The 134,180-nt window shown below is 40.2% G+C and overlaps 3 protein-coding genes across 3 annotated transcripts in view; 1 reads left to right on the top strand and 2 right to left on the bottom strand.

The window, feature by feature from the left end:
- Positions 1–59,201: 59,201 nt before the first annotated feature.
- GPATCH3 (G-patch domain containing 3) lies at positions 59,202–78,039 on the bottom strand. The gene is made up of 6 exons (XM_053706990.1): positions 77,695–78,039; positions 67,586–67,989; positions 64,510–64,684; positions 62,423–62,601; positions 60,016–60,143; positions 59,202–59,904 (listed from the first exon to the last, which is right to left on the bottom strand). Exons 1-6 carry the CDS (start codon positions 78,008–78,010, stop codon positions 59,733–59,735), a joined length of 1,374 nt encoding a protein of 457 aa, XP_053562965.1. The 5' UTR covers positions 78,011–78,039; the 3' UTR covers positions 59,202–59,732.
- A 183-nt stretch (positions 78,040–78,222) lies between these two features.
- On the top strand, positions 78,223–109,775 carry NUDC (nuclear distribution C, dynein complex regulator). The gene is made up of 9 exons (XM_053706991.1): positions 78,223–78,477; positions 81,660–81,737; positions 81,837–82,031; positions 83,583–83,654; positions 84,868–84,978; positions 85,943–86,137; positions 86,886–86,969; positions 101,666–101,784; positions 109,618–109,775. The coding sequence occupies exons 1-9, from the start codon at positions 78,397–78,399 to the stop codon at positions 109,667–109,669; spliced, it is 987 nt and encodes a 328-aa protein (XP_053562966.1). The 5' UTR covers positions 78,223–78,396; the 3' UTR covers positions 109,670–109,775.
- Positions 109,776–129,343: 19,568 nt separating this feature from the next.
- The window catches only part of KDF1 (keratinocyte differentiation factor 1), a 24,842-nt gene continuing 20,005 nt past the window's right edge, over positions 129,344–134,180 (bottom strand). Inside the window, exon 4 of the mRNA XM_053706993.1 lies at positions 129,344–129,923. Within this exon, the coding sequence (XP_053562968.1) occupies positions 129,841–129,923 (83 nt within the window). The 3' untranslated portion in view covers positions 129,344–129,840. The remainder of the gene's footprint in view (positions 129,924–134,180) is intronic.

Here is a 134,180-nt window from a genome sequence, read left to right on the forward strand (position 1 = left end):
TTCGTTCAGCGGTGACGTCACACGCTAGCCGTTCACTTCCTGGCTTCCTTCCAACGCTGTGCACAGCTCGTTACTCAGAACACGGTAAACTAAACTTCAGGACAAACTCCGGTAAGACTGTATTTTGTCTCACAAGTAATTCTATGCCTGATGTTCACATTATGAAGACTTATACCGCATATGTCACACAAAGTGTACAATCTAAATTAACAACATCTCTGTCACAAATGTTGTTATCCCATTGCTACTTGTTCGCTCCGTTCACAGAGTTTAGTCATATTAAGTACTTGTCTAACATAAGGTTTGCTTAAATCTCTGTTTTCTTCTCAGGAGATCAGGTTAGTCTCCCTGCTGCACTTATTCAGTGTTCACAGTACAGGTGGCAGCTATAGGGAGATTTGATCTTAGTTCCTGTATATAAAATCTAGTAAACTGTTACTTCTGGTATAACATTGTTGCACTCCATATAATATTTGTTATACCTTATCGTAACATCTTGCTACACACCAATTATTTTCTCTACTTATATTTGATACCCAGCAGTTGTGGCCATTAAACTAATACAGCTCATATCTCTTTTAGATATTAACCCTGAGCGTGACAATTTTGTAACAAGTTCACCTGAAGACCCTGCCTGTATTATTAGCTCTGTGTTAATATTTCTCACGGCTTTCACAAGTGGTTAATATCTCAATTCCTGGCACACGCCTCATTTTACTAACCTTCTATACTGCTGATATATACTGGCTCGTTAATACAAAAGGCTATAACATTTCAAATCTATTAGACCTTGTTTCCTTACTAGTAAACATACTAATTTAATTGAAACATACAGATAATTATAGTCTCAGGTCAGTTTCACGGGGGCATATAGTGGTTAATAAAAAGCCACATCATATATCTTACAGGGGGATACATTCACCTATGAAAAGGAAAGCTATACTGACAGAATTACGCAGGCTAAATGCTGACATTGCCTTTTTGCAGGAGACGCATCTAACCGATAGTGAACATGACAAATTAAAAGCAACAAAAATACGTGTTTCTACAAAAGTGATTGGCTGAGACTTACCAAGAGTCTCTCTCTGCCCAGTCTAGGGAGCTTTATGACATTTACTCTGCAGCTAAAGAAGATCTGGTGACCTTTATGACACAACAAAAAAAAAAAGATTCCAAATACTATAGATTCGGAAACCGATCTGGGAAAATGTTGGCCTCCTTGATTAAAACTTGCACGGCAAAGCGGGATGTAGCCTCTTTAAAATTTTGGGGGAAAATTTACAACACCCCAGAGGATATTGCAAAAGGATTTGCTAACTACTATTCTTCACTTTATTCCAAACAACCGGCGTGTGCTGTAGACACCAAAACATCTTTTTGGGCATGATTACGCCTCCCGCAGCTAACTCCAGATCAACTTGATCAACTAAATTCCCCTATTGGTGCGGAAGAATTAACGGGTGTAATCTCCAATCTAGCACTGGGCAAGGCGCCCGGCCCAGACGGCCTCCCCGTTGCATTTTACTGAATACTTCAGCCTAATGTCACTAGGGTTCTGCTAGCTTTATATAATAGATACTTCCAAGATGGGAGTCATCCATCTACTACCTTCTCTGTCACACATATTACACTCATCTCCAAGGTGGGTAAGGATCACTCTATGCCTGAATCTTAAAGACCTATCTCGCTATTAAACGCAGACTATAAGATCTTTATGGCTGTTCTAGCGGGACGTCTGAAAACTCTTCTCACTATACTTCTCCATGAGGATCAGACAGGATTCGTTTATAAGAGATCGTCAGCGGTCAACCTGAGACGAGTACTGCAGGTCATAGACTATTGCTGGTGGAGGTGACAGGGGAGCTATAGAAACGACATGTTCAAGGCCTTCCTGTTATCCTTGGATGCAGAGAAGGCCTTCAACCGAGTGGAGTGGGATCACTTATTCGATACTATGAATAGATTCCATATTAATGGACCTTTTTTTCAAACCATAAGAAATATATATTCCCAGCCCGTGGCATGCATTCGGAATGTTCTCGGCTGATATTGCTCTGCAGCGAGGCACGAGACAGGGCAGCCCCAATTTCTGTTGTGGAAGACCCCTCTAGACACATTCCTAACATTTTACAAACGATTCAGGACTTTGGTGCCTTTTTGGGGTAAAAAGTCAACATGACGATTCTGTAGCTGAATAAACACACGGACAGTCAGGTAAAATATCCCTTTACTGTAGCGGGGAATAAACTCACATATCTTGGCATTCATTTACACAGGAACCCTCATTGCCTATATGATATAAACATCTCAAAGCAATGTGCGGCTATTTGTGGGCAGCTCCAACAATGGAACTCTCTCCCACTATCCCTTATGGGATGAATTAGTCTCTTAAAAATGGTCACTTTAAAACGTTTATTGTATCCCATGCTCATGTTGCCATTCTTTTTTTTTTTTTTTTTTTTTTTTTTTTTAAATATTTTTATTGAGGGTAATAAAGTATACAGCATACAGGTTACTCAATGAAACATATGCATTTAAAACATTTAACATGAGAATCTCACAGTATAATAGGTAGACTGGGGAGCAACCTCACCACCACCCTCTATTTTTGCCCCTCCATAAATGCTCGGGCCACTTTTGGACCCTAAATTTTACTATACACTAGCTGAGGGGATTGGTGCGCTACAGACCACTTTTGGGCCTGCAGATGACTGTCGTATAGAATACACAAAGCATTTATATAAGCATCAAGAAATTATCACAATGCTATCATGAAAAAACATTCTACAATTACAATTTGTTTAAGATTGTTAATAAACAAGCTAATTTCATAGAGACCAGTGTCCATGTGTATAAATTAGCGGCAAGATTGGGAATCTGTAAACAATATCACAATATAGAAATACAGCAATGTACTTAGATTACTCTTAGTTAATGTGGTTTAGTATTAGACATGGTAAACTGGTCGAAGTGTTATATTGAAGCAGGTCTCTATTACCTCTGCAAACATAGTTGAACACAAACACTAAACATTAGTAATAACCTATTTAATAATGAAACTTTTAACCTAGGCAATCCTTGAATACCTAGAAAATAGTAGACACAGTAAATTGCCTGTATTGAGGCCTATAGAACCAATCTAGAGTATGTAGGAAAGACTTGTTACAAGTGATGGGGGGGGGGGAATTAATATAATAGTAGCGTACTCCTCCATTTATTGGCCCACAAGCCAGGATTTAAGGTACCTCTATCAATAATGGGAAAACTAATAAATACAGAGAACAAAGATTAAGCTTGAACAGCAAGACCATTAGTGCTCTGCAGCATTATAAGAGAGGGGAGCACGCTCCTAAAACCAGAGATATAATGTGGTGCTCAGGAATATTCGCAGGCATGGATAGCTGAGTGGCTACTATATACATATGCTTATCGTTCCCACTAAGTCAAAAGGCATATATAGCCTATTTGCAGTAGCACATATCTGCTATAAAGATACCCATTATATGCTATGCTGGGGTTTATATAAGGGGGGAATAGGCACACTTTTAACAAATAGCATACAGATATTATCCTGCACAATATGGAAACCTTAGATATTCATTCCTATTTTATAAAGGGAGCTATATGTACATGCCCACACTTCGACATGTATACTTATGTAGCCTGGTTCTCAGAGACACGCAAGTTAAGCACAAAAAGAATAGTTGCAGTAAAACTGGTACAGTCTGCGGGAGTCCAACAGCATATATTGTAACATGGTGGGCCTCATCTTCAAACTATACAGTTATCATTAAAGTGCCACAGTCATAAACTCCAGAGGGCATATCTTTTCTAACTAAAACAATGACAGTATTAAAGTAACAATCTCCTTACAAAATACATATGGCTGGGAGTGCCAAAAGTCTCTCTGGGTTAGTGACTACTAGTAGCTTTTAGTGAGTAAGGACTCCTTAGGGGTGCAGGGAGTTATGTGTATCTGTGTATGTACTACAGGCGTAGCAGGTAATTTTGTCTCTATAAAGGTGCCCCTAACAGTAAGTTACCCGACCGTTTAGGGGTAGGTAAGTCGTATAGTGAGCCCCAGGGAGCTGAAATCTAATCACATCAGTAGCGCATTTACAAAATCTCTAACTCCCCATAATCCGGAGTGGTGAAAAGTACACACAAATATAGATTGATATACCATCATATATAGATCTCTGGCAGGCTTATTCAGCTAAGTGCAGGAACTTAAGTAAGAATGCTACAAGTGTGGGGGGTCTGGGTAGTTTCAGAACATATGTTCTCATGAGAGCAGGATTACCCCACGTGCTGTATCTAGTATTATAGTATATAGTACAAACGACTCACAAATTTATTCATATGAGAGGCCCTGCTAAGCAATGCTCATTCTATAGAGGTGCTGGAAAAAACTTGTTGCATATAATGGGTCATTTTCAACATCTTAATATAGAATAAATAACTGACAGGTCTGTGTTGTTATGGAAAAGCTTTAGACACCAACATATTTACTAAAAAGTGTTGCCTTATCCTATTATCTAGAGCAGGGGTTGCAATACTAAATCAGCCCAGGGGCTTCATAATAAACACTAGATAGTATTCAATGTCCCGTCTCTAATAAGTTGTGGGATTAAAGTCACCAAACATCACCAGTAACAGAGTCTCAATGTCCAGTAGACTTAGATCTATATCCAGTGGCAATCTTCAACCCTCTCCTTTCCTACGAGCTAGGGAAAAGGCTATACACTCAGACCTTACACAGCCCACACAAGCGTCCGCAAGCACTGTTAGTCTCCTATGGAGGGGCCTATGCGAGATCCAAAATGGCCGACCTGCGCTGTATCCCATCCTGTGATGGGGCCTCACAGACTCCACAGTGTAAGCTACAAAACCAGGGGGCCCATCAGACACCGGGCGGGCAATTCTGACCTTACTAGGTAGTGCACTCCTGAGGGACTCTGCCGCGGGCTTGCTCAGCCGTCTCTTCTCGCTAAGAAAGCCAGTCTCAGCTTCTGCTCTCCACACCGGAGGGGCGGCCGTATCCCCCCCCGCAGCAGCCAGGGCCAAGGGATATGGTTCCTCATTACCGGTTTGCATGGGGTGAGTATATCTGATCTCACCGGGCGTCGACTTCTGGCCAGCAAAGCACGGCGTACTCTCTCGTGTTTCAGCAGAGCCCATCTCCCTTACTGTTGTATCCTCAGCAGGATGATCCCGGACACTAACAGCCTGCAGTTTTAATATAAGGTGATCAAATCTGGCCAGCATCACTGACTCACGCTCCGCAAGCATAGCTTGTACTGCTCTGTATAAATCCGCCATCCTAAAGGCTGTAGGGCTCTGAGCAGCGCAGATGGTAGCGCAGTGCGATGCCGCGAAGCGGTCAGATACTGTCAGGCAACAAATATCCTGTTAATGGCTCTTAAACCTCCGTTCAGCGACAATTCGAGGGTGTGGGAAAATTAGTTGAGCTATGTACCACAATTAGTTGCTTAATTTGCCCATTTATTACTCCTTTTTATAAGGTTAAAGTCTGGAGCTCTGTTATTGTGCTTCTGCTCTGCATGGCGGTTAGCTCCGCCCCCTCATGTTGCCATTCTTGATAAACAAGAAAGACTAAGGAGCTTTGAACCAAGCTATTAAAAAAATCATATGGCGTGGAGGCAAACCCTGCATCGCGGTTAGTTCTCTTCAACAATCATACAGAGTTGGAGGCCTGGGCCTCCCAAACTTTAAGCTGTATAGTTGGACTGCCCTGATCAGACTTGTTCTGGATTGGCAATTGGGAACTTCTCATTTTAGTGATTTAAATTTGGAAAATCATGGTTTTGAACCCAATAGATCTTTCATATGTGCCTTATCTTACATCAGGGGAGTATCCATCTGTCATTAAGACTTCTATTCTTTAAAAAGGCCCACTAGCAGCGTGGCGAATGGCCCATAAGTTCTTGGGTTCACATCACCCTTCCCCTAAACTGATCCCCATAGTAGGTAACCCAGATTTTCTGGCAGGTTCACACACTTTGCCTTTCCACTTGTGGAAAGAAAAGGGGATTAGAGTGCTCGGGGATCTCCTGGACTCTATGACACACACAGTTAAAACTTTTCATGAGCTAAGCACCAAATATTCTGTTCCAAACAAACAGTTCTATGCATATTTGCAAATACATCACTACATTGATACTCTTAGACAAAGGGACCCAAATTTCTGGGACTCTCCGATATTTTCCATACCACAAACAGCTTTCAAACTTGGTAACTTTTCTTTATCTGGAATCTATAAGATTCTTTCACATAAAACAGTTGCTGTGACGCAGGTACGTGTGATGGATGGATGGATGGACTAGAAGAGGTGTTGATGACATATCTTTTACAGACATACAAAACAGTTTAGATTTGACAAAAAAAGCAACATTAAGCATACCTCTACGTGAGGCTCAAATGCAAATGATACACTTTGACTATATAACTCCTCAGACTCTATAAATGGAATTCCCTACAACCAAATAGGTGTGGGAAGTGCTGGATGGCGGCACCTGATGTACCCCATTATTTCTTCCGGTGCCCCTTAATGAGGCAATTTTGGGCTCAAATTCAGTTTTGGCTCCGGGGTGCACTGGGTATCATCATCACATTGCAACTGGAACAGGTTTGCCTTTTCCGTTGGGATGAACAACCCAGAAAGTATCATAGCCTGTTAACACTATTTATGCTTTTAGCCCGGAAATGCATACTATGTTTGTGGACTAATAGGAAAGCCGCCTCTATCACTCAGCTCAAACACAAACTTTATAGACACCTATTTACTGAGCAATTTGATGTCAAACTTGACGTAGCACATAGATTACAACCTTTTCTGACTAAGTGGGAACCATATTTACGCACACAACATTCTGTGATTCAGAGACAGATACTCGGACCCTGTCAGGTTGCCAGGAATCAGACTGAGACGAGAAATGCAAAAATAATTACACCTTTATTAATAGCAAAAAATTAAAAAAAAGTCCACAAGTCAAATAACAAGCCAGGAGTCAAAACCAGAGCTGGTAGTCAGACGACCCGAGTCAGGAGCCAAAGCGAATAGTCAGACGAGCTGGAATCAGGAACAAGGAAAACAGCAGAGTAAGGAACAAGCCAGGGATCAGGAACCAGGAAGGACGTCAGGCAGCCAGGTAATATACAGGAACTCTCACAAACAGGTCTGAGACAACGCAAAGGCAAAGCATACTAAACAGAGGCCCTTTAAATAATAAGTGATGACATCACAATTCTGAGACTGCATCCTGTTTCACATGGATGATGCACACCAGTCTGGCCATAAAAGGAAGTGCACGAAATGAGCAGCATCCCCCACAATACACCATAGTCAGGAATAGAGGTGAGTAAAATGGCTGCCAGCAGCACATGGCAAACACAACAGGGAAAAAACCCTGACATTACCCTCCCCTCAACGACCCCTCCCCCGCAGGAGGACAAAAGGCTTATTGGGGAAATGGGCATGGAAGACACGGAGGAGGGCGGGAGCATGAACATTAGAGGAGGGAACCCAAGAACGCTCCTCCGGACCGTAGCCCCTCCAGTGACCCAAATACTGTACACGGCCCCTGGACATATGAGAGTCAATGCTGCTGACCTCAAACTCCTCATGGTTGTCAACAAAGATAGGACGGGGACGAGGCAACACAGTGGTAAACCGATTACAAACCAATGGTTTCAAGAGGGAGACATGAAAAACATTGGAGATGCGCATAGCAGGAGGAAGGTCAAGAGTGTAGGCCACAGGATTAACCCGTCAGAGTATTCGAAAAGGACCAACATAACGGGGAGCCAATTTATTGGAAGGAACACGAAGGTTCAAGTTGCGGGAGAACAGCCAAACTCTCTCACCAACCTGGTAGGAAGGTGCAGGCAGACGCCTACGATCAGCCTGGAACTTTTGGCGCTGCATAGAATGATGAAGGCAATCCTGAATCTGCACCCACGTGGAACGGAGTTGCCAGAGATGCTCCTCCAAAGCCGGAATACCCTGAGACATGAATGAATCGGGCAACAAGGATGGTTGAAACCCATAATTCGCCATGAACAGGGATAACTTGGAGGAAGCATTAATAGCACTATTACAAGCAAACTCTGCCCAAGGTAACAGTTCAGACCAATTATTGTGGTGATCTGAGACATAGCAACGGAGGAACTGTTCCAGAGCTTGATTAGACCGTTCCGTAGCCCCATTGGATTGAGGGCGATATGCAGAGGAGAAGGAAAGCTGGATCCCCATTTGAGCACAAAAGGAACGCCAAAATCTGGAGACAAACTGGCTACCCCGGTCCGACACTATCTCCTTGGGTAACCCATGTAAACGGAAGACCTCCCGGACAAAAATTGAAGCAAGCTCCTGAGCGGTAGGCAGCTTCATCAAGGGAATGCAATGTGACATTTTAGAAAAAGGTCAACCACCATAAGGATAACAGTATTGCCATTGGAAACAGGGAGCTCGACAATGAAGTCCATGGAAAGATGTGTCCAAGAACACTCACCATTAGCAATAAGTTGAAGAAGACCCACAGGAAGACGTCGAGGAGTCTTATTCTGTGCACAAACTGAGCAGGAGGCAACATACGCAGCAACATCAGAACGAAGACCTGGCCACGAGAATTGTTGAGTGACAGACCAAATCATTTGGTTCTTGCCTGGGTGACCTGCGGCTTTAGGATAGTGGTAAGTGTGCAAAAGTTTAGTTCGAAGATTCTCAGGAACAAAACACTTACCACTAGGTTTCTCAGGAAGTGCATTGGTTTGTGCAGCCAGGATCTCCTCCCCCAAGCGAGAAGTCAAATTAGTACGTATGGTAGCCAAAATATGGTCAGGAGGTATAACAGGAGTAGGTACAGACTCCTCCTTGGACAGAGGTGAAAATTGTCGAGAGAGGGCATCAGCCCTAACATTCTTCAAACGTTTTGGTTCAGATAGATAAGTTAAATTCTTGTGGTCAGTAAGAATGAGCACTGGCACGCTAGTACCCTTGAGAAGATGCCTCCATTCCTTGAGTGCCAAAATTATGGCCAGTAATTCCCTGTCGCCAATTTCATAATTTAACTCTGCTGGAGACAATTTCTTAGAGAAGAAACCGTCAGGCGTAGGACGTTGAGACAAGAGGGCACCTACTCCAGTCTCAGATGCATCGACCTCAAGAATGAAAGGCAGGACAGGGTTAGGATGAGCCAGAACTGGAGAAGCAGCAAAGGCAGTTTTAAGACTATCAAAGGCCTTAATGGCACTAGGTGACCAATGGAGTGGATCATTCTCTTTACGGGTCATGTCTGTGATAGGTTTGACCAAGGAAGAAAAGTTTTTAATAAACTTTCTATAGTAATTGTTGAACCACAAAAAACGTTGAATAGACCGGAGACCAACTGGGCGAGGCCACTTCAGAACTGCAGATAACTTGTCAGGATCCATGGAGAACCCTGCAACGGAGAGAACATAACCTAGGAAGGTTACTTGAGTCTGATGGAACTCACATTTCTCGAGTTTACAAAACAGGCCGTTCTCACGTAGTCTCTGAAGAACCCGTGTAACATCAGAGCGATGAGCCTCAAGTGTGGGTGAGTGTATGAGGATGTCGTCTAAGTACACCACAACACACTGTTGCAACATATCTCGTAGGACATCATTAATAAATTCCTGAAAAAGAGCAGGAGCATTACATAGGCCAAAGGGCATTACAAGATACTCATAATGCCCGCTCCTGGTGTTAAATGCTGTTTTCCATTCGTGGCCCTCTTTAATCCTAACGCGATTGTACGCTCCTCTCAAATCAAGTTTAGTAAAGACCGTAGCTCCCTTGAGGCGGTCAAAGAGTTCCATAATGAGCGGAATAGGGTAAGCATTCTTAATGGTAAGATGATTAAGACCCCTATAATCGATACAAGGTCTTAACTCACCACCATTTTTCTTCACAAAGAAGAAGCCAGCCCCTGCAGGAGAGCAGGATTTGCGGATGATCCCCCACGACAGAGCATCGGCAACATACTCCTCCATAGAACAATTCTCTGCAACAGACAGAGGGTACACCTGGCCCCGAGGAGGAATGGCTCCGGGTTGCAGGTCTATGGCACAATCGTAAGACCGGTGAGGAGGCAACGTATCGGCACGCACACACGTCTAGGAACTCTCGGTATTCCCCTGGCAATTGAGATACCGAAGAAGTGCACAAGACTTTAACTGGTTTCCTGAAGACAAGTGGAAATGCATTGCGGGGACCACGACAATATTTTGGACCTGCGCCAGTCGAGACGGGATAACCCAGAACAACCGGAAAATGCGGAGAGTTTCAAAATGGAGAGCCCCAACAGCCATGGACAACGGAGCAGTTTCGTAACGAGTGCGGGCTGAAGGGGCCTGCCATCAATGGCCTCAATAGCAAGCGGAACGGACCGAGGCAAAACAGGAATGGAGTGCTTTGATACAAAAGCACTGTCAATGAAATAGCCCACAGCACCGGAGTCAACAAGAGCCTGAGTGACTACTATGGAAGAGTCCACCCAGGAAAGGACAACCGTGACCAAAGGTTTCTCCTTAAGCGGTTCCGGGGATGAGGATAAAACACCCAAGGTCTGCCCCCGACAGGACCTTAGGTGTGAGCATTTCCCGGCCGTGTAGGACAAGACTTCAAAAGGTGGCCCTGTAACCCACAATTGAGGCAGAGCCCCTCCCTCCTCCTAAAGGCCCTCTCCGCCGCGGAGAGATGCGTGAATCCCAACTGCATCAGCTCAGCAGTACCTGGTGACTCGGGACCAGGAGGCATGGGAGGAGAGGGAGGCTAGGGTGGGAACGAACACGTAGGAGACAATGGAACAGGAGGCTTCCCGCAAGCGCTCCTTGAAAGAGGGCCTCTCTCTGAGTCTGATGTCAATTAGGATCAAAAAAGACACCAATGCCTCAAGATCCTCTGGTAAATCTCTGGCAGCAACTTCGTCTTTAATCGCATCAGAGAGCCCATGAAAGAAGGCGGCAACAAGGGCTTCATTGTTCCTACCTATCTCTGTGGCAAGCGTACGGAACTCAATGGCATACTGAGCAACAGATCTTGTACCTTGCTGAATGGACAGGAGTCGTTTAGCAGAGGAGGAGCGAGCCGGAATATCAAATACTCTTCGAAAGGAGGCCACAAATTTAGGGTAATTTGAAATCACAGATTTATTAGTCTCCCACAAGGGATTAGCCCAGGCAAGAGCTGTGTCAGAGAGTAACGAGATGAGAAATCCCACCTTAGCTCTGTCAGAGGGAAACGCCTGAGGTAACATCTCAAAGTAAATGCCCACCTGGTTCAAAAACCCTCTGCACTGAATAGGATCGCCTCCATATCGCTGAGGTAGAGGTGCAGAACCGGACATGCTCCTGGTAGGCATTGGTGCAGCAGCGGAAACAGGAGCAGCCATAACTTGTGGGACACTTTGGTCCAAATGTGCAGTGCGAGTCAGCAGGGTTTGCAGGGCTAGTGCAAATTGATCCAAGCGGTGATTCTGTACATACATCCTGGAAATGATGGCAGGTAAAGGTGGATAATTAGCAGCATCAGGATTCATTGCCTTTGCGTAATGTCAGGGTGCCAGGAATCAGACTGAGACGAGAAGTGCAAAAATAATCACACCTTTATTAATAGCAAAAAATAATAAAAAAGTCCACAAGTCAAATAACAAGCCAGGAGTCAAAACCAGAGCTGGTAGTCAGACGAGCCGAGTCAGGAGCCAAAGCGAATAGTCAGACGAGCCAGAATCAGAAACAAGGAAAACGGCAGAGTCAGGAACAAGCCAGGGATCAGGAACCAGGAAGGACGTCAAGCAGCCAGGTAATACACAGGAACTCTCACAAACAGGTCTGAGACAACGCAAAGGCAAAGCATACTGAACAGAGGTCCTTTAAATAATAAGTGATGACATCACAATTCTGAGACTGCATCCTGTCTCACATTGATGATGCACACCAGTCTGGCCATAAAAGGAAGTGCAGGAAATGAGCAGCATCCCCCACAATGCACCATAGTCAGGAAGAGAGGTGAGTAAAATGGCTGCCAGCAGCACATGGCAAACACAACAGGGAAAAAACCCTGACAGACCCTTTGCACAAACAGAATTAGGAGATGGGCGGCATTGTATGATAGAGATGGAAATAGGAACATTGGGGATGCCTGTGAGATTCTTATATAGTAGTTAGTTACAGGGAGAAACAGATTTAACAAAGAAATCTTTGAGGTACACACCACCTAAAATACACGGGTGGGGGGATAGATTGAGGGGGTTATGTTCATCCCCTTTTTTTCTGTTCTTGCAGATTTTGGAGACACATAAGGAATCTTGCAAATATACTCCCATGCTGTTCAGGGTTAGGATGTGTTTAGTTATTAGTTAAGTTTAATTAATATAAAATTCAGAGAGAGAATGGAATGCACAGAAAAGAATAGAGGGGGAAAAAAGATAACGCAAACAACCAGTATATCTGGAACTTGTACCATGCTTTATTTTCATCTGTTTAAATGATCACATACTTGATAAAAACAAATCTCTAGATACTAAGCAATTACTATGCATGTTTTGACTCTTGTAAATTAATGTGAATATTGATTTTCAACGAACATCATTACCACTGTTTATTCAAATGTGTTGTTGAATTTTGTATCCTTTCCTGATCTCTCTTAATAAAAAGAATTAAATATATATATAAATATATATATATATATATATATATATAAATGCACAAAGGGTTAACAGCGCTTTCAAATCCTGATAACAACAGAGTAATATGCAGTTGATATGATAACAGAAAGTTCTCAAGATGTAGATAATGTCAGTGAAGATCCATATGATGTTTTAAATATAGTAAATACCCTTACCAGAATTTACCTCAATCATATGAGGTAAGTTGCCGCACTGGAGGGTATGCTTGGTGGTAGATTAATTCTGGATACCAGTGTATGCTTCTTATGAATTCATCCACCTCTTGGAGTATAAGGGGATTTGGTTCCTCCAATGGTAGTCTCCCAAACTTTGTGTATAGGGGTGCTTGTCGCCTCTTGGAGTGTGCAGTCTTGGTATATACTTCCTCATAAACAGGTTTACCCAAGAAGACAAAAGGTCATATATAGTGTAATACAGGTGTAATACAGTTTTTATTTTATAACCAGAGAATAAAAGCAAGCACACATTAAACTCACATTCTATGTCCTCAAATACTGTGAGGTATGTTAACAGCACATAAAATTACAGATGGTTCTTTTTTGAGATGCACCAGATGATGTTCCCAATAAATTGTAGGCAGCAATTTCAAGCAAGCATAAGTCCGGTAAAAAAATCTCACCAGGCAGTATCAAGATACCAAGTAAAACAATAAATACTGTGTTAAACAAGTGCTAAAATCGGGTAATCAAATACCCAGATAATACCCTGACGCGTTTCAAAGGATACAGGTTTTCCTTCTTCCTCAGAGGGGTAACTGTACAGGCAAGTAGCGTCCATTTAAACATAGAAGGCGGCGGCATGCCCTCAACGTCCAATTGGCTATTGCTAATCATGTGGTCTCGCGTGATGACGTCAAGCGTCATAGCGTAATACTGGCATACGCATAACGTGTGACATATTATTTATGTCACTACGTTCTGTAGTTTTAGTGTAGCATATCTCGTTCTGTAAATCTAGTGTATTTCGTATAGGCGCATGCGCAGATGCGTAACACTGTTATAGCAGGCTGCTTTCAAAAATCGGCTAAATTTGACACAATAGTTTTTTTTAAATATAGAAGCCGGCTCAGGTTTGTGCCATCGATTATACACCTTACACATTCCTCCACCCTGAGAAATATAATAATAATAATAATGAGAAATCTCCTGATAGACATAAGGTGGATAAGTAGGAAATCTATTTCCAATACATACTCCAATGTTGTCAACAATATTGATAATAAATATATATATATATATATATATATATATATATATATATATATATATATATATAAATGAGATTCACTCAAACAAATAAAGGAGCTAGGATTTACTTTCACTTTAAAGTTCACTACAGGTATATACATATTATATAAAATGTTGTTACATGTATTTAATATTGGATACTTAATATCCACTGTTGTTCAGACACACCATCAAGACAATCATTAAAGAAACAAAGAAAAGTCTATAAACTTTGTTACAAAAAAGTGACATTGTCTTGATAGGATGTCTAGGTGAGTAATTGACCATTTTGGCTCACATTATAGCGGAATCGCTTAATCATGTACTTTCAATATTTAAAGCTAAAGTGCTACTAAATACACGATGTTCAGTAAATTACAATATTTTGCATATAGTTAAAAATAGTCTCTCTCAAACAGACCATTTAGGCTCACATCTCAGTGATACCCTTAAACTATGTGCTGTCATTATTTAAAGCTACAGTGCCACTAAATAGTAGTTATTTTCTAATAGTAATTTTAACTAGAAGATTGGCACCATGCTCAAAACTACATTGTTTACATATAAACAAGGACCAAAAAAAAATACATTTTTTTATACATATAAGGAATGTCCTCCTGGAGATAATGTATCTAGATTAAAAATCCATCTGCTTTTATGTTGCAGAAGGATTCTATCTATATCTCCCCCTCTTATGCCCAAACTAACCCTCTCTATCCCAATCAAACAATGTTTTGGGTGACGAGTTATGATATAATTTTAAATGTTGAGCAATACTGGAGGTTTTTACTTCATTTTCAATGTCACGTAGATGTTCAAGTGTTCTATCGCATAGGGCCCTTGTAGTTTTACCCACATAAAAAAATGAACAAACACATTTAGCAAGATATATTACTTCCTCACTTCTACATGTGATTTTTGTCCTGATTTGTTGTTGTGGAGTACAGGTTTAAACATCTAGACCTTGTCCTTTTTTTTACTACATAGCCTCTGCATGAGATTATCTTCAGCTCAAATACGGGACTATTCACATATTGGATTTCATGCTTTTCAGCAACTCATCTGATGAACTCACGCTATCATAATCTAGTTTGAGATTTTTACTCATGGGTCGTGTATGAGTGATCTAGGACTTCCTATCATCAAGTGTGGTAATTTCCCTGACTAAGGACGTTTAAGTCAATTTTTCTCTTTTTTCAGGGATCTGATTTTTTCAGAAGAAAGTTCACTTTAGACAGATTTACTTATGTATATGAATTATTTTTTTGATATTGTGATATCAGCATTTACTATATTACATTGCATTATATGTTTGAGGACTTAGTTGTAATAAAATCTTTAGATACTTATGTCCACTGCTTGTGTGTTGATCTTTACCAGTTAGGAGGGGTATATTTTTATATATCCATCCTTATTTTTAGTTAAAAGGTTTTGAGGCAAAAGTTCTGTTATAAGTACTTTTTTTGTTCTTTTTATTTACTAACATGCGCCTCTGTGTTGGACATAGGTACTATGTCAACACAGCATGATGGGCAAAGTACTGTGTGACATAGTGCCTACGTCTATTTGACGCAATGGTTTAAAGGACACATCTTCTGCTACTTTGTCAGAAGAGGGGTCCTGGGCTTCTGAATAATTGTCCTCTGCTGAGGAAGAGTATTCTGTTTCAGTTGTACTTCTGGAAGGTAGAGGGTACCTAGACAAGTCCCAGACGAGCCCAGGGCCTGCCAAGAGTTCTCTTATGGCTTTTGCTTTTAACAAATATACTGCACATTTATTTTTTTGAGTGCACTGTTTAATTTTCAGACGTTATTTTATATTGGACGAAATGGTTTACAACAGCTCAGCGCTGGACAAGATGTAATTAAATGTATCATTTTCAGGTGGATATACTTATAGGGCTTAGAGGCAGAAATACTGGATTGAAATAAGATATTTCTCATAATGTGTTGAGTACTATTTGTGTAAATGTTACTCCAGTCCCAAATACAGAAGCGAGTAAAAAGATTTTCCTAAATACAACTGAGTATATCACAATGATTATACTATTGAACAGGACACTATTAAGGAAATGGGACATCGTACTATAAAATTGCTTTCCCTTTAATGTTTTTCCAATGAGTTGTTATAGCAACTGCAGAGTATTACAATTATCAGAAATCTACCTTTATGTTTATTTTACATATGAAATAGCTTATTTTTGTTAATATAAAACAACCAATTTATATTGGGCTGAGCTTGCAAAAAGAGCAGACATCCTTTTCCATTTCTCTGTACGCACTTGCCTCCATATCTTATCTCTGTCTATACCCAAAACCTGCAATCTGTGATCCGGCTTCCTCCAATCACAGCATGGCCTCAGGCAATTATTCCCCTGGGGGGAAGCCGCATTAGTCTTTGCTGACGTGTGACGAGAGGATCTCCGTGCGGGGGAAGCTGCTCCGGCTGTGAAGAGAAGAAAGGTAAGTTTTTAAACAAAACGGCTGCTTTGTAAACTTTGATGAATGAAAGTGCAACTGTTTTTAATAGTATTTTTAAAAACCGGGCTTTCATTCATCAAAGTTTACCTTCACTTTAAATGGATAATTGGAAACACTTTAAAGGGTACAACACAATGGCCCTTTAAATGCACAGTAAACACTTTTGAGATTCTAATGTAAAATGTCTAATTGTGTGTAAAATACTTTCATTATTTATTTTGCCCGTTTCCTTTCATTTAAAGGAACACTGTACTGTAAACAATTATCTCCTTAAATTTGTTCCTAAAATTGTTTATCATTAAATTGTTTCATCATTTGAAATAGTTGCTTTTACCTTTTAAAACCCGCTACCTATACAGAAAAGTTCAATAATACAGTATTAGTAATAGAAAATCTATGTAAACAAGAGACTGCTTATTTGAAAGGACATTCCTGCAGCATCTTTGAATACAATGTACTCCATATTCAAACTCATCTACTTTGTTAATTTATTCCAAAGCTGCATACAAATCTTGTTATTACAATGTGTTCATGGTTCCTGATTAGTAACTTAAAACAAAATGGTAATGCTAGCATACTACTGCAGGACACTTTGCAATTCAAAGGGTATTTACATAAAAAATAATAAATATAATAAATTAAATAATAATTTTCAACTCAAGAAAGTTGGATAGGAAAAATATTCTTGAACAGAACAACAAAACATAATTTATACTTACCTGATAAATTATTTTCTTTCCTGGCATGGAGAGTCCACAAATCCATTCAATTACTAGAGGTATTTTAACTCCTGGCCACAATGTGGAGGTAGAGAACACCCCAGCAAAGCTTCAAGTATCCTCCCATTACCCACAATCCCCAGTCATTCAGCCGAGGAATTATGGAAAGAGAAGAAGACACAAAGGGTATAGAGGTGCCTGAGGTTTAGAAAAATGACAAAAAGCTGTCTTAAAAATTAGGGTGGGTCGTGGACTCTCCATGCTAGGAAAGAAAAGAATTTATGAGGTAAGTATAAATTATGTTTTCTTTCCAATGGCATGGAGCGTCCACAAATCCATTCAATTACTAGTGGGAACCAATACCAAAGCTAGAGTCCACAGAATGGAAGGGAGGGATACACAAGACAGGCGAACCTAAACAGAAGGCACCACTGCTTGAAGAACTTTCTTCCCAAAAGAAGCCTCAGCTGAGACAAAAAGATCAAATTTGGAAAAGTTATGCAATGATTACCAAGTAGCCGCTTTGCAAATCTGTTCCATAGAAGCATAATTTTTAAAGGCCCAAGAAGAAGCGATAGCCCTAGTGGAGTGAGCCGCAATTTTTTTCTGGAGGCTGCTTTCCAGCTGTCTTATAAGCCAATCAAATAACACTTCTCAACCAGAAGGAGAGAGTAGAAGAAGTGGCCTTCTGACCTCTCAGTTTACTAGAAAAGACAACAAAAAGAGCAGAAGATTGACGAAAATCTTTTGTAGCCTGTAAATATAACAACATCCAGATTGTGCAACAACCGCTCCTTCTTAGAGGAAGGATAAGGACAAAATGAAGGAACAACAATTTCTTGGTTAACATTGCGTTACGAAAACCAGCTTAGATAGAAAACCTAATTTAGTACGGTGAACCGCCTGATCCGCATGAAGAATAAAATAAGGAAAATCACACTATAGAGCCGAAAGCTCAGAAACTCAACGGGCAGAGGAAATTGCCAGCAGAAATAAAACCTTCCAGGACAATAACTTGATCTCAACAGAATGCATAGGCTCAAATAGAGCCTGCTGCAGAACTTTAAGAACCAGATTAAGACTCCAAGGAGGAGCAATTGACCTAAACACAGGCCTGATTCTAACCAAAATCTGGGCAAAAGATTAAACATCTGGCAAAATTGCCAGACACTTCTGCAGAAGAATCGACAGAGCCGAAATCTGACCCTTTAGGGTACCGACTGATAAACTCTTCTCCAGGCCCTCCTGAAGAAAGGATAGAATACGGGAATTCTCACTGACTCCAAGAAAACCCCCTAGATTTGCACAAATGAAGGTATTTTCGCCATGCCTTATAATAAATCCTGCGAGTAGCAGGCTTACAAGCCTGAATCATAGACTCAATAACCTTCACAGAAAAACCTTGTCTGAACAAGACTAAGTGTTCAATCTCCAAGCAGTCAGCTTCAGAGAGACTAAGTTCAGATGGAGGAATTGACCCTGAAGTAGAAGATCCTTCATCAGAGGAAATATATATAGGGAGGGCAGACTCCTCCTGAGTCCAAAGTTTCTGAGCTCCTAGGGACCCCCAAACTGCTCCCCAGCCTAACAGGCTGGCATCCATGGTCACAATCTCCCAAGAAGGTCTCAGAAAACAAGTGCCCTGAGACAAATAGTCCTGGGAGATCCACCAAGCCAGAGAAATCCTTGTCTGAGAGTCTAAAACTATCCTCTGAGAGAGATCCGAGTGATCTCTGTTCCATTGATTGAGCATACATAACTGTAGAGATGTCAGATGGAAGCGTAAAGATTCAAGGAGCAGTGGCGAGGCTGAAAGGCAGGGCTACAAATTGGAAATGTTGATCCAAAAAAGCGAACCTCAGGAACCTGAAATGTTCCATGTTACATGAAGATACACATCCTTTAGGTCTATGGTGGACATAAACGGACCCTCCTGAGAATAGAACGAAAAGTATCCATCTTGAAGGACGGGACCCTGAGAAACTTGTTGAGAGACTTGAGGTCTAAAATGGGTCGAAAAGTTCCCTCCTTCTTGGGAACCACAGAAAAATTTGAATAAAACCCCTGACCGTGTACTGGGATAAGCACACCCAGAGAGGACAAATCCTTTATGCAGTTTAAGAAGGCCCCTCTGTTTACCTGGTTTAAAGATAATCTTGATAATAGGAATCTGTCCCTGGGGGGACAAGACTTAAATCCTATCATGTATCCCTGGAAGACTACATCCACTGCCCAAAAATCTGGAACATCTGGAACATCGCAAATCTAAGCCTGCTGAAAGAAGGAAAGCCTGCCCCCTACTTGATCCAGAACTGGATTGGGGGCGGCCCCTTAATGCTTACTTTGCCTCAGCGGAAGGCTCTCTGGATTGCTTACCCTTGTTCCAGGGCTGGCTAGCTCTCTAAGAAGTCTTGCTCAGATTTAGAAGACGAGGAAGATCTCTGTCCCTTGAAGTTATGAAAGGAACGAAAATTAGAAGACTGACGACCCTTCTATTCTTCTTATCCTGTGGTAAAAAAAAACTCCCTTTCCACCAGTAACCTGCCAGACCAGGACCAAAAAATGTCCTACCCTTAAAAGGTAGAGACAGAAGCTTGGATTTAGAAGTCACATCCGCAGACTAAGACTTTAACCAAAGGGCTTTGTGGGCTAGTATTGCAAAACTAGAAATCTTGGCCCCTAGCCTAACAACTTGCATACTGGCATCACGGATAAAAGTATTAGTCAGCTTTAGAGCCTTGATCCTATCCTGGATCTCCTCTATAGTAGTCTCCTCTGAAATTAGATCAGACAATGAGTCACACCAATAAGAGGCTGCACCAGCAACTGTCGCAATACTGTAATACTTGTGGGATATTCCACTATCATACTAAACTTGGCCAGTAGTCTTCTTATCCCGGTGTCAAGTGGAATGATAGGAAATATCCCAGAGCAGAGAGAGAGAGTTTGTAAAATGAGGTAAGCAGTACTCAGCAGCAACAGGAAGGTAATCCAGAAGTATGGCAGTTCAGGGGTAAACCAATAGAAGGACCGGGAACAGACAGGAGTCAGCAACAAAAGGATATCCAGCAGTATAGCAGTTCAGGGGTAAACCAATAGAATGGTCAGACTGGCAGAGTTCAGCAACAAAGTAGCAATCCAGTAGTTCAGGGGTTAAGCAAGCAGAGTAGTCAAACAAGCAGAGTTCAGTATAGCAATCCAGTAAACAGAAATACAGCACCCAGGAGAACACGAAGTAACACCTATACTTGGGCACAGGTGAGCGAGACTGAGGCACTTACATAGGGAAGACAGGGCAGTCTGTGAATGTCATCACCGTGCTGCAGTTACACTGCCGTATCCCTAGCAACAGGACTGCCTGCGTCCGTGGCAACGGCCACAGCAGAGCGGAGGAGCAGCCTGACAGAGCCCCCTTCTCAAAGGGTACCTACGGGACCCTACATAGGCTTGGTGGGATGTGCAGCATGAAATCTGGAGACCAAAGAAGGAGCATGCACATCACGGGCAGGAACCCAGGAACGATCTGCCACAGAGTAACCCTTCCAGTGTACCAGGTACTGTAGTTGCCTGCGCCTGTATCTGGAGTCCAGGATCTTAGCAAACTCATACTCAGGGTCACCATGAATCAGGAGCGTAGGAGGAGGTGTTTGGAGCTGAGTATATCTGTTCTTGATGCAAGGCTTGTGTGATGAGATGTGGAAGACTGGGTGTATGTGCAGGGTTCTGGGTAAGTCCACTTTGTAGGCAAAAGGAGACAGTCTTTTAAGGACCTTGTAGGGACCGATAAACCTAGGCCCTAATTTGTGACTGGGTTGACGTAGACGTATATGCTGATTAGAGACCCAAACACGTTCACCTACCGAAAAGGCACAAACAGATGATCAGCAAATCTCTTGTATCTGGAGACAGCTGAACGTAACCGAGAGCGATCACGTTGCCAATAAGTAGTGAGGTTAGTAACGTGTCGGTCTGCAGCAGGAACCCCTGTGTACTCAGCAGAAAGAGGAAATACACGAGGTTGGTAACCTGCTGCAGCTTGAAATGGAGAACATTGTAGAGAAGAGTGCCAATGAGTGTTCTTTGCCAGCTCAGCTAGGGGCAACAATTCAGACCAGTTGGTATGGAGACAATTAACAAAAGTTCTGAGATAGGCTTTGAGATCTTGATTCACTCTCAGTCAGCCCATTAGTCTGAGGATGGTAGCCTGACAACAAGGAAATGGTGGTTCCAATCAACTTCCAAAAGGCTCTCCAAAAGGTAGAGATTAATTGTGGACCTTTGTCAGAAACAATATTCATGGGAATGCCATGAAGTCGTACCACATGTAACTGAAAAAGAGATAACTATTGGGCAGATGGCAGTTTCTTTAAGGGTACAAAATAAGCCAGTCTGGAAAATCGATCCACCACAACCCAGATAACCATATGATGGTCAGAAGGAGGGAGGTCCACAATAAAATCAATTTTTATGTGTGTCCAAGGTTGTTTGGGAATGGACAACGGTTGGAGTAAGCCAGGAGGCAAGGATCGGGGAGTCTTATTGGCAGCACAAGTCGTGCAGGCTTTCACATAATCCTGAGCGTCGGCCTTCATGGTAGGCCACCATACATACTTAAAAAGAAGCTTAAAAGTTCTTGTTAAACCAGGATGTCCTGAAAGTTTACTATCATGAGCCCAGGATAGCACAGGGGTGCATAGGTTCAGAGGTACAAAGAAGATATCGGGAGCTTCAGGAGGCTTTCTAGACTGGGCACGTTGCAGACTTTGAAGAAGAGAAGTGCTAAGTTGAGCAACCACACCGGAGGGGGATATAATGTGTTCAATAGGAGCTTCAGAGGAATCACTAGAGTGAGGAAACTGAAGGGAAAGGACATCAGCCTTTTTATTCTTGGTCCCAGGAAGATAAGAGACCACAAAGTTAAAATGGGAAAAGAACAAAGCCCATCTGGCCTGTCGAGGATTGAGTCTATGAGCAGTCTCAAGGTACGTTAGATTCTTGTGGTCAGTGAAAATCTGAATGGGAATGTCGGTACCCTCTAGCCAATGATGCCATTCAGTCAGAGCCATATTAATGGCTAAGAGTTCTCAATTACCCTTGTCATAGTTCTTCTCTGTAGGAGTAAAGCGCTTGGAGAAAAAAGCTACAGGGTGCAACTTGCAGGATAAAGGATCCCTTTGGGTTAGGACTGCTCCAACTCCAATCTCGGAGGCGTCAACCTTTAAAGTGAACTGCAGGTCAGGATCAGGATGGCAGAGCACAGGGGCAGAGCACAGGAGCAGAACAAAAGGCCTTTTTCAGGTGAGAGAAGGCATCCACGGCTTCGGGAGGCCAGGTTTTGCAGTCTCTGTTCCGTTTAGTTAACTCTGAGGGGAGCAACTATTTGGGAGAAGTTTTTTTATAAACTTACGGTAATAATTAGAGAACCCCACAAATCTCTGTAGTTTCTTTAATGAGGTGGGTTGAGGCCATTCCAGGACTGCGGTGAGCTTAGAAGGATCCATGGCTATAACATAGCCAAGGAACTAGATCTGAACTTGGTCAAATTCACATTTCTCCAGTTTGGCTACCAGGGAATTGTCTCTGATGCGAAGAAGTACCTGTCTCACATGTTCATGATGCTCCTCAAGGGTGGAGGAGAAAATAAGGATGTCACCCAGATAGACAATGACAGTGCGATTGAGGAGGTCACGGAAGACATTGTTGACAAATGCCTGGAAGACAGCAGGGGCAATACACAGCTCAAAGGGCATTATGAGGTATTCGTAATTCCCTGATCTTGTGTTGAAGGCAGTCTTCCATTCATGCCCTGGGAATATACGAACAAGATTGTATGCCCCACATAGATCCAACTTAGTGAAGTAGCGAGCATTCTAGAGCCAATCATAAAGTTCAGTGATTAACGGAATAGGATAGCGATTCTTGATAGTGATGTTGTTAAGGGTTTTGTAGTCGATACAGGGTCTGAGCCCACCATCCTTCTTACTGACAAAAAAAAAAAAAAAAGTCAGCCCGGCAGGAGAAGAGGAAGGGCAAATAAAATTTAGCTAGGTTATCTTGCATATACTCCTCCATGGCCTTGGTTTCAGCTTTGGAGAGTGGATAAGTCCTCCCTTTAGGAACTGGGGCTCCAGGAAAGAGATCAATCTTGCAGTTGTAAGGACGGTGGGGTGGCAGCACATCAGCTGCGTTCTTTTCAAACACATCAATAAAATCTACATAAATTGAGGGAAGGCTTGAAGGGGTCTGTAGGCTGGCAATGGGTATGTGGCGTAATGGAGTAACTTTAGCCAGACAGGAGTGGAAGCAGGATGTACCCCAGGAGGCCAACTGTCCCTCAGTCCAGTCGAACTGTGGATTGTGTATACGGAGCGAAGGAAGACCAAGGATTGTGCTGGAGAATGAGTGACATTGAACTTCAACCGTTCGGTATGAAGGTCTCCCACAGTCATGGTTAGGGGTGCTGATGGAGTGCCATCCAGAGCAGTTATTTTAAGACAGTGTTTTTTCTGCAGAAGAGTAACCCTGCCTGAATCATAAAAATTTCCAGCTGCCCCTGAATCAATAAAGGCCTGAGTGTGGACAGAATTCTGAAGAAAGGAGAGGGTAACAGGTACAAGGATTCAAGAAGATTGAGGGGATTTAGTAGTGACCACGCTTAGAGGTACCCCAGTTTTATCCTCTAAGCATTGGCTTTTCCTGGCAGGATATCACAGTTCTTTAGCTGGTGTGAGTTAGAACCACAGTAGAAACACAGTCTCAATCTCCTACTTCTCTGTCTTTCAGATTCTGTTGATTTGAGGGAGGAGAGATCAATGGGTTCCTCTACTGAGGTAACTGGAGGTGCTGAATGGGTAGAGTATGGTCTAGAGACCGGATGAGTAGGACGACGAGAGGGAAGGATTCTACGAGTTCTGTCTCTCTCAGCTTGTCTCTCCTGAAAGCGAGAATCCAGACTAATACAAAATGCTATGAATTCGTCCAGGGAAGTAGGGACATTACGATAGGTAAGCTCGTCCTTGATGCGTGCATGCAAACCTCTCCTAAAGGCTGCCTTGAGAGCACTGCCATCCCAACTGGCCTCGAGTGCCAAAGTGCGAAACTCAATGGCGTATTGTGCCACAGTTCTATTAACCTGGCGGAGATCCAAGAGAGAGTATTCTGCAGCAGCAGTGCGGCCAGAGTTCCCAAATACAGAAGATAATGCAGAAGTGAAGGCATCAGCATCGTTCAGGAGTTGAACGTTCTGTTCCAAAAGAGGAGAGACCCAGGCTAGGACCTTGTCTTTCAGTAAGGAAATAATAAAAGTGACCTTTGACTGATGAGACTGGAAGGTGTGGGGGTCATTGCGAAAAGTGCAGCCTGAACTGGTTGAGGAAAACCCCCACAGCCTGCACTGGTTGAGGAAACCCCCACAGTCGGAGTACAGGTAATGGTATCCGGGGTATACTTCCAGAAGCAGGGGAAGGAGCTGCGGCACTAGCAGCGGGTACTGGCTGTGTAACAACAGGAACAGCGTTCTTTTCTGCAACCAGTGAGGAGAACAAAGCGGTTATAGCCTGTAGTTTTGAATCCACACTCTGCAAATGTGCGGTGTGTGTTCCCAGCGTCAGACCCTGACGAGTAACTGCATTTGCTACCTCATTTGGGTCCATGGCCCAAGTGTAATGTAATGCTTGTGGGATATTCCACTATGAGACCAAACTTGGCCAGTAGTCTTCTTATTCCGATGTCAAGTGGAATGATAGGAAATATCCCACAGCAGAGAGAGAGTTTGTAAAATGAGGTAAGCAGTACAGCAGGCAGAGCAGTACTTAGTGGCAACAAGAAGGTAATCCAGAAGTATGGCAGTTCAGGGGTAAACCAATAGAAGGACCGGGAACAGGCAGGAGTCAGCAACAAAAAGGATATCCAGCAGTATAGCAGTTCAGGGGTAAACCAATAGAATGATCAGACTAGCAGAGTTCAGCAACAAAGTAGCAATCCAGTAGTTCACGGGTTAAGAAAGCAGAGTAGTCAAACAAGCAGAGTTCAGTATCAGTATAGCAATCCAGTAAACAGAAATACAGCACCCAGGAGAACACAAAGTAACACCTATACTTGGGCACAGGTGAGAGAGACTGAGGCACTTACATAGGAAAGACAGGGTGGGCGGTGATGATGTAATCACCGTGCTGTAGTTACACTGCCGCATCCCTAGCAACAGGAGGATTGCCTGCGCCCATGGCAACGGCCACAGCAGAGCAAAGGAACAGCGTGACAAATCCTAGCAACTGATTTCTTAAATAACCCTCCAGCTTCTTATCCATAGGGTCTCTAAAAAAGGAACTAATCGTCAAGAGGAATAGTAGTTCTCTTGGCTAAGGTAGATATAGTGCCCTGTACTCTAGGAACAGTGCGCCACAGATCTCGCACTGAATCAGCCACAAGAAACATCTTTTTAAAACACAGGATACGGGTTAAAAGGAACACTTGGCTTCTCCCATTCCTGAGATATAATGTCAGACATGGTGGGTTTTATTTTTAGATTAGGGTCTGGGCATGTATAAGAGACTGGAATATTAGAACTGTATAATTTAGGTTATTTTCTGCTAAATTGTATTTCTAGAGTTAATGTGTAAAGTCTGGGTTTTTTCTTAGGATTTTCCCTTTAATAAATTTTAAGGTGTGGCAGTATTGGAGCTATAGGATTGATAGTTTATTGTGGGTGGCATAGGGAGTGTGGTTAACCCTTGCACCCACTAAACTGAATCACAAGCTTGCCTGGTGTGGCTAGATTGTGACCTATAGGTGACAGAAAAAGGGGGCTGATAACCCTTTCTGTGAAAATAAGTGACTGGCGCAGGGTTGGATAACCTTGGTTCGTCACACCTCCTCAGAATCTACTGTACTAGGAACTGCAGATTTTGAATCAGAGATCTCGCCCTCAGAAGCTGCAGGGGAATGATTTTTGCTAGATAACTGAGAAAGACTAACCAAATCATTCTTGGCGGAATCAGAACCCATAGAAATGTTCTTAGATTTCCTCTTTCTTTTACCAGAACTAGGTAAAGCACTTAGGGCAGCAGAAACTGCAGAAGTCAACTGCGCAGCAAAATCTTTAGGCAAAAAAACACTCCCAGAAACGTAATGAGAGGAACCGCAGGGCACTGCATGTGAGTCTGTCAAAGACTGGGACATGTTAGCAGAAGGATGAGACAACCCCTGAACAGCATTATCCTGAGAAAAAGAAGGCTCAGATAGGGAATCCTTATCCTTAGATAATAAAACCTTAAGGCAAGGGGAACAAAATTGCACAGGAGGTATAACCTGGGCATCTGCACAATAAAAACATTTATCAAATGACAGAGAAAGCTTGGGATTGGTATCCATAGTAAATTTAAAAAGCCCTTTATTTCCCTTATACTTTAATTTCAATATAAAAATTTGAATAGAATTCTAAGCATAGATAAAATAATTATTAAAACCAGCACCTTTACACCCCAGCCATGCTGGAGAGACTCACCCAACCGGTAACCAGAATCCAATCCACACCAGCAGATAAATCCTGTTCAAACTGCAGAGCCTAGAAAGCTGCAAACATCAGAGCGAAGCGACAGGCAGGAAAAACGATCTAATGCCAGAAAATCCAATCTGTCCCCTTGAAAATCCGGCTTCCAAACAGCCGGCTAGAAACAAACTGTTTAGCACTCAAGAAGTAATAGTAATAGAGTGGTCACATGATGGCAAATTCAAAAGTAAGGTGCGGTCCAACAACTTTCTTAAAGAGATATTACACAAACTAAATAAAAGGTAAACTTGTGCAAACAAATCCCCATAGCCAAAACCAAAAAAATCCTTCACATGACAGAACAGTGCCCTGAACTGCTGCCCAATAAATCCCCAACCTTTAAAAGGGATATATTTAGTCCCATAACGATCCACCTTGTTCTTTAAGTATCCTTGTTTTTTTTTAAAAAGAACCTAGAAGGTAAAAGCACTTACCTGTGGATCCGCTGTGGGGCAGGTAGAGCAAACAGGTGTGACAGAATCCTCACTGACATAGACCTGTAGCTAAAGAAAAAACAGAGTAACCAACCCTGATTTTCTATATAGGGGTTGCAAAAATGTTGAAAGGTAAGCAAAGACCACCTCGCCGTATTCCAACTGCTAAAAGCCACCATTACTCTTACTAAAGAGATTTACATGGACACAGCATAACCCCAATCCTTGCTTGCAGGGAAAAGTACCCATTAAAGGATTAACAACTTGATTTCTTCAGATACCTTCTTCGTACATCACCTACAATGTTACACAGGGAAATAATGACTGGGGATTGTGGGCAATGGGAGGATACTTGAAGCTTTGCCGGGGTGTTCTTTGCCTCCACGTGGTGGCCAGGAGTTGAATTCCCACTAGTAATTGAATGGATTTGTGGACTCTCCATGCCATTGGAAAGAAAATAATAATAACATTTTTAAAGATCAACCACTATTCATTACACAATATTATGGTAATCATTGGTGAATAAGAAATATTCTAGATAAACATTGGAATATCCTGTGTAAGGATCCTATTTTGAAAACAGATACTACCTGATAAATCCAAATGTATTTTTACAAGGGCACCTACTATAAAGACTAGACTAGCACCAAGTAAAGCTGTGGTATCACAAATCTATGTGGTTTAGTTTTAGATTTGGTGCCAAATTCAGTTCCTTGTTGGCTTCATTTTAATATTTTTATGAACTATAACTTCAGTTATGTAATTTATTTATTAAAATGCAAGTGTGGGGTTCAATACATAAGGAGGAACTTCCGTAAATTGAAGACTAGGTGGTCTGAACATTTGAGAAATAAGAAAAAAGGTAGTTTAGTTCACAGATACGTAATCTTACATCATGGTAGCAAGAAAACTAAATTTATGCTTACCTGATGAACAATTTTTTTCATGAAGGTGAGAGTCCACAAGCCATCACATGTGGGTATATTCCCCTCTTGACCACTAGGAGGAGGCAAAAGACACCCAACACACCAGAGCTTTAAATACCTCCCACTTCCCATGATCCTCAGTCATACATATAGCCAAGCAGATAAGGAAAAAAGAAAAGCAGAAAGATAAAGTGGGGAAAAGATGTGCAAAACAAGTAATGCCGCTAGAGAACAAAAAGAGAAGGCGGGGCTCGTTGACTCTCATTATCATGAAAGAAATTAATTTATCAGGTAAGCATTAATTTTATTTTCTTTCATCAGATAGTGAGAGTCCACGAGCCATGACGTTTGGCAATCAATACTCAAGCTGTGGAGTAAACAGTGAATCAAGCTGTGGGGCAAACAGTGAAGGCAGGACATTGCTATTCCAGCACTATGGCCTGCAGAACTTCCTTGCCAAGGGCAGCCGCATACACAAAGTGATAAAACGTAGTAAAATGTGTGCAAAGAAGACAAAGTAGCTGCATTACATATCTAATCAATAGAAGCCTCATCATGAAAGGTCCAAGAAGTAGCAACTGCTCTAGTGGAATGAGCAGTAATGCACTCAGGGGGAATTTTCTCCGCAACTAAATAAGCCTTGCGAATTAAGGCTTTAAGCCAGGCTGCTAAAATAACAGCCATAGCTTTCTCACAATTGCAAGGCCCAGAAAAATGAACAAAAAGAGAAGAAAGTCTGAAATATTTTGTGGTTTTCACCTAATATTTAACTCTTACAACATCCCAGTTGTGCAGAAGATGCGCCTTAGAATACTTAAGAGCAGGACAAAAAGAAGGAACCACAATTTCCAGATTGATAGTATCTGTGGATACCACCTTAGGAAGAAAAGAATAGCTAGTGCAAAGAACTGCCTTATCCTGATGAGAAAAAAAAATCAGAAAAGGAGGTTTGCAAAAGAAAGCTGAAAGTTCAGAGACTCTTCTAGCAAAAGAAAAAGCTATAAGAAAAAATCCTCAAAACTAGATTTAGATTACAAGAAGGAGAAATTAGACAAATCACTGGTTCTATTCTAATCAGAGCCTGAACAAAGGCATGAAAGTCAGGAATTTTAGCAATCGTTTTATGAAACAGAACAGAAAGAGCAGAAATCTGACACTTCAAAGAACTGGTTGATAAACCTTTATCTAGGCCTTCCTACAGATACTCAAGAACCCTAGGAATTCTACAATAATTTAAACAGTAACGTTTGCAAAAACACCACGCAAAAAAGGTTTTCCAGGGGGGGCGTGTCTGGGCAGCAGCCATGTTAAGTCACAAATTTCGTGGCTCCTGATTTCATGGAAATAATCCACTGATTATCTAAGAATCAGCTATAAATCCAGAACTCTTTTACACAGCAGCTTCACAAGGAAACTCTGGTGATACAACTAATACCAATTTTATGATGATCGCACTTTTTGGAGCCCTAATCCGGACAATCAGTAAGGTAAGGCGGCGGCCTTATACCATCTTCCTATCTCTCCCCCCGGTGCACCGGAAAAAGCAGATCCATCTAACTGCTGCTTCTAGGTGGTGAGATCTAATTAAACATGGATGAGACATCGCAAGGAATAATTCAAGTTCTCCTAACTGTCCTAGCCCAACAAATAGACAACAGCTTTGCACAACTTATATCCTTAGCGAAGACCAGCCCTACAAAGAGAGTCGACAGAATCTACGATGGTGGATGCGGAAGAAAACGCTGAGCAATACATATACTCACAGCCCATCTCCAATACGACACAGTAATCAGAGCACCATAAAAGCCCAAGAGCACATACCCATGATATTGTGGGAAGCTGAACGATGCAACCTGGTCCACGAGACTTTCGGTGTGACTGTAAAGGTTACCTCCTCCAGACCTGAGAGAGCACTTGTGGAAAAACAGCTACCGACTTGCGTGGATGCGGCCTACCACCCAAGACGAAAAAAAGGAAACAATACTGGGATCCGGAGGCGATCGGTGACTTCAGGCTCTCTTTAGTGCTCCCACCAGTTTGGCCAAGTGCGACTCCATGTGTTCACGATTATCAATGCTTTATGATTCGAGTGAGCCAACTGCAGCTAAGAGAATATGCTCGATCACAGCCTCTTCTACATTTTCTTACCCACCATCCATACCATATCAACCGCATGCTCAAATACTCCTGAACAGGGATCGGGTAACGGTACCATGGACTATGCTTTTAAAGCCATATAAAAGTACTGCATTATCACCTCATAGTTATGCATATAAAATGACGACCCCAAAGTCTGATATATCTGTAAAGGAATATGCTGCATTTATTAGTGTGTGTCAAGACAGTTCCCACTCTCCTGTGAATAACTTGTTTGGTGTTTTCTTGTAATTATTTCCCTGACAATACTGTATATATCAGAAATTTCTGTTGAGCTTGAGACCAGCTTCTGAAGGATGCCCATCTCGCACATATCACCCCTACATATACATTGGGTACATATAGTGGCATCCTTACACCTAGGTACTGATATAAGCGATCTTTCCTAGCTTGATTGTGATGAATTGCATTCAATCACTATATTCTTTTAACGTATCTGCTCTGTGTGACAGTATTATTTATGTCTCAAGCATTCAATATATATGGGTGCTCAGTTAGTGGTCTGATTACTCTATTTTTCCTTTATGGGTACACAGACTCACCCCAGCACAAATCATATATATGCTAAATGGACAAATCTCTATGCTGCAGGGGACTTTCTAAGGGTTTCAGCCCAACTATATTATTAAAAGGGGGTATCCAAGAGAAGGAATCTAAGGCTAGTGATTCCTAGTAGTCACAAACTATATATTAAGGTCATAACCCTGACATTTTGAAAATGTCCCCCCTAGCATACGTTAACGTCAGGTGCAATGATCTAAAAATTAATAAGAGGGGTCAGTTTATCATTAAGCAACAGGGGCTGTCATGAGGGGCTATTAGATATAGTCATAAAGGACTTACTCAATTGGTTCTCACCACCTAGATCAAATCCATTAACCCGCTAATGTAAGGTTTTATGGCGTGAGATACTTAATTTCGCAAACGGGTGTTGATGTTTTCATTGTTATTTTATTCACTAATCTGTCAATGCCCAAAGTGTGTATAGTGCTATTTCCATTTTTATTCTATTCATATGCTATCATCTTAACTAATAATTTGTCAAGGTTCAAAAGTGACCATCTGTATCATTGGACTTCCTCTTTGCATGTTTTCAGTTTTTCCTGGGTACAAGAGTAACCCTCTCACGGGTAAGAGGAAGTTAAAAAAAGAGGTTCCAACTTCCAAGGTTAAGTCAAGTACAAATATAATTGAATGTATTTTTTTTGGCTCAGACACTATTTAGATATAAACATATTCACATACTTTAGTGTCGGTATAATATAATGGCTAATTTGTTATAAACAAAACTATTTCTGTAACCTATATTTTTGATGTTATATCCTATTACAACCTCAATAAAAGACTTATAAATGTAAAAAAGGTTTTCCAGAACTTATGATAAATATATCTGGTAACAGGTTTCCTAACAGCAATAACCTAGCAATAACCTTGTCAGAAAAACTTCTCTGAAACAGAATTAAGCATTCAATCGCCATGCCGTCCAATTCAGAGATTCAAGATATTGATGAAAAAAAAGGGAAGCTCCTTTTTAAAAGGAAGCCTCCAAGGCATGCACAAGAACATCTGCACCAGATATGCAAACCAAATCCTTCAAGGCCATGCTGGAGCAATCAGAATTGCTGAGGCTTGTTCCTTCTCGATTTCTGGCTATCACCCTGAATTCCAACGCAAAGAAATATGTAAATTAGGTAGTTAGAAACCACTAAGACATCGATCAGACTTGAGAAATATAAAATAAAAAATGACTCCTTAAATAATGTAACCACAAAATAACTACATAATATAAAGCTGGTGCTTACTAGAAAAATTCAATGAAGATATCTTATAAAGAGATTGGACAATCACAAAATAATGGCTCTAGAAACAGCTAAATGTAAAAAAAAAAAATAAAGGACACATTACATGGCTCAAAACACCAAATACATTTATTACCAAAGTATCAAAACATTAAATATATCACAATAAAAAATCCTAAAAAACGTCCCATTAAGGAACCCCTCACTAGAGGAGTAGTAACCAGCTACTTGCCCAACAAAATAGGGTGCACCAAGTACTTCAAGACTGCAATAACATGGGTGGCCACATAAGTAAGGCTAACAACGCTAAACCAGCTTGTAGATCCAAACAATCCGGCTAGATAAGTGGGCTCTTATCACTCTGGAGCATCCATGGGAAGACTGTTCAGGCATCTACGGAGTTAGCCGTCAGGGCTTCCCTAACTCCACCAATCTCCAAGCATATCCGGATCAGCCAAAATTTTCCGGTATGAAATCGGCCCTTCCCAGGCATGCCAAGGCTCCGTATCAACAATGTGACCTGCCAGATATGTAGTGGGAACCCCCCACTGATCCTAAGTACAAAAAAAAGCGATGAACAAAAAGCTAGCTCAACTATGATGTATGGTATTATTAATCAAATTTAATCAACTAAGGTGCAGCCTAGAAACGTTATATGCAAAGATAAGTATATAAGAAAAGTGGATGCACCCGTATAAGGTGCATCCAAAAGGCCAGGAGTAAAGCACACTCACTATCTATAATAATTAACAGAGACAATAAGGGTAATATGCAAAAAAAAATATTAATTTATGTGATCATAAATATATAAAATTCAACATATATGTAAACAAATATATGTTACTACACACATGAAGACACACACACAAAGACACATGGGCCCCTCACAACAACTTGAGCGTTACTTAGCCGGCTAAATAAATACATATGGTGCAACATAAATAAATCAGCTTTAAAGCGTAAATAGTACACAGTTCAGCATGGAAATGCAGAGATGGAACAGGCTGATGATTAAGGGTTAATGGTCAAATGAGCTTGATGCAGGCATATGAGGCACTTGGCCTTGATATTTCAAAAAGATGCCCAGTTCAGTAGTAAGAAAAGTTATAAACAGTTCAGCATGCATGTGTTAGTAAGCAAAAACATAATTTATGCTTACCTGATAAATTTATTTCTCTTGTAGTGTGTTCAGTCCACGGGTCATCCATTACTTATGGGATATATTCTCCTTCCCAACAGGAAGTTGCAAGAGGATCACCCAAGCAGAGCTGCTATATAGCTCCTCCCCTCACATGTCATATCCAGTCATTCGACCGAAACAAGACGAGAAAGGAGAAACTATAAGGTGCAGTGGTGACTGGAGTTATAATTTTAAAATTTAGAACCTGCCTGAAAAAGACAGGGCGGGCCGTGGACTGAACACACTACAAGAGAAATAAATTTATCAGGTAAGCATAAATTATGTTTTCTCTTGTTAAGTGTGTTCAGTCCACGGGTCATCCATTACTTATGGGATACCAATACCAAAGCTAAGTACACGGATGATGGGAGGGACAAGGCAGGAACATTAAACAGAAGGAACCACTGCCTGTAGAACCTCTCTCCCAAAACCAGCCTCCGAAGAAGCGAAAGTGTCAAATTTGTAAAATTTGGAAAAAGTATGAAGTGAAGACCAAGTTGCAGCCTTGCAAATCTGTTCAACAGAGGCCTCATTCTTAAAGGCCCAGGTGGAAGCCACAGCTCTGGTGGAATGAGCTGTAATTCTTTCAGGAGGCTGCTGTCCAGCAGTCTCATAGGCTAAACGTATTATGCTACGAAGCCAAAAAGAGAGAGAGGTAGCCGAAGCCTTTTGACCTCTCCTCTGTCCAGAGTAAACGACAAACAGAGAAGAAGTTTGTCTAAAATCTGTAGTTGCCTGTAAGTAGAACTTCAGAGCACGGACCACGTCTAGATTATGCAAAAGACGTTCCTTCTTTGAAGAAGGATTAGGACATAATGATGGAACAACAATCTCTTGATTGATATTCCTGTTAGAAACAACCTTAGGTAAAAACCCAGGTTTAGTACGCAGAACTACCTTGTCTGCATGAAAGATCAGATAAGGAGAATCACAATGTAAGGCAGATAACTCAGAGACTCTTCGAGCCGAGGAAATAGCCATCAAAAACAAAACTTTTCAAGATAAAAGCTTAATATCAATGGAATGAAGGAGTTCAAACTGAACACCCTGAAGAACTTAAGAACCAAGTTTAAGCTCCACGGAGGAGCAACAGCTTTAAACACAGGCTTAATTCTAGCCAAAGCCTGACAAAAGGCCTGGACGTCTGGATGCTCTGCCAGACGTTTGTGTAAAAGAATAGACAGAGCTGAAATCTGTCCCTTTAGCGAACTAGCGGATAAACCCTTTTCTAAACCCTCTTGTAAAAAAGCTAATATCCTAGGAATCCTAACCTAACTCCATGAGTAACTCTTGGATTCGCACCAATATAAATATTTACGCCATATCTTATGGTAAATTTTTCTTGTCACAGGATTCCGAGCCTGTATTAAGGTATCAATAACCGAATCCGAAAACCCACGCTTTGATAGAATCAAGCGTTCAATTTCCAGGCAGTCAGCCTCAGAGAAATTAGGTTTGGATGGTTGAAAGGACCCTGAATTAGAAGATCCTGCCTCAGAGGAAGAGACCATGGTGGACAGGACGACATGTCCACTAGGTCTGCATACCAGGTCCTGCGTGGCCACGCAGGCGCTATCAGAATTACTGATGCCCTCTCCTGTTTGATCCTAGCAATCAGCCGAGGTAGCAACGGAAATGGTGGAAACACATAAGCTATGTTGAAAACCCAAGGGGCTGCTAATGCATCTACCAGCACCGCTCCCGGGTCCCTGGACCTGGATCCGTAACAAGGAAGCTTTGCGTTCTGGCGAGATGCCATGAGATCCAGATCCGGTTTGCCCCAACGACGAATCAGTTGAGCAAATACCTCCGGGTGAAGTTCCCACTCTCCCGGATGAAAAGTCTGGCGACTTAGGAAATCCGCCTCCCAGTTCTCTACACCTGGGATGTGAATCGCTGACAGGTGGCAAGAGTGAGACTCTGCCCAGCGAATTATCTTCGAGACTTCCAACATCGCTAAGGAACTCCTGGTTCCCCCTTGATGATTGATGTAAGCCACAGTCGTGATATTGTCCGACTGAAATCTGATGAACCTCAGCTTTGCTAACTGAGGCCAAGCTAGAAGAGCATTGAATATTGCTCTTAATTCTAGAATGTTTATTGGGAGGAGTTTCTCCTCCTGAGTCCACGATCCCTGAGCCTTCAGGGAATTCCAGACTGATCCCCAGCCTAGAAGGCTGGCATCCGTTGTTACAATCGTCCAATCTGGCCTGCGAAAGGTCATTCCTTTGGACAGATGAACCGGTGACAACCACCAGAGAAGCGAATCTCTGGTCTCCTGGTCCAGATTTAGCAAAGGGGACAGATCTGAGTAATCCCCGTTCCATTGACTGAGCATGCATAGTTGCAGCGGTCTGAGATGCAGGCGCGCAAATGGCACTATGTCCATTGCCGCGACCATTAAGCCGATTACCTCCATGCACTGAGCTACTGATGGGCTTGGAACGGAATGAAGGACACGGCAAGCATTGAGAATCTTTGATAACCTGGACTCCGTCAGGTAAATCTTCATCTCTACAGAATCTATAAGAGTCCCTAGAAAAGGAACCCTTGTGAGTGGTAACAGAGAACTCTTTTCCACGTTCACTTTCCACCCATGCGACCTCAGAAATGCTAGAACTATCTCTGTATGAGACTTTGCATTCTGAAAACTTGACGCTTGTATCAGAATGTCGTCTAGGTACGGAGCCACCGCTATGCCTCGTGGTCTTAGTACCGCCAGAAGCGAGCCCAGAACCTTCATAAAAATTCTCGGGGCCGTGGCTAACCCGAAGGGAAGAGCCACAAACTGGTAATGCCTGTCTAGAAAGGCAAACCTCAGGTACCGATAATGATCTTTGTGAATCGGTATATGAAGGTAAGCATCCTTTAAGTCCACCGTGGTCATATATTGACCCTCTTGGATCATGGGTAGGATGGTTCGAATGGTTTCCATCTTGAACGATGGTACCCTTAGGAATTTGTTTAAGATCTTTAAGTCCAAGATTGGTCTGAAGGTTCCCTCTTTTTTGGGAACCACAAATAGATTTGAGTAAAATCCTTGTCCCTGTTCCGATCGCGGAACTGAGTGGATCACCCCCATGATTAAGAGGTCTTGTACACATTGTAGAAATGCCTCTCTCTTTACTAGGTTTGTCGATAACCTCGAAAGATGGAACCTCCCTTGCGGAGGAGAGGTTTTGAAGTCCAGAAGGTATCCCTGAGATATAATCTTTAACGTCCAGGGATCCTGTACATCTCTTGCCCAAGCCTGGGCAAAGAGAGAAAGTCTGCCCCCCACTAAATCCGTCTCTGGATAGGGGGCCCTGACTTCATGCTGTCTTAGGGGCGGGAGTAGGCTTTCTGGCCTGCTTGCCCTTGTTCCATTACTGGTTGCCTTTCCAACCTTGTCTGTAACGAGCAGTAGTTTCTTCCTGTTTTGTAGCGGAGGAAGTCGATGCTGCTCCTGCCTTGAAGTTACGAAAGGCACGAAAATTAGACTGTTTGGCCTTTGGTTTGGCCCCGTCCTGAGGAAGGGCGTGGCCCTTACCTCCCGTAATGTCAGCAATAATTTCCTTCAAGCCGGGCCCGAATAAGGTCTGCCCTTTGAAAGGAATGTTAAGTAGTTTAGACTTGGAAGTTACATCCGCTGACCAGGATTTAAGCCAGAGCGCTCTGCGCGCCTGTATGGCGAATCCGGAATTTTTAGCCGTAAGTTTGGTTAGATGTACTACGGCATCTGAAACAAACGCATTAGCTTGCTTAAGGGTTCTAACTTTGCTCAAGGCCTCATCTAATGGCTCTGTGCGAATCGCCTCTTCCAGAGACTCAAACCAGAATGCCGCTGCAGCCGTGACAGGCGCAATGCATGCAAGAGGCTGCAATATAAAACCCTGTTGAACAAACATTTTCTTAAGATAACCCTCTAATTTTTTATCCATTGGATCTGAGAAAGCACAGCTATCCTCCACCGGGATAGTGGTACGCTTGGCTAACGTAGAAACTGCTCCCTCCACCTTAGGGACCGTCTGCCATAAGTCTCGTGTGGTGGCGTCTATAGGGAACATTTTTCTAAATATCGGGGGAGGGGAAAAAGGCACACCGGGTCTATCCCACTCCTTACTTATAATTTCTGTAAGTCTTTTTGGCATAGGAAAAACGTCAGTACACACCGGTACCGCATAGTATCTATCCAACCTACACAATTTCTCTGGAATTGCCACCGTGTCACAATCATTCAGAGCCGCTAATACCTCCCCTAGTAACACATGGAGGTTCTCAAGCTTAAATTTAAAATTTGAAATTTCTGAATCCGGTCTCCCCGGATCAGAACCGTCACCGACAGAATGAAGTTCACCGTCCTCATGTTCTGCAAATTGTGACGCAGTATCAGACATGGCTCTCATGTCATCAGCGCGCTCTGTCCTTAACCCAGAGCTATCGCGTTTGCCCCTTAATTCGGGCATATTATATAATACTTCTTTCATAACATTAGCCATATCATGTAAAGTGATTTGTAAGGGCCTAGACGTACTAGGTGTCTCAATCCTACGCATCTCCCGAGCAGGAGACGCAGGTACTGACACGTGAGGAGAGTTAGGCGGCATAACTTCCCCCTCGTTGTCTGGAGATAGCTTCTTTATCGGTACAGATTGACTTTTATTCAAAGCAATATCAATACAATTGGTACACATCGTTCTATTGGGCTCCACATTGGCTTTTGAACATGATGAACAAACAGTTTCCTCTGAATCAGACATGTTTAAAACAGACTCAGCAATGAAACTAACAAGCTTGGAAATCACTTTCAATAAGTTTACAAGCAATATAAAAAACGCTGCAGCGCTTCAAAAATACAGATATAATTAAACAATTCTTAACAAGAAGTGTATTATTAGCAGAGGATTGCACCCATTAGCAAAAGGATGATTAACCCCTCAATACCCAAAACGGATAAAACAGATATCAATTAAGATTTAACGCTTTTAATCACAGTCAGCACACTGTCACAGATCTGCTGTGACTGATTACCTCCCTCACAAATGAAATTTGCAGACCCCTGAGCTCTCTAGAGACGTCATGGATCAAGGAGGAAGAAGCACATAGACTGTGCAATAATTTTAACTGCGCAACAAGGCGCTAAAACAAGGGCCCTCCCACTCCAATCACAACAGTGGGAGCCCTGATATAACGGTTTCCATGCAGAAAAGTATGTTAGCCATGTGGAAAAAAATCATGCCCAAAGCGATTTATCACCAAAGTACCTCACAAAAACGAATAACATGCCAGTAAACGTTTTATTAAAAAACAACATGTTTCAATGTCATGCAAAGCTATCACTAAGCCTGCTACCAGTCGCTACCACTGCAGAGAAGGCTTAAGTATTATTTCAGTGTTAACAGTATTTTCTCAGTCAAATTCTAGTCCCTAGAATATAACTCGACTGCGCATACATTTATCAGCCTGATACCAGTTGCTACTACTGCATTTAAGGCTGTACTTACATCATATGGTAACAGCAGTATTTTCTTAGTCAATTCCATTCCCAGAAAATAAAGTACTGCACATACCTCATTTGCGGAGGACCCCGCATGCTATTCCCAGTTTCTGAAGTTACCCCACTCCTCAGAATGTCGAGAACAGCCAGTGGATCTTAGTTACGCCTGCTAAGATCATAGATAAAAACCGCAGGCAGTTCTTCTTCCAAATACTGCCTGAGATAGAAAAACAGCACACTCGGGTGCCATTTAAAATAACAAACTTTTGATTGAAGAATAGTTAAGTAAAAACTCCAGCTCCTCTCGCGACCTCCTTCTTTGTTGAGGGTTGCAAGAGAATGACTGGATATGACATGTGAGGGGAGGAGCTATATAGCAGCTCTGCTTGGGTGATCCTCTTGCAACTTCCTGTTGGGAAGGAGAATATATCCCATAAGTAATGGATGACCCGTGGACTGAACACACTTAACAAGAGAAAGTTGTAATTATAAAAGCAGACAAGGAAGCGCTCAATATGACAGTTCCAAAAGTAGTGACCAGTGTGGGGTATCCACACGCGCTCTAGCCAGGATAATAACAAGGCAGACCGCCGTTAGCGAAACTGCCAACTCCACCAGTCTCAAGATTCCAGGTATACTACCTCTCCTATAGCTAGTCAGCAAGCAATTAACGGCTCATTTCACCTCCACACGGTAAATCACAGCAAAACGTAGTGGGGGGGGATCCCACAGGTCGGGCGCTGCACACCAGACAACACACAACATATATGACATGGACAAACTGAAACAAATTCTATAATAATACATTCAAATTGCTAAAACAAAAAAAATATTATTATTATTTAGAACAATATACCTAATATAGAGGACATTTAATTCATATTATAACAAACTGTAATCTACATGTGTAGAAATAATACATCATTTTCATTGTAATACAAATGCACTACATACCGCTGCTGTACCAAAGCGTTCCAATGCATGTTTCTCCTCCAATGCAGCCGGGAGCTTCTTCTGGGTACAGTGTCATCCTTCACATCTTTACTTAAATCATGCTGTTCTTAACACACTTAATTTTAAAGGTGGAAACAAGTGAATTCAGTATTATTTTTGTAAAAAAAGGCTTATTGTTAATGATAATTGTATTTTAACCATTTTTTTTGTAACATCTTACATTACATTAAGGACTTTCGGAGCCCTTCTGTTGTGATTGCCCACTTTTTTTTTTACAAAATATCTTCAATCTATATCAGACTTGCTCGAGGGTCCCAAGACCTTTCACAATACGGAGGCAGTTTGTGATTCAAATGGGAGGCCATGAAATCTATCTAAGGCAGACCCCAACGCCTCACAATTTCGTCAAACACCTCCTGATTCAGAGACCATTCCTCTGGGTGAAGAGACTGACGACTTAGAAAGTACAGGGAGTGCAGAATTATTAGGCAAGTTGTATTTTTGAGGATTAATTTTATTATTGAACAACAACCATGTTCTCAATGAACCCAAAAAACTCATTAATATCAAAGCTGAATAGTTTTGGAAGTAGTTTTTAGTTTGTTTTTAGTTATAGCTATTTTAGGGGGATATCTGTGTGTGCAGGTGACTATTACTGTGCATAATTATTAGGCAACTTAACAAAAAACAAATATATACCCATTTCAATTATTTATTTTTACCAGTGAAACCAATATAACATCTCAACATTCACAAATATACATTTCTGACATTCAAAAACAAAACAAAAACAAATCAGTGACCAATATAGCCACCTTTCTTTGCAAGGACACTCAAAAGCCTGCCATCCATGGATTCTGTCAGTTTTGATCTGTTTACCATCAACATTGCGTGCAGCAGCAACCACAGCCTCCCAGACACTGTTCAGAGAGGTGTACTGTTTTCCCTCCTTGTAAATCTCACATTTGATGATGGACCACAGGTTCTCAATGGGGTTCAGATCAGGTGAACAAGGAGGCCATGTCATTAGATTTTCTTCTTTTATACCCTTTCTTGCCAGCCACGCTGTGGAGTACTTGGACGCGTGTGATGGAGCATTGTCCTGCATGAAAATCATGTTTTTCTTGAAGGATGCAGACTTCTTCCTGTACCACTGCTTGAAGAAGGTGTCTTCCAGAAACTGACAGTAGGACTGGGAGTTGAGCTTGACTCCATCCTCAACCCGAAAAGGCCCCACAAGCTCATCTTTGATGATACCAGCCCAAACCAGTACTCCACCTCCACCTTGCTGGCGTCTGAGTCGGACTGGAGCTCTCTGCCCTTTACCAATCCAGCCACAGGCCCATCCATCTGGCCCATCAAGACTTACTCTCATTTCATCAGTCCATAAAACCTTAGAAAAATCAGTCTTGAGATATTTCTTGGCCCAGTCTTGACGTTTCAGCTTGTGTGTCTTGTTCAGTGGTGGTCGTCTTTCAGCCTTTCTTACCTTGGCCATGTCTCTGAGTATTGCACACCTTGTGCTTTTGAGCACTCCAGTGATGTTGCAGCTCTCAAATATGGCCAAACTGGTGGCAAGTGGCATCTTGGCAGCTGCACGCTTGACTTTTCTCAGTTCATGGGCAGTTATTTTGCGCCTTGGTTTTTCCACACGCTTCTTGCGACCCTGTTGACTATTTTGAATGAAACGGTTGATTGTTCGATGATCACGCTTCAGAAGCTTTGCAATTTTAAGAGTGCTGCATCCCTCTGCAAGATATCTCACTATTTTTGACTTTTCTGAGCCTGTCAAGTCCTTCTTTTGACCCATTTTGCCAAAGGAAAGGAAGTTGCCTAATAATTATGCACACCTGATATAGGGTGTTGATGTCATTAGACCACACCCCTTCTCATTACAGAGATGCACATCACCTAATATGCTTAATTGGTAGTAGGCTTTCGAGCCTATACAGCTTGGAGTAAGACAACATGCATAAAGAGGATGATGTGGTCAAAATACTCATTTGCCTAATAATTCTGCACTCCCTGTATGCCTCGCAAATGTCCACACCTTGAATATGGATTGCAGAACTCCTGCAATGATAGCGTTCTGCCAAACTAATGATGCAGGAAACTTACCTCATCGCTAAGGATTTCCCCATTGATAATTTACATAAGCCACTGCTGTGACATTGTCTGACTGGAATCTCAGAAAATATTTGTGTCAGAGGTTAGGCCAACTCTGCAGAGCCCTGAAGATTGCACAGAGTTCCAAAACATTTATTGGTAACCTTGATTCCAGAGGAGACCAAACTCCCTGCACTCTCTGTGACCCCCGAACTGCACCCCAATCTAGCAGGCTGGCATCAATGAAACACACTCCACACTGGACGTAAAAAAAAGAGGCTCCCTGAACTATGGACTATTGAGCCTGCCACCAATTCAAGGACTGCCTTATGATCTAACTGAATCCTCAGACAGATCTTCATGGTGCTCATTCCATTGATGCAGCAACTGCAATTAGAGGGTCTGAAGATAAAAACCTGACAAATAGAACTGCATCTAAAAAAGCCACCATGAGACCCACAACTTCCATACACTGAGCTATGGAAGGGAGAGGATTCAGCTGCAGAAGAGTGCAGGCCTGTTGCAGCTTCAGCCTGTGCTGATCTATCAGAGACAAAAACATTGTAACAGGCTTGATTATGAACCCCAGAAAAGACACACAAGTCTGAGGGGTTAACAAACCCTTTGGAAGATTTATTTTCCAACTGAAGAACCATCTGAGTGTGAGACACAGCCAGATGAAAAGGAGGAACTGAACCAGAATGTCATCCAAGTAAGGAACTACAGAAATTTCTTGAACTACAGACAACAGAGCTCCCAGTACTTTTGAAAAAGATTCTGGGAGCTGTAGCCACAAACTGATCATGCTTGTCTAGGAAAGCAAATCTCAGGAACGTGATATGATCCCTGTGAATAGAAATATGCAAATAAGCATCTTTTAACCCCTTAACGACCGAGGACGTACCAGGTACGTCCTGCAAAAATTGTCAGTTAGTGACAATAGACGTACCTGGTACGTCCTCGGTCTAATTGAGTGCTTCCAGCAGCTCTCAGGGTATTGCAGTGATGCCTCGATATTGAGGCATCCTGCAATTCCCTTTTTTAAACATACGATGCAGAGAGAGCCACTCTGTGGCCCTCTCTGCATCGGCCATCGATGGTGCCGATCGTTGGTGGGTGGGAGCTGCTGCTGGGAGGCGGGTGGGCGATCCATCGATGGAGGGACTTCTGGATCCTGTCCCTGCAGAGAGCGCAAGTGATCGGGAGCGCAACTCCACTACACTACAGAAAATTGGATTTTAAAAAAAACTGGGCAATTTATTATGAGCAAACTGGGTACTTTTTCAGGAGGGAGGCTGATCTCTACACTTAAGCTAAAATTAACCCTACAAGCTACCTAATTAACCCCTTAACTGCTGGGCATAATACAAGTTTGGTATGCAGCGGCATTTATCGGCCTAATTACCAAAAAGCAATGCCAAAGCCATATATGTCTGCTATTTCTGAACAAGGGAATCCCAGAGAAGCACCTACAACCATTTGTGCCATGATTGCACTAACTGTTTGTAAATAATTTCAGTGAGAAACCTAAAATTGTAAAAAAGTGAACAATTTTTTTTATTTGATCGCATTTGGCGGTGAAATGGTGGCATGAAATATACTAAAATGGGCCTAGATCAATACTTTGGGTTGTCTACTACACTAAAAAAAGTGTTTTTTTCATTTTTTTCATCATATTTTATATTTTTTTTATAGTAAATTATAAGATATGATGAAAATAATGGTATCTTTAGAAAGTCCATTTAATGACGAGAAAAAAACGGTATATAATGTGTGGGTACAGTAAATGAGTAAGAGGAAAATTACAGCTAAACACAAACACAGCAGAAATGTAAAAATAGCCTTGGTCCCAAACGGTCAGAAAATGGAAAAGTGCTGTGGTCACTAAGGGGTTAAAGGGACAAAACAGTATGAACTAACATATGTTTCTAAATATATAATGCAGTCAAAGCTTACCTGCAAAACTTTTTCTGTTTTAACCCCCATTAACCCCTTTAATTCAGGCATAGTTTTGTTTGCAGCAAGCTCCCCCTGGGCATTTCCATATATGGGAGGTGCTATCCAGGCCGTAGCTTCTGCAGTATGCACTTGTGCACATGCACGGTAGGGGGGCAGTCACATGGCACCTGACTAAAGCAGTGCACAGTATAATTGCTAAAGCCTTCACAAAGCATGTGACATTATCCCCATGGAAACGAGCAAGCCGATTGGCAACAAACTATATCAGTACTGGATTTCCCTCCTCAACCCCCCCATCTTGCATAAGTAATTATCCTCACACACACTTTGTTGGACACTGATAAGGGAGGTGGAGCAGGCTACACTTTGCAACAATAAAGTGTAAGTAATTTTGCAGATATTTTTTTTTATTAAAATACTTAGCTTTTTTTTACACTTTTTTTCCACACATCGTTTTACCTCAGTTGACCCTTTTATTTGTTTTATTATTTCAAATATTCTTAAACCGTACAAATATTGTATACATTTTTTTTCTCAGAATCTTTACATAATAGTCTTGAATACATTGTCACTTCCACAATATCAAAAACAGACTCTTAACACAGTTGATATTTTTCAAATAAAAAACAGTTTGGATTCACTTTCTTACTCATAGGCTAGTCACATTGTTAAATTATATCCTGCCATTCTCCCTTAATTTGTAGTTCAATAAAATATTCATTATTTTTAAATCTCTGTAATACACTTATCTATTATATATATATAGAGAGAGAGATTTTTCAGATAGGGCGACCCTTGACCCCAGTTGACCCTTTTATAATATGCACATAATTCAAAATGTTTTATGGCACTTTAAGTCGAAGTGCCAATTGTCTACATCTTGAAAGTAGGAACTTTCATAAAAAATTTTAAATATAGTAGAAAAAAGTACCCTCCTTCTTTGGTACTATATAGAGATTAGAATAAAAACCCTTGGTTTAATTCTGAAGTTAGTACAGGAGCGATCACTTCCATTAGTTTCTAAATATCATACACAAGCCAAAAAAGCTTGGGCCCTTAAACGATCTTGAGGCACTCAAGACCAGAAGAATCTTCCCAGAGGTGGCCTTGAATTAAAACTTATTTAGTAACCCTGGGAAATGATTTGTAATACCCAGGGATCCTGAACAGATTGCTCCCAAGCCTCCTGAAAGAGACTCAATCTGCCACCACCAGATACTGGTCTGCTTTGGGAGTTGCACCGTAATGCAGTCTTAATGTGGAACTTGGACTGTTTGTTTTTGGACCAAGAAGAGTTAGACCTCTAGGATGATTTAGAGTAGTCAGATCAGGAGGCATCTTTCTGAGACTTAGATTGACTAAATGTGCGAAAAAGTCCTGCAGTTCTAGGCTTACCCTTAGATTTCTTACCCTGGGTCAGAAAAGCTCCCTTACACCCTGTAACTATATCAATAATGGCATCCAGTCCAGACTCAAATATAGATTTCCACTGGAAGGGGAGAGAAAGCAGTCTGCGTTTTGAAACCAAATCAGCAGACAAAAACTTAAGCCACAAGCTAAAACAACTAAAGCAGAAATCTTAGTATTGATGCAAATCATTTCCACTGCAAGTAGCAGCAGTAACACAGACTACAGTAACTGCAGGCCTAAATATAAAACCTGCAAACTCAAAGGATTGCCTATAGAAACCGTCAAGTTTCTTAGCTAAAGGATCCTTAAAAGAAGAACTGTCAGGGAGCAGGGCTACCCTGTGTGCAGGAGATGAAACCCTATGGCAAGTAAATCCAAGGCAAGGTACAGATAGGGAAGATCCAAAAAGGTGTTGTCAGAATATTACAGGTCAGTCTAGGCAGAAGGTATCATAAGCGAGTCAGACCAAAAGGTCAAAACCAGGAAATCCAATAGGGGGAAAGGGAACAGGAGTAGATACGAACGCTTAATTATGCAGATAAACTGGCAGAATAACTCAGCAACAAGCCAGGGCTCAGACCGGAATTTTTTTTAAAATAAATTTTTATTGAGATGGTACAAACAAGTACATAATACAAAATATGTCACCAGCTTGTCATACAGTCAAGTGTACAGATAACTTAAAACAACAAAAAATTCACAAAATATATCCACGTACAGGGTTAAGCAAGTAACATGACATCTTATTTTGTGTTTGTAATATAGCGCATGTTATCAAATGATATATGGTTATATAAGTTTGTTCTTCTGTAGAAGTGTGTATTTCAATCATCAATATTTTATCACAGTCTAGGTAAATTTGAGTGATCAGACAAATATGAACACTTATTACAAAAGTAGTAGTATAACAGATCATTTGTCATGCTGTCTATTCCAGTTCAATATAAACAATGTGTTTGTCACACTTTAAAGTCTATCTATAATTGTAAATCTTTTAGGATCACCGAAAAAAAAAGATGATTGAGGGATGAAGTAGGTAATTGAAAGGTTTCTATAGAATATAATACGAAGTAAGCTCAATGGTATAAGGAGGGGGGGGGGAGCCAACAGAGACCCAAGAGGTTGGGATTAAGGGATAAAAAGAGAAAGATAACATTTTAAGGCTGGGTTGGAAAGAGTATATATATAGCATTGTAAGGAGAAATAAGATCTATGCATCAAGTTTTAACCAAATAAAGGTCCTCAGTTAGCTGTATCACCCCTCTGGGATTATATCATCACTAAACCAATATGGTAAAAGGGTATGTGTTGTATCTCCCCCTCAGGGATTGCTGTCACCACTGGACGGAGACGGAAAAGGGGTATTGAATATGACCCACTCTGTCTCACAGAGTGGGAAAGGGTGAGGGGAGATACCTTACTTTTCTTTTATTTGCTATAAAAAGTCACTGAAGACCATACCATTATCTTAGCTGAGTAATAGGGAGATACTTGTGGCAAGTAGGACCATAATAGTACTATAATACTTACAAAAACTAGTATAATCTTTCAAATTGTTTAGAACATATGGGCACATAGAAAGCTTGGGTTGCAAATCTAGTTATAACATATGTGCTATTGGTGTGCAATACGGATACATTACAGATTTGTATCGGCTCCAAGTATCATACCCATCAACTGCCAGAATCCCTTCCAGATCAAAATATGTAAATGTTAATAGGGTAAAGAAACAATTGTCAAATTGTGGTATAGAGAATGGCCCATCTAGGTAGTAACATTAAATTATGGTATGCTGCTATGTATGATGACCCGAGGTAATTATGTATTAGCTTATCCCATTGGTCTAGGAAATGGGTACTATGTCTAGCGAAAACATTTATCATAAAGTGTAGGAGAGATCACTACTCATATAGGTTGATTAGCTCCTGTAGGTGGTCTGTTATTTATAGCAGCTCTTGTATTTAAAGGGGTCACATAATGACGACCATATGGGCAGGGAGATATAGGTTGGTTACTCTTGGTGTAATATTATTGGCCATATGGGTGTCCATATATGTTTATAATCATATATCAATTATGTAGGTATTATTTAGGTTGGGGGCATCCCTGTTCTCTAGGGGCCCGCCCAGAATCATGAAAAGTGATTAGTGTATAATAGTGAAGTATAAGACCAAAGAAGGTTTGTACTATAAAAACATTCCTCATTAAGACATAATATGAAGACTAAACTGCACCGTCTTGGCCCCCGACGGGGCAACCACATTGTTATATCTCACATCTTTTTAGAGATAAATTAGCAATAAGTACAGGGATGAAATTCCACTATGGTATCTCCCTATGTTATCTAGGTTATGTATATTGGTAGAGTCATCCTGCCATAGCATAAACATAAAAACCTTTATTGAATGCAATGAGCCTAAATGTGTGATACAACAGTTAGGTAATTCAGTGTGTGTCAGAGAGGATATATATATACCTTGTGAGAGGTTATTAGTATTTGAACAGGGTAGGATAACATATATACAGCAATGTTGAGAATACCATATTAGGCGACATATGAGCCAGTGAAGAATCATAACACAGTAACATGCAAATAGAGAGTGATAATCCTATGAATCTCTTAGATTTTCAGGTGATACTTCTTAACAAGAGACTAAATAGATCTCCTCAATCCCAGCATGTTAAATAAGCGGCATTGGTAAAACTTCAGTTTACAGGAGTATTAAGTTCAGTGTTAAACATCTTGGTGGACAGTAACGCTCTATTTGCAGTCGATGTGTAGGTTTAAGTCACTCTAGGGGCTAGGCTATGTATCTTTGCCTGAAGTTGATGGCCACCTAGAAGTAATAGCAATTGTCAGCCCACTCCCGTCCTACAGATCACCGGCAGCCCGTCATGTCTCTGTTTTGCATTGCGACGTGGGTTAACTGCAGCCGAACCACTGTAAAATCCGAAAGCCACCGGTAGTGTAGCTCTGTGACTTTGTCCTTACTGCTGAGCTGGAGGAAATCTACCAGTATGGTGTGGTCTTTAGGAGTAGTGTAGATGTCTAGTTCATCGAAGCGTGTAATCCTAGTACATAGTGGTGTGATAGGTTTTGAGCTAGGTTCATTCACCCTTTGTGAGATCATAGGCTCCTGGTTCGGATGCAGCTCCACGCCGCACTGCGCTGAAATATCGAAGCATGTATCGGCTATGACCACAAGATCCTTGAGGGAGGCAGTGGAAAATGCAAGCCAGATCTCTGCAGTGAGCGCTACTGTCCAGGAATCAAACAGGTCTGTTAGCCTGGTACACAAATCTCTAGAGTTAGTCGCCATGGTGTAATAAGTATTTTGAAATCCCCTCAATTGTACCAGTAGTATCTCAGAAAACAGAATTTATGTTTACCTGATAAATTACTTTCTCCAACGGTGTGTCCGGTCCACGGCGTCATCCTTACTTGTGGGATATTCTCCTCCCCAACAGGAAATGGCAAAGAGCCCAGCAAAGCTGGTCACATGATCCCTCCTAGGCTCCGCCTACCCCAGTCATTCGACCGACGTTAAGGAGGAATATTTGCATAGGAGAAACCATATGGTACCGTGGTGACTGTAGTTAAAGAAAATAAATTATCAGACCTGATTAAAAAAACCAGGGCGGGCCGTGGACCGGACACACCGTTGGAGAAAGTAATTTATCAGGTAAACATAAATTCTGTTTTCTCCAACATAGGTGTGTCCGGTCCACGGCGTCATCCTTACTTGTGGGAACCAATACCAAAGCTTTAGGACACGGATGAAGGGAGGGAGCAAATCAGGTCACCTAAATGGAAGGCACCACGGCTTGCAAAACCTTTCTCCCAAAAATAGCCTCAGAAGAAGCAAAAGTATCAAACTTGTAAAATTTGGTAAAAGTGTGCAGTGAAGACCAAGTCGCTGCCCTACATATCTGATCAACAGAAGCCTCGTTCTTGAAGGCCCATGTGGAGGCCACAGCCCTAGTGGAATGAGCTGTGATTCTTTCGGGAGGCTGCCGTCCGGCAGTCTCGTAAGCCAATCTGATGATGCTTTTAATCCAAAAAGAGAGAGAGGTAGAAGTTGCTTTTTGACCTCTCCTTTTACCGGAATAAACAACAAACAAGGAAGATGTTTGTCTAAAATCCTTTGTAGCATCTAAATAGAATTTTAGAGCGCGAACAACATCCAAATTGTGCAACAAACGTTCCTTCTTTGAAACTGGTTTCGGACATAGAGAAGGTACGATAATCTCCTGGTTAATGTTTTTGTTAGAAACAACTTTTGGAAGAAAACCAGGTTTAGTACGTAAAACCACCTTATCTGCATGGAACACCAGATAAGGAGGAGAACACTGCAGAGCAGATAATTCTGAAACTCTTCTAGCAGAAGAAATTGCAACTAAAAACAAAACTTTCCAAGATAATAACTTAATATCAACGGAATGCAAGGGTTCAAACGGAACCCCCTGAAGAACTGAAAGAACTAAATTGAGACTCCAAGGAGGAGTCAAAGGTTTGTAAACAGGCTTAATTCTACCAGAGCCTGAACAAAGGCTTGAACATCTGGCACAGCGGCCAGCTTTTTGTGAAGTAACACAGACAAGGCAGAAATCTGTCCCTTCAGGGAACTTGCAGATAATCCTTTTTCCAATCCTTCTTGAAGGAAGGATAGAATCCTAGGAATCTTAACCTTGTCCCAAGGGAATCCTTTAGATTCACACCAACAGATATATTTTTTCCAAATTTTGTGGTAAATCTTTCTAGTTACAGGCTTTCTGGCCTGAACAAGAGTATCGATAACAGAATCTGAGAACCCTCGCTTCGATAAGATCAAGCGTTCAATCTCCAAGCAGTCAGCTGGAGTGAAACCAGATTCGGATGTTCGAACGGACCCTGAACAAGAAGGTCTCGTCTCAAAGGTAGCTTCCAAGGAGGAGCCGATGACATATTCACCAGATCTGCATACCAAGTCCTGCGTGGCCACGCAGGAGCTATCAAGATCACCGACGCCCTCTCCTGATTGATCCTGGCTACCAGCCTGGGGATGAGAGGAAACGGCGGGAACACATAAGCTAGTTTGAAGGTCCAAGGTGCTACTAGTGCATCCACTAGAGCCGCCTTGGGATCCCTGGATCTGGACCCGTAGCAAGGAACTTTGAAGTTCTGACGAGAGGCCATCAGATCCATGTCTGGAATGCCCCACAGCTGAGTGACTTGGGCAAAGATTTCCGGATGGGGTTCCCACTCCCCCGGATGCAATGTCTGACGACTCAGAAAATCCGCTTCCCAATTTTCCACTCCTGGGATGTGGATAGCAGACAGGTGGCAGGAGTGAGACTCCGCCCATAGAATGATTTTGGTCACTTCTTCCATCGCCAGGGAACTCCTTGTTCCCCCCTGATGGTTGATGTACGCAACAGTTGTCATGTTGTCTGATTGAAACCGTATGAACTTGGCCCTCGCTAGCTGAGGCCAAGCCTTGAGAGCATTGAATATCGCTCTCAGTTCCAGAATATTTATCGGTAGAAGAGATTCTTCCCGAGACCAAAGACCCTGAGCTTTCAGGGATCCCCAGACCGCGCCCCAGCCCATCAGACTGGCGTCGGTCGTGACAATGACCCACTCTGGTCTGCGGAATGTCATCCCTCGTGACAGGTTGTCCAGGGACAGCCACCAACGGAGTGAGTCTCTGGTCTTCTGATTTACTTGTATCTTCGGAGACAAGTCTGTATAGTCCCCATTCCACTGACTGAGCACGCACAGTTGTAATGGTCTTAGATGAATGCGTGCAAAAGGAACTATGTCCATTGCCGCTACCATCAACCCGATCACTTCCATGCACTGAGCTATGGAAGGAAGGGGAACGGAATGAAGTATCCGACAAGAGTCTAGAAGTTTTGTTTTTCTGGCCTCTGTCAGAAAAATCCTCATTTCTAAGGAGTCTATTATTGTTCCCAAGAAGGGAACCCTTGTTGACGGAGATAGAGAACTCTTTTCCACGTTCACTTTCCATCCGTGAGATCTGAGAAAGGCCAGGACAATGTCCGTGTGAGCCTTTGCTTGAGGAAGGGACGACGCTTGAATCAGAATGTCGTCCAAGTAAGGTACTACAGCAATGCCCCTTGGTCTTAGCACAGCTAGAAGGGACCCTAGTACCTTTGTGAAAATCCTTGGAACAGTGGCTAATCCGAAAGGAAGCGCCACGAACTGGTAATGTTTGTCCAGGAATGCGAACCTCAGGAACCGATGATGTTCCTTGTGGATAGGAATATGTAGATACGCGTCCTTTAAATCCACCGTGGTCATGAATTGACCTTCCTGGATGGAAGGAAGAATAGTTCGAATGGTTTCCATCTTGAACGATGGAACCTTGAGAAACTTGTTTAAGATCTTGAGATCTAAGATTGGTCTGAACGTTCCCTCTTTTTTGGGAACTATAAACAGATTGGAGTAGAACCCCATCCCTTGTTCTCTTAATGGAACGGGATGAATCACTCCCATTTTTAACAGGTCTTCTACACAATGTAAGAATGCCTGTCTTTTTATGTGGTCTGAAGACAACTGAGACCTGTGGAACCTCCCCCTTGGGGAAAGTCCCTTGAATTCCAGAAGATAACCTTGGGAGACTATCTCTAGCGCCCAAGGATCCAGAACATCTCTTGCCCAAGCCTGAGCGAAGAGAGAGAGTCTGCCCCCCACCAGATCCGGTCCCGGATCGGGGGCCAACATTTCATGCTGTCTTGGTAGCAGTGGCAGGTTTCTTGGCCTGCTTTCCCTTGTTCCAGCCTTGCATTGGTCTCCAAGCTGGCTTGGCTTGAGAAGTATTACCCTCTTGCTTAGAGGACGTAGCACCTTGGGCTGGTCCGTTTCTACGAAAGGGACGAAAATTAGGTTTATTTTTTGCCTTGAAAGGCCGATCCTGAGGAAGGGCGTGGCCCTTACCCCCAGTGATATCCGAGATAATCTCTTTCAAGTCAGGGCCAAACAGCGTTTTCCCCTTGAAAGGAATGTTAAGTAGCTTGTTCTTGGAAGACGCATCAGCCGACCAAGATTTCAACCAAAGCGCTCTGCGCGCCACAATAGCAAACCCAGAATTCTTAGCCGCTAACCTAGCCAATTGCAAAGTGGCGTCTAGGGTGAAAGAATTAGCCAATTTGAGAGCATTGATTCTGTCCATAATCTCCTCATAAGGAGGAGAATCACTGTCGACCGCCTTTATCAGCTCATCGAACCAGAAACATGCGGCTGTAGCGACAGGGACAATGCATGAAATTGGTTGTAGAAGGTAACCCTGCTGAACAAACATCTTTTTAAGCAAACCTTCTAATTTTTTATCCATAGGATCTTTGAAAGCACAACTATCCTCTATGGGTATAGTGGTGCGTTTGTTTAAAGTGGAAACCGCTCCCTCGACCTTGGGGACTGTCTGCCATAAGTCCTTTCTGGGGTCGACCATAGGAAACAATTTTTTAAATATGGGGGGAGGGACGAAAGGAATACCGGGCCTTTCCCATTCTTTATTAACAATGTCCGCCACCCGCTTGGGTATAGGAAAAGCTTCTGGGAGCCCCGGCACCTCTAGGAACTTGTCCATTTTACATAGTTTCTCTGGGATGACCAACTTGTCACAATCATCCAGAGTGGATAATACCTCCTTAAGCAGAATGCGGAGATGTTCCAACTTAAATTTAAATGCAATCACATCAGGTTCAGCTTGTTGAGAAATGTTCCCTGAATCAGTAATTTCTCCCTCAGACAAAACCTCCCTGGCCCCATCAGACTGAGTTAGGGGCCCTTCAGAAATATTAATATCAGCGTCGTCATGCTCTTCAGTATCTAAAACAGAGCAGTCGCGCTTACGCTGATAAGTGTTCATTTTGGCTAAAATGTTTTTGACAGAATTATCCATTACAGCCGTTAATTGTTGCATAGTAAGGAGTATTGGCGCGCTAGATGTACTAGGGGCCTCCTGAGTGGGCAAGACTCGTGTAGACGAAGGAGGGAATGATGCAGTACCATGCTTACTCCCCTCACTTGAGGAATCATCTTGGGCATCATTGTCATTGTCACATAAATCACATTTATTTAAATGAATAGGAATTCTGGCTTCCCCACATTCAGAACACAGTCTATCTGGTAGTTCAGACATGTTAAACAGGCATAAACTTGATAACAAAGTACAAAAAACGTTTTAAAATAAAACCGTTACTGTCACTTTAAATTTTAAACTGAACACACTTTTTTACTGCAAATGCGAAAAAACATGAAGGAATTGTTCAAAATTCACCAAATTTTCACCACAGTGTCTTAAAGCCTTAAAAGTATTGCACACCAAATTTGGAAGCTTTAACCCTTAAAATAACGGAACCGGAGCCGTTTTGAACTTTAACCCCTTTACAGTCCCTGGTATCTGCTTTGCTGAGACCCAACCAAGCCCCAAGGGGAATACGATACCAAATGACGCCTTCAGAAAGTCTTTTCTAAGTATCAGAGCTCCTCTCACATGCGACTGCATGCCATGCCTCTCAAAAACAAGTGCGCAACACCGGCGCGAAAATGAGGCTCTGCCTATGCTTTGGGAAAGCCCCTAAAGAATAAGGTGTCTAAAACAGTGCCTGCCGATATTATTATATCAAAATACCCAGATAAAATGATTCCTCAAGGCTAAATATGTGTTAATAATCAATCGATTTAGCCCAAAAAAAAGTCTACAGTCTTAATAAGCCCTTTTTGAAGCCCTTATTTACAATCGTAATAAACATGGCTTACCGGATCCCAGAGGGAAAATGACAGCTTCCAGCATTACATCGTCTTGTTAGAATGTGTCATACCTCAAGCAGCAAGAGACTGCTCACTGTTCCCCCAACTGAAGTTAATTGCTCTCAACAGTCCTGTGTGGAACAGCCATGGATTTTAGTGACGGTTGCTAAAATCATTTTCCTCATACAAACAGAAATCTTCATCTCTTTTCTGTTTCTGAGTAAATAGTACATACCAGCACTATTTCAAAATAACAAACTCTTGATTGAATAATAAAAACTACAGTTAAACACTAAAAAACTCTAAGCCATCTCCGTGGAGATGTTGCCTGTACAACGGCAAAGAGAATGACTGGGGTAGGCGGAGCCTAGGAGGGATCATGTGACCAGCTTTGCTGGGCTCTTTGCCATTTCCTGTTGGGGAGGAGAATATCCCACAAGTAAGGATGACGCCGTGGACCGGACACACCTATGTTGGAGAAATGTTATATGCGCCACATAGACCATCTACTGTACCACATCCATCTCGTATATATGGGATACCGACTTATTCTTGTTATATTTTGGATGCATAGTATCACGGTGTCCCCCCCAGCTTTGTTCTCTGAGATATGTGCAGCCTGTAGAGGCTTCTAAGTGTCACACTGTGACCAAAGAGGTCAGATAGCTCAGCATGCTAGATAGCCGGACAGATAGCTCAGCATGCTAAGGCATTGTGGCTGAGCTCTGTAGCAACCCAAGGGTTGCAGGTTCGATCCCCGGCGAGGTCCACTCAACCTTTCATCCTTTCAAGGTACGGGTGATTAGCCGTGCTTTATAAGTACCCAATACATACTGACATAAATCTTAGGGGGGAAATTAACCCAGTAGGTACCTTCCCCTAAGATAAGATAAAAAGGACTTACCCTCCAGGATCAGTGCTGTGGAGCAGAAACAGCATCTCAAAGTCTGACAGTATCTTTGCGCTGACAGGGACCCGAGTGAAAACGGAAAAAAAAAAAAAAAAAACTCTCTCATTAAAGGGACACTCAAGTCAAAATTAAACTTCATGATTCAGATACAGCATGCAATTTTAAACAACTTTCCAATTTACTTCCATTAACAAAATGTGCACAATCTTTTTATATTTACACTTTTTGAGTCACCAACTCCTACTGAGCATGTGCATGAGTTCACAGCATATACGTATATGCATTTGTGATTGGCTGATGGCTGTCACATGATACAGGGGGAGTGGAAATAGACAGAACTTTGCAATTTATTTAACAAAAATCTACTACTCATTTGAAGTTCAGACTAAGTGCTATTGCATTGTCTTCTTATCATGCATTTGTTAATTATGCAAATCTACTGTATTGACTGGTCCTTTAACACTGGTTACCCAGGGGCTGTTAGATTGATTGTCTAGAACATATAACAGAGAACATTCCCTGCACATCTAGACACTAACTTTCATTACTACTCTCATTGAGAGGTTAACACGATTACTTGAAAGCCCCAGTCCTCTCTTGAAGGGGAAATACCCATTAAAGGACTATCCATATCTTCTGACACTTTCTCTGCCATCCTCCTATAGTGACGAAAAGGCAAAGAATGACTGGGAGGGATATTTATAGCCTTTGGCTGGGGTGTCTTTGCCTCCTCCTGGTGGCCAGGCGTTGATATTCCCAACAGTAATGAATGAAGTTGTGGACTCTCCCTGCCTTTGAAAAGAAATAACTGCACTAGGCAGTATTTTGGGGCTAAAGTTGATGGGATTGGGGTTTTAGGAAAAAAAAAAAGTCACTGAAAAGTGCCTTTACATTGCGGTCCATTCGAACTGTGTGTTCCATGTAAATATATATGAATATGCTTATATACATATATATTTATTATATATATTTAAGTTTGCTGCCATCACTGCGCTACTTACCCCCTTCACGGCACGATGTTCAGATGCCGTCTGATGGCATCAGAATGAGGCTCTCACATGAACCTATGGAAGCGTGCTTCCTAGCAATGCGAACTCGGCCAAGTTGGCATTGCTGAAAACTTGTAATACCAGTGCACATTAGCGCGCTCTGGTGTTGCACAGTGGAACGCTAATATCGCTTTCATGAAATAGATATTTAGCACTCCAATTGTAATCGGGCCATAAATGTATAAAATTGATTAAAAAAAAACAAAAAAAAAACTGCTCACTCCACTTGTTGAAATTAAAACAAGTATAACTTTTAATCTTAAAATGCTGTTAACATTTCACAGCTCTCGCACAGCATGCCCGTTTTATCAGGTTAAAGTTCTGAGCTCACAGATAGGATGAAGAGAATAAGTGGCAACAAAAGATAAATAAAATATGGAATAGGGAAGTTCTATAACACTCCACCTAGTGAGGATCTGGGTCCTGAACTAATAAAGCTGAGGCTGAAAGCATTTTACACATAAGAAGCGACACCATTTTAAGGGGTCAGGTTGACTTACTGAATAAACGTAGAGGTGGCAAGGACAAATACAGCATACGTGGATACTAAGGGGCCAGTTCTACAAAGCTCTCTGGTCTGGTGAGATTCTATAAGCTGCATTATCAGGCTCCTCAGAGATTGTTTTAAAAAAAAAAAATTACCCTGGGAACTGCATATCTCATTAAGGGGAGATCACTAGTATGCTTTATGTGAAGGAGAGACACTTACTTTAAAATATAATGCTCAGTAAAATAAACTGATGCTTTCTCTCCATGCCTGTGCGTTTTTCAGAATCAGGCCCCAAGTCATTTAATGTATAACATTGCTTCAAACACTGCCACTACTCCTGACCTTACCTAGGTCAGAATTATTATTATTTTAAGGGGCAGTATACACCAATTTTAATTTAAAGGAACATGAAACCCATATTTTTTCTTTCACGATTTAGATAGAGCATGCAATTTTAAACAACTTTCTAATTTACTTCTATTATCTAATTTGCTTCATTCTCTTGCTATACATTGCTGAAAAGCATATCTAGATAGACTCCGTAGCTGCCGATTGGTTGGTGCACATAGATGCCTTGTGTGATTGGCTCACATATGTGCATTGCTATTTCTTCAACAAAGGATATCTAAAGAATGAAGCAGATTAGAAAATAGAAGTAAACTGGAATATTGTTTAAAATTGTATTCTCTACTTGAATCATGAAAGAATATTTTTGGGTTTAGTGTCCCTTTAACTGCATATAATAGACACTACTATAAAAAATAATATGCACAGATACGGATATAAAGTATACAGTATAAAACCTTTTCTTTCATGATTCAGATACAGTATACAATTTTAACTTTCCAAATTATTTATGTTGTCTCTTGATTTGTTCTCTTGGCATTCTTTGATGAAAAGCATGCCTAGGTAGTCTCAGGAGCTAGATGCTGATTGGTGGTGACACATATATGCCTCTTATCACTGGCTTACCAATATGTTGAGCTAGCCCCCAGTAGTACATTGCTGCTCCTTCAAGAAAGGATACAGGGAGACTGGGGCAAGGTTGATGGTAGAGGTAAGTCGTTTTAAAAATGGATGCTCTATCTGAATCATGAAAGAAAAATGTTGTTATGATGGCCCTTTAAAAATCAAGTTGTATACAAACATCTACTTATTCGTTATTAAATCAATTTAAACAGGATTAAAGAGACATAAAATAGCGTGTTATTACATTACTTTGTTGAAGGCTTGCAATAAACCAACGCTGACCAGAAAAAACAAACAAAACAAAAAAACACAACTTAAAAACTTACTTAGAAGCTCCCAATATAGTACAATTGATGAGATTAGCCTGGGACATCCACTGAAACGGGCTGATAGCAAAACCTCCCCACCTCCGCCCCCCCCTGCATATGAAAAGACGCATTATACAAACAGTCTGAAGTCTGTATACATCAGTATACCTCTAAAACTTTGGGGCTTGGTTAGGTGTCTGAAAATCAGCACAATGTTATTTAAAAATAAGCAAAACTATACATTTTTACAAAAACACACCCAGATGGGCTATATAAATGTTCCATCTACAAAACATTTATGCAAATAAAAATCTAATGTATAATGTCCCTAGATATCTAAGGGACATATCATTAGAGCATTACATTTATGCAGTTATTCTTCTTAAAAAAAAATGCCCCTTAGGGTTCCTTTAATGTCCATTTAAAGATTTGATGGAGAATAATCCTTACAGTCATGTTAATTCCCCTTAGGGCAGGGGTGTCAAACTCAAATTACTCGGGGGCCGCATCAGCAGTTTGGTCACCCTCAAAGGGCCTCAAAAGGGCCGGTTGTATCTAGGACTATGTGTCCACTCTTTATTATCATAATAAATTATTGTCACTGCATTAAATTATTACTGTTTTTTCTAATAATGTGTAAGTAATAACAAGCATTTACACACAAACATACATTCACACATTTACACACAAACACACATTTACACACAAACACACATACAAACATACATTCACACATTTACACACACACAAAAACTTTATTACTGCTCTGATTTAGGTGGGCAATAAACTAATGATAATGCAGTGTGAATATGTTTTCCCATGCATGCAAGCATAACAGGCAGGGATAAGGTTAATAAAATCTGTGCAGACTACAAATCAGTCACAGACAGTACAAGTGTAGGAGCAGACTCCCGAGATAAAGAATTGATTTATTACCTGGGGAAGGCTGAGAGCAGAATAAGACAATCTGCAGAGACAGAGCCTCAGAACGGCTGCTTACTTAGAATTGTCCTGCTGACATATTATTTTAAAAAAAACATGTTTTTCTTACCAGCCTCGCTGTGTGCCTGCTGCTGCCTCTCTGGTCTCTGCTGCTAGCCCTTTTCCCGCGCGTGCAGATAGAAGCTGGGAGGAAGTGATGAGGGAGCAGGAGGTCAGTGTCTTGTTCTCACTCAGTCACTTCCTACCAGCCAGATCTCGGAAGCCCCTGTTCAGGATCCATAGCGCAGCCAGCAGCACCTGTCTCTCCTACATACAGCGACTGTAAGTGGATACTCAGTCTCACAGCCGCTGTATGCAAGTGAAGGCTGGCGGCGGCTACACGGGCCACATGATGAGGTCTGGTGGGCCGGATTCGGCCCGCGGGCCTTGTGTTTGACACCCGTGCCTTAGGGGGAGTTATATAAGGATTATATAGTCTGTTAAAAAATGGTTACACTGGTTCTGGAAATTACCATCCTTCAATGGTAGTATCAATCTTTAGTGATAATGAAAGCGACTGGAGGATATTCTCAGTACAACAACTACACAGCTCAAAACAGTCAGTGACACAAGCTTATTCAGTCACCACCTCAGATATTGTTATCATCAAAAACAGCAAAACTACACAATTCTTGTATTGTAGTAAAAAAATAAATATTTTAATAAAATGTATAACACAGGAAGTTCTACTTCCCAACATTGCAGCATTTGTTTAATATATGTTTTAGAGAATAATTTAAAAATATATATGTTGGCAAAAAAAAGTCCTGTTTCACATAGGTATCTGATTTATAAAGCCATTTGGATTTCTGTCCCTTAAGTCCTTTCCATCAACATAACAGTGTCATGTGCATGAGTATGCGCCATCCTGCAGTTGTCATCTTTTGCACCCAGGGGGTTGTACAAGTTACTCATTAGGCGAGTATATATTGCTGTTGTGCTGTGTCCCATCTCTCTCCAATCAGGTTTCTGCAAGTCTTTCCTGTGGGTCTTAATGTCTTTGTCCTATAAAAGTTTTGATACCATTTAAAAAAAAAATGTTTTACCAACAAATACACTTATTTAAAAACACATTATCTTGTATTAGACTATTTTACAGTGGCCAAAAGATCAGGTACATTATCTCCAGTTCTATGTACGTTTTTCTTCTATCCTCCTAGTCAGTCATTGCCACCAGTTCTTCCCCTTCTCACATATTTCATGGCAGATGAAAGCTGACGTCTAAACAGCGTGTCACCACCATCTTCTACCCGTGGCTGGTCATACACAGTAGAAATAATGTGCGATTTAGGCTTAGGTGCACAGAATCTCTGCAATTTCTCCCCATGATACCTATTGAGAAAGAAAAAGAGATGTGACCATTAACAAAATAAATCAAATCATCACCAACACAAACCATTTTCAGTTCTACAACACCCTGCTTTATATCTCTGGTGTACGTACCCCAATCCTCTTCTGCACTTGGGGTTCTGTCCTTCATTTTCTAAGGCATCTGGTATTCCTGCCCCACTGGCTCCCAGGCCAGTTCCCTCTTTCCATCCTTGCTGTTCCATTAACTTCCGACCAATACCCTGATGGTACAAGAGCAAGTATTTAGGGGGCGGGGGAGTCGAAAAGGGGAAAATGTATTTGTGTGTATGTATTTGTGTGTGTATATATATATATATATATATATATATATATATATATATATATAAAAACAAGCACAATGCTACAGAGGTGGACACACTAAAATGTGTACTGCCACTGTAAACCGAGTTGCGCACACTCACAACAAAATTTTGAATGTCCACCTCCCTATTCATTCCATAAGGTTCCAGAGTCTGAAGGGAATGGATCCAGAATGTCTCCCTTTGTCTTAGGCGTAATATCCTGTCCCCCCTTCTCTCGTCCAATACAACCTGTTCAATTGCTTTGAAATCGTAAACTTTAAGGGTCGTTATTGTGGACCCCTTTTCAATGTTAGCTATATGCTCTAGGACCCTCCTCTTGACAGTTCTTTTGGTCCTACCCACATATTGGCAATGGCAGGCACACTCCAAAACGTACACTACATATTTGGAGTGGCAGTTCATAGATGTTTGTATTGATTTTTTAAAACCATTAACATGTGATACTATTTGATTGTTATTTTCATCTATAATTGGACAAGTATTACAATTTTTTCGATTGCATTTGAAAAAAACTAAATTGGCCTTATTAAAGGGACAGTCAACACCAGAATTTTTGTTGTTTAAAAAGATAGATAATCCCTTTATTACCCATTCCCCAGTTTTGCAAAACTAACACTGTTATATTAATACACTTTTTACTTCCGTGACTAACTTGTATCTAAGCATCTTCTGACCGCCCCTAATCACATGACTTTTAGTTATTTTGCATATAGTTGCATTTTAGCCAATTAGTGCAGTGTCTGCCACTAGCCACGGGCGTGATCACAATGCTATCTATATGGCCTACATGAGCTTGCTCTCCCCTGCTGTGAAAAGTAAATAAAATAGAGGCGGCCTTCAAGGGCTTAGAAATTATCATATGTGCCTTCCTAGGTTTCCTTTCAACTAGAATACCAAGAGAACAAAGCAAAATTGTTGATACAAGTACATTGAAAAGTTGTTTAAAATGACATGCCCTATTTGAAAAATGAAAGTTTTGTTTGGACTTCACTGTCCCTTTAAGCCAATTCTTTTTGGAGTCTTGCTTTAAGCGACTTGGAGCTAAAATGTCCTTTAGATTTTTATTTTTCCTAAATACCACTGTGGGGATCCTATCCAAAGATTTCTTTAGAATAGGATCTTCCAGTAATACATGTCAATGCTTTCTTATAGCTCTTTTGATTCGCCATGATTCCTCATTATATTTAGTCAGAAAGAGGTTATTCTTTTTGCTATTTTGAGAAATATGGTTTTGTTTTTGTTGTATTAGTGTAGGTCTTTCTAGCTGACGTGCTTTTGTATATCCATTTTCAACTAGATCATGTGGGTATCCCTTCGCCTTAAATTTAGTTTTTAGATATTCTAATTCTTTATCGAAGGAGACTAGACTCGAACAGTTCCTCCTCAGCCTCTGGAATTGACCGTAGGGTATATTCCTTATCCAGTTTTTATGATGTCCACTCTTGGCATAGAGGTAACTGTTCGAGTCTGTCTCCTTTCTGAACAGACAGGTAGTTATTTTATCTTCACTCCCTGAAAGTACTATATCCAAAAATTCTATTTTGATTTTATTGATGTTTTTTTTTAAAAGCACAGCTGGTGAGGTGGGCGGACATCAAGCCTCTGATGAAGCGGATGAGTTCCGTGAAGCGTCTAAGGCCACGCCCACCTTACGTTAATTGAGATACACACGCTGAAGTGGAGTTCTGTGTAAACTGCAGGTACTCACAGCGTTTCTATTAGCTCAACTAGAGTGGTACATTATATATACACAATTGGACTTAAAACACAGAGAAGCGGATAGGATTGACTGTGTGCTCCAGTGGGAACATTTGGAAGAACCGGAGCTGCAAGTTTTTGGACAACTATTGGTGACAGTACCTGGAAATAAGTGGGGACACTTTGACATCCATCTGCTAATCCTTACCTCATAAGATTGAGGTTTTACTTGTGAGTAGGGAGCACCTACGGGTTTATCGTTTTTATATGTGTTTGGCCTTATTAAATTGATCTGCACCATGAGGTGTTTTTGTGCGCTTGTTTTTATAGATTCCTGCAGATTATATATATATATATATATATATATATATATATATATATATATATATATATATATATATATATATATATATATATATATAAATAAAATATTTTAATAATATATGGTATTTTTATCATAAAAAACTAAAACTTCTAACCTTGGTATATTGTTCAAATAACCCTAGACCACTCTCTTCCCGTGCAGTGCTGATGCCATCACGTTTTCTCTTTTCAAGGCGCATTTTCAAATAGTCTTTGGCGTCTTTGTCTCCTGCCCCTTCTTCATAATAGCCACTCATGTCAACATCCCAATCATCAGCTGTCTGCTCATCAAAATCTGTAAGAAGGAAAAATGGAAGTGTGACGGTGAAAAAGAGTATATCTGAAAAGAAGTAATACCAAGAGGGTAATATTTAAAGAGTCAGTAATTTTTCACTATATGCAGCAGAAATGAATCACTGAATTGCAAAATCTCTCCATACAAAACATAGAATTTGATGGTAGATAAGAACCAAAAAGGCCCATCAAGTTTACCCATATTATATGTTTACTTTTTTCTTAGGATAGCCTAATGCATGGCCCAGGCATTTTTGAATTCCTTTACAGTCTGTGTTTACCACCTCAAATGGAAGTTTATTCCATGAATCCACCACCCTTTCTGTAAAAAAATGCTTCCTCAAATTTCTCCTGAATCTGCTACCCTCCTTGTTTTGGCATTTATTTATTTGTGGAAAATGCTTTCAGCTTCTATTTTATTAAGTCCCTTAATATATTTAAAGGTTTCTATCATGTCACCTCTTTCCCTTCTATCCTCTAAATATACATATTTAGATCATAGTCTTTATTTGTATGTTTTAAATTTTAGACCATGTACCACTTTAGTTGCCCTCTTTTGGACAGCTTCTAGTTATTATTTATATCTTTCTAAAGATGTGGTCTCCAGAACTGTACACAGTATTCCAGATTTGGTCTAACTAATGATCTGTATAGTAGCATAAGAACCTTGCTATTTCTGCTACTAATAACTCTCCCAATGCAACCAAGCATTTGACTGGCTTTACTGGCTGCACTACTGCATTGTGCACCAAATTTTAAATGATCTGAAATAATAATTCTCAAGTCCCTTTCTTCTTTAGTTACAGTCAGTAATGTACCATTGAGGCTATAATTGGCCTTTGGGTTTTTGGATCCTATATGCATAATTTTGCTCTTGGTAATATTACATTTCAGATCCCATTTAATTGACAAGTCCTCTAGTTTTTTTAATATCACTGAACATATGATCAACCCCTCCTGGAACATCAACTCTGTCACAAATGTTTGTATCATCAGCAAACAAGCAAACGTTCCCCTTAAGCCCACTTCTAATATCACTTATGAACATGTTAAACAAAACAGGCCCAAGAACTGACCCTTGGGGAACACCACTAGTAACTGACGCCTCATTTAAATGTACTCTGTTAATTAAAACCCTTTGTCATCTATCTTTAAGCCAGCATTCTACCCACTTAGCATCTACTCCAAGGCAATACATTTTGTGAATACGTTTGTTGGGTGGGACGGTGTCAAATGCTTTGCTAAAGTCTAGATATGCAACATCTACGTCTCCTCCATGGTCTATTAATTTAGTTACATGATCAAAGAAATTCATTAGATTAGTCTGACATGATCTTCCAGCAGTGAAACCATGCTGTCCTTTGTCTTCTAAGTTGTTTGTCCAAAGGAAAGACACAAGTCTTTCGTTTAAAAGAGTTTCCATTAATTTCCCTGCAATTGAGATCAAACTGACTGACTTATAGTTAGCAGAATCTTCCCTACTACCCTTTTTATGAAGAGGGACTACATTGGCAATTTTCCAGTCTTTTGGAACAACTCCTGTTAGAAGTGACTGATTAAAAAACAAAATAGAATAAAAAAAAAAAAAAAAAAAAAATCCGCTAATGGAGTAGCTATCGTGGATCGAAGTTCTCTTGGATGAATATTATCTGGACCCACAGACTTATTTACTTTGAGTACTGTTTATATTATCTACTTTGTTGTCGCCTATTAGGGACAGATATAAAAGAGCTCCTGAGTGGATCTAGCAATTACTGTGCAGCGTATAGGAGGGAAGGGGTTCTGCATGCCACAGTATTTGTATAGGCTGGGCAACATAGTTAAATGCATAAACAGCCAGAACCATATATACAGGATGTATCTCTCTTTCCAAAACGCATTCTGCACATGCAACAGCTGTCATTCTCACCTCCCTCTTCCTCCTGCCAATATTGGGCATCTGTGTAGAACACCAGCCCAGAGCCTCCTTTCTCCCACTTAAGTTCAATCCTCTCCTCAAATAGACGTTCCTTGCTGCGCTCCTGTGAGGTGACATCCTCGTGCAAAGCCTCATGGCGCTCCCACTCCTCACATGTATCATCGTCCTGGTAAAGTAAATAAACATGTTACTGTAGTGCTTGATAAATCATCAGGAGCCATGAGTCCAAAATTGTAGCCCCTGGCACCTATCCTTTTCACATTTCTACATATATTTACAAGATAGATAATCCCTTAATTACCCATTCCTCTGTTTTGCATAACCAACACTGTTATATTAATATACTTTTTACTTCTGTGATTACCTTGTATCTAAGCCTCTGCGGACTACCCCTTATCTCAATTCCTTTGACAGACTTGCATTTTAGCGAATTAGTGCTGACTCATAAATAACTCCACAGGAGTGAGCTCAATGTTATCCATATGGCACACATGATTTAGCGCTGTCCAGCTGCTAATAACTTTCAAATTGCACTGAGATAAGAGGCAGACTTCAAGTGCTTAGAAATTAGTATATGAGCCTACCTAGGTTTAGCTTTCAACAAATACCATAAGAATAAAGCAAATTTGATGAAAAAAGTAAACTGGAAAGTTGTTTAAAATTGCATGTTCTATCTGAATAAAGAAAGTTTAATTTTGACTTGACTGTCCCTTTAACGGTGATACTTTGCAGTAGGAGAAACAGGTTCCATAGAATATTGTGCTGTCCAGTTTATCAGCAAGATTCAGATGTGTGCAGCATGAACAGATGCATATTTTCTGATAAAATGCAACCATTGGTTATACCAGATTACGTTTTACTGCCTATTAAAGAAAGGTAACAGCAAGCAACTCATATTTCACAACCATATAAGAATAACGCTACAGACTATCTTTAAATTTAAACCGTATAAAAAGGTTCTAATTTTGTGTGAAAACCATATAAAAAGTTTGTATCATTGCATATTCAAATTTGTAGCTTGATGTGAAAACCATATGAACGTTTATAAAATAAAATCCAAATGTATTCAAATATATTAGGAAAAACAATGTTACGTGCATATATATAAAATGTATACAGTTGTGCTTATAAGTTTACATACCCTGGTAGAATTTATGATTTCTTGGCCATTTTTCAGAGAATATGAATGATAACACAACTTTTCTTTCACTCATGGTTAGTGTTTGGCTGAAGCCATTTAATTATCAATCAACTGTGTTTACTCTTTTTAAATCCTAATGAGAGCAGAAACTACCCAAATGACCCTGATCAAAAGTTTACATACCCTGGTGATTTTGGCTTGATAACATGCACACAAGTTGACACAAAGGGGTATGAATGGCTATTAAAGCTAACCATCCTCAGCTGTGATCTGTTTGCTTGTAATTAGTGTGTGTGTATAAAAGGTCAATGAGTTTCTAGACTTTGAAAGCACTCATGTGCCAACCAAAAACCGCATCCCCTTTGGAGAATTTCTAAGTTTGTGTAGAAATTGTTCAGATATAGAAATTTTCAAACAAGCCAAAGTTATGAAACTAAGACCATGCAGCTCATCTTTCTTCAAGTGCCTCCTTATTGTGCATCTTGAAACAGCCACACCACATGTCCTGTATTTCACCTGAAGTTATTTGTGGGTTTGTCTTTGCATCCCGAACAATTATCCTGGCATTTGTGGCTGACATTTTAGTTGGTCTACCTGACCGTGGTTTGGTTTCAACAAAACTCCTCATTTTCCACTTCTTGATTAGAGTTTGAACACTGCTGATTTGCATTCTCAATTCCTTGGATATCTTTTTATATCCCTTTCCTGTTCAACTACCTTTTCTAGCAGAGCCTTTGACAATTCTTTTGCTTTCCCCATGACTCAGAATCCAGAATCGTCAGTGCAGCACTGGATGAAAGATGCAAGGGTCTGTCAGGAGTCCAGAAACTCATTGACCTTTTATACACACACACACTAATTACAGGCAAACTGATCACAGGTGAGGATGGTTACTTTTAATAGCCATTCAAACCCCTTTGTGTCAACTTGTGTGCATATTATCAGACCAAAATCACCAGGGTATGTAAACTTTTGATCAGGGTTATTTGGGTAGTTTCTGTTGTCATTATGATTAAAAAGAGTAAACACAGTTGAGTGATAATAAATGGCTTCAGCCAAACACTAACCATGAGTGAAAGAAAAGTTTGTGTTATTCATATTCTCTGAAAAATGGCTAAGAAATCATAAATTCTGCCAGGGTATGTAAACTTATGAGCACAACTGTATAAAGCTGTAGCCTTTTATGCTGGCAGAGTTTGTGATTTGTTGCTGCTGAGAGCTCTGATGAAGAATCAGTGACATAAAACCAACGGAAATATGTTTTCCCTGTCTGCGCCATTGTATGTGCCCCACTGATTACAACGACATTCTCCAGCAACTGAATGAAGAACTTTCGTAGCTCAATAGCGGCAGATATATGTGTAGGAGCAACAAATGTTACTTTAATAGAAATTCCAGAGAATTTGTCTGAGGTTTGGAAATTCTAAATCAATATCGTTTCTTGCAATAATATAGATTAGTCAAAGAAAAAGTTAGGGCACGATTACATATTTGTGCCATAACACTTGAATTTGAATACTGAGTGCCTGTACGCGACGCGTTTCTTATGCATATTTCCAAATAGATCTGTTTTTAGGTATATTGACCACAAGAAGATGCTCCATAGCTTGTGTGTTTGTCGGTAGCAGACCTTCTCAACAGAGGGCCCCCTGTGCACACTTTTTTGGGCCCCCAAAAGTAACTCAGTAGTAACCAATAGCTATAATATATATTCTACTCTGTATAATAATGTTGAGGATAAATTAGATAGGATGAACCTGTAACCTGAACTAATAAAAAGCTCCCCTGTACAAATTCTGCATATGCTTAAGTATAGACTGGCTGCTCTGGACCCCCTTGCCACCTGCTGCATCAATTGTAGTTCAGCCACTGGTGTTTGTTGAAAACCAAAATAAAAAAAATAAAAAAATAAATTCATAAACTTACATCATCAGAGTGAGATTCTTCAATAGTCTCCTCCTCTTTGTCTGCGTCTACTTTGGCTCTTATATGGCCTCCTTCGGTTATCTCCTGTCCACTGGCAGTGTAAACCCCTTCCTCCCCGTGTGCTATCTCTGTGCCTGCGTAGCTGAAGGGCACTTTACCATAATGACGCCCAGCACCAGGAAATCGCAGTCCCAGTCGAGAAATTAGCCTGGGGGGCAGGCGGCATGTACGGATTAACTGCAGGAAGACTCCTGTAGGTGTTCCCACATTCCCCTGGGGCATCAGTGCTGGAGGGTTCAGCTCAGACATTCTTTGTAGCTCTGTCGCTGTCACAGTCTGCGCCACCTCTGCATTTCGCGTTTCCTGCAACTCTCCTCGAGTTTTGTAGGGAAAAGCTGAGGGATCTGCCAGATTAAAAAAAAAAAGAACTCAGAAAATGTAATAACTGGACATAAACTCGCCACGTCCGAGTCTCCAATTGGGACAGTTCTATTAGAGTGTTACAATCTATACATTGTTGTACTTTACACACTTTTTAGCATAATCTTAAAAGGGATATAAAACCCATTTTTTTCTTTCATGATTTAGATGGAACATACAATTTAAACAACTTTCTAAATTACTTCTATTATCATTTTATTTGTTTTCTTGTTATCCTTATTTGAAAAGCAGAAATGTAAGCTCAAGAGTGTGCACGTGTCTGCAGCACTATATAGCAGCAGTTTTGCAACAATGTTATAAATTAGCAGGAGCACTAGATGGCAGCATTATTTCCGGTAATGTAGGGCTTCAGGCATGTGCACGCAACCTACCTAGGTATCTCTTCAACAAAGAATAACATGACGAGAGAATTAAATAAATTTGATAATAGAAGTAAATTGGACATTTTTTTAAAAAAGTATTCTCTATCTGAATCATGAAAGACATTGTTTGGGTTTAATGTCCCTTAAACATTGTAAATATTCAAATTTTCCAGAAATCTACTTAGTGACATGAAACCCTCAAATGTTCTATAATTTAGATAAGGAACACATTTTTTTTCAACAACTTTCCAATTTACTTCTATTATCTAATATAATTTGTCTCATTCTCTTGATATCCTTTGTTGAAGAAACAGCAATGCACATAGGTGAGCCAATAACGAGGTATATATGTGCAGCCACCAATTAGCAGCTCCTGAGACTACCTAAGTTTGCTTCTCAACAAAGGATACCAGGAAAACTAAATAAAAGTAGACAATAGAAGTAAATTGTAAAGTTGTTTAAAAATTGCATGTTTATCTTAATCATGAAAAAAAATAAATTAATGGGTTTCATGTCCCTTTAAAGGGATAGCAAACATGGTTTAATTACAAGACACTTCTGTTGTCTTGCTATATAATAACAACACCAGTCAAGTCTAAACATTTGTAAAACTAATTTAAAAAGGGACAGTCTACTTCAAAATGGTTTTTCTTTAAAAAGATACATAATCCCTTTATTACGCATTCCCTAGTTCTGCATAACCAACACTGTTCTATTAATGTAATTTTTACCTCTGCGATTACCTTCTATCTAAGTCTCTGCAGCCGGCCCTCTATCTTAGTGATTTTTACAAGCTGGCATTTTAGCCAATGAGTGCGTGTCCATATGACTCCATAATATTCTGGCTAGCAACTACATTTATATAAAAATGTATCAACCTCTGTATCTCCACAGGAATGAGCACAATGTTATCTATATGGCACACATGAACAAGCATTATCTGGCTGTCAAAAGCTAATAAATTGCACTGAGATAAGAGGAGGCCTGCTGGGGCTTAGAAACAGGCAGAGATTTAGAAGTTATATAGTATAATAATATAACATTGCTGGCTGTGCAAAGTTGTGGAATGGGCAGTAAACACATCCTCTTTTTTTTTTTATTAAAGTTTATTGGATGAAATAAAACAATACAGAACAATGCAATGGAATTACATTATACTTAACATTTTGAAACCATCAATACATTCCTTGCGTTTAGTAGTATATCATCATCCAGTACTTCTTATAATCGTTACATTTACGAAACATCTTTAATCTTAACCTACTAAAACACATGTTGGTCACCTTGTTGGTAGATCAATTTGCTCAATACCGTTCATCTTTAAATTTAAACCTTCCGTTTCCTATTTCAATGTATTCATGGTCTAATTTAATTTCCCCATTCCCCATACTCTTCTCCACCTAATTGCCCTTAGTAAAAGTTAATGGAGATGCATTCGTGTCTCCCAATAAAATGTATTTTGTAGTAGGTTTCCATGTCCATCCTTAAAAAATACCCATATTCTTCTAGTTGAATTGTACGTTCCATCATTGATTCCCAGGCTTGGTATGTAGGAATACTTTGCGATTTCCAATTGGTGGCTATCAGAGATTTTGCTGTGTTTAGCGCCAATTGTATCAGCTTCAGTCGTATCTTGCACTTTGGGAGCAGGTTTAATAATGCCGTGGTAGGCCGAAGCTGATAGTCTTCCTCTTGGTTGCTAGTGTTTTTAATGTATTTACCTATTTCTAGCCAGAAGGGCTGTAACTTACTGCATGACCACCAAATATGCAACATAGTGCCTTTGCTTCCGCATCCTCTCCAGCAGGTCTCAGAGGCTGTCGGATATATTGCTTTGATCCTAGCAGTAGTAAGATACCATCTTGTTAAAACTTTGAAATTTAATTCCAGTAACTTAGCAGAGACCGAAGATTTTTCCTCCGCCAAAAATTCTGTATTTAGAAGAGCCAATCCGGTTGAGTCTGCAGACAAGGCTAGCCACTGTCATATGGCTAGATTGCTAGTGTAAAGTGCATTGTTTAGCAGATGTTATGTCTTACAGCTTACTAGAGAAAGCTATACTGTAGCAGGGTGGACACAAAGATTAAAGAGACACTAAACCGTTCTTTCATGATTCAGATAAACAATTCAAATTTTAAACAACATCCCAATTTACTTCTATTATCCAATTTGCTTCATTCTTTAGATATCCTTTGCTGAAGAAATAGCAATGCACATGGGTGAGCCAATCACACATAGCATCTATGTGCAGCCACCAAGCCTATCTATATATGCTTTTTAGAAAAGGATATCAAGAGAATGAAGCAAAATAGATCATAAATAAATAAGAAAGTTGTTTAAAGTTGCATGCTCTTTCCAAATCATGAAAGGGAAAAAAAAATGGGTTTCATGTCCATTTAAGCTGCAAATATTCCCTGTACCCCTTTCTATATTATGCAGCAGCAGCGGTAAAAAAGTTATTTTAAAAAGAATATAGTTTCTGGCCAATTTAAAAATGGCCACCAAACACACCCGTTATTAAAATTTCTCCCCTTAATTCACCCAAGTGATGGAGAAGATGTATTTATTTAGGCCCTACTTCAACCATATGGTGGACATGTCCTTGTATAACCCCTCTATAGCATCAAGCATTTCTATACTGCTATTTCAAACATATCCACTTAGTCTTCTCTACTTCTGCAGGATTATTCCATATTTTCCCAGAAAGCCTACCCTTGCCATATTAACCGTTTTGCATATATTGGTTCTTGGGTATCAAGACACTGGCTCAGGCCCAGAGGCAGAACTTTTCTTTACTTTCTGCGATGAGATTTTTTTTTAGTGAAAAGTTTTCTGCAGGTAATTTTTAAATAAAATTCAATTTTAAATTAGACAGTTACACTAAGGCACCAGTTTAATTGCAATGTGTTGGTTAACTGAAGAATTAAGCAATATTTAATGTTTTATAATATAGTGAAGTAGTTGAAAATTGCATTGCAAATTAGCTGCATCCAAAAAAAAAAGAAATTTTAAAATGTCTAATAAATCTGTTTCCTTTTCTCTTGATCTAACATAGAAATGTAGTAATAAAAATATGCAGTGCTCTTACATTCAGAATAAACAGCTAGGCAGACTGGGAAAGGCTAAGGGGCGGGTTTGAAAAAAATTTCAGAGCCAGTCAACAAGCAATGCGCTATTGCATATTTGACTGCTCACTTCAAACAGCAGTTTGCCCTGTATGCACTGTGTTAAGGAACATTTACACAGTGCAGCCAGAGCACAGCTCTGTTTGAAGAGAATAGTCTAATGTGGAGCAGCACTACAAAGTTTAAGTGCCAACCGTTCCTGCATGTATCCTGTTCTTTCTGCAGACATGCTGCATTTTCTGCGATAACATCTCACATCACTGTATGTTCTGCCTTGGGGGGCTCAGGCCTGGCTTCAACCAGTCCCACCGACTTGGTTTTAGGTTATGGATATTTTGGACTATTTAAGAATCATGGATTCATATGTTTCTCAAATAAATAATTGTGTTGAATTGTTTGGGAATTATCGTCCTCAATAACCTATCCCCATATACATACTTTTTGACAAATAATGTTAGGAAAGATTTTGATCCTCTCTTCCCTTTTTCCCCCCACACCCTAAGAGAACACTCAGTGACACCCCTATCTCGGATGCCTTTTTTTATTTTGCCATATAATTATTTTGATATTGCTCACTCAGTTATTACTTACAATGATTGTTTACTTGTTCCTTACTGTACCTTATCAATGGATGTTGTTTGACTCTCAGCCTGGTTTGGCTTACTAGGCTACTGCTACATTATTAGAAGACACTGAGGTTTAATCTGGTATTCTGATCATTTCACCTCTTACTCAGGACAAAGACTATATCAAGAATGAACTCCACCTAGCAACTGAGATACCATTAAATAGGACCTGGACATTTGTCTTATAGCAAAAATCTGCTAATTGTTGTTAGCATGAATTACAATGTGTATTTTATATTCTGTTTGTAATACCTCGATACAAAATCTGAATGTCTAAAGTCTGATATTTGCAATAGGTCACAGTATAACTCTCAAGGACAATTATGTAGTAGCTTTTTTTTCTATAATCTAATAATAATAATGAGGCACTTTAAAGGGGACATGAAACCTTTCATGAGGCAGATAGAGCATACAATTTTAACCAACTTAACCAAACACAAAAACAAGCTGCCCTAACTAAACAATACTATTATAGACTATGGTATATTCCAAGTGTATAGTTAAAAAGTGTATTCTAATCAATCAAAACAGTAGTTTAAAAAATTATTATACACCAATTCGATATAACTGATAATTTAAAAAAATATATTATAAAAATATACAAAATATAATAATAATCTTGAGTATAGGTTAATAAAATATTGATGATAATACTTATTATGTAATAGTAAATACTATTTAAGGTTTGTATTAGGGATATATCTAGGGCTGAAACAACTAATCAACATAATCAATAATAATCGATAATGAAAATAGTTGTCAACGATTTTCATCATCGATTAGTTGATCTGTCGATTAGTTGGGCTGCTTGCAGCACGCAGCCACGCTAGAGAAGGCGTGCCTATTGCTGAGTGGGGAAGAGATCAGAGAAGACGTATAGGAAGAGAGAAGTGAAGTCAGACGTGAAGTCAGAAGAAGTGCGATAGAGAAGAAAACTGCAGGATGTAATTATTAGCCGTGACCGATCCAGCTTTTAGGTCAGCTGATGTGTGTGCAGGAAACTGACAGAGTGTCAGAGATAATAAACCTCACGGTATACCCGAGCATACTTTGGGGCATTGTGGGACAAGAACCTTTATGTTGGAAGTGATCGGTACATTTAAAAGCTGCTAGTGGTTATTGATATTATTAGCTGTAGCTGGCTACTACTTAACGTTGCTTATTACAGCTGCTATTGTATGAACTGCTGACTCGGTGACTCCAAATGATTAATAATGTTCTTTTTGCTAATTATATTTTATATTGTATGCTCGGTTCGAGCTTCTCTTGGCTTTAGAGTTAGATAATAAAACAGTCAGGTTAGAGCTAATGGATTATCTCTCTTTGGGTCTCAGCAAGTTACTTGATCCGGACCCTCACCTTGGCCCCTCCCCTTCCATGCGATCCGGTCCGCAAACTCCTCACACCTTATACGATCCTAACAGAAGCAGTGTTGTATGCAGTCAGCAGTTGATGTTTTTTTAATATAAGACTAGAGCTATCTGTTAGGATCGTATAAGGTGTGAGGAGATTGCGGGGACCGGATCGCATGGAAGGGGAGAGGCCAAGGTGAGGGTCCGGATCAAGTAACTTGCTGAGACCCAAGGAGAGATAATCCATTAGCTCTGACCTGACTGTTTTTTTATCCAACTCTAAAGCCAAGAGAAGCTTGAACCGAGCATACAATAATATATATAATATAATAAACATTTGGAGTCACCGAGTCAGCAGTTCATACAATAGCAGCTGTAATAAGCAACGTTAAGTAGTAGCCAGCTACAGCAAACAATATCAATAACCACTAGCAGCTTTTAAATGTACCGATCACTTCCAACATAAAGGTTCTTGTCCCACAATGCCCTCTGTTTTTTTCTGATCTAAACTAGTCTAAAGCCAAGAGAAGCATTACCTTTCTCTTGCAAGTTAGTGGTTAAATAAGCCACCATATACATGGAAGGGTTAGACATGGGGTTGAACAGTGCTCTGAAAGCAAAGATAAAAATGGCACACATAGTGAAAATCAGCAAACAGGAAACCAACAAAGAACAAAAAATTAAATATTGAAGTAATTGAGTTATTTTTTCTATTTTGTGAATAGAATACCATGCTGCACAATTTATTTTTGGAGGATATATGAAATATTTATAATAAAAAATATTTAGAACAAACTGAGCACAAATACTAGTCGATATGCTATTGCTTGTGTAAAATACTGGGTCTATTCTCTTTGCAGCATGAGTGAGTCAGAATCAGACTATGAGGCCAATTTATCAAATGTCTGTCGGAACTGATCCGACAGTGCGGATCAGGTCTGACAGGCATCGCTGAATGTGGAGAGCAATACGCTCGCCGTATTCAGCATTGCACCAGCAGCTCTTGTGAGCTGCTGGTGCAACACTGCCCCCTGTCGACTCGCGGCCAATCAGCCGCCAGCAGGGGGTGTCAATCAACCAGATCATACTTGATCGGGTTGAATTCCGGCGATGTCTGTCCACCTGCTCAAAGCAGGCGGACAGCATTAAGGAGCTTAATAGATAGGCCCCTAACTCTCTTCCACCCTGCAGTCATACTGTGCCCCCAGAATCAGATTAAAACCCTCACACCCTGCAGTCATACTGTGCCCCCAGAATCAGATTAAAACCCTCACACCCTGCAGTCATACTGTGCCCCCAGAATCAGATTAAAACCCTCACACCCTGCAGTCATACTGTGCCCCCAGAATCAGATTAAAACCCTCACACCCTGCAGTCATACTGTGCCCCCAGAATCAGATTAAAACCCTCACACCCTGCAGTCATACTGTGCCCCCAGAATCAGATTAAAACCCTCACACCCTGCAGTCATGATTTAACACCTACTCTGAATTTCAAATAAGTAAGCATTGTTTTTACCTGACAAATTATTTTTTTCTTCTCCCATTTGCCGGCCACCTATATCATCATGTGACAGACGTCACAGACTAGTATACGTATTCCCTGTAAGCTTTTATTTCTATAGTTTGGTTTTTTTAACCGATTAATCAAAAAAAAAAAAAAAAAAAAATCGACCAACTAATCGATTATGAAAATAATCGTTAGTTGCACCCCTAGATATATCCCAAACATACACGGACCGCAATTAACTTTTGTGACTGCAGGAGTATGGTAGATTTGCTTAATAGATGTGCTTTGAAGATCTTGGCTTCTGGCAAGTAAAACCTCTCCCGTTATGTTCGGATCAATGGTGGAGCTTCTATATTCACTGAACACTATGGAGTGTTCAGACTACGAGATACTAAAAACACAAGAACAGAAAGAGCGCAACCACGACTCAAGGTGAAAGATTTAAAATTTTTACTATGAGCATATAATCAGTTGCACTTACAAGAGGGCAATATTTAAAGTGCCTTTAGACAACACACAGTCAGCAGGTTTCAATGTCCGAGTGGGTGCTCTCCCTTCCAGCACTATACACCTCCATTTATGTGTACGTAGTCCTGTTAGCAAACGTCTTTAGATCAATCTCTTCTCCTGAAGTTTCAATACTATATGTAGACCGTCCCTGTCTACACATTTTGTCCGGCTTCTGCAGTCTTTATCAAGACACTGGCACAGATTCTTGTGTTTTTAGTAACTTATCAACTTACTTTAATTACCTAATTTGCTTCATTCGCTTGGTATCGTTAGTTTAAAAGAATACCTAGGTAGGTTCAAGAGCAGCTGCACATATTTGCCTCTTCTCATTGGCTCAAACAATGTATTCAAATAGCTCCTATTGCTTCTTATTCAACAAAGGATACCAAAAGAATGATGTAAAATTGATAATAGAAGTAAATTGGAAAGTTGTTTAAAATTGTATGATTTGGCTAATTCATGAAAGAAACAATTTGGGTTTCATGTCCCTGTAAGTCCCCAATGCATAAGCATAAATGGTAACATAGCTTCATTTACCCTTTTTTGGCCTACAATTAAAAAAAGTTTAAAGGGCCACTAAACCCAAAATCTTTCTTTCATGATTCAGATAGAACATACAAATTTAAACCACATTACAATTTACTTCTATTATTTATTTTGCTTCATTTTTTAGATATCCTTAGTTGAAGAAAAAGCAATGCACATGGGTGAGCCAATCACATGAGGTTTCTATGTGCAGCAACCAATCAGCAGCTACTGAGCATATCTAGATATGCTTTTCAGCAAAGAATATCAAGAGAATAAAACAAATTAGATAATAGAAGTAAATTAGAAAGATGTTTCAAAATGCATTCTCTTTCTAAATCATGAAATAAAAATGTGGGTGTCATGTCCCTTTAAGGAAGCCCCCGTTTGATGTTTGAACAACCTTCAGTGGCCATTTGGGGCTTGCTAGCCAGAACTAGCTCACATCAGGTCAGCTCTTAAAGGGGTGCTTAACACTTTTTTTTCCTTCTTTTTTTCATGGTTTAGCTAGAGCGTGCAAGTTTAAGCAACTTTCTAATTTACTCCTATTTTCAAATTTTCTTCGCTCTCTTGCTATTTTTATTTGGAAAAGCAGGAATAAGCTTAGGAGCTGGCCCATTTTTGGTTCAGCACCCTGAGTAGTGCTTGCTGATTGGTTGCTACATTTAGCTACACCCACCTAAAATCAGACCAAAGCCCTATAGACCCGTACCCACATAAGACTAGGACCCCAAAGCCCTGTAGACCCAAACCCGCATAAGGCTAGGACCCCAAAGCCCTGTAGACCCAAACCCGCATAAGACTAGGACCCCAAAGCCATGTAGACCCAAACCCACATAAGACAGGGACCCCAAAGCCCTTTAGACCCATACCCGCATAAGACTAGGACCCCAATGCCCTGTAGACCCATACCCGCATAAGACTAGGACCCCAAAGCCCTGTAGACCCATATCCGCATAAGACTAGGACCCCAAAGCCCTGTAGACCCATACCCGCATAAGACTAGGACCCCAAAGCCCTGTAGACCCATACCCACATAAGACTAGGACCCCAAAGCCCTGTAGACCCAATCCCACATAAGACTAGGACCCCAAAGCCCTGTAGACCCAAACCCACATAAGACTAGGACCCCAAAGCCCTGTAGACCCATACCCACAAAAGACTTGGATCCCAAAGCCCTGTAGACCCATACCCACATAAGACTTGGACCTATACCCACATAAGACTAGGACCCCAAAGTCCTGTAGACCCATACCCACATAAGACTAGGACCCCAAAGCCCTGTAGACCCACAACCACATCAGATTAGACATCAATGCCCTGGAGCCCCAAACACACATCCAAACCCCAAAGCCTTGCAGTCCCTCTTTCAGCACCATACCCACATCAAAGAAGATCTCTGGCTCTGAAGTCTGTCAGATACCCCCAATGGATGAGCAAAAGGACCTAGACTCTAGAGGCCCTGCTTTGTCAGGCACAAACACTAAACTTTAGATCAGACCTCAACCCCCCAATTAATATTACTTCATTTTTCTCAAGAGGGACATGTCTGTTCTATCACTATGTCAATATGTACTGCAGAACAAACGCATAATACTTTGATTTTCGCTGAGCGTATTTATAGCTTCTACAAAAGTCAGTCTTGTGAACATTGTGTACCTGTATCAGGTCCGTCTTTCACCTTATGTATGACACATCGGCCAGGGACTTGGGTTCCGTCCACATCTAACCAGGGTTTCCCTCCATACATGCGAATGAAGCTCTGGGCCCGATCAGCAGTAACAGCCACGGGACAACAACATGTCCCGAAACTCTCTGCATTTTCTCCGCGCCGCTCAGGCCGGTGTCTGAAATGAAAACACACGAAACCTTCGCTCTCTGTGAACTGACTGAAGTAATGACGGAGATGTGCCGATCGAAAACTGCTAGGAATCCCGGTAACGATGAAAAGGATTGGGTTACCGGGAGCTGCCATATTGTTTTAGAATATGGTCATGTGATTGACCGCCATCTTTGTTACGGAAATGTTTACTACATGACGCCATAGTAGTAAAGGAAAGAAGTTAGCTGGACATGCGCTAGCAGCGCTACCAGCTAATTGGTAGTAAATTATGAAGAGACTCAGAGATTGCTTTGTGGCACAGCCTGCTGTAAAACGGACCGAGCTCTGATTGGCTGTCTGAAACAGTTGCCTCGGTTAACCACTGTAGAATCCTCTAGAAGCTTTGGCTAAATCGTCATAGCAACCGCCTCAACGCGATTTGTAATTGGCTGAATCCTATACGGAAGGACTAAGATTCTTGGGGACTAGGAAGCAGCGTGTCTCGCGTGTAGTGTTAAGACGAGTATAGCTGAGGAATAATGGCGACGCCGGTAGATGATGAAAGGTTCGATGGCATGTTGATGGCAATGGCTCAGCAACATGAGGGTGGCGTGCAAGAGGTAGGACGTCCAAGCACGACTTCTGTCTGATTGTCAAAAAATTATACCCATACACCACTGTTACACTGCACGGTCTCCATCATCTGAGCATCCGGAGAAAATTCTGGATAGCTCCATGTATTTATGAGATCATGCGAAATTGTGCACGTATGATGTGGAAAACGATATTAATGCATGATTGAAAATATGACGTCATCTACACATCTACATTCCAATAAGTATAACGTGCTCGTTTAAAACCCATATTACACTCTCTGTTAAAGGTACACTGAACCCAATTTTTTTTTTCTTTCGTGATTCAGATAGAGCATGCATTTTTAAGCAACTTTCTAATTTACTCCTTTTATCATTTTTTTCTTCATTCTCTTGCTATCTTTATTTGAAAAAGAAGGCATCTAAGCTAAGGAACCAGCCAATTTTTGGTTCAGAACCCTGGAAAGCACTTGTTTATTGGTGGGTGAATTTATCCACCAATCAGCAAGAACAACCCAGGTTGTTCACCAGAAATGGGCCGGCATCTAAACTTACATTCTTGCTATTCAAATAAAGATAACAAGAGAATGAAGAAAATTTGATAATAGGAGTAAATTAGAAAGTTGGTTAAAATTGCATGCTCGTCTATCTGAATCAGGAAAGACAAAAATTGGGTTCAGTGTCCCTTTAAAGGGAAAGTTCACTGTAAAATAGTTTTTCCCTAAATGTGTACCCCATGACTTGTTATACAAACTGCTGCGTATAAAATGTATGAGAAATTGCTAATTTATGCTTCTTTTTGCAAAAGAAGTAGCTGGATTTCCTCTTTGAAACCACAGCCCATCAAAATAGGCTTGCTGACAGATCAGATCTCGTTATCTTATCACTGAAATGCTTCCCTTTCTTATATCTGTGTCTGTACAATATTCGGAAAGAACCATTGAAACTTAACATCTCTTCCACTTCCCACTGTGAGTGTAATTTCTTCTGCTGCTGTGTTTACATAGTTTCTCAATAGCATATACCTAGGTATAGAAACTTTCAGTATAGGTAGGGAAAGGCTATTTCAAATCCCAATGTAAAGGCTAAGGAGACAGTTTAATACACTCCAGCAGGTAAAATAGATCTTAAAGTGAATGTAAATTTTGATGCTAAAGTGCCCGGTTTTTAAAAATTCGATAAACAAAAATGGGCACTTTAAATCATCAGAATTTACATTTCACTCCTGTTGTGGAAAAAAAAACTTACCTTTTTAATCTTGACAGCCGATCCAGCCTCCACCCGTCGCTAAGCCTCTTCCTGGGTCTAAAATGAGGATTCCGGCTTCCTCCAATCTCGGCATTGAATCAGACACTGATTCCCCCGGGGGGGAAGCCGTGATTGGAGGATGACCTATCCATCATTTCTGACATCAGAAATGGCTTGCGACAACCGGAGGAAGCTGGAGCTGCTGTCAAGTTTAAAAGGTAAGTTGTTTTCATTTCACAACAGGAGTGAAATGTAAATGTTGATGAATTAAAGTGCCCCTGTTTTTAATCGAATTTTTAAAAACCGGGCACTTTAGCATCAAAATTTACATTCACTTTAAGGAACAAATTAAAGGAAAGTTTTTGGGTAAACTGCCCCTTTAATGAAAAAAAAATTAAGCTGATAATTTAAACTAAAACAATAGGTTTCACTTTAAATGTTACTGCTTGCACCCTGTCCTCCTCACATATAGGTCATTGCGCAGATCTATTCCACTCCAAACCTCTTCATTGAACTTCTTGAAACTAAGTAAGGGGTTGATTTTTTGTACTTAGAATTGCAGGAGAACAATGGGGACAGTAAAGTCAAAATTAAACTTTCTTGATTGCGAAAGAACATAGTTATAAATATGTTATCCTTTGAAAAAAAGCATACCTAGGTAGGCTCACGACCAGGAATGTGCTACTGGAAGCTAACTGCTGATTGATGGCTGCACATATATGCCTTTTTGTCGCTGGCTTACACAATGTGTTCAGCTAGCTCCCAGTACTGCATTGCTTCTTCAACAAAGGATACCAAGATAATACATTTGATAATAGAAGTAAACTGGAAAGTTGTTTAAAAATGTATGCTTTATCCAAATCATGAATTACATTTTTTGTGTTTAATATCCCTTTAAACTTAAATAAAATACTAGCTGGAAATGTCTGTCTGTGCACAGATGTATAATTGTGCTCTAAAAATAGTTGTGAGTGGGCAATATGAAAATACATTAGTTTATATTATCAATATGCAAGACAAACTTAGTTGTGGCACACTTCTTATTTTAGCAAATGTTTGCTTTGAAGAGGCATGTTATTTTCTGCAGACACAATTTCACAGTTGTGAGAACATGACATTGTGAACGGATTAACCCCTTTCCTGCTGGGACTCAGTCTACATCAAGACAAAGTTCTGTCTTAAACAAATGAGAAAACATTTAAATCACGTGTTCGTTCATGTGATCGCGTGATTTCATTGATGGGATAGGGTCAGGGGGGATTGCCTATGACGATAGGTACGCCCCCAAGCCTGCAATCCCACATAGGAAGCGGCTATTGTTTCAGTACAGCCAAGCGGCTAGGACGATCCATGCCGTCATAACGTCACTAAAGCCTAGCACAGTTAGGACGGCATGGAACGTCCTAATGGCGGGAAGGGTTTAATTGAATTAATTTACTAAAAATAAACATTACAGCCATGAATATACAGCCTAAATAATTAAAGGGACACTCAAGTCAAAATTAAACTTTCATGATTCAGATAGAGCATGAGATTTTAAACAGCTTTCCAATTTACTTCCATTAACAAAATGTGCACAGTCTTTTTATATTTACGCTTTTTGAGTCACCAGCTCCTACTGAGCATGAGCAAGAATTCACAGAATATACGTATATGCATTTGGGATTGGCTGATTGCTGTCACATTATACAGGGGGAGTTGAAATAGATATAATTTTAACATTTGTCCGAAAAAAAAATCTACTAATCATTTGAAGTTCAGCCTAAGTGCTATTACATTGTCTTTTTATCATGCATGTGTTGATTATGCAAATTTACTGGTCCCTAAAAAAGAAAAACATTTTTTAGAATAGGCAGTGTATATTCTCATATTTTCCCTCCTTGCATATTTCTAACTTATTCATAACATTGATTGTTTCATAGCTTTACTTCATTCTTAACATTTTGTTTCCCTACATGCAGCTGGTAAACTCATTCTTCAGCTTCTTGCGGAGGAAAACTGATTTCTTTGTTGGCGGAGAGAGCGGAGCAGCTGAGAAGGTGAGTATATTGCATTGAAAATATTTTGTTGGTTGCAACAATGGGCATCAGAGCAGAGCAGACCTATCTGAATGTAACTATATACTATCTCCATCCTAGCTTATCCGTGATATATTTAATCAACATAACAAGCTAGCCCAGCAGGCCCGAGAAAAGAAAGAAACGGAAATCCGAGAACGGGAGGCTGCGCAACGGGATCGTTTAATGAAACAGAAGACACAAGAACAAGACAAACCCAGAATCACTGAGCTGACAGATGAGGAGGCTGAGAAACTCCAGAAGGAAATAGAACAGGTTGGAAGAGCAAGCTCTTTAATAAATGTACTATACAAGTGCTAATTCCCACTAGTAGTATGATACTGTAGTTTTGTCTTCTGCATAAAAGCCATGACAAAGCTAAGACCAACAATGATACCTCATTAAAGGGCTAGTGTACTGTAAAATAGAGTTTTTCTCAATGTGTTTTAAATGACTTGTTATGAAAGCAGAAATGTCTTGTTTGGGTTTATTTTTGTATATGAAATAGATGATTTTGTTCTTTGAAACCTCGACCCATTATGTTGCAGGGAAATCGGATATGTGTGTATGTGTGTGTGTATGTATATGTGTATATATATATATATATATATATATATATATATATTAGAGAAAGATAGAATATACCTCCTAACTAATAGAGGTATAAGCTCTGGACCTATTGGAGCGCACGATAAAAGAGAACTGGCCCTTAAGTAAAATAGATATATAAAATATATTACAAATATGGTGCAAGTTTAGACAATATTATATATATAAGAGAATGCACACTCTAAATAGTGTAAAAAATGGACCAGAATAAATGAAAAACCTGTGTATAAAAATATATAAAATTAGAACATATATATGTGTATATGTGGACCCTTCTATAAAAGCTGCTAGAAGCACAGGACCCCAAAAGGCGAAATATCTTTTCCAAATATTTCTATAGTAGGGTATTGTGAGAAAAAGGAATATGGGGGAAGTGCTATAAGCGTTAATACAGTGGTCCGTAACCTCCGTTCTCCCTTCTTCGTCAGAGGCTAGAGCAATGCTCTAACCAGTGCAGAAAGTATATATATATATATATATATATATATATATATATATATATATATATATATATATATATATATATATATATATATATATATATATTTATATTGTGTGTGTGTGTGTGTGTGCTTTAGAAAGCATGTTACTTTCCACCAATTAAGCAGTGGGAATTTGCTTATCAGCCATTGAGCAGTCAGAGACTCAACACAATTTTTTTCTTTCCTGATTCGGACAGAGCATATAATTTTAAACAACGTTCCAATTTACTTTATTCTCTTGGTATTCTTTGTTGAAGGAGCAGAATTTAACTGCTGGGAGCAAGCTGAAAACACTGGGTGAGCCAATGACAAAGGGCATATATCTGCTGTCACCGATTAGCAGCTAGCTCCCAGTATAGCATTACTGCTCTTGAGGCTACCTAGATATGTTTTGTTTTTTTTATGTATTTTGTTTTATTTTTTTAAAAAAGGGTACAAAAAGAATGAAGCAAAATAGATAACATAAGTTAATAGGAAAGTTGTATAAAATGGCATGCTCTATCTGAATCAAGAAAGTTTAATGTTTGCCTTTGCTATCCCTTTTTATTGTCTTGTGGTACAATAAATGCACTCCGTTAGCTTCAGTATAAAAAAAAAACAGCTTTAAATTTAAACTTTTTTTTTTCTTTCGTGGAAATAAAAAATCTGTTTGCTCTGTTTAAATATTGATATCAACACTTTTAGTGACCATGTATGTGTTGGTTCATCACTCTAATATATCTTCTCCCTCCTACAGAAAAAGGCCAGAGAAACAGAGAAAGAGGAGAAGATCTCAGAAACGGCAGATAAGGAATCAGAACCTAAGAAGGTAAGAAATGCGTCAGACTCTTAATCATAACTCTTCTTTTTTATTAATGAAAGGATACACAGTGTTCTTCACAGACAATGTTGCCATCAAGGTGGCATTATGACGTACCTGAGTGGCGGCAGTGTGGTACTTTATAGTATTATAAAGATTTTCTGCTATTCAAATCACAAGTTAATTGCATAATGTAACGTAAATATTTTTAATGATAAGTTGCATAATAAACATTGAACATTTTTAATATTCGCTCATTTTAGCTTAATTTTAGATGGGTGGTCAGTAAAATCAGTTGGCTAGTGTGCCCATTATATAGGTCCTGGGGAGAACACTGAGTATACTTTCTTTTTCTTTTTTTTTCTTTTTTTTTTTTTTTTTTTTTAAATAAGGCATAAAAATAAAAAATAAACTTCCATAATTCAGACAGAGCATACAATTATAAGAGACTTTTTTTATTTTATTAATGTTATCAAATTTACTTTGTACTCTTTGTATTGTTTGTTAAAAATCATACCCAGGTAGGCTTAGTAGCAATGCACTTCTGGGAGCTAACTGGTGATTGGTGGCTATACACGTATGTCTATTGTCATTGTTCAGGTAGGTTTAATGGGACACTGAACCCACATTTTTTCTTTCGTGATTCAGATAGAGCATGCAATTTTTTGTAGCTTTCTAATTAACTCCTATTATAAAATTTTATTCATTTTCTTGGTATCTTTATTTGAAATGCAACAATGTAAGTTGAGATGCCGCCCCAGTTTTGGTGAACAACCTGGGTTGTTCTTGCTGATTGGTGGATAAATTCATCCACCAATAAAAAAGTGCTGTCCAGAATTCTGAACCAATAAAAAAAAGCTTAGATGCATTCTTTTTCAAATAAAGATAGCAAGAGAACGAAGAAAAATTGCTAATAGGAGTAAATTAGAAAGTTGCTTACAATTGTATGCTCTATCTGAATCACAAAAGAAAAAAAATGGGTTCAGTGTCCCTTTAAGTAGTGCATTGCTGTGCTGGAACTGATATTAACTATTTGTTTTAGCCCTTTTGTAGGGGTTAATCACATTGGTAGAGCATTTAATTATTATTGTACAATTGCTTGCATATAACTAACACATTTGTGCGTTTTGGTTTTACACTTTTATGTTGTTTTTTTTTAAATGGCATTACCAAAAGGATGATTGATAATGAAAATTATAAACTGCTATTTTATATATGATAGGATGAAGATGAGGAAGAGGATGAAAAAGATAAAGGAAAGCTGAAACCTAATTCTGGAAACGGAGTTGATCTGCCTAACTACCGCTGGACACAAACACTCTCAGAAGTGGATGTAAGTGACGCCATATAGGAAAGTACCTGGTATATATATTGACTCATTTGTAGGTTTATTTAAATACAGATACTTTAAAATATATATATTTTTTTAATACATATAATCTGGAATTGCTATATACCCCCAGAGGAAATGGCAGGTGAGCTTTGTTTGTCTAATATTTTATCAGTTACAGGTAAACGTGTATTTTGGTATTTGTTCACTAAATGAGTGCAGAAAATAGCCATGGCAACAGATCTATTATTAAACTAGTGCAAAACACAAATATCTGTGTAAATCCATTTTTAAGAATATATCTGAATGCTGCAGATTGCGGCCAATTTCTGTATTAGTTTAGTAAACAAATGCTGAAATGCACACATCAAGTTACAGGTCTGATTATGCCATCCATTGGTAACCTGTATGGAGAGCGCCATGCAATTTTTTTTTTATATATATATTATTACATTTGGTAGAGAAATTGTGGCATGAAATATACCAAAATGGGCCTAGATCAATACATTGTTTTGACAGGTAAATAAAAAGAAAAGAAAAAAACCACATCATGGCTCTGATTTTGTTTAAATAGTGCTGTGGATACAAATACCTGATGATAATAATAATGGAGTGATAGCAAAGATGCTTAAAATTCTCCGGTATATTCCTGGTAGTGAAGGGGTTAAATTGTGTATTAAAAAAAAAAAAAAAACCTTTCGGCTATGCGAGCTTATTCAAAGTGTAAGATGCAGCTTTCAAAACGTCAGCAGCATCACTGATCTGTGAAAGTGAACTGATTCTCTCACAGGATGTAACAATATGTAATCCAGTTTGTTTAGTGTTGGTTTGTCACTGTCATATAACATCTAATTCTTTTTAGGAATTGACGCTTGTTGCAAGCTCTAAACAGAGGTGATTACATTTGTTGACACTTTGTCCCCCCCATATTGTAGTCTTGAAATACATATTCTTTTCCGTCCCATAGCTGATTGTACCGTTCCCTATTAACTTCCGACTAAAAGGTAAAGATGTAAATGTGGATATCCGGCGGCGAAGACTGACAGTGGGACTGCGGGGACAAAGCCCTATCCTAGACGGAGAGCTGTTTAACGAGGTTAAGGTGGAAGAGTGTTCTTGGTTGATAGAAGATGGAAAGGTGGTCACAGTACATCTTGAAAAGGTGAGAGTGAATACTTTAATATTAAATGAGTTGAATACACTGTGGAATGCATTGTTGATTATGTATCTTATACACAAATTAACACTGACCTAGTGTGACAATGTTCATATCTAAGTTACATGTAGTTCACCTGTATTGTAATCATAAAGCCACATTTCCCCTATTGTTTACTATATTTGGAGGATCCAATCTCCAGTACACCAGGTTAGTGGATGATATCACCTATGACATCAGTTTTGATAAAATCAAGCCCTTAGTCATGCATCCTATATAATGTGCCCTACTAAAGAGTTGCATTAGAGAAACAGAGTAATGCCTGTCATCCTCTTGACAACCCGAAATGTCACTGGAATAAAGTTTTGAGTGATTTAAATCTAGCGAGTGCTAGTACCTTTCTGATGTGGATTTTATCAAATTAATTTCTGTATATGAAGGTTGCATGCATGGCTCACCTCTATGTATGTTTAATCAAAAGGCCAAAATAGTATATATAGTGTGTGCACAGCTCTTACCAAAAATGTGTTAAGTTGTGCTTGGGAAAGCCCCTCCTGCAATTTGTCAGCCATAATCTGATAAAAGTGTGCAACTATTGATAAGAACGGTTGGATCAATGATCTATTAAGGTATAATGTGCATATTCGTACTGCAATTTCAAGGTGTGTTATGTCCCTTTAATTACAATACTACTGATTTGCAATGCAGCATTTTTTTTTAACCTGTTTCTGACCTAACTTCATATTGTTTACAGATCAATACAATGGAGTGGTGGAATCGGATTGTTCTGACAGACCCAGAAATAAATACAAAGAAAATTAATCCAGAGAACTCCAAGGTATGTTTGAGAACTGTGAGTAATGTTACATGTAGTAACAGGTCAGAATAAACAAGGGCAAGAAACAATCTTGTCTTATGAATCCTAGTGCAGCCGCCTTGTACTTTATTTGTTCTTAAAGTGAATGTCAATTTTTTAAGTTCAGAAAGTATGAGTAAATAGCTAATAAGTATATTAAACGAAGTGCAACTTTCATTTTGTCATAAGATGTATAATAAAAGTTTTATATACATTTGCAAACATCGTTATTTGTGTATACCTGCTCCTCCCACTCTCGACTTCCTTACTCTGTTCAATATTACATATACAGCGGTCCCACCCGCTGTTTACGTAGTGGCAATGCGCGCTCCCGTCTCTGCTCAACACTGCGCATGCGTCAAACCCCGAAATCCGCTGTCAATCAACATAGTATTCAGTGAATGAATACATTCACTGAATACTATTGTTGGCTATAGAAGCAAATCATCTCCTCCGAATTTCCATAATATTTAGACGTTTCATTAGATAATAAAGGGATGAAATAAACTTTATCATTTATATATATATATATGATGATATTTGCAAATTGTTCCAATCATAACATAAATCTTTTAATGTATAAATATATAACTTATAGCTTTTGGATTTATTGTTATCTTATTGTAGAATACGGAGCCCATTTCAAAATATACTTACCGGGTGCTATAATATTTGGAGAATGAATGAAGTCCGTGAAGTTTGCAAATGCGCATGCGCGAAATGTGAACGAGCTTCATATAAGATGATCGGTAGAGCTGTCAAACGCAAGCGCAATACAGATGCGTGACGACATATAAAGGGGGTGGGTCCCCCCGTGGTTAATAACATTATTGGTTGTAAGGAGCGTGACTAAAAATGACAATGATTAATCGAAAATGCCGGGCGGAGGATACGTATGACAGATGCAAGGATATAAAGATTAAAAATGACGGTACATATGATGTTTAAAAAAAAATCATGAATTAAACTCATGTTATTTAAACCTAACTGTTACGCCGAACTCTTGTGAGCTACCCGAGTTTACATTCACTTTAACCCCTTAATGACCGGACCATTTTTCAATTTTCTTACCCTTAATGACAATGGCTATTTTTACATTTCTGCACTGTTTGCGTTTAGCTGTAATTTTCCTCTTACTCGTTTACTGTACCCACACATATTATATACCGTTTTTCTCGTCATTAAATGGACTTTCTAAAGATACCATTATTTTCATCATATCTTATAATTTACTAAAAAAAAAATGATAAAATATGAGGAAAAAATGGAAAAAAAACACACTTTTTCTAACTTTGACCCCCAAAATCTGTTACACATCTACAATCACCAAAAAACACCCATGCTAAATAGTTTCTAAATTTTGTCCTGAGTTTAGAAATACCCAATGGTTACATGTTCTTAGCTTTTTTTGCAATTTATAGGGCAATAAACACAAGTAGCACTTTGCTATTTCGAAACCACTTTTTTTCAAAATTAGCGCTAGTTACATTGGGACACTGATATCTGTCAGGAATATCTGAATATCCCTTGACATGTATATATTTTGTTTTAGAAGACATCCCAAAGTATTGATCTAGGCCCATTTTGGTATATTTCATGCCACCATTTCACCGCCAAATGCGATAAAAAAAAAAAAAAAAAAAAAGTTCACTTTTTCACAAATTTTGTCACAAACTTTAGGTTTCCCACTGAAATTATTTACAAACAGCTTCTGCAATTATGGCACAAATGGTTGTAAATGCTTCTCTGGGATCCCCTTTTTCAGAAATAACAGACTTATATGGCTTTGTGGTTGCTTTTTGGTAATTAGAAGGCCGCTAAATGCCACTGCGCACCCCACGTGTTTTATGCCCAGGAGTGAAGGGGTTAATTAGGGAGCTTGTAGGGAGGGTTAATTTTAGCTTTAGTGTAGTGTAGTAGACAACCCCAAGTATTGATCTAGGCCCATTTTGGTATATTTTATGCCACCATTTCACCGCCAAATGCGAGCAAATAAAAAAAAAAAAACTTTACATTTTTCACAATTTTAGGTTTCTCACTGAAATTATTTACAAACAGCTTGTGCAATTATGGCAGAAATTGTTGTAAAAGCTTCTCTCGGATCCCCTTTGTTCAGAAATAGCAGATTTATATGGCTTTGGCGTTGCTTTTTGGTAATTAGAAGGCCGATAAATGATGCTGCGCACCACACGTGAATTATGCCCAGCAGTGAAGGGGTTAAATTAGGTAGCTTGTAGGGAGCTTGCAGGGTTAATTTTAGAGATCAGCCTCCCACCTGACACATCCCACCCCCTGATCCCTCCCAAACAGCTCTCTTCCCTCCCCCACCCCACAATTGTTACCGCCATCTTAAGTACTGGCAGAAAGTCTGCCAGTACTAAATAAAAGAGTTTTTTTTTTTTTTTTAAATAAAAATTATAAAATATTTTAGTTGTGATGGACCCCTGCCTTAGCACCAACCTCCCTGATCCCCCCCTCCAGCTCTCTAACCCTCTCCCCTACCTAATTACCGCCATCTTGGGTACTGGCAGCTGTCTGCCAGTACCCAGTTTGGCCCCACAAACCAAACTTATTTTAATTGTATTTATAACTGTTATTTGTGTTTAATTATTTCTGTAGTGTAGCAGCCCCCCCACAATACCCCCACCCCCTCCCCCTCACAGATCCTTTTAAATATAAAAAAAAAAATAACTTTTTTTCCCCTTACTTTTTCATTGGTGTCAGTGTGGCTAATGTGCGCATGTGCACGTGCACACGCGCATCGTGCACGCGCGCGCACACGCTCCCTCCTCCCACCGGTCAGAGGCACCATCGGCACCATCACTACCGGTGCAGAGAGGGCCACAGAGTGGCTCTCTCTGCATCGGAGTCTTGTAAAGGGGTATTGCAGTATGCCTCCATATCGAGGCATCACTGTAATACCCTCAGAGCTGCTGGAAGTGATTGTGATCACTTCCAGCACTCTGTTAGACAACTGACGTACCAGGTACGTCCATTGTCATTAACTGATTGTTAATGCATGACGTACCTGGTACGTCAGTTGTCATTAAGGGGTTAAGGTAAGGGATCCATGTATGAAACAATGATATTAAAGTTAAACTAATCGGAACTTAGTACTAGATTAAAGGGACAGTATAGTTAAAATTAAACTATCATGATTCAGATGATCATGGGATTTTAAACCTCTTTACAATTTATTTCTTTTATCAAATTTGCTTTTTTTTTTTTTTTCTTTGTATCCGTTGTTGAAAAACAGACCTACGTAGGCTCAGGCGCAGCCAAGTACTAGTGTGAGCAAGCTGCGGACTTGTGACTGCACATATGGGCTCCCTCGATATGTGTTTAGTTACCTCCCCAGTAGTGCATTGCTGCTCCTTCAGCAAAGTAAATCTAAAATATGACGCAAACAAAAATGTTTTTAAAGTGTGAGTTTATGCTAAAAAAATTATATGATGATCATTTGTGAATTTGTACAGTCTCAACTTAGGGCAATCTAGGTTGTACAGACATCCTGGTCAAATGGAGATACAAGTCCATTAGTAAAATGCCGTATGTCCACTCCTGAGCATCAAAGCTCTGTCACTTCTGAATGGGAGACTGCTGAGTCAATCAAGATTAGCATGTGTGCATAGCGACCAGCCCCCACTTGAGGAGCGGAAGTATAATGCCATTCCCTTGGGTGGGGTGGAGTAAAACACATTTAAAGGAACATGTAACCCACGTTATTTATTTTATTATTTAGGAAGAACACACAATTTTAACCCCTTAATGACCACAGCACTTTTCCATTTTCTGTCCGTTTGGGACCAAGGCTATTTTTAGATTTTTGAGGTGTTTGTGTTTAGCTGTAATTTTCCTCTTACTCATTTACTGTACCCACACATATTATATACCGTTTTTCTCGCCATTAAATGGACTTTCTAAAGATACCATTATTTTCATCATATCTTATAATTTACTATAAAAAAAATTATAAAATATGAGGAAAAAATGGAAAAAAACACACTTTTCTAACTTTGACCCCCAAAATCTGTTACACATCTACAACCACCAAAAAACACCCATGCTAAATAGTTTCTAAATTTTGTCCTGATTTTAGAAATACCCAATGTTTACATGTTCTTTGCTTTTTTTGTAAACTATAGGGCCATAAATACAAGTAGCACTTTGCTATTTCCAAACCATTTCTTTTCAAAATTAGCGCTAGTTACATTAGAACACTGATATCTTTCAGGAATCTCTCAATATCCATTGACATGTATATATTTTTTTTTAGTAGACAACCCAAAGTATTGATCTAGGCCCATTTTGGTATATTTCATGCCACCATTTCACCGCCAAATGCAATCAAATACAAAAAATCGTTCACTTTTCACAAATTTTTTCACAAACTTTTGGTTTCTAACTTAAATTATTTACAAACAGCTTGTGCAATTATGGCATAAATGGTTGTAAATTCTTCTCTGGGATCCCCTTTGTTCAGAAATAGCAGACATATATGACTTTGGCGTTGCTTTTTGGTAATTAGAAGGCCGCTAAATGCCACTGCGCACCACGCGTGTATTATGCCCAGCAGTGAAGGGGTTAATTAGGGAGCATGTAGGGAGCTTTTTGGGATAGTTTTAGCTTTAGTGTAGTGTAGTAGACAACCCCAAGTATTGATCTAGGCCAATTTTGGTATATTTTATGCCACCATTTCACCGCCAAATGCGATCAAATTAAAAAAAAAAGTTAAATTTTTCTCAATTTTAGGTTTCTCACTGAAATTATTTACAAACAGCTTATGCAATTATGGCACAAATGGTTGTAAATGCTTCCCTGCGATCCCCTTTGTTCAGAAATAGCAGACATATATGGCTTTGGCATTGCTTTTTGGTAATTAGAAGGCCTCTAAATGCCGCTGCGCATCACACGTGTATTATGGCTAGCAGTGAAGGGGTTAATTATGTAGCTTGTAGGGAAACATCAGACCCCCTGATCCCTCCTAAACAGCTCTCTTCCCTCCCCCACCCCACCCCACAATTGTCCCCGCCATCTTAAGTACTGGCAGAAACTCTGCCAGTACTAAAATAAAAGGTATTTGGCCCTTTTTTTAAATATGCTGATGTGTATGATCCCCCCTTAGACCCCAACCTCACTGATCCCCCACCTAACAGCTCTCTAACCCTTGCCCTCTGCCTTAATGGGCGCCATCTTGGGTACTGTCAGCTGTCTGCCAGTACCCAGTTTTGCAAAAAATGTGCCTTTTTTTTTAAAAAAAAATAGCCCTTTTCTGTAGTGTAGCTCCCCCCCCCCCCCCACCAAGACCAACCCACAACCCCTTCCAGATCCCTTAGATTATATTTTAAATATTTAAAATGTCTTAGTTTTATTTACTTTTAACTTTGTTTTTCTGTAGTGTAGCGGTTCCCACCCGCTCCCGCCCCGTGCACGCGCCCGCCCACCACCCCCCGTGCACGCGCGCGCCCCGTGGGTCCCGATCCCGCCCCCCTCCACACACAGCATCGATGGCCGCCCACCCGCCTCCCACGTAAGCTCCCACCCACCAACGATACCGGCCATCGATGTCCGGTGCAGAGAGGGCCACAGAGTGGCTCTCTCTGCATCGGATGGCCAAGGGGGGTTATTGCAGGATGCCTCCATATCGAGGCATCACTGCAATAACCGGAAAGCAGCTGGAAGCGAGCAGGATCGCTTTCAGCTGCTTTCCAGACCAAGGACGTTAACTGTATTTTTTTTGAGGATGTGTGGCGTACGTCCTTGGTCGTTAAGGGGTTAAACAACTTTCTAATTTACTTATATTATCTCATTTGCTTCATTCTTTTGATATCCTTTGTTAAAAAGCATATCTAAATAGGCTACTGATTGGTGGCTGCACATAGATGCCTTGTGTGATTGGCTCACCCATGTACATTGCTATTTATTCAACAAAGGATATCTAAAGGAATTAGATAATAAAAGTAAATTGGAAAGTTGTTGTAAAAATATATTCTCTATCTGAATCATGAAAGAAATATTTAGGGTTTTATGTCCCTTTAAAGATACACAGTAGTGTAGTGCATTAGAGCATGTTTATATTACACTGCAATGTTCCTTTTATTATTTTTTTTATATTCCTAACAAGAGGCTTGCAAATCATGATTTAAACAATTAATCATCCTAGCTAAGTCAACAACTGTGTCCCAATAAGTTTGTCAATTTAGTGAAGGGACAGTAAAGTCTTTTTTTTTTTTTTTTTTTCCCCTTCCATTTTTGTATCTTAAGGGGACATAAAATGAAAAAAAATATGCTCTAATTTTGTTAGAGCATGTAATTTTAACACTAGTGATGTCCCAGCTCTGTGTTTAACCTCTGCAAAAGGGTTAAACACATAGTCAAACCACTGCTCAGGAGCCACAGAGCACTGCTGGTCCCCAGTGGAAACTGATCCTGCTGAGCTGTGCCATTGCGGTATTAAACACAGAGTTGGGACGTTGCCAAATTACATGACCTAATGAATGAGAGTATGCAATTTTGTTTAATTTATTATGATTATTTAAAGATATTCTTTCTGGGTTTTTTTAACAGTGTATGTATGTGTGTGTGTGTGTATATATATATATATATATATATATATATATATATATATATATATATATATATATATATATATATATATATATATATATATATATATATATACATACATACATACATACATACATACATACATACATACATACATACATACATACATCTTTAGACATGTATATGTATTTCTGTTAAAGCCCTTTATAGTCATTTTATCTCATATCTTTGAGCCCTTATAACTTTTTATTGTATTTTTCTTCAGTTAACCAGAGCTCTGCAGTCATGCTATCCCGACGCGCATTAAATTCAACCGAACGTGTTTACTTTCAACTTGTAATAGGTGCGCTACTTCTAATGTGCGCAAACACCAGTGATAAACCCAATATCCCTTGCACGCAACAGTTAGCGCACCACCCGTAATCTAGCCCTATAGCAGCAATGTTTGGAACAAAATTTAACGTTTCTTTGAACATTGTTGCAAACACTTCTACTGACGTGCACACATTTGAAGGAGCTTGGAAACAACAGTTTGATTCATAATATAATAAGCACAAGTAACAAAAATGTAATTCGGAATGGCAGAAAATGTAGTTCCAGTGCAGAAAGGTGTATTGGTATTGTTTTCATAATTCATTGGATAGCATTTGTTAATTAATTTTGTCCTTTCAAGTAATACAAATTGAAGATGTGGGAGTTTTTAAAGGGAAATGAATGAAACCCAATTTTTTTTTTCTTTGATGATTCAGATAGAACATGCAATTTTAACCACGTTTCTAATTTACTTCTATAATCAAATTTTCTTCGTTCTCTTGGTATCTTTTGTTTAAAAGCAAGGATGTATGTTTAGGAGCCGGCTCATTTCTGGAACACTATGTGGCAGCAGTTATCCTGTAAAAGAGCACTAGAAGGCAGCACTATTTCCTGCCATATAGTGCTCCAGACACCTACCTAGGTATCTCTTAAACAAAGAATACCATGGGAATATAAGGGACATGAAGCCCAAAACTTTTCCTTCATGATTCAGATACAGCATACAATTAACAGAAGTAAATTTGATATATTTTTTTTTTAATCTAAATTGCTTCATTCTCTTGGTTTTCTTTGTCGAAAAGGATACCTAGGTGAACTCAGGAGCTGGGAGCTAGCTGTTGATTAAGGGCTGCACATAGATGCTTCTTGTTATTGGTTAACCTATGGTTTCAGCTAGCTCCATTTGTGTATTGCTGCACCTTCAAAAAAAGGATACCAAGAGAATGAAGCAAAATTGATAATATAAGTAAATTGGGAAGTTGTTTAAAATGGTGTGTTCTATCTGAATTATGAAAGAAACATATTGTGTTTCATGTCCCTTTAAAGGTTTTTTTGGTGTATTACGAATATGAAAATGGTTTTCTAATGAATAAAGTTATAAAATGCCCCTACTTTCATTGTCCAACGATGAGTGTACCATATATAAAATCTATTTTTATTTTCTTCTAATGATATCAGTCCAGACAACCCACTAATATGGGCTGTACAATTGCCATTATAATCCGCCAATAGGATCCCTATTCTATGAATATAATAAATCTTCTTGTTTGTCATCTAGCGCATGCGCAATTTGTCTCGTGAAGCCGATGCTGCCTGAAGTATTCTAACGGACACACTATACTAACGCACAGCACTCACCTTTTCAGTGCAGCTACGCCATTCACTGTTTCCCTGCATTGAAAGCAGCACACCCACTCTATCTATTGCAGAGCGGGTCTGCTGCTTTGAATACAGAGAAACAGTGAGTGACGTTTCTGAAGTTTGCGCATACGCATTGCAGATAAAGTCCGCCACATTAATACTTGGGTTGTCATCCAGGATAGGATGCTGTGAACTGGTACCCCCGGAGGGGTTTGGAAAATAATAAAAGATTGAAATAATCATTGCGGCAAAACAGTAAACAATTTAAACAGACAGTACATTAATAAGTGTATTGTTTTTTTAACGTTATTTGTATTATGCTATTTTTTTTAAATTTATTTTTTGCCTTCAGTGTCCCTTTAAGCAAACTTGATAATAGAAGTAAATTGGAAACTTTTTAAAAATGATATGCTCTGTCTGAATCACAAAAAGTTTCTTTCCTATGGCATGGAGAGTCCACAACGTCATTCCAATTACTAGTGGGATATTCAACTCCTGGCCAGCAGAAGGAAGCAAAGAGCACCCCAGCAAAGCTGTTAAGTGTAACTTCCCTTACCCATAATCCCCATTCCTTCTCTTTGCCTCTGTAAATGTAGGATGTGTGAAGATGGTGTCTGAAGATATTTAATCCTTTTATGGGTACTTTTTCCCTGCAAGCAAGGATTTGGTGTCTAGCTCTGTCTATGTCAATCTCTTTAGTAAGAGTAGTTGTGGCTTTTAGCAGTTAAAAGGCGGCGAGGTAGTCTTTGCTTTACTTATAACATTTTGCTACCCCTTTGTAGAAAGCCAGAGTTAGTTACTCTGTTCTTTCTTTTCCTACATGTCCATGAAAGGGAGCAAAGTGCCTGTCACACCTATGTAGCAGCATCTGTCCTGCAGCTGAATCTAAGGTAAGTGCCTTTGCCTTCTAGGTATTGAAGGACAGCAGCACTTATCGGATCCAAATTGGGACATAGATATCCTTTTTATTTAAGGATACTTATTTTGGACAGATTATGGCACAATTGGGACATAGATAGCCTTATTAGTTAAGGATACATTCTTTGGAGGATATGACACTGTATGGGTTAAAGGTGTTGTGAGAGACATTATTTGGTTAGGGGATTTTTAACCTTTATTGTGAATCGATAGAGGAGTGATGCAGCATTCTGATTAAATTAGCGGAATACAGGGCAATTTATTAGTGTATTCATGTGACTGACATATTTAGATGATGAGAATACAGTTCAGAGAGGCTTATTTAAATAAACTGAGCCATTTACTTTTTTACGATCTTTCAAGTTGCGCAGTTAATCTTTCGATCCGCTCACGGGACGCCTGCACTTCCAGTATATCGGAGCTTAGTGAGCTTGCATTGCGTTGAAGTGTATCGCATTGTGGAGCTCTGTCGGATTTATGTTTTTGACATTTTTCTCTTCAACGGATCGTTCTGTTCTAAGAGGAGAAGATCCTTACAGGAAGGTTTCGTTTCCTTTGACTAATGGGGTGTCAATCCTGTCTGGTAGGAGCTTCAGGCAATCTGAGGTTGCTTTGAAGGATCTTTTTATTGCTCTCTAAAATTCTATTAAAATTTAAAGATTTATTTTCTTTTACAAAATGTTTTAAAAGCTAAATTCTGTAATTATGGGTTCAGAATTAGATCAGTCTATGTCTGTTGATAAATGCTTACTATGTTTAGAGGCTCAAATTGTTTTACCAATGCAATTTTGTTCCTCATGCTCATCTAAAACTTTAACATTGTTCTTTTAAGGATCCAATGGATAAGAAGCTGGAGGCTTACTTAAAAAAAAGATGTGCATCCTTCAGGGTTTACAGTGGCAACCTGCGGCGAGTATTGCCTGATCTTATTTCAGAAGAGACTACGGTAGAGGAGATCCAAGATATGATCAAAGCTCTTAAACTGGCCAATACCTATATCTGTGATGCGAAAATGCAGGTTATTAGACTGGGAGCTAAAATGTCTAGCTTCACTGTGCTAGTTCGCAGAGCTCTATGGTTAATATCTTGGTCGGCTGATGTTTCTTCAAAGGCCAATCTTTTGGTTTTACCTTTATAAGTGTAAGACTTTGTTTGGGCCCGGTCTGGTGGAGATCATTTCAGAGATTATGGGTGGAAAGGGATCTGTCCTACCTCATATCACATTAATCCTATTATTAGTCATATATCATGTGCTTCGCATTATGTGGTATATTTACTTTCATGTGTCTGTGGGATACAGTACGTTGGTCGTACCTGTAGAAGGCTCAGTATCATGGTCGGAGCACATACATAACATGAAAAATAATAACAAGAAACACAGTGTTCCGAGATACTGTAATTTGCTACATAATGGCGATTCTGGATGTTTCTCTATCATCCCGATTGAATTAGTACCAAAATCCCATCTGTATAATAGATTGTCCAGGCTTAGGCAGAGAGAAACCTAGTGGATTCATGTACTTAAGAACTTGCACCCTGCGGGTCTAAATCTGAATATAGAACTAGCTGCTTTCCAGTGATCTAGGTTAGATGTTTGGTGGGTTTTTCTCTCTGTCTAAATTTGTCAACATATTTATATATTTTCTATTTTTTTTTTTTTTTTTTAAATATTTTTTATTATTACTATCTGAGTATTATTTTGTGTTTTTATATTTTTATGGGTCTGATACCATCTGTTTACAGATTTTTTAATGAATTGTTATATAGAAGATGTAGGTCCCTTTTCGACGGGTGGCGGGCTCACACACACCCCCTCGGGTGGTCTGATTATAAGTCGTGATTGGATGAGATTTCCTCTCCCGCCTATTCGAGTTTGCATTCCTAATGCTTCTATGCCAATGTTCATTGAATATTTTGTTTAGATTATGAATTGTACTATGATATTATTTGTATTATGTATTGTATTGAATGTATTTATGTGCGTCTCCATTTATTAGTTTGAATACCAACAGTGTACATATGTATTTTACACTGTAAATGTAGCTGCTTTCGTTTTTTTGTTTTTTTTTAAATGCCATAGATCTATACCGGTGGGCGGTATCATCACACACCCCTCTGAGGTTTGTTATTTGTAGTCTGTGATTGGACAAGTCATCTTTACACATCGCCGCACCTATGGGAGGGTGTGTGTGGTATTCTGCCCTTCTATTGGATCATGTAGCATTTATATAGAGCAAGAGGAGTTAGGTATTTTATACAGCCTGATGAAATGGCTAGTTATTAGCTGAGAAACGCGTTGCTGATTTTAATGGACTTTTAATAAATAGTCTTTTATCTACCACCTGCTTGCTCTGTTATAATGATACTATCCACTATATCCTGCATGTCCTGTCCTGCTTTGGCCACATTCTAATCACGTATCCGGGACCGGTGTATCACTACACCTCTCTGGCTGATTGCTGATTGATTTTGGAGTGGATCTTGCGGGCTGTCGGACATCCTGGGTTCTCACCTCCCATGTTTGGCGTGTCTGTCGGGCGACTCACTATAGTCCCGTCCTGCTGTGTCCGGCACTCCAGTTGTGCCGCTGCTCTTGTGAGTAGATTATTATAGGGGGAAACACCTCTATTGTGCTGTGCTGTTGTGGTACTAGACGGTACTGTCCTATTTTGCGCCTCTTTGTTTCTGTCTTCTACAGGAATCACTACTACCTCAGGACAAGAAGAATAGACCTAAGGGTCGACAGACTTATAATTTTAATTCCTTTCGCAACTTTAAAGGACTGAAGTCCACCTCTTCCAAACCAGACCAACCCAGGTCCACTTGGAAATCCAGCCAGCCCTGGAACAAGGGAAAACAAAACAAAAAGCCTTCCGCTGACTCTAAATCAGCATGAAGGGTCTGCCCTCAATCCGATTTTTGGATCAGGTGGAGGGCAGACTTTCTCTTTTCCAACATGTTTGGATACGCAATGTCCCAGATCCATGGGCTGTGGACATACTATCCCAGGGTTTTAAAATAGGATTCAAGTCTTGCCCTACAAGGGGCAGATTTCTCCTGTCAAGACTAACCTCACAAACAGATAAAGAGGGAGGCCTTCATAAATTGCGTAAAGGACCTATCATCCATGTTTGGGGTTCTCTTAAAGCTCAGGGTCTGTGGTCTCGGGAAGAGTCTTCTCTTCCCATAAACATCTTAGAGTTGAGAGCAATCTTCAATGCCTTGACAGCTTGCCCTCAATTATCTTTAGTCCGGTTTATCAGATTCCAGTCGGACAACATCGCCTCAGTGGCTTGCATCAACCACCAGGGAGGAACTCATAGTTCCTTGGCCATGAAGGAGGTGTCTTGCATTCTGCAGTAGGTGGAAGCTCACGATTGTCTATCTGCCATCCACATTCCAGGAGTGGACAATTGAGAAGCAGATTTTCTGAGCAGACATACTTTTCATCCCGGGGAGAGCCTCCGGAAATGTTCTCCAGGATAACCTTCAGGTGGGGGGTTCCGGAGTTGGATCTGATGGTGTCTCATTAACATGCCAAGCTTTCAAAGTACGGTTCAAGGTCAAGAGATCCTCAAGCCGCCTTGATAGATGCTCTGGTGGTTCCTTGGGATTTCAGGCTAACATACCTGTTTCCTCCCTTTGTAATGTAAGTCAATGGGAAGTGAGGTAGTTGGGTTCCAGGCCCCTCTCAAAATTGTCATAAGTGACACCTAATACATTATTTTTAAAGCTTTGAAATAAAGACTTTAAATGCTAAACAGCATTATAAACAGTATCAAATAATCACACAACACAGAATATATAATTAAACTAAGTTAAATTAACAAAAACATTTGCTAAACGGCATTATAAACCTTATAAAATAATCACACAACACATGCATTTTTCTGCAAACAGTTCTTTCTATGCATTCCAATCTGGACTGATTTATAGACAGGAAGATCTTGTTCCTATGAAAGCTGCTCGATAGCTCATGTCTAGCTAGACTAATTAATTCCAGCCTGTTTGTGTGCTTGGCTTTGCATATCTTTGCTGCAACACAAGCGGACAGCTCCACCTACTGGCTATTTTAATCAATGCAATGCTTCTCAATACTTTTCAATAGCAGTCACATGACTGAAAAAAAGGTTGTTATTCTGAAACGGTGCAAATTGAACCGGCTTAAACCGTGGGCCACCTGTACTCTGAAAGGTCAGATTTCTGCTCTGTCTATCCTTTTGCACAAATGTCTGGCAGAATTACCAGATGTTCAAGCTTTTGTTCAGGCCCTGGTCAGAATCAGGCCTGTGTTTAAACCTGTTGCTCCTCCTTGGAGCCTTTACCTAGTTCTTAAAGTTTTGCAGCAGGCTCCGTTTGAGCCTGTGCATGTTGTTGATATAAAATTGTTATCTTGGAAGGTTTTGTTTCTTCTTGCTAATTTTTCTGCCTGCAGAGTTTCTGAGATTTCAGCTCTGCAGTGTGATTCCCCGTACCTTATTTCTCATGCAGATAAGGCGCTCCTTCGTACTAAATTGGGGTTTCTCCCTAAGGTGGTGTCGGATCGAAACATTAATCAGGAAATTGTTGTTCCTTCTCTCTGTCCTAATCCTCCTTCTCATAAGGAACGTCTTTTGCATAACTTGGATGTTGTACGTGCTCAGAAATTTTACTTACAAGCTACTAAGGATTTTCGGCAATCTTCTGCCCTGTTTGTTGTTTTCTCTGGAAAGCGAAAGGGTCAGAAGGCCACTTCTACTACTCTTTCCCTCTGGTTAAGAAGTGTGATTCGTTTTGCTTATGAGAATCACGGCTCATTTCACTAGGGATGTCTCCTCATCTTGGGCTTTCAAAAATGAATCTTCTGTGGAACAATTTGCAAGGCAGCAACATGGTCCTCTTTGCATACTTTTTCAAAATTCTACAAATTTGATACTTTTGCCTCGGCTGAGGCTTCTTTTGGGAGAAAGGATCTTCAAGCGGTGGTGTTTAGGTCCTCCTGCCTTGTTCATTCCGTGTCCTCTAGCTTGGGTATTGGTTCCCACTAGTCATTGGAATAACGTTGTGGACTCTCCATGCCATAGGAAAGAAAACAAAATTTATGCTAACCTGATAAATGTCTTTCTTTCCGGGCATGGAGAGTCCATGACCCCGTCCTCCCCCTTTTTTTTTTATTTATTTATTGTTATAATTTGGCAGTTTTTCTTGTGTTTCTTCTTTTTCCATTTTCTTTCGGCTGAATGACTGGGGATTATGGGTAAGGGAAGTTGCACTTAACAACTTTGCTGGGGTGCTCTTTGCTTCCTCCTGCTGGCCAGGAGTTGAATATCCCACTAGTAATTGGAATGACTTTGTGGACTCTCCATGCCCGGAAATAAATAAATTTATCAGGTAAGCATAAATTTAGTTTTTTGGGCTTCACATCCCTTTAAGTGTGTTTAGCCAGCTCTGCATATAAAACAGAAGCACATTGTACAGTTCAGCAGTTGCTGTATGAGTATCTTTCTACCAGTTTTACCTTTTGCTTTATAATCTTACAGCTTTCAGATTTGGATGGTGAAACGCGCAGTATGGTAGAAAAAATGATGTATGATCAGCGGCAGAAATCTATGGGGCTCCCAACTTCAGAGGAACAGAAGAAACAGGATATTCTGAAAAAGTGAGTGTAATGTTATCTTAACTAGATTCAAAGGGGTTATTAGTCATTTGTTAGGGGGACAGTAAATACCTTGTAATTACAATATTTTCTTTCAGTTGTACAATAAATTAACATAACTGAAGTTGATTTTTTTTTATTTTTTATTATTCACTAATAACTTAATTGCTGCAATTGTTTTTTTAACCAAACTCCAACCAGCATTTGCCTTACTTGGAGGAGCTAATCCAGAATTGCTTCTGGAGAAGAGACAGCTAGCCACGATCATTATGTTTGCAAAACACACTTTGTTTTGCAGTTCTTAGCTCTGCTGAAGCCAATTTATTTTCAGTCTTTATGTTACACTCTCAAGGTGTTTTCTACCCCTTTAAAGAACAGTCAAGTCAAAATGTAAACTTTCATGATTCAGATACAACTGGCAATTTTAAGCAACTTTATTTCTATTATCATATTATTTGTTCTCTTGGTATCATTTGTTGAAGAGGATTACTAGTTAGGCTCAGGAGCAGCAATGCACTAGTGTTTGCTGCTGATTGGGGGCGGTACATATGTCTCTTGTTATTGACGCACCATATTTGTTTAACTCCTGAGCCTGTTCTTTAACAAATGATACAAAGAGAATGAAGCAAAATGGATACTAGAAGTATATTGGTAAAGTTAAAAAAAAAAAAGGGGTTTCATGTCCCTTTTAACTATCGCCATTTTCAATATCTCCATGTTTGCTCAAAAACAGCAGCAAAAATAGCACTAGTTAAAGCTAGCGTGTGTATTTGTTATTTTTATAGAAATAAATATGACTCGTCTTTCAGCTTTCACATGTAAATAAAACCAAGCCATCTGTATATTTTGAAGTCTTACTGGTACCTAATAGGACTGATGGTGATGATAATTTTAAATCTAAGCAAAGGGGGGATGGGAAGATTTTGAGCAATCTACTGAGGGTCTGTAAACCCCCTATTATACAAAGTATACGAAATTGCCACATATAAAAAGCTGTCACTATGGAAATGTTTACATCGATCTATTTGCAAACTGGGTATGATAGATTGTGTGCCACTCCTTGTAGATACTTGTGTACCAGCTGCTTCTCCAAGAAAACATCAGCACTGGGAATCTAGGCTTTTCCACAGCAGATATTTTGATCAGCATGCTTAACTGGTGATATCGCTAAGATCTTAATTATTTTAATTGCTCAGTTTCATACATAATTTTTTATTTAAAGGGACAGGAAACAATCCAAAAGTTCTCACATTCAAAAAATTAGTTTTCTCTTGTTAAGTGTAGTCAGTCCACAGGTCATCCATTACTTATGGAATATATCTCTTCCTAACAGGAAGCTGCAAGAGGATCACCCAAGCAGAGCTGCTATATAGCTCCTCCCCTCACATGTCATATTCAGTCATTCTCTTGCAGCCTAACTAAAGATAGGTCGCTGTGAGAGGTCTGTGTTGTTTTTTAACTTAGTTTATTTCTTCAATCAAAAGTTTGTTATTTTAAATGGCACCGGAGTGTGCTGTTTGTTCTCAGGCAGCATTAGAAGAAGAATCTGCCTGCGTTTTCTATGATCTTAGCAGACGTAACTAAGATCCACTGGCTGTTCTCATCTGAGGAGTGAGGTAACTTCAGAAAAGGGGAATAGCATGCAGGGCCCCCCTGCAAATGAGGTGTGTGCAGTAAATTATTTTTCTGAGGAATGGAATTGACTGAGAAAATACTGCTGATACCAATGTAACGTAAGTTCAGCCTTAAATGCAGTGATAGCGACTGGTATTAGGCTGATGAGTGTGTGTACACTGAATGTATTTTTCTAAGGAATGGAATTGACTCTGAAAATACTGTTAATACTGAAATAATGTATGAGCCTTAACTGCAGTAAAAGCGACTGGTAGCAGGCTTATTAATAACACTTCATAACTTTTCAAATGTATGTTTAAAACGTTTACTGGCATGTTAATCGTTTTTTGTGAGGTACTTGGTGATAAAACTTATTGGGGCATGATTTTTACCACATGGCCATCTTTGTTTTCTGCATAGAAACAGTTATCTGAGCTTCCCCACTGTTGTAATATGAGTGGGAGGGGTCTATTTTAGCGCTTTTTTGTGCAGTAAAAATTCAGTCACAATCTGTCTACTTCATCCTCCATGATCCAGATCGTCTCTAGAGAGCTCAGGGGTCTTCAAAATTCATTTTGAGGGAAGTAATCAGTCACAGCAGACCTGTGACAGTGTGTTTTGACTGTGAGAAAAACGTTAATTATTAAATTGTTATCCGTTTTTGGGTATTAAGGGGTTAATCATCCATTTGCTGGTGGGTGCAATCCTTTGCTAACTTAATACATTTACTGTGAAAAATTGGTTGCTATAACTATTTTGGTTCATTGTTATTTCAACTGTGACAGCTTTTTGTGCTTCTTAAAGGCACAGTAGCGTTTTTTATATTGCTTGTAAATTTATTTAGAAAAGTATTTCCAAGCTTGCTAGTCTCATTGTTAGTCTGTTTAAACATGTCTGACACAGATGAATCTCTTTGTTCACTATGTTTAAAGGCCAATGTGGAGCCCAATAGAAATTTGTGTACTAATTGCATTGATGTTACTTTAAATAAAAGTCAATCTTTACATGTAAAGAAATTATCACCAGACAACGAGGGGGAAGTTATGCCGACTAACTCTCCTCACGTGTCAGTACCTTCGCCTCCCGCTCAGGAGGTGCGTGATTTTGTGGCGCCAAGTACATCAGGGAGGCCCTTATAAATCACTTTGCAAGACATGGCTACTGTTATGACAGAAGTATTATCTAAATTGCCAGAATTAAGAGGCAAGCGCGATAGCTCTTGGTTAAGGACAGAGCGCGCGGATGAGGTGAGAGCCATGTCAGATACTGCGTCACAGTTTGCAGAACATGAAGACGGAGAGCTTCATTCTGTGGGTGACGGATCTGTTCCAGGGAGACTGGATTCAGAGATTTCTAATTTTAAATTTAAGCTTGAGAACCTCCGCATATTGCTAGGGGAGGTATTAGCGTCTCTGAATGATTGTAACACGGTTGCAATTCCAGAAAAATTATGTAGGTTGGATAGATACTATGCGGTACCGGTGTGTACTGACGTGTTTCCTATACCTAAAAGGCTTACAGAGATTATTAGCAAGGAGTGGGATAGACCTGGTGTGCCTTTTTCCCCTCCTCCCATATTTAGGAAAATGTTTCCTATAGACGCCACCACACGAGACTTATGGCAGACGGTCCCTAAGGTGGAGGGAGCAGTTTCTACTTTAGCTAAGCGTACCACTATCCCGGTGGAGGATAGTTGTGCCTTTTCAGATCCAATGGATAAGAAATTAGAGGGTTACCTTAAGAAAATGTTTGTTCAACAAGGTTTTATCTTACAGCCCCTTGCATGCATTGCGCCTGTCACTGCTGCGGCGGCATTCTGGTTTGAGTCTCTGGAAGAGGCCATTCGCACAGCTCCATTGGATGAAATTATGAACAAGCTTAAAGCACTTAAGCTAGCTAACGCATTTGTTTCTGAAGCCGTCGTACATTTAACCAAACTTACGGCTAAGAACTCAGGATTCGCCATCCAAGCGCGCAGAGCGCTATGGCTTAAATCCTGGTCAGCTGACGTGACTTCTAAATCTAAATTGCTTAATATTCCTTTCAAAGGGCAGACCTTATTCGGGCCCGGCTTGAAAGAAATTATAGCGGACATTACGGGAGGTAAGGGCCATGCTCTACCTCAGGACAGGGCCAAATCAAAGGCCAAACAGTCTAATTTTCGTGCCTTTCGTAACTTCAAGGCAGGAGCAGCATCAACTTCCTCCGCTCCAAAACAGGAAGGAGCTGTTGCTCGTTACAGACAGGGCTGGAAAGTTAACCAGTCCTGGAACAAGGGCAAGCAGGTCAAGAAACCTGCTTCTGCCCCTAAGACAGCATGAAGAGAGGGCCCCCTATCCGGAAACGGATCTAGTGGGGGGCAGACTTTCTCTCTTCGCCCAGGCTTGGGCAAGAGATGTCCAGGATCCCTGGGCGTTGGAGATCATATCTCAGGGATATCTCCTGGACTTCAAACTTCTCCTCCACGAGGGAGATTTCATCTTTCAAGGTTATCAGCAAACCAAATAAAGAAAGAGGCGTTTCTACGCTGTGTACAAGACCTCTTACTAATGGGGGTGATCCACCCAGTTCCGCGGACGGAACACGGGCAAGGATTCTATTCAAATCTATTTGTGGTTCCCAAGAAAGAGGGAACCTTCAGACCAATCTTGGACTTAAAAATCCTAAACAAATTCCTAAGAGTTCCATCATTCAAAATGGAAACTATTCGAACCATCCTTCCCATGATCCAAGAGGGTCAGTACATGACCACAGTGGACTTAAAGGATGCCTACCTTCACATACCGATTCACAAGGATCATTATCGGTACCTAAGATTTGCTTTCCTAGACAGGCATTACCAGTTTGTAGCTCTTCCCTTCGGATTAGCTACGGCTCCAAGAATCTTTACAAAAGTTCTGGGCTCACTTCTGGCGGTACTAAGACCTAGACGTACCTAGACGACATTCTGATACAAGCGTCAAGTTTTCAAACTGTCAAGTCTCATACAGAGATAGTTCTGGCATTTCTGAGGTCGCATGGGTGGAAGGTGAACGTGGAAAAGAGTTCTCTATTACCACTTACAAGGGTTCCCTTTCTAGTGACTCTTATAGATTCTGTAGAGATGAAAATTTACCTGACAGAGGCCAGGTTATCAAAACTTCTAAATGCTTGCCGTGTCCTTCATTCCATTCCACACCCGTCAGTAGCTCAGTGCATGGAAGTAATCGGCTTAATGGTAGCGGCAATGGACATAGTACCATTTGCACGCCTGCATCTCAGACCGCTGCAATTGTGCATGCTAAGTCAGTGGAACGGGGATTACTCAGATTTGTCCCCCCTACTAAATCTGGATCAAGAGACCAGAGATTCTCTTCTATGGTGGCTTTCTCGGCCACATCTGTCCAAGGGGATGACCTTTCGCAGGCCAGATTGGACGATTGTAACAACAGACGCCAGCCTTCTAGGCTGGGGCGCAGTCTGGAACTCCCTGAAGGCTCAGGGATTATGGACGCAGGAGAAACTCCTCCCATTCAATGCTCTCCTAACTTGGCCTCAGTTAGCAACTCTGAGGTTCATCAGATTTCAGTCGGACAACATCACGACTGTGGCTTACATCAACCATCAAGGGGGAACCAGAAGTTCCCTAGCGATGTTGGAAGTCTCAAAGATAATTCGCTGGGCAGAGTCTCACTCTTGCCACCTGTCAGCGATTTACATCCCAGGCGTGGAGAACTGGGAACTTCATCCGGAGGTCTTTGCTCAACTGATTCATCGTTGGGGCAAACCAGATCTGGATCTCATGGCGTCTCGCCAGAACGCCAAGCTTCCTTGTTACGGATCCAGGTCCAGGGACCCGGGAGCGGTGCTGATAGATGCTCTGACAGCCCCTTGGGTCTTCAACATGGCTTATGTGTTTCCACCATTTCCGATGCTTCCTCGTTTGATTGCCAAGATCAAACAGGAGAGAGCTTCGGTGATTCTGATAGCGCCTGCGTGGCCACGCAGGACCTGGTATGCAGACCTAGTGGACATGTCGTCCTGTCCACCGTGGTCTCTGCCTCTGAGACAGGACCTTCTAATTCAGGGTCCTTTCAACCATCCAAATCTAATTTCTCTGAGGCTGACTGCATGGAGATTGAACGCTTGATTCTATCAAAGCGTGGCTTCTCGGAGTCGGTTATTGATACCTTAATACAGGCTAGGAAGCCTGTTACCAGAAAAATTTACCATAAGATATGGCGTAAATATTTATATTGGTGCGAATCCAAGTGTTACTCATGGAGTAAGGTTAGGATTCCTAGGATATTGTCCTTTCTACAAGAGGGTTTAGAAAAGGGCTTATCTGCTAGTTCGTTAAAGGGACAGATTTCTGCTCTGTCTATTCTTCTACACAAACGTCTGGCTGAAGTTCCAGACGTTCAGGCTTTTTGTCAGGCTTTAGATAGGATTAAGCCTGTGTTTAAGACTGTTGCTCTGCCGTGGAGCTTAAACTTAGTTCTTAACGTTCTTCAAGGCATTCCATTTGAACCCCTTCATTCCATTGATATCAAGCTGTTATCCTGGAAGGTTCTGTTTTTGATGGCTATTTCCTTGGCTCGAAGAGTCTCTGAGTTATCTGCCTTACATTGTGATTCTCCTCATCTGATTTTTCATTCAGACAAGGTAGTTCTGCGTACTAAACCTGGGTTCTTACCTAAGGTAGTTACTAACAGGAATATCAATCAAGAGATTGTTGTTCCATCATTGTGTCCTAACCCTTCTTCAAATAAGGAACGACTTTTGCATAATCTGGACGTAGTCTGTGCCCTGAAGTTCTATTTGCAGGCAACTAAAGATTTTCGTCAAACTTCTTCCCTGTTTGTCGTTTACTCTGGACAGAGAAGAGGTCAAAAGGCTTCGGCTACCTCTCTCTCTTTTTGGCTTCGTAGCATAATACGTTTAGCCTATGAGACTGCTGGACAGCAGCCTCCTGAAAGGATTACAGCTCATTCTACTAGAGCTGTGGCTTCCACCTGGGCCTTTAAAAATGAGGCCTCTGTTGAACAGATTTGCAAGGCTGCAACTTGGTCTTCGCTTCACACTTTTTCAAAATTTTACAAATTTGACACTTTTGCTTCTTCGGAGGCTATTTTTGGGAGAAAGGTACTTCAGGCAGTGGTTCCTTCTGTTTAATGTTCCTGCCTTGTCCCTCCCTTCATCCGTGTACTTTAGCTTTGGTATTGGTATTCCATAAGTAATGGATGACCCGTGGACTGACTACACTTAACAAGAAAAAACATAATTTATGCTTACCTGATAAATTTATTTCTCTTGTAGTGTAGTCAGTCCACGGCCCGCCCTGTCTTTAAGGCAGATCTAAATTTTAATTAAACTCCAGTCACCACTGCACCCTATGGTTTCTCCTTTCTCGTCTGGTTTTGGTCGAATGACTGAATATGACATATGAGGGGAGGAGCTATATAGCAGCTCTGCTTGGGTGATCCTCTTGCAGCTTCCTGTTAGGAAGAGATATATTCCATAAGTAATGGATGACCCGTGGACTGACTACACTACAAGAGAAATAAATTTATCAGGTAAGCATAAATTATGTTTTTAATATAATGTGCTGCTTAGTTAGCCTAAAATCGCTATGGCTGCAAAAAAAAATCATGTACGAAATGTGGGATCTCCTTGGCCGCTCATGAAGTTTTTTTTGTTTTTTTTTTCCTTCCTTTTCTTAGAAAACAGTTGGTACTGTCAATCAAAATGTGACCGTCTGCCCCTATAGTAACAGCGCATGCTCCCATTTTGCCTGCATGTTTACAATACTATATAAAGAGTGGATTACAATTCACTGTGTATATTGCAGAGGCTAATGGAAGATTTGCACATGAGCAAAACATAAACGGCAAGCGTGCACCGTGTAAGAGGCGGTCACCATTGGGTTGGTAGAACCAGCCGTCCCTGTAAAGAAGAGGGGGGGCGGAATCCTTTGGGTTTGTTGGTGGATGTTATGTGAAATGATTTACTTGTGTGGCAACCACAGTGTCTTCAGTCTAACAACTAAGCAGTATAGTATTATTTAGTGAAAACTACAATTAAACTAATACACCTTTGGCTTGTTTTACTGTCCCTGAAATACTTTATTTCATTTAGAATGTAGTAATAACAATGATTGGGTGGGATCTAGAACATTATCCAAAAGAAATGTTTCAAACTTTAAATCCTATTACACTTTTTATTTATTTTTTCTTATTGCAGGTTCATGGAGCAACATCCTGAAATGGACTTTTCCAAAGCAAAATTTAGCTGAGTTTGCCTTTTACTTCACCTTATACCTACTCTCATGTTAAATGTTCTGTAAAGAAGCACTGGCGGCTTCCACCTGTTCTTGTTTATTAAAGATGAACAATAAGTAACCACATGCTTTGTGCAGTTTGTTTTGGAATTGGTACAGGTTTCTGCATTACTAATGAGAAGGCAGTTGATTTGCACCCCTCTATGTGACTGTTGCTCACGTGATCCTGCCTTGCACATTTATTCTTTGCCAAATATTTGTCAGAATTCCCTGATCTAGTACGGACACGTTCCACTTTTTGTTTCGCTTTATAGCTTATTTAGACTAAAGCGAAGACAGGTGGATTGCAATGTCTGAACGTGAAAGGTCTGAGATCTGGTTAATAATAAAAAAATATATATAATGTGCTGTTGAGGTCAGCATCCTGTAGCTTTAAGCTCCTGTTACAAAGCTATCATGTCAGCATGTTTTCACACGACCAATAAAATGGTATATACATACTCTGTAGTTTCTTTTGTTTCCATAGAACGTCCTCCTGTTAGTGAGCTTGCCAATATTGTGTGCCGAATGCTTTAAGGGAATTTTCAATATAGAAGGGACATGTCACAAACTGATATGGATCAGACTGAACAAGCAATTTTAAGAGTTGCTTATCAAAGTTTCTTTTTCTTTTACGGATATCCAATCAGGTTGTATTATACAGATATTTCAAAGGGACACAAAAGTCAAAATTAAACCTTCTTGATTCAGATGGAACATGCAATCTTGTTCTTTTTGTATCCTTTGTTGGAAAGCATACCTAGGTAGACTTAGGAGCAGTCATACACTACTGGGAGCTAGCTAGTAACACATGTATGCCTCATGTCATTGGATCACCAGATATGTTTTGCTGCCTAGCTCCTCCTTGTGCACTGTTGCGCTGGAGCTGCCTGAATCATAAAAGAAAATGTTTGCGTTTCCTGTCCCTTGAATCACACAGATAAAGCGTATACTTTTAAACCATTTTATAATTTACGTCTATTATCTAATTTGATTTGTTCTCTTAGTATCATTTGTTGAAGAGCACACCTAGGTAGGCTCAGGAGCAGGGAATTAGCTGCAGTTATATGCCTCATATCATTGACTTAACAATTATGCTCATCTTGGTATCTAATGGATACCAAGAAAATGAAAAAAGGAAAACAGATGCATAAAGATTGAGTCTTATGACTCTGTAAATGCTAACCTCATAGCAGGATATTAGGAGCTTTAGGTACATTGATACTCCAACTATTGTCTAGTAAGACAGAGGTTTGAGAGTATGAGCAATAGCCGTTGACAGCAAATAAGCTTGCACTAGATATCAGCCAGAAAAGGAGCAACTGAAATATTCTGATCACCAGCAAGAGTGTATTCCAGACAGAGTGGCAAACTGGCAGAGTTTTGCAGATATACCAATTTCAGGAATTGAAAGTAATCCCTGTATATAGGGATATGCAGATAAGTCTATAATAGCAATAAACTAAAATGGGAATCCTGACCACTATGTTTAGGATATTAAATCCAGGACAGGAATTTAAATCCCTATTGGACAAAGAACAGATTGGGGTAAAAACCTTGATCCTGAGGTTACACAGATACTAGGATTATTTATGCCCCAAATCCTTTTATAAATGTTGCCGCTCTTAAAGATCATAGACAACATTTAGATAGGACCGCTGGTCAATCAGGGGGACTCTGCTTCAAAGAGAAAAAAAGCACTTGATATCCAAAGTATTTTTCAGGGTAGATCCCAAATTTGGAAACTTGTACATAAGTTTATACAAATTTTAAAAATTCTGTACATTACGTAAGTATCAGATGTAGAATACATAAACTTTAATTAATTAAAGTGATGGTAAATCCTAGCGTTTGTGAAATGCTAGGATTTACCATTGGAAAAAATAAAGGGGACTCATTCATGAAGTAAAAAATACTTAATTCTAAAAGCTCCTTTGTTTGCAGCATTCGCTGCACTGAGCTGCTAAGGCAGCCCACGGCAGAACGCTATTTGGCTGAGAGGTGACGTTTCCACCGCTTAGCCAATAGCCATGCGGGAAATCCAGCTTAGTGCCGTTATCCCTCATGGTCTTTAGACAGCTGCTCCTTAACTCGTCCGCTGCCTCTGAGGCTGCGGACATCAATCCACCCGATCTCATACGATCGGGTTGATTGACACCCCCTGCTAGCGGCCGATTGACCGTGAATCTGCAGCGGGCGGCGTTGCACAAGCAGTTCACCAGAACTGCTTGTGCAATGATAAATGCCGAAACCGAAAATTCAGGATGCCCTTAGCCGAAACTAAACCAAATTTTTTTCTTTTCTTTTTTATACTACTGTGTGTGTGTAGTGAATGCAATGTGTGTTGTGGATGCAGTGTATATTGGGTTAGGTGGTTCAATTTATTTTTCCACTTTTTGTTTTCCCATTGACTTCTATTGGGGAATCGGTTATTGTGCGCGATATTCAAAGTTCAGCTTTTTGCGCACATCTGGTTAAGAGCAAGAGCGATAACTTTTTAACTTCAACTCCTAATACAAACGAAACCCGACGTGCGCAAAAAGTTTACTTCTAGCACAATTAGCGCTCTATTGAAAGAGCTAAATAGCGCTCCATTCGTAATCTGGCCCTTAATGGGTTGCGGTTTAAAAGAACAAAATTGGCTACTTCATATACAAAAGAAACCTACATAAACGATTTCTCATACATTTTATACTCTGCAGCTGCTATAAGTCATTGAATAATTTTACAGTACACTGCCCCTGTGTAGCACAATATGTGTATTACTATTTTGGACAAGATGTCAAGAGTTTGTTTTTGAGAGCGAGTGCCGTATTGTATTACTGGGTTCTATAACTCTAAATGCATTATTGCTGCATTTTTGTAATGCTGTGCAGCTACACAACGTACTAAAGAGTTATTGCTAGTGGTGCCTAAAGTATTATCACAGATCTTTAATGTTGTAAAAAGTGTTAATAGGTTGCAATATTGTTTTAGTGTAGTATTCTTAAATAACAGAATATGACAATTGTATTATACTGAGGTAGTGTGCTTACATTGTATGACACAAGTGTTTTACTGTATGACAGCACAGTGTGTCATTTCTATCATGCTGTAACACATGGTGACTGTGGTATGTAACAGCATATTCTTTGCTGCTATACTGTGCTACTAGAACTATTCTATTGCTGTGGAAGAGTAATGCACTTGCAGTATGTGACACAACTGGTGCAACGTGCTGTTTTATTTCCAGGCTTATTATATCACAACTTTGGGGGCTCTGTCCCGTTCCCTTTAGTTACAGACACACACAGAGTGGTGCGGTGAGTGTCACACCTGGTGTCTCATCTCTACTGGTATCCAGAATGCTCAAGGTCTCTTACCCTACGTGCAACCTGTGATATTCTATTCACTTGTGTGCTGCTACATGGCCACAGCCTGCAGCACACTGACATCAAAATGCTTTACCGAAGGAAGAGCGGGGACTAGGGTTGCCACCTTTTCCACAAAATGTAAGCTTAGGAGCCAGCCCATTTTTGGTTCAGCACCTTGGTAGGGCATGCTGATTGGTGTCTAAATGTAGCCACCAATCAGCAGGCGCTACCCAGGTGCTGAACCAAAAATGGGCCAGCTCCGTTTTTTCAAATATAGTTACCAAGACAACAAAGAAAAAAATTGATAATAGGAGTAAATTAGAAAGTTGCTTAAAATTGCATGCTCTATCTGAACCATGAAAGAAAAAATGGGGCTTTCATATTCCTTTAAGGAAAAAAAACTTGGTTCTTTCTGGATAAAATAAAATGCACCAAGCATAATAACCCCCCAAAAAATTAACAAACCATGTTACCTAGCCTAACCGGAGCCTCCACTACAAAATTATGCGCTAAGCCATTGCCGGTTCTCTTAAAAGGGCCATAAACCAAAATATTTAAAGTGCTCAAATAAATACCCCATAAGTTGCCAAATGCTTCCCTGATAGTGTTTCCAATGATGGTAGAACCGTTAGGGACATGATATGGAGAAAAAATTGTGTCATGAGGGGAGCAGGTTATGTCCCCTGGCTATGGTGTACCTGTGTCAGAGTACCAACAAATAGCCTCTGGGCTGTGTCTGATGTGCAAAGACACCTTAAGCAACAACCCTCCACAGGCTTACCAATCTATATTGCTGCAGCAGTATCCAGTAGAGAGCCCATCCAAGTATTAACGCAGAGGATTGCAGTAGGAAAATACCAGAGTCCAACTGATGCCTGAGGGTAGTTATGACTGAAGTCCCGTTACAGAAATGCTGTGCACATAACAGGGAATTCCTATGTCCCTGTATCATTTAGCTGATGTGAAGAGTCTTTTCGGTCTTCTTTGTAAATGATACTCCCCAGCAACTGTGGGTCTCTCATACTCAGTAATGTACAAAAGTCTTAGGCCACCATTAGATTTGTTGTGTTAGCAAAGTTTTAATGACCATCCATATTTATTTTTCAGTCTTTTTTTTTTTTTTTTTTAACCCCTTAAGGACAAGGCCATTTTTCAATTTCTTTCCCTTAAGGACCAGGGCTATTTTTACATTTCTGCTGTGTTTGTGTTTAGCTGTAATTTTCCTCTTACTCATTTACTGTACCCACACATATTATATACCGTTTTTCTCGCCACTAAATGGACTTTCTAAAGATACCATTATTTTCATCATATCTTATAATTTACTATTAAAAATATTATAAAATATGAGGAAAAAAACGGAAAAAAATACACTTTTCTCTTGTTAAGTGTAGTCAGTCCACGGGTCATCCATTACTTATGGAATATATCTCTTCCTAACAGGAAGCTGCAAGAGGATCACCCAAGCAGAGCTGCTATATAGCTCCTCCCCTCACATGTCATATTCAGTCATTCTCTTGCAGCCTAACTAAAGATAGGTCGCTGTGAGAGGTCTGTGGTGTTTTTTAACTTAGTTTATTTCTTCAATCAAAAGTTTATTTTAAATGGCACCGGAGTGTGCTGTTTGTTCTCAGGCAGCATTAGAAGAAGAATCTGCCTGCGTTTTCTATGATCTTAGCAGACGTAACTAAGATCCACTGGCTGTTCTCATCTGAGGAGTGAGGTAACTTCAGAAAAGGGGAATAGCATGCAGGACCCCCCTGCAAATGAGGTATGTGCAGTAAATTATTTTTCTGAGGAATGGAATTGACTGAGAAAATACTGCTGATACCAATGTAACGTAAGTTCAGCCTTAAATGCAGTGATAGCGACTGGTATTAGGCTGATGAGTGTGTGTACACTGAATGTATTTTTCTAAGGAATGGAATTGAAATACTGTTAATACTGAAATAATGTATGAGCCTTAACTGCAGTAAAAGCGACTGGTAGCAGGCTTATTAATAACACTTCATAACTTTTCAAATGTATGTTTAAAACGTTTACTGGCATGTTAATCGTTTTTTGTGAGGTACTTGGTGATAAAACTTATTGGGGCATGATTTTTACCACATGGCCATCTTTGTTTTCTGCATAGAAACAGTTATCTGAGCTTCCCCACTGTTGTAATATGAGTGGGAGGGGCCTATTTTAGCGCTTTTTTGCGCAGTAAAAATTCAGTCACAATCTGTCTACTTCATCCTCCATGATCCAGATCGTCTCTAGAGAGCTCAGGGGTCTTCAAAATTCATTTTGAGGGAGGTAATCAGTCACAGCAGACCTGTGACAGTGTGTTTTGACTGTGATAAAAAGGTTAATTATTAAATTGTTATCCGTTTTTGGGTATTAAGGGGTTAATCATCCATTTGCTGGTGGGTGCAATCCTTTGCTAACTTAATACATTTACTGTGAAAAATTGGTTGCTATAACTATTTTGGTTCATTGTTATTTCAACTGTGACAGCTTTTTGTGCTTCTTAAAGGCACAGTAGCGTTTTTTATATTGCTTGTAAATTTATTTAGAAAAGTATTTCCAAGCTTGCTAGTCTCATTGCTAGTCTGTTTAAACATGTCTGACACAGATGAATCTCTTTGTTCACTATGTTTAAAGGCCAATGTGGAGCCCAATAGAAATTTGTGTACTAATTGCATTGATGTTACTTTAAATAAAAGTCAATCTTTACATGTAAAGAAATTATCACCAGACAACGAGGGGGAAGTTATGCCGACTAACTCGCCTCCCGCTCAGGAGGTGCGTGATTTTGTGGCGCCAAGTACATCAGGGAGGCCCTTACAAATCACTTTGCAAGACATGGCTACTTTTATGACAGAAGTATTATCTAAATTGTCAGAATTAAGAGGCAAGCGCGATAGCTCTGGGTTAAGGACAGAGGGCGCGGATGAGGTGAGAGCCATGTCAGATACTGCGTCACAGTTTGCAGAACATGAAGACTGAGAGCTTCATTCTGTGGGTAACGGATCTGATCCAGGGAGACTGGATTCAGAGATTTCTAATTTTAAATTTAAGCTTGAGAACCTCCGCATATTGCTAGGGGAGGTATTAGCGGCTCTGAATGATTGTAACACGGTTGCAATTCCAGAAAAATTATGTAGGTTGGATAGATACTATGCGGTACCGGTGTGTACTGACGTGTTTCCTATACCTAAAAGGCTTACAGAGATTATTAGCAAGGAGTGGGATAGACCTGGTGTGCCTTTTTCCCCTCCTCCCATATTTAGGAAAATGTTTCCTATAGACGCCACCACACGAGACTTATGGCAGACGGTCCCTAAGGTGGAGGGAGCAGTTTCTACTTTAGCTAAGCGTACCACTATCCCGGTGGAGGATAGTTGTGCCGTTTCAGATCCAATAGATAAGGAATTAGAGGGTTACCTTAAGAAAATGTTTGTTCAACAAGGTTTTATCTTACAGCCCCTTGCATGCATTGCGCCTGTCACTGCTGCGGCGGCATTCTGGTTTGAGTCTCTGGAAGAGGCCATTCGCACAGCTCCATTGGATGAAATTATGAACAAGCTTAAAGCACTTAAGCTAGCTAACGCATTTGTTTCTGATGCCGTCGTACATTTAACCAAACTTACGGCTAAAAACTCCGGATTCGCCATCCAAGCGCGCAGAGCGCTATGGCTTAAATCCTGGTCAGCTGACGTGACATCTAAATTGCTTAATATTCCTTTCAAAGGGCAGACCTTATTCGGGCCCGGCTTGAAAGAAATTATAGCGGACATTACGGGAGGTAAGGGCCATGCTCTACCTCAGGACAGGGCCAAATCAAAGGTCAAACAGTCTAATTTTCGTGCCTTTTTTTAACTTCAAGGCAGGAGCAGCATCAACTTCCTCTGCTCCAAAACAGGAAGGAGCTGTTGCTCGTTACAGGCAGGGCTGGAAAGTTAACCAGTCCTGGAACAAGGGCAAGCAGGCCAAGAAACCTGCTGCTGCCCCTAAGACAGCATGAAGAGAGGGCCCCCTATCCGGAAACGGATCTAGTGGGGGGCAGACGTTCTCTCTTCGCCCAGGCTTGGGCAAGAGATGTCCAGGATCCCTGGGCGTTGGAGATCATATCTCAGGGATATCTCCTGGACTTCAAAACTTCTCCTCCACGAGGGAGATTTCATCTTTCAAGGTTATCAGCAAACCAAATAAAGAAAGAGGCGTTTCTACGCTGTGTACAAGACCTCTTACTAATGGGGGTGATCCACCCAGTTCCGCGGACGGAACACGGGCAAGGATTCTATTCAAATCTATTTGTGGTTCCCAAGAAAGAGGGAACCTTCAGACCAATCTTGGACTTAAAAATCCTAAACAAATTCCTAAGAGTTCCATCATTCAAAATGGAAACTATTCGAACCATCCTTCCCATGATCCAAGAGGGTCAGTACATGACCACAGTGGACTTAAAGGATGCCTACCTTCACATACCGATTCACAAGGATCATTATCGGTACCTAAGATTTGCTTTCCTAGACAGGCATTACCAGTTTGTAGCTCTTCCCTTATGATTAGCTACGGCTCCAAGAATCTTTACAAAAGTTCTGGGCTCACTTCTGGCGGTACTAAGACCGCGAGGCATAGCGGTGACTCCGTACCTAGACGACATTCTGATACAAGCGTCAAGTTTTCAAACTGCCAAGTCTCATACAGAGATAGTTCTGGCATTTCTGAGGTCGCATGGGTGGAAGGTGGACGTGGAAAAGAGTTCTCTATTACCACTTACAAGGGTTCCCTTTCTAGGGACTCTTATAGATTCTGTAGAGATGAAAATTTACCTGACAGAGGCCAGGTTATCAAAACTTCTAAATGCTTGCCGTGTCCTTCATTCCATTCCACACCCGTCAGTAGCTCAGTGCATGGAAGTAATCGGCTTAATGGTAGCGGCAATAGACATAGTACCATTTGCGCGCCTGCATCTCAGACCGCTGCAATTGTGCATGCTAAGTCAGTGGAACGGGGATTACTCGGATTTGTCCCCCCTACTAAATCTGGATCAAGAGACCAGAGATTCTCTTCTATGGTGGCTTTCTCGGCCACATCTGTCCAAGGGGATGACCTTTCGCAGGCCAGATTGGACGATTGTAACAACAGACGCCAGCCTTCTAGGCTGGGGCGCAGTCTGGAACTCCCTGAAGAATCAGGGATTATGGACTCAGGAGGAGAAACTCCTCCCAATAAATATTTTGGAATTAAGAGCAATATTCAATGCTCTCCTAGCTTGGCCTCAGTTAGCAACTCTGAGGTTCATCAGATTTCAGTCGGACAACATCACGACAGTGGCTTACATCAACCATCAAGGGGGAACCAGAAGTTCCCTAGCGATGTTGGAAGTCTCAAAGATAATTCGCTGGGCAGAGTCTCACTCTTGCCACCTGTCAGCGATTTACATCCCAGGCGTGGAGAACTGGGAGGCGGATTTTCTAAGTCGCCAGACTTTTCATCCGGGGGAGTGGGAACTTCATCCGGAGGTCTTTGCTCAACTGATTCGTCGTTGGGGCAAACCAGATCTGGATCTCATGGCGTCTCGCCAGAACGCCAAGCTTCCTTGTTACGGATCCAGGTCCAGGGACCCGGGAGCGGTGCTGATAGATGCTCTGACAGCCCCTTGGGTCTTCAACATGGCTTATGTGTTTCCACCATTTCCGATGCTTCCTCGTTTGATTGCCAAGATCAAACAGGAGAGAGCTTCGGTGATTCTGATAGCGCCTGCGTGGCCACGCAGGACCTGGTATGCAGACCTAGTGGACATGTCGTCCTGTCCACCATGGTCTCTGCCTCTGAGACAGGACCTTCTAATTCAGGGTCCTTTCAACCATCCAAATCTAATTTCTCTGAGGCTGACTGCATGGAGATTGAACGTTTGATTCTATCAAAGCGTGGCTTCTCGGAGTCGGTTATTGATACCTTAATACAGGCTAGGAAGCCTGTTACCATAAGATATGGCGTAAATATTTATATTGGTGCGAATCCAAGTGTTACTCATGGAGTAAGGTTAGGATTCCTAGGATATTGTCCTTTCTACAAGAGGGTTTAGAAAAGGGCTTATCTGTTAGTTCGTTAAAGGGACAGATTTCTGCTCTGTCTATTCTTCTACACAAACGTCTGGCTGAAGTTCCAGACGTTCAGGCTTTTTGTCAGGCTTTAGCTAGGATTAAGCCTGTGTTTAAGACTGTTGCTCCGCCGTGGAGCTTAAACTTAGTTCTTAACGTTCTTCAAGGCGTTCCCTTTGAACCCCTTCATTCCATTGATATCAAGCTGTTATCCTGGAAGGTTCTGTTTTTGATGGCTATTTCCTCGGCTCGAAGAGTCTCTGAGTTATCTGCCTTACATTGTGATTCTCCTTATCTGATTTTTCATTCAGACAAGGTAGTTCTGCGTACTAAACCTGGGTTCTTACCTAAGGTAGTTACTAACAGGAATATCAATCAAGAGATTGTTGTTCCATCACTGTGTCCTAACCCTTCTTCAAAGAAGGAACGACTTTTGCATAATCTGGACGTAGTCCGTGCCCTGAAGTTCTATTTGCAGGCAACTAAAGATTTTCGTCAAACTTCTTCCCTGTTTGTCGTTTACTCTGGACAGAGAAGAGGTCAAAAGGCTTCGGCTACCTCTCTCTCTTTTTGGCTTCGTAGCATAATACGTTTAGCCTATGAGACTGCTGGACAGCAGCCTCCTGAAAGGATTACAGCTCATTCTACTAGAGCTGTGGCTTCCACCTGGGCCTTTAAAAATGAGGCCTCTGTTGAACAGATTTGCAAGGCTGCAACTTGGTCTTCACTTCACACTTTTTCAAAATTTTACAAATTTGACACTTTTGCTTCTTCGGAGGCTATTTTTGGGAGAAAGGTACTTCAGGCAGTGGTTCCTTCTGTTTAATGTTCCTGCCTTGTCCCTCCCTTCATCCGTGTACTTTAGCTTTGGTATTGGTATTCCATAAGTAATGGATGACCCGTGGACTGACTACACTTAACAAGAGAAAACATAATTTATGCTTACCTGATAAATTTATTTCTCTTGTAGTGTGTTCAGTCCACGGCCCGACCTGTCTTTAAGGCAGATCTAAATTTTAATTAAACTCCAGTCACCACTGCACCCTATGGTTTCTCCTTTCTCGTCTGGTTTTGGTCGAATGACTGAATATGACATGTGAGGGGAGGAGCTATATAGCAGCTCTGCTTGGGTGATCCTCTTGCAGCTTCCTGTTAGGAAGAGATATATTCCATAAGTAATGGATGACCCGTGGACTGACTACACTACAAGAGAAATAAATTTATCAGGTAAGCATAAATTATGTTTTTCTAACTTTGACCACCAAAATCTGTTACACATCTACAACCAGCAAAAAAACAACCATGCTAAATAGTTTCTAAATTTTATCCTGAGTTTAGAAATACCCAATGTTAACATGTTCTTTGCAAGTTATAGGGCAATAAATACAATTAGCACTTTGCTATTTCCAAACCACTTTTTTTCAAAATGAGCGCTAGTTACATTGGAACCCTGATATCTGTCAGGAATCCCTGAATATCCTTTGACATGTATATATTTTTTTTAGAAGACATCCCAAAGTATTGATCTAGGCCCATTTTGGTATATTTCATGCCACCATTTAACCGCCAAATGCGATCAAATAAAAAAAATTGTTCACTTTTTCACAAACTTTAGGTTTCTCACAGAAATTATTTACAAACAACTTATGCAATTATGGCATAAATGGTTGTAAATGCTTTTCTGGGATCCCCTTTGTTCTGAAATAGCAGACTTATATGGCTTTGGCGTTGCTTTTTTGGTAATTAGAAGGCTGCTAAATGCCACTGCGCACCACACGTGTTTTATGCCCAGCAGTGAAGGGGTTAATTAGGGAGCATGCTTTAGTGTAGTAGACAACCCAAAGTATTGATCTAGGCCCATTTTAGTATATTTAATGCCACCATTTCACCGCCAAATGCGATCAAATTTTAAAAAAAAAACTTAAATTTTTTTGCAATTTTAGGTTTCTCACTGAAATTATTTACAGCTTGTGCAATTATGGCACAAATGGTTGTAAATGCTTCTCTGGGATCCCCTTTGTTCAGAAATAGCAGACATATATGGCTTTGGCGATGCTTTTTGGTAATTAGAAGGCTGCTAAATGCCGCTCGCTGCACATCACACGTGTATGTCTAGCAGTGAAGGGGTAAATTAGGGAGCTTGCAGGGTTAATTTTAGCTTTAGTGTAGAGATCAGCCTCCCACCTGACACATCAGACCCCCTGATCCCTCCCAAACAGCTCTCTTCCCTCCCCCACCCCACAATTGTCCCCGCCATCTTAAGTACTGGCGGGGTGTCAACTTGCTACAAAACAAATTCTCACAGCCTGCTTGACACCAAAAACATGATACACAAGACTAGGTAGTGAGCATATGATGGCTAAGGTACTTGCTACAAAACAGAAATTCTCACAACCTGGTTGACACCCCCCCCACCCCCTCCCAGATCACTTCAATTTTGTAGAATACTTTTGTATTCCCCCTCTAAATGTTAACAAACTGTTCCATAGTGTAATGGTTCCCACACGCTCCCTCCCCGTGCACGTGCCCCAGCTACCCCGCCCACCACTGCACTTAGCAATCCATCGATAGCCGCCCAACCACCAACGATTGCGGCCATTGGTGTCCGGTGCAAAGAGGGCCACAGAGTGGCTCTCTCTGCATCGGATGGTAAAAAATGTTATTACAGTGATGCCTCGATATCGAGGCATCACTGCAATAACTGGAAAGCGGCTGGAAGCGATCAGGATCGCTTCCAGCCGCTTTCGACCCCAACATCGTACAGGTACATCGCTGGTCTTTAAAGACCAGTTTGTGCAAGACGTACCCTGTACGACGTATGTCGTTAAAGGGACTGTCAACACCAAAATTGTTATTGTTTAAAGAAAGATAATACCTTTACTACCCATTCCCCAGCTTTACACAACCAACATTGTTATATTATACTTTACAGCATTTAAATCTTTAAATGTCTGCCTGTTTCTAAGCTACTACAGACAGCCTCTTATCACATGCTTTTGTATTTGCTTTTCAAAATAGGAGACTGCTAGTTCATGTGTGCTAGTGAGATAGCATTGTGCTCACGCCTTTGAGCTGTGGATGACACTGTACTAATTGGCTAAAATGTAAGTCAATACCTTTTAAAAATAAATAGCCATGTGATCAGAGGGCTGTCAAGAAGCTTAGATACAAGGTAATCAGAGGTTAAATGTACATTAAAGGGCCAGTAAACCTAGGAAATAATGTTATATAATTCTGCACATAGTGCAGAATTATATAACATTAGCTTAGCTCCAGATTTCAAAAGTGAATAATTAAAAAGATATCACGCAAAGAAAACAGAACACCGCTCTTGGCTCTACTGAGCGGGGCAGTTTTCTTCTACCTAAGCACATCTGGGCACGCTGTCTTATCACAGCCAGCCCGATCGCGCTATTAAAATTAATGTAGCTCGCTACCAGAGCTGGAGCGAGCTACATTGATTTTAATAGCGTAATCGGCACGCTGTGAATAGACAGCGTGCCCGTGATGCGCTTAGCAGAAGAAAACAGACCCGCTCCGTAGAGCCAGGAGCGGCGTTCTGTTTTCTTTGCAAGATATCTATTTAACCCTTCACTTTAGAAATCTGGAGCTAAGCTAATGTTATAAAATTCTGCACTATGTGCAGAATTACATAACATTTCTTAGGTTTACTGGCCCTTTAATATAACCATGTTGGCTGTGCAAAACTGGGGAATGGGTAATAAATGGATTATCTATCTACCTTTTATAAACAACAAAAATGTTTGGAGTTGACTGTCCCTTTAAGATAGACAGAAAATATGAAAATTGTTTGTTTTTTTTAAAAAAAAATTGTGTACATAACAGAAAGGCTTCTTCAGGCAAAAGTCAGTATTTAGTGTGATCTCCCTTGGGACCAAGCACATCTTGAATTCTTTTGGGGAGACTTTCCTGAAGTAATCTTCTGGTATATTATACTAGGCTTCTTCTGCACTTCCCAGAGTTCTTCTTTAGATTTGTTGTCATATCTTTCTCTGTCCAGGTGATCCCATACTGACTCTATAATATTCAGGTCTGGACTCTGTGGAGGCCAATCCATGACTGTCAGTGTTTTATCAGCTGTTTTTTTCCCTCCAAATATGATTTCACTGCATTAGCAGTGTGCTAGGGATTTGTTGTCATGCTGAAAAATAAAACCATTCCCAATTAGGCACTTTCCAGAAGGAATGGCATGATGAATTAAAACCTGTCTGTACTTTTCAGCATTCATGATCCCATCTTTAATCATGTTGTTATGTGGTTCTATCTGCTAATGTGTAGTAATACTTGACTCATGGCTTTTCAGAACATAACAGCCTTATCAATTGCTCTTTTTGTGACTGGCATGGTGCACCTCATGACCGGGTGTGGTTGCGTTGTTTTCCACCTCCGTATGCTGACTGTGTGGCAACAGAGTCTGCTTGTTGGTTGGGTGTGTAAAAAGGGTGCCAGTTAGTGTTTGTCATTTTTGTAATCCCAAGATTATGGAGGGTTCTGATTTTTTAGACACGGATGTCTCTGATGCAGAGAATGCGTCTTGTGATGAATATGAAATGGCCCGGGTTATCCATGCCCATCAGTTATGTTCCGATTGCTGTTTTCGAGGACTCTCTTCTCCGGACTCAGGGACCTTCGAGTGTGTTAAGCCATCCGTCCCAGAGGATTCTATGACCGGTGAGGCACGAGCCCCAGAACCTCTTTGCTACGCAAGCAGGTATCCCTATGGCCTTTACTCCTCCAGAAGGTGGCTTGTTTCCTCCAGAGGTTAAGGCATGTTTCCGCATGGCCATATCTATGGAGCTGGCTCACATATCTCCCAAGTGAAATATTTTTAAGGTACTGTCCGTGTTCTGTCAACCAGGGCCCGTCAGGCATGGGATTGCCTGATTCAGTTCGGCCTTCTGGGGAAGAGTCAACCTCTGAGGCTTCAGGGGCCCAGGTCATTTATTGATCCGGCGAGGGATAATTCACCTTCCGTTAGAGGCTGGCATGTCTTTGTGTTCTAAGGCATGTTTTGACGGTGCTAGAAGATTCCAGTCCTAGTGGGCTGAGGCCTTAGATGCCGGATGGCAAGCTGGGTTAGATGGTTGGGGATGAAGCTTATCTCCTTAACGTCTCCGTTTTTCTTATATGTATCAGTTCCAGTTCTGAGCTCGGGTGAATGGGGCCTCTGATCGGCTGGTCCTGTTGGCGTACCCCTTCACCTTGGGCGTTCACCCGCGGATAGGATGTATTTGATTTGTTTTTAATAAGCTCACATCTAATATAATTTCCATTTTGGGAACGTTCTTTCTCTGGAACCGATACTTGCGATTTTGTGGTCGCATGGGTGCTTCCTAGGAAGTTGTGCACATTTGGTTAGGAACAAAGTTATGTTCTAATCATATTATCGAACCTTTGGGTTGACTTTTCTTGGTCGGTTTTGGGGTGTCCTTGTACCGGGCAGGTACTGGTTGGGCGCTATCTGCTGTTCCTTGGGTTCATGTTACCCTCGCGGTGCTGATTATCCTGTCGGATTCGGAATGTCACTTGGCCTATTGATATGGACTCCAGGCTCGGATCCTACTACGCTTCTGAGAGGAAGGTTGGGAGTTCCGATACAAGTTGGCCTGTCCATGGGCCTACGGCCACTCCACCCTGACTATGCCCGATCTCGGAAGCTAAGCAGTACTGGTTGGGCCTAGTTAGTACTTGGATGGAATACCAGGTACTACAATTCGCTTGAGTTACGTAACCAACTTTTTCCAAGACGTCACTGGGGTTCCTAAGGGTCCCTGGGGATTTGGAACCGTAGTTTTCCACTCCTGTACAGTCTGGAGATGTGAATGACCTCTGGAGGTCTGGTATTCCGGGTGATGGACAATTTACATCTTCACTTGCGGGATCTTCCAGATGTTGACTCTTGTAGCCCAGTTGCATTCCTTTTGCGGTGGCGATTTGCTTTCCTTCCCGTTTTGGGTTGGATTATCTGTTATGGAAGTGCAGAGCATGCCTTTTTTTTCTCAGTGTTTCCTTTGCTCCAGTACGTGGAGTGCAGGGGCCACCCTGCCTTTTCTGTCAGGAGCTGCGAGGCTCCCATTGTTATTTCTGTTGCAGGGATTTTGGGAGACCGATCCGGTAAGGATTGTTGGAGACTGTAGTCTTTTCAATCTCAGAACTGCCCCTTGTCATACCATGGTCTTTAGACTCTTGGGTGCTATCCTTTGACCTTTTGCAGATCTAGCCTTTTGGACTTGAGGGTAGGAAGTCCATGGTCACAGATTTTCGCTGATCTGGGGAATGACCTTCCTCTTTATCAGCATGTGGATCAGGTCATTCGGCCGGTCTACTGAGGGTAGCCTTGTGATCCAAGGGTACTGGTTGCCCTTTTCTTCAACTGGTCAGGAGTTTTTTCAAACTCTTGGGTTTGAGACTGTTGCTAGGTATTCTACATCTACGGACTTTAGATGGTGGTGGGCTCTGTCTGGGTGCGTTCCTACCATGGGAGGCAGCTGATAGTTTCCTCAGGAACTTAGATCTTTCAATCGCTTCCGTTTTTCGAGGACTCTGGCTTAGGACCACGTCTCTTGCCTGGAACGGGCATAAGCGGTTCTGCTTAACTGGATTCTGGTATTAAGATGCTGGGGGTCAGAGTATTTTCTTCCCTGGGGGAGTGTTCCTTCTTCTGGAAGGCTGCAATGTAGGGGTTTTCGGACCCGAGCATGAAGTTACCTGTCATAACTCTTCGAGCATGCCAGTTTTAATAGCAGTCCGAGTTCTACTCTGGGGTTTTGATTCCTTGTAGATTCATCCTTTTTTCTTCCGACGGTCTGGGACTCTTGTCCCAAGTCTTTCACTAGCCTTTGGGCTGGGACCGTTATGCTGGAGGGAAGGTGGGTCTGCTCTGTGCAGTGTTGACTTAACTATTTTGAGTTTGTCCTCCCTTTCGGTGTGTGGACTCTTGGTGTCCATCTCTATTCTGGTGGCGTCTGCTGCTGGGATGGGACGCTCCTCTGAGCCCTGGAAATTTCTGGTCGGGAGCTATTAAGATTTTTCAACGCTTCTTGGTGGGACGAGTCCCATGATGGCTTATGGTCAGCTTTGCTGCCTTGGAGATTGGTCATTGTGAGTTCTTGTTTACAGGTGGCTTTGCGTTCTCTTTGAGAGCTCTTTTTAACTGCTAGGACAGTTCTCCTGTCTGCTTGTCTAACCTGATTGGGGTTTGACTTGGCCATGATGCAATAGGGAACTCGCAATTTTCTGGAACACCATATGTGGGATGGTGCTGTGTCAGGGATATGAGGGTGGTCTTCTGTTCATCCTAGTGACATTTTTTCCCCGAGTATGGACTTATTTTTCTAGTCCTTGTCCTTCTAGGGAGTTAGTTTTCCTGGGCAGTGGTCCTGTGGCTGCTCTAAGCTTGATTTGAGCCTGTGTGGGATGGTCCTTTGGATCTCTTATGAGGACCTCTATTCTCCCCCTCAGGGTTAGATAGGTTTTTGACTTTAGGGGTATTTTTCATGGGCATCGAGAGCCACTGGGCTGGATCCTCGGAGGCCTTGTGCTCAGCAGACTCTGGGTCTGAGTGGTCTCTAGCCTGGCTTTGCAGGTTATGTAACTGATGAGCAGTTACCTGGGCTTCCGGTTTTTCCCTTGTCGTTTAGGAGTTTTTATAGGGTGTCGGGTAATTTCAGGCTGTGGTGCCTTTTGAAGGGGCCACCACTATGTACCCGCCCTTTGTTTGCATTCAGTGTTTTCCCAAAAGTAATGAATGCAGCTATGGACTCTTCCCATTTAATAAGAAAAACAAAGTATGCTTACCTGATCATTTTCTTTTCTTCTGACGGGAAGAGTCAACAGCTCCCGCTGGCATTTTATCTATGTGTCAGCAGTAAAAAAAAAATGCTGTTCTTCTGGCACCTTTTTTTTTTTTCACCATGATATTTCTCCTATTGTTCCTTGTTCCCTTGGCAGAATGACTCAGGGATGAGGGAGGTATTTGAAGCCTTTGGCTGGGGTGTCTTTGCTTGCTCCTGGTGGCCAGGTTCTGAATTCCCAAAGTAATGAATGCAGCTGTGGACTCTTCCCGTCAGAAGAAAATTATCCGGTAAGCATAATTTGTTTTGTTTCACCTGTGCTCCATTTTACATATCTTCTAAATTTAGCCTGTTAGGGAGGCCTGAGGACAGGTTTGAATACCAGTGTTCTATCTGAATCATGTTGGGTTTCATATTAATTTAAAAAAGAACATTAAACTACTGGACACAACTTCAGCTCTTCTCCATTCTATTTTTTTTTTCTTCCCATTTTTGCAACTCTCTTCAGAACTATTTTCTTAGTTTAACCCATTACTGATGCTGGTTAGTGAAACTGCATTTCATACTGGGCACCACAATTGTGGAGCTTACACATTATTGATCCCTGTGACAGAATTGGTAAACATTCACATATCTGCGATGTTGCAAACTTTTTCATAAGATATATTGTGCGATTTGGCTTGGTACATACAATACAGCGTGGAAGGGTTAGATTTTTGTAGTTTTCATAAACTGCTTAAAGGGACACTGAACACAAATTTTTTCTTTCGTGATTCAGATAGAGCATGCAATTTTAAGCAACTTTCTAATTTACTCCTATTAACAAATTTTCTTCATTCTCTTGGTATCTTTTTTTGAAATGCAAGAATGTAAGTTTAGATGCCGGCCCATTTTTGGTGAACAACCTGGGTTGTTCTTGCTGATTGCTGGATAAATTCACCCACCACTAAACAAGCTCTGTCCAGCGTCCTGAACCAAAAAAAAAAGCTTAGATTCCTTCTTTTTCAAATGGAGCTTTATGCTGCTGTGTGCCAGTGCTTTGTATAAGCTGAAATGGATTAATAAAAGACAAGTTTGTTGAACTTTTTTCCTGATTCATTGGTGCTGTGGAAATTGTTTTTTACAGTCTTTTTCAAATGAAGATAGCAAAAGAACGAAGAAAAATTGATAGAGTAAATTAGAACGTTTCTTAAAATTGCATGCTCTATCTGAATCACAAAAGAAAAAATTTGAGTTCAGTGTCCCTTTAAAAAGGGACATGAAACCAAAATGTTTCTTTCTTTTCTATTCAGATTTTAAACAACTTTCCATTTTACTTCTATTATCTAATTTGTTTTGTTGTCTTGGTATCCCTTTTTGAAAACGCTACCTAGGTAGACTCAGAGCTGATGATTGGCTGTACATATATGCCTCATGTTATTGGTTCACCCAATGTGTTAACTAGCTCCCAGTTGTGCATTGCTGCTTTTTCCAACAAGGGTATAAAGAGAATGAAGCAAATGCGATAGAAGTAAATTAGAAAGTTTTAAAATCACATGCTCTGAATCATGAAAGAAAATTTATTTTGAGTTTCATGTCCCTTTAAATGTTACATACATATAAAAAGACAAAGTATTGCAGCCACTACAAAAATAAAGCTTTCACTCTGTATCGTGTAAACCAACCTGAAGTGTGCAATACAAAAAGCCAGCAATATTACAGATACGTGAATGTGCACCAATACCTAAGCTCCAAGATGCCAAAATGAAGATATGGCGCATGGTCAACATAACAGTAAGGAACTAAATATAAGAAAAAAGTATAGTGAATAATAACTGTGCTATTATAGTTGCGTCTCTAACATTTTACTTCTGTTATCACTGCATAATTTAAAAATAAATAAATTGTGAAGGGGGTCACATTACTCAAACCCATTGCCATTTCTATTGAGCAGGTAAACATGTGCTATTAAATAATGCTTATGTTGCCAATATGCACATAATGATAAGTATCCCCCGATTAAATTCTACTAATCCAGCTGTAGTGATCAACTGTTAGTTTAGATTTTCTCTGGTACTGAAGTAGACAAAATGACAAAGATTTTTAGCATTGGCAGTAAGTTTTCTCTAGCGAACATCACTTGATAAAAATATGGCAGTCTTTATTTTAATGTATTTAACAGTCTATAGTTTGTTTTCCCCCCCCCCATCCAGGCTTATAGTGCCCTAATTAGTCATACATTGACCATTGGTACAAAAGGACCATTATCCAATCAGCAACACCACCATATCCGGTTTGTTCCTGCCACGCAGCTTTTTTTTTATAGCATTTTTACTCTACTATTTCTGTATTAGCCCACCACTGTGTTTTTTTTGTTTGTTTTTTTACACAAAACATTTTTCACTCAGATTAGTTCCCAGAATTAATCATTTATGTAGATTTATAAATTGTACACAGTTTATCTGCTTGGGGCAGTGGAAGGTTTAAAAAAGTCAAAAGGTTGCTGATACCTCAAATGAAGGTGAATTTAAATTTAAAACAACAAAAAAAAAAAGTGAAAAAAAGGAACCGAAAATGGTGCCATTAAAAAAATAAAAATGTTTTGTACAAGTGATCACCTGTTAATTGAACAATGTAAACATTTCCAATACAACCACCAAAAAAAAAAAAAAAAGCTCCAACAGAACGAACAATCCCTTCTGCTCCAAAGTCCCACGTCAATGCTTCAACATTTAAGGCAATGGGAAGTAATCAGTGTTTGTGCTACCAAGCAATAACAGTCTGCACCATATAAGCAATCCAATACAAATGCTCTCAGGAGCTCTATTGGCCTCAGCGGAGAATCAGTATTGTTCCACAGCTATTTCCAGGGCCTGCAAGGCAGTGCAGATAGGGCTTCACAAGATTTAACAGTACACCTTCAGCAATGGTGTCCCCGAGGAGTCAGTCTCTGTGTCCTGCAGGGAGTCATCTTTAAGATAGGGAGACCCTGTATTGAAAATATGACGAGAAAAGGAGCACATTATTTATAATAATGAAAGACTTAAACATCTTTTATACATCTGATTCCCTGGTATACTGACAGACATTGTGCTACGTGTAAACAAGTCATGCATATTGCAGCCACATACATAGGACAAGTATAGTCTACATTTCTCCTTATGTCTTCTTGTACAACATCTATACTGCACATTAACATCTTGTATTTACATTTAACATCTTATAATGCCTCCTATATCTGAATATCATCTTATCTATATCTCCACATAATAGTTTTCTTATCTCTGGCTTGCATTCTTCATCTATATAGTGAATGCATTAAACCAGAGGCAACCATTTTATGAGCACAGTGCTTAAAGGGACACTGAACCCAAAAAAATTTATCTTTCGTGATTCAGATAGAGCATGCAATTTTAAGCAACTTTCTAATTTACTCCTATTATCATTTTTCTTCATTCTCTTGCTATCTTCATTTGAAAAGCAAGAATGTAAGTTTAGAACCTGGGTTGTCCTTGCTGATTAGTCAGTACCAATCAACAAGTGCTGTCCAGAGTTCTGAACTAAAGGTTGGCTGGCTTCTTAGCTTAGATGCCTTTTTCAAATAAAGAAAGCAAGAGAACAAAGAAAAAAATGACAATAGGAGTAAATTAGAAAGCGGCTTAAAATTGTATGCTCTATCTGAATCACAAAAGAAAAAAAAATTGGGTTCAGTGTCCCTTTAAGTATTCTTCATCTACGCAACGATTAGGTGTGAACCATTTTCTTTTCTAATAATCTTAGAACCCTTGCCCTGCAACCCCCCCCAATACTTTAATATCCCCTGGGCCATTTAGCAGCAACTTTGGTTCCTTGTGTAAGGTCTCAAACATTGCTTACGAGTACTGTGCAGGGGGAATAAAGGAGGAAGATGCGGATTGGCCTGGCTGCCACATGTGATAAGTACAGCACCAAAAGCAGTGTAAGAATTTCTGACCCATGTAGTAATCCATTTAAACATACGAAAAGGCGATAGTAGATAAAAAAAATATTTAGTGTTTATAGTATTGACGTTATTCACTGCCCCCCTCTAGTCATGGGTGCTGCCATGTTGAAATTTAGCTTTCCCCACATTTAAGTGCTAATGTGTTTGCACATGTGAAGCAACTCTCCTTCAAATACCTGCAATGCAACCTAGGTTCCCAAATGGCAGCACCCACTATTAGAGGGATGTGCAATAAGTGTTAAGTGTCCATATAAAAACTAAACACAAACTTTCCACTCCTAGGAATCCTTCCTGCAGTATATGGGGCATGTTAAGACGTTTTCCATTGAACTACTGTTTATTATGCTTTTTTACAATGGATTGTGGGTTTAGCGTAATCCATACTGTAAACTGCACATAAAAACAACATTTTCACCTCACCCAGTGATTAACAGGTTTTTGTCTATCCACCACACACACACACCACAGTGAATGAGTTTGTGAAAAAAGATGGTCGTTTACCACCTCCTGTATACAGCAAATGGTCATTGAGGTCGGTCAGGTGACAGATGTCTAACTCTCTCTTGTAGGAGGAAAAAGGAAAGCAAGAAATATATTTGCAAAAACATGAAACTAGAATTTACACTGTTGATGCAAAAAGTAACGGACTATAGTACGTAGCATAGTAATGCAACATCTGACATTAAATAGGTTAATTTGCATATCTTCCAAAATAAATCCTCCCTCCAAAAATAATACGTTCCCACAATAACAATTTTATCCATATCATTACATGCCGGGTGGCAATCCTCTGCAAACACAACATTAGAAAAAACCCCAAAAGAGATCACACTTGTTTAGTTTCCTACAAGCACAATACACACTTTTAGGAGCCAGTAGAGATATCTGCAGGTATTGGACTGAATCACAAAATAACACACATTACGCTCTCAATCACACAAGCGCCAGGAAATGTCTTAATTATAGTGTCCAACTAAAAAGGGATATTTAATTTTGTTTCATATCAGAGACTAAAGGAGAAAAAACAAACTCAAAATTAAATCATTCTACATACATTATTTTTATTATATTATTTATTTTAGGACCATGCCATAAGAAAAAAAAATGATTGCATTTACATATTTAAAACTAGGGATGAACCAAAAGTTTGGCTGCAGAAACGTTACTCGGCCGAAAATGACATTTTTGGTTGGTTTTTTGCCTGTTTGTTTTCGGTAAAATTTTTGTGTAGCATACTTCTACATAATTCTACATAATTTCTTGACTTACTGTTTTGCATATAATAGTTTTCTAGGACTATACTTTATTTAGATAATTGGTAAAGAAAAAAAAAACTTAAATCTGATTCTGTTACACAGAACTAAATAAAGAATAATACAGTATATTGATATTTAATATTCTTTTAAGTAGGGATGTACTGAAATTTAGGCTGCAAATGGCATTATCATTTTATGCCTTTTTTTTGTAAAATTATTGTGTAGCATATTGTTTTAAGGTATTTTTATCCAATTTTAGTGTGTTACTTTCAATAAAAAAAAGTGTGGTTATTTTATTGGCTTGCAGGTTTTCAATTCAGATGCATTCATTAGTCTATTCTAATTATGCAAAAAAAAAAAAAATGTATGTATGTATGTATGTATATATATATATATATATATATATATATATATATATATATATATATATATATATATATATATATATATATTTTTATATATCTTTTATATATCTTTTTTTTTTTTTTAAATGAATTTGAAGAAAAAAATAAATAAATAAATTTGGTTTTCAGCCAAGTTCATCCTGGATTGAATAGGCCAGAGAAAAGAGCTCCTCCAGTCCACACCCCAGGACTGGAACAAACAATGAGGCGAGTAAAATGGTGGGGGTAGTATTACATGCTGTGACGGGAAGCTTCCTGGCACCCCCCCCCCCCCGGAGAAATGATCAGTGCTGCTGCTGGGCTGGATTGGAGAGTGTGTGATTGAACAGACATGTTAACCTCTTTACAATGTTAGGCCGTTTCATGCTGGGCTTTAGCACTGTTAGGACAGCATGGAACTTACTAGCCGTTTGGCTTTACTGAAGCCAACAGCGCTTTCTGAATGGGATCGCGGTCTGGAGGGCAAGCCATGCACAATCGCGTGATTTCAATTTGTTTACATCCAATGTAGACAATTAGGTCATGAAAGGTTTAAGGAAGCCACTTTAAACCTTTTTTTATTTTGATTAAAAAAAAAAATGCAGTGTCATGAGATTAAGGTATTGCATAGACTCATATCACAATTAATTGCACAGCCCTAATAAAAAAAAAAATTAAAAAAAAAGGAGTATTGCATTGAGCAATGATACTTTTTATTGGACTAACTATACATTTATAAGATGACAAGCTTTCGGAAGAGTGGTTTCCTTTTTCAAGTCTGAAATAGGAAAACACTCTTCCGAAAGAGTCTTATAAATGTATAGAATCTTATAAATGTATAGTTGGTCCAATAAAAAGTATCATTGCTCAATGCAATACTCTATTTTGATATCTAAATCTCTGGACTAACGTAATAATAATAATAATAATAATAATAATAATATAAAAAATAAACTTTCTAATTTACTTTTATCATCAAATTTGCTTTGTTCTCTAGGTAGGCTCATATGCCAATTTCTAAGCCCTTGAAGGCAGCCTCTTATCACATGCTTTTTGAATTGCTTTTCACAAAAAGACTTGTTAGTTAATGTGGGCCATATTGATAACACTGTTCAGGCATAGGGGGTTATTTAAAGGGACACTCAATCAAAAATAAACTTTAATTATTTAGATAGAGCTTGCCTTTTTAAACAACTTTCCAATTTACTTCCATTAACAAAAGGTGCACAGTCTTTTTATATTTAAAATTTGAGTCACCAGCTCCCACTGAGCATGTGCAAGAATAAGTGTGTGCATTTGTGAATTGCTGTCACATGGTATGTGTATGCATTTGTGATTGGCTAATTGCTGTCACATAGTACAGGGGGAGTGGAAATAGACAACTTTTAAAATTGTCACAAAAAAAAAAAATCTACTACTCATTTGAAGTTCAGACTAAGTGCTATTGCATTGTCTTATCTTGCATTTGTTGATTATGCAAATCGACTGTGTTGTCTGGTCCTTTAAGATTAAGTACAACACAGTACTAAATGCAAGTCAATAGATAAGTCACAGTCATGTGATCAGGGGGCTGGCAGAAGATGCTTAGATACAAGGTAATCACAGAGGTAAAAAGTATATTAATA

Source organism: Bombina bombina, chromosome 3 (assembly GCF_027579735.1).
Source record: "Bombina bombina isolate aBomBom1 chromosome 3, aBomBom1.pri, whole genome shotgun sequence".
NCBI lineage: Eukaryota > Metazoa > Chordata > Amphibia > Anura > Bombinatoridae > Bombina > Bombina bombina.

What these genes read in the sequence shown, in the direction of transcription:
- GPATCH3 (XM_053706990.1), bottom strand. Translation starts at nt 78,010, where the DNA reads ATGGCAGCTCCCGGTAACCCAATCCTTTTCATCGTTACCGGGATTCCT. An exon ending in GAAAGACGGACCTGATACAG is followed by an intron (nt 67,990 to 77,694) that starts GTACACAATGTT and finishes TTAATCTGGCAG; the next exon opens with ATCCCTCAGCTTTTCCCTAC. An exon ending in AAGAATCTCACTCTGATGAT is followed by an intron (nt 64,685 to 67,585) that starts GTAAGTTTATGA and finishes TTACTTTACCAG; the next exon opens with GACGATGATACATGTGAGGA.
- NUDC (XM_053706991.1), top strand. Translation starts at nt 78,397, where the DNA reads ATGGCGACGCCGGTAGATGATGAAAGGTTCGATGGCATGTTGATGGCA. An exon ending in AGGAATCAGAACCTAAGAAG is followed by an intron (nt 83,655 to 84,867) that starts GTAAGAAATGCG and finishes TATATATGATAG; the next exon opens with GATGAAGATGAGGAAGAGGA. An exon ending in AAACAGGATATTCTGAAAAA is followed by an intron (nt 101,785 to 109,617) that starts GTGAGTGTAATG and finishes TTCTTATTGCAG; the next exon opens with GTTCATGGAGCAACATCCTG.